Raw genomic sequence first — 144179 nt, forward strand, 5'->3', positions numbered from 1 at the left:
TAAAGTGGTTAATAAAAAAAAAATATATATCCTTAAGCCCGCGTTCACATTGGGCCGATTTGACATGTCAAATCGCATGCCAAATTGCTGGCTATTGCCTTCTGGGCTGAGCTTATTATAATTTTATGAGATTATTGTCCCAGATGGTATAAAGTATGTGAGGGCCATAGAGAGAGGACCGCAGACCCACACGCTGGATACACTCCCTAGACGAACAAGAAGCCTGTTGATATTTGACCACTCCCCATCTTACTGGACTTTGCTACTGGAACTAATCGAACATACTTATAATTTGTCGGATATCTTCTCCTGTTCCTGTGGTAAGATATAGACCATACGGATATTAATTAACTTTTTCCTCTCAAAATTGTAAGGATTATATTTTACAGTTTATGCTTTAACCTTAACATGTACAGTGTGTAGGGTAGTTTTATAATTAATCATTTTTCCACATTAATTGTCTAGGCTGTGTGTGTGTTGCAGCCATGCCTGGGTGAATTTAAGTATAGACCTGTATTACAACAATTTAGGCTACTGTGGTCCCAGGGAAATTACTTATCACCTCATTCAATCTAGTAGCTAGATTAATATTTCTATCAAATTGACAATATCTATCTGTTGACTCTGCGAGACATACTATGTATTCCTTCCGGCCAGAGAAATTCAGAGGACTGTTTCCCCCGAGCGACAGGGGATATTGTGTTTTTGAACGTAAGGCATGATTACCACAATATTTTTTGAACATAGCTATTTGGTCATCCGTGTTATTTGTAAAATATATATTTTAATATTTGTAAAATATTAAGAAAAATAGTTTTATTGCTGTGTTGATGCTTTTGATAAAGTGTATGAAATATTAATCACCAGAAATCCCGGTTCTGTATGAAATTGTGTAACTATACTTGTAAATTAATAGTCAAATTATTTACTTATTCATTTTATTGGAGAGATATTTATACATTCCCCATAGATTAATGAGCTCAGGAAATTACTGTGGTATGTTATTGATTATCTAAACAAAGTTCACAATTTTACCGTAAGGTTGGAGGCACTAAGAAAAAAAAAACAAAAAACACTGAGATCTTAATTTAAATTCCCCATATGTATTATTAAAATTCCATACCACACTCACAACAGTATGATGGATTGAACAGTGCTCTGTGAGATGTTTAAAGCTTGGGGTATTTTTTTATAACCTAACCCTGCTTTAAATTTCTCCACAGCTTTATCCCTGACCTGTCTGGTGCATTCTTTGGCCTTCGTGATGCTGTTTATTCAGTAAGGTGCTCTAACAAACCTCTGAGGGCTTCACAGAACAGCTGTAATTATACTGAGATTAAATTACACACAGGTGGACTCTAGTTACTAATTAGATGACTTCTGGAGGAAATTGGTTCCACTAGATTTTAGTTAGGGGTATCAGAGTAAAGGGGGCTGAATACAAATGCACGCCACACTTTTCAGATATTTATTTGTAAACAATTTTGAAAACCATTTATCATTTTCCTTCCACTTCACAATTATGTGCCACTTTGTGTTGGTCCATCACATAAAACCCCAATAAAATATTACATTTTTGGTTGTAACATGACAAAATGGGGAAAATTTCAAGGGGTATGAATACTTTTTCAAGGCACTGTAATACTTATTCCTGCTGGCTATAATAATAAGGGAAGAATATTATTTTTCATCTCGGAGTGCAGCATTTCTCTTGCTGGTACAATTGATTTGGTGGAGACAAGCCAGCATCTGAGATGCGATTGTGGAGTGTGCAACCTGATCTTGCCTGGAGCGCAATAGGAAATATTTGATAGTAATCTGTAGTTTCACTGTTAGTTTTTAATTAAATATTGCCCAGTGAATATTCGCTGTAACACTGATCCTCAATCCGGCCAATCAGAAGGAGGTCTAATGCCCCATACACACAATCGGAAATTCTGCAAGCAAAAGTCCGATGTGAGCTTTTGGTCAAAAATTCCGACCGTGTGTATGCTCCATCTGACTTTTGCTGGCAGAATTCCAGCCAGCAAAAGATTGGGAGCAGGTTCTCTATTTCTCGGTCGGAAAAAGTTCTTATCCGAAAATGTGTTCGTCTGTATGCAATTCGGACACGCAAAAAATCACGCATGCTCGGAAACAATTTGACGCATGCTCGGAAGCATTGAACTTCATTTTCTCAGCTCGTTGTAGTGTTGTACGTCACTGCGTTCTTGAGGTCGAAAGTTCAGAGAACTTTTGTGTGTATGCAAGGCAAGCTTGAGCGAAATTCCGTTGGAAAAATTTCTAAACGTGTGTATGGGACACAATGCTCGTGGAGAGCAGGGGAAGGGATAGCTGCCGCTGAGGAGCAAGGGAAGCCACCGGTGAATTGCTACATAGATGGGGTAAGTGCACCTGACTGCCGATCGACTGACTGCCCACATGGGGTGGGAGGGCAGGGTGTTAATGTTTGCCGCCCCACCCCAAAAATAAATTACCTCCGGCCACCACTGCTCCAGTCCTGCCTTATTTATACCACCTATTGGTCTGGCACCAACCCTGCAAAGGTGGCTGGTAAAACCCGGACCGGATTCTACCTTAGGTCTCAGCAAACTAAGGCATGCGAGGTGGAATACAACATCCATCAATCACCTCACCTTTTATAATGTCACATGTCCCCCCCCTTTGCTCAAGCCCCTGCGGCTGAGCAACTACCCCAACCAGACAATGGACACGGGAAAGGGTATCTGCATTATTCTGACGATTCCCAGCTCTATGCTCCACTGTAAACTTAAATGTCTCCTTTGTGAAATCTGGGGTCACGAGCACAGGTTGTACACAAAGAGCCTGCTTCAACATTTGAAATGCCTTCTGTCTCCGGGTTTCCACTTAATCATGACTGACTCTCTACCCCTCACCAGATCTGTCAGTGGGGCTGCAATGGGGAGGAAATTGGGTATAAAACGCCTGTAGTACCCTGTGATCCCCAGAAAGGCACAAAATTGTTCTTTATTTAGAGGTTGGGGTCACTTTTGAACCGCCTCAATCTTACTGATCCGAGGCTTGATCAGCCCTTGACCAATAATGTAGCCAAGGTATTTGGCTTCCTCCAAGCCTATGGCACACTTTTTGGGGTTGGCCGCGAGTCCTGCTTTTTTAAGGGAATTTACTACTGCCTGCACTCAGGGCAAATGAGATTCCCAATCTGGGCTGTGGATGACAACATTGTCCAAATAGGCGGCTTCGTATTGGTGATGTGGTCTCAATGTCTTGTCCATCATTCTCTGGAATGAGGCAAGAGCACCATGCAAACCAAAAGGCATCCGCTTATACTGGAATGACCCCTCAGGGGTAGAAAAGGCCATCTTCTCTTTAGCAGATTCTGTTAGGGGTATCTGCCAATAACCTGTAGTCAGATCTAAATTAAATATGTACCGGGCACTTCCTAATCTGTCAATAAGCTCGTCAACCCAAGGTATTGGGTACGCATCGAATTTGGACATGCTCGTCAACTTCCTGAAATCATTACAAAACCTTATAGTTCCATCTGGTTTTGGGACCAACACCATGGGACTAGACCAGTCACTGGGAGCCTCCTCTATCACGTCCAACTCTGTTTTTTTATTTCATTTGCAACTGCTTCTTGCCTAGCCTTGGGTATTATATAGGGCTTTACATTTATACGGACACCTGGTTCCGTAATTATGCCATGCTGTATAACACTGGTCTGTCCGGGTAGGTGAGAGAAAAAGTCTCTATTCTTACTCACAAACTCTTTAACATGTTTAAGGTTTCAGTTATGGGTACCTCAGGTGTCACATGTTCTTTTGGGGGGTTGGCACTGCCAGTAAAGTTTCTCTGTCTTTCCAAGGTTTCAAGAGATTAACGTGATATATTTGCTCTGACTTCTTTTTCCCTGGCTGGTAAACATTTTAGTTTACTTTCCCCTACTCTTTCCATAATTTCAAAGGGACCTTGCCACTTTTCCAGAAATGTACTCTCGGCTGTGGGGACTAGTACCAGCACTCTGGCACTCTGTCCCCAAGGTTCTGGTCTTGGCACCCAGGATTATAAACCCTTCTCTGGGCCTCCTGGGCTTGCTCCATATGTTCCCGTACAAGCGGCATGACAGAGGCAATCCTTTCTTGCATCAATGAGATATGCTCGATGACGCTTCTATGAAGGTGTGGTCTCTCCCTCCCACGTTTCTTTTGTGACATCTAGCAATCCCCTCGGATGTCTACAATACAATACTTCAAATGGGGAGTAACCCGTAGAGGCCTGAGGTACCTCTCATATAGCAAACAAGAGGTACGGCAGCAAAAAATCCCAATTTCTTCCATCTTTGTCCACCACCTTTTTTAACATGCTTTTGAGCGTTTTGTTAAATCTCTCCACAAGTCCATCAGTTTGGGGGTGGTAGACAGAGGTACGGAGATGGGAGATTTTGAACAACTTGCACAATTCTTTAGTGAATCTGGACATAAATGGTGTGCCTTGATCTGGTAATACCACTTGACTAAATACATAGACGAGCTCTTTGACAATAGTCTAAACTGAGGTATTACACAAGGGAATGGCTTCAGGATACCGTGTGGCATAGTCCAGTATTACCATTATGTGCTGATGGCACCGGCAGACTTTACTACTGGTCCCACTAGATCCATGCCAATTCTTTCAAAAGGCACTTCAGTGATCGGGAACGGTACCAGCGGACTGTGAAAATGGGGTGATGGCGCAGAATACTGATACTCTGGGCATGACTCACAATATTCTTTGATATCTGCATATAACCCAGGCCAAAATAATCTCTGGGTTATTCTCTCCTGTTTTTTTTCTATACCCAGGTGTCTACCCATTATATGACCATGGGCTAAACCTAATACATCCAACTATAGGGTTTGGCAACCACAAGTTGCTCTACCTCCTCCTCCCCTTGCTTTACCACTTGATACAGCAAGTTATTTTTAAGAACCATGTAGGGAAAAGACACCCCTACATTAGGTTCAACAGATTCCCCATCAATCATTTTAACATTTTTTCTGGCTCTATTGAGTGTGGAGTCTCTTAGTTGTTCCATACAAAAATCATCTTTCCTGACTTCTAAGTCAGGCACCACATTCTGACCACTCTCACTATTAGAGTCAGAGATAATTTCTTGTTTATTAACCTCAAGCTGGGGGCTAGATTCCAGCTCCTCCTGCTCCCCAGCCATTACAGAAAAGGGAAATGGATCTACCTCTTAGTTGGTCACACCAACCTTTCCCTTTGAATTTTGCAATCAAAAAGGGTCTGGGGTAAGTTCCAGGGTTTCCTTAGCAGGGGGAGCTCTGTCCTCCTGACTCCTTTTGTTTTCCCATAAACTCCAAAAGTGGGGAAAATCTCTCCCTACTAGGGCTTCATGAAGTAGTGAGGGTACCACCCCCACTGAATGTGTCACAGTGCCCCAAGGGGTATCAAACGCGAACACAGCAGTCTGGTAGTCACATGTGTGTCACCATGTATACAAATCACCCCATTAGTGCTAGGGTGTAACTTTGCAGGATTTATAAAATCACCTTTGACTAATGTAACAACACCACCGGAATCTAGCAGAGCAGTGACTGGCTTTCCACCAACAGAAATCATACACATTTGTTTTTCCCATGCATCTCTGACATGATGCAGTACATGCCACCTGTGCAAAAAGAGACATGCGATTTTTCAAATAAGCATTATCATATTGCATTGGTTCATCATTTAGGGAACAGTAAGCAGCAATATGATCTAACGCATGGCAGCGATAACATTTTATATGTTCTGTACCCAGTCCTCTAAATGGCCTCAGAGACCTTCCTGACCTAATTGGCCAGTCTCCAGGTCCTGAGCCCATAGTATCTGTAGCAACAGTCTTGAAATTTTTCCCCATGCCCTTAAACCCCGGAACAGTCTTACCGGATCCTCTGGGCGGTTTTTCACCCCTAGTGCCACTGGGGGATGAGTTTATTAAGTCCTCAGCAGCAGTATATTTCTCCACCAGGTCTACCAGCTGGTTTGCAGTCTTAGGGTCCCCATGGCTCACCCACTTCCTCACAGTGGCAGGGAGCGCATGCAAATACCGATCCATGACCACACGCTCCACAATTTTAGCGCCTGCCAAAGTCTCTGGCTGTAGCCACTTTTTGGGTAAGGTGTATCAAGTCAAATATTTGGGAGCAGGGTGGCTTGTCAGTACTGTATGACCACAGATTCACCTGTTGAGCCCGGACTGCAACGGTGACACTCAGGCATGCAAGTATCCCAGCCCTCAATGTCTTATAATCTTGGGCAGTATCCAGTTCCAGGTCATAATAGGCCTTTTGGGGTTTTCCTGTCAGAAAGGGCACTAGCAGCCCTGCCCATTGCTCTTTTTTCCATCCTTCTCGAACAGCAACTCTTTCAAAAGGTGCTAGGTAAGCTTCCACATCATCTGCAGGTAATAGCTGGCACGCACCATTTTCTGTTCCACCGGCAAAAGGACCTGCGGACCCCTTCTTTAACTCCAGCAGGGCCATCACAAACTGGCAGTTCACCTCCTGCTGCTGGCGATTCGCCTCCTGCTGGGCTGCAGCGGCCTCTGTAACTTGGCAATTGGTTTCCTGCTGGGTTGCAGTGGCATGCAGCAGAGCTTTTATTACGTCCTCCATCTTTCCCCTTGTTCAGGAAGATCCCCACATCCTCCACCATATATCAGGGGTTTTCTCCGGTCTACACCTTAGATCTCAGCAAATGAACACATGCGAGGTGAAATATAAACGTCCACCAATCACCTCGTCTTTCATAATGTCACAATATATACATAAATAAACAAAAACAAACAAGCTTACATCAGCAAATAACAGAAAAGAAAACATATTTTTTTCAGAAAATAACAAACAGAACTAGCCTAGCTCTGAGGAAGTGGGTGCGCCCCCGAAAGGCGTTAGCTGTACCCCGTGTTCTGTGCATGTCCATGCACTGTTTTTATGGCCTTTTGTAAGTTGAATTTTGTGAGTACCCACTTTTATTTAAAGATTTTTTATTATTAAATTATCTTTGGTACTAGGTGTGCATTACCAAAGATTTTTGGTTTTTCTCTCCTCCAGTGATCACATGTGTCCTGACAAGCCCCCGCTGCATAGCCATTCACTGGCAAGCTCAGTGTGCTGCTGCTTCTCCTCTGCCCCCCCCCCCCTCATCTCTTTTTTTTTTTTTTTTATACCCATACAAAAATGTTGTGCCTTTCATTTCTACAGGTGCATCTCAAAAAATTTAAATATCAAAAATGTCATTTATTTCAGTACTTTAATTCAAAAAGTGAAAATCATATATTATATAGATTCATTACACACAGAGTGATATAATTAAAGCATTTCTTTCTTTTAATTTTGATGGTTATGGCTTACAGCTAGTGAAAACCAAAAATTCAGTATCTCAGAAAATTAGAATATTACATAAGACCAATAAAAAAGAGGATTTTTAATACAGAAATGTTGGCTTACTGAAAAGTACCATATTTATCGGCGTATAACATGCGCCGGCGTATAACACGCACCCCAAGTTTAGGAGGGAATTTTAAGGAAAAAAACTTTTAGGAGGGAAGTTTAAGGAAAAAAACTTACATTTAAATGCCCATTAATGCAGCCTCAGTGTCCATCTGCAGCCTTGCCCAGTGTCTTTGCAGCCTTGTGTCATTGCAGCCTTTGCAGCCCTGTGTCATTGCAGCCTTTGCAGCCTTGTGTCATTACAGCCTTTGCAGCCTTGTGTCATTGCAGTCTTTGCAGCCTTGTGTCATTGCAGCCTTTGCAGCCTTGTGTCATTGCAGCCTTTGCAGCCTTTGCAGCTACAGGTATTTAAAATTGGCGCCGATCATCGGCTGTGTCCGCTCTGTAGTGCGCAGGTGCTGAAGAGATTCAGAAAATCTCCAGCTGATCATGAGCCGGCGCCGACATACACACAGCCGAGTGTACTCTCGGCTCCTCTCGCACTGGGCGGGACTGTGAGCGGAGCCGAGACCAGCCGAGACTAGCCAAGTACACTCGGCTTTGTGTATGTCGGCGGCGCTCGCTCCGCTCCGCTCACAATCAGCGGGGATCGGCGTATAACACGCATCCACGATTTTCCCCTGATTTTAAGGGGAAAAAAGTGTGTGTTATATGCCGATAAATAGGGTATGTCCATGTACATTATAGTATGCACTCAATACTTGGTCGGGGCTCCTTTTGCATGAATTACTGCATTAATGCGGTGTGGCATGGAGGCGATCAGCCTGTGGCACTGCTGAGGTGTTATGGAAGCCCAGGTTGCTTTGATAGCGGCCTTCAGCTCATCTGCATTGTTGGGTCTGGTGTCTCTCCTCTTCCTCTTCCTCTTCACAATACCCCACAGATTTTCTATGGGGTTTAGGTCAGGTGAGTTTGCTGGCCAATTAAGCACAGTGATACCATTATCATTAAACCAGGTATTGGTACTTTTGGCAGTGTGGGCAGATGCCAAGTCCTGCTGGAAAATTACATTAGCATCTCCATAAAGCTGGTCAGCAGAGGGAAGCACGAAGTGCTTTAGAATGTTCTGGGAGAGGGCTGCTCTGACTTTGGACTTGATAAAACACAGTGGACCAACACCAGCAGATGACATGGTTCCCCAAATCATCACTGACTGTTGAAATCTCACACTGGACCTCATGCAACTTGGATTCCGTGCCTCTCCACTCTTCCTCCAGACTCTGGGACCTTAATTTACAAATAAAATGTAAAATTTACTTTCATCCGAAAAGAGGACTTTGGACCTCTGAGCAACAGTCCAGTCCTTTTTCTCCTTAGCCCAGGTAAGACGCTTCAGACATTCTCTTTGATTCAGGAGTGGCTTGGCACATTTGTAGCCCATGTCCTGGATATGTCTGTGTGTTTTGGCTCTTAAAGCACTGTCACCCCCAAATCCTTGCTTCACAATCTCTCAAGGATGCTGTTTGTGCACCTTTTTCTACCACACTTTTTCCTTCCACTCAATTTTCCATTAATATGCTTGGATACAGCACTCTGTGAACAGCCAGCTTCTTTAGCAACGACCTTTTGTGACTTACCTTCTTTGTGGAGGGGGTCAACGACTGTCCTCTAGACAACTGTCAAGTCAGCAGTCTCCCCTATGATTGCGTAACCTACTGAACCAGACTGAGAGACCATAAAGGTTTAGGAAACCTTAATGCCCTGTACACACGGTCGGACATTGATCGGACATTCCGACAACAAAATCCTAGGATTTTTTCCGACGGATGTTGGCTCAAACTTGTCTTGCATACACACGGTCACACAAAGTTGTCGGAAAATCCGATCGTTCTGAACGCGGTGACGTAAAACACGTACGTCGGGACTATAAACGGGGCAGTAGCCAATAGCTTTTATCTCTTAATTTACTCTGAGCATGCAAGCTCTCAAACTTTGTGTGTCGTTAATTCCGATGGAAAATGTGTGATGGAGCCTACACATGGTCGGAATTTCCGACAACAAGGTCCTATCACACATTTTCCGTCGGAAAATCCGACCGTGTGTACAGGGCATTAGGTGTTTTGAGTTAATTAACTGATAAGAGTGTGACTCCATGAGTCTACAATATTGAACTTCTTTTTCACAATATTCTAATTTTCTGAGATACAGAATTTTGGGTTTTCACTAGCTGTAAGCAATAATCATCAAAATAAAAAAATAATAATATAATAATAATAATAATAATAATACATATAACTAAATATATATAATAAATATATAACTCTGTGTGAAAAAATAAATATAGTATCTATCTATCTATCTATCTATCTATCTATCTATCTATCTAAGAGTTTCACTTTTTCAATTGAATTACTGAAATAAATTAACTTTTTAATGATATTCTAGTTTTTTGAGATGCACCTGTATTTTAAACTAAATGTTTTTTTTTTTTTTTTTACAGTCACTTTAATTATATTTCTTCCCAATTCCTCGTATGGATAAGGGGGATGTATGTTTGTAGTATTATTAAATATATTTATTCTCCATAAAGTTTTCCGTGTCTCTAGGATTAACAATAGGAACATTTCTAGGGGTCATATTTTGTGTTTTCCTGTGTAGCAGCTTGGTGCTCTGTGCTTGTAATGTTAGAGATGGAGGAGGAACACATACAAAAGGTTCACTCCCTTCATACTGCCTGCCAGGCTGCTACTGATATCAGTATGAGAGAGGACACCATGAGAGGATATCTTTGTTGCATTTTACACATTATATCCTGTACATTACCAATTATATATATTGGTTAGGACACTCCCCTTTACATCTCTTTTCTGCTGCCTCTTATAAAATAGATCACTTGAATTTCTAGGTTGTTCTCTCATCGTTGGAATTAAAATAGCTGGAGCTTTCCCAGGAAGTCATTGTCATTTGTCAACTGTAAGAAGAAAATGCTGCCATCCAGACAGTATGTGATAGGAGCTACGTTTATGATGGTGCTGTTTGTTGTGTCCTTCTGGTAAGTAACTTCAATGGGATTAGAAAATCTGTTTTACATTTTATTGGATGTCCTGGACATTTTTTTGTTTTTGTTACGATACTGCATTTACGTTTTGGCATAATCCTTTAATGACTCCAGTCGTGCTAAAATGTTTTATCGCAGCAGCATCAATTACATTTTTGTGGCTTTTTACATTTTCTTTTTAATTGATAAATGCAACTTGTTACAGTATTGTGTTCAGTGTTGTTTGCTGTATTTACAATCTCGGCATCATCATCAGCATTGAGATCCAGGAGAGATTTGCTAAGAGAATCTACTCATCTTATACTGATTAAAGGTGCTCACTATGGAGTAAGTTATTTTATACATATTTTTTTTGTTGTATTTTCTTAGTGATCCCATGCTGAGTCACAGCACGGGTATGCTAGAACAGATAAGATTGTGTGTGTTCGGAGTTGCTCAACCCCACCCGCACGGCTTTGAAATCGAGATGAGTGTCTGTATCCGTGCAGCTGCTGCGTCCCATTAGCCATGAATGGGGTGCCTGCACACATCACTTGGCGGTCAAAGCCGCCTAAACAAGGGGCTCTGGGTGTCAACGCCTGTCTGAATGAGGCCTTATTGGGGTAGAGACCAAAACGATCTTCAGGTTTGCAATCTCCCTTTATCAGGATCTATTTGGTGCATGGTGCTTAGAAATTCAATTGGGTGTTTTTTAAACTGCATCTAATTAAAGGTACACTAAACAATATCCTTATTCGCCAAATATAATCCATATACATACTACGTAAAGGCCCTGTAATGTATTTTTCATGAAATGTTTCCTATGCCACGTACACATGAGAAGACTTTTTGACCGGACTTTTCGACCGGACTGGTTCGACGGACCGAATCCGGTGGACAATCCGACTGTTTGTGGGCTCCATCGGACCTGCAGCAGACTTTTTCGGTCGAAAATCTGACGGACTTTAGATTTGGAACATGTTTCAAATTTGTCCGACGGACTCGAGTCCGGTCGAAAAATCTGCTCATCTGTATGCTAGTCCGACGGACGAAAACCGACGCTAGGCAGCTATTGGCTACTGGCTATCAACTTCCTTATTTTAGTCCGGTCGTATGTCATCACGTACAAATCCTTCGGACTATGGTTTGATCATGTGTAGGCAAGTCCGTTCGTTAGAAAGTCCATCGGAAGTCCGTCGAAAGTCTGTCGGAAAGACTGTCAGACCTTTGTTGCTGAAAAGTCCGCCCGTGTGTACAGGGCATTACTGTAGTTTTCTGTCTCCTTGTATTGTCCTCTGGGATGCACGGTTTCTGTATACAGCGGGACCATGGAGAATGAATGAATGTAGCCACCCTCTAACAGGAAGTCAGGTCACAGCAGGTGGAAAAAAAAGGAATTTGGAGTAGGCTGAGAGCAATACAAGGGACTTTTGTTGAGTGAAACCAGGGCTTTTTTTTCTCTGAAAAAAGGTACAGGAACTCAATCACCACCCCCCCACCCCTTACACACACCCTCCAAACCGCGTCAAATAGTGGGTGTGGTCAAATTTCACAACAGTGGGAGGGTCTTTACAGGGTCATTAAATACCAGGAGTGCATTATGTACAGAGTGCAGAGTTCAGGATGTGCTACATAAATAGTGCAGGGTTTAAAGGTGTGCTACACAAAGAGTGCAGAATTCAGCCTTCTTCCACATCTTCTCCCCATCTCCTTAAAAGCTCCACCATCTTCCACATGTCTTATTTTTGTTTCTGTATTAAGCTGAAGCACCCAGCCGGCTCTAGTACCTCCCCGCTTACTGTAGTTGGCTCCACCTCTCTCACTTGCGGGGGTATCATCCAGTGGTGATGTTGGCATTTGCACTGCACCCCGGGTACCTGCATCTCCCTTGTCTCCATCCTTCACTCAGTGGGAGCCACTTAGGAGATCTGATTTGTGGGAGCTGTTGCTGAACAAGCTGTCACTTGTAAGCATAGAAGCCAGACTTTTGTGTTTTCAAATAATTGTGGTGAACAGGGAGCCGAGGACCTGAGCCAGAACTGGTTCCACCAAGTTCCAGCTGAAAAAAAGCCCTGAGTGAAACTAAAGGCAAAATAGTTTTTTTTGTTTCATTTTGGAGAGCAAGGAAGACCTATAACCCCTGTCAAATATTTTTCTGTCATCTGCGTCCCATTGTGAAGATCTCCTTTCACTTCCTGTCCCATAGACAAAACAGGAAGTGAGAAGAATTTCCTGCAAAGTGCTGGGGTGGACTGCGCCCCCCAGATTTTAGTTGCGCCCCCTACCCACAACCCCAGGCAAGTGATAGGAGAAAGACTGTTATTACTGATTGCAAGACAGTTATACTTCACGATACTGAGCACATTGGAAAACTTCTTCAAAAACTGTTTCTTCTATGGAAACAAAGATTACCATTAATACACACACACATAAATATACATTATTAGGAGGTATTTTACTTTTTTTTTTTCGTTTACAGTTCACTCAGCTCACTCAATTTGCATGACAATACAGCTGTTCACACACACACAAGCCATGCAATTTAACCTGTGTTAAAGAAAAGGGGGGGGGGGGGCTCATTGCTCCTTTAAACTATAAAACACCATTCCTTATTTTTAAACTTTAATCATCAGTGAAAAAGGTTTTTTTTTTCTACGTCACTAATCTTTTAACATTTTACTTTAATAATTTTTTTAAATTTTATTAAGTGTATTGGGTATGAATCCAATGAGCACATGATTAGCCACCCCAGCATGTATTTAAATTAATGACTTTCAGCTCACAGTTTTTAGATTAACTTTTCTTTTAGAATAAGTAAATATAATATTTTATGTTTTCTTTTTCATATTAAATTGACCACAGTGCAAAATGACTACACATTGCACACGATTTTACAATTCTAAGTCAATTTTTTTTTATACCCGAATTATATAGATCAAATTGTTCTTTTAAGTCAGAAATACAATTTTTAGTCTTTTTAAGGTCACACTTTACAGACAAAATATTTTTCTTGCTTCTAAAAGTTGCAATGACCAACATTCCACTGACTTGTTACCTGTAATTGTCCATGTGGCAATGTCCCATCACTTTAAAACATACATAACAAACACAAAACAAATCATCCTGCCACCCATATTCATACTGTGTTACTATTATTTCACATTCATCAGTCCCTACCCTCAAGGAGCTTACAATCCTAAGGTCCCTAACTCACATTCATACATACACTAGGGACAATTTAGACATGATCCAATTAACCTCCCAACATTTCTCCAAAGTGTAGGAGTACCCGGCGGAAACCCATGCAGGCACAGGGAGAACACGCAAACTTCATGTAGGTAAAGTCGTGGTTTGGATCAACTGTTTTGCTGATACAGCACTTTGGGCATATTAATACAACTAACATGGCATAACAATCCATGGATCTCACACACATATATACAACAAACATAACTCTCACACTTAGCCAACTACACCTTGTAGACAAAAATATTTCTCTAATAAAACTGCACTTTCCCTTCTCTCTCTTTTTTAAAATTTTTTTTTTTATATAAGATCACTCATCTACAATGGGCTCTAATCCATATGTCTACTTAGGTCATTATAAGTGCGCTGGGTGGTAAGGTATAATGTGCTTGCAGTTTTTTAGAAATGTTATTATTAGGTTCAAATTCATATACAGGACAATAAGTTTCTTTCATTTCCTTTTTTCAACATTTTTGTCATTTGTTTTAGCCTTCTAGTGGTACAAAACCCCTGTGTGCTTTGATTCCATTCCTTGAGGGACTCGGCTACTCCTGTTAATAGGGGTTCAGTTACACAAACTGAATGGGGTCACACAGACAGCCCAAATGAGCTCCTGGTGGGATCACACAGATCCCAATCTGGGGTGTACTCGGTGGTACAATTTCCCATCTCACACGGTGGTGAGATTTCCTTAAGAATTCATCTATTCCTAGGTCCCCACATCACACAGACACAGTGAACCTAAGTAATAGCAGGAACTGTATATCTGGCCCCCAATCTCGGCCAAGGATCTATACCAGACTATACACTGCACAAATCAGCCACACAGACTGACAGGCACACAACTGAACGGGGGGGGGTTTAGTCACAGAAGTTGCTAAAAAATGGAAACTCTGGATTTAAGATGTGAAAATACACTCCTTTCTAAATAGAAACAGTCCACTTATATGCAAGATACATGGCAGCACATATGACAGGCACACAACTGAATAGGGGTTCAGTTACACAAACTGAATGGGGTCACACAGACAGATTAAAACAGTTCACAAATGTAAAAAGCACTCCCTTAGACAAGCCACTCATGCAGGACACACACACACAGCATCACACATTCCAACAAATTGTGCAGTACAGTAACCAAAAAAAAATCTCAATAGGAGAAAACTCTAGAGTATAGAATCTGACAGTTCTACTTCCCTAAAGTCTTCCACATCAGTTTATAGGCACTGTGCAGAATAGGAGAGATAGTACTTCTGCTTATTGTGAAGTTTCCTGTAGAACTACGCAGACGAAAAAAATGAAAACAGAGTTTCTTTCAAAACTGGTACTAAGGTTTCAAGAGGCGCTGTTTTTTTAAGCAGGCCGTCACCCTCAGCAATAAACCAGGGCCTTACCACACATAGTACCTTATCAGCCACAGCCTATGAATGATCCATAGGCGTGCGCACAGGGTGTGCCGGGTGTGCCCAGGCACACCCTAATCACCCCATGCGCATTAGTGTTATCGCTCTGTGTAGCAGCAGGAACATGGCAAAGATCTCCCTCTTACCTGCTCTGCCATAAGAAAAGTGTTTTATGTGCCATAAGAAAAGTGTGCCGGCAGGGAGATCAATGTGCCGGGGTCATATATATGTAGGCACATACACATGCATGTCTGTTTGAGCTTAAGGGTGCACACCCTAATGCAATAGGCTGCGCACGCCTATGGAATGATCCCTTGAGTCCGAAGACCAATTCTTGACCTGGCTGGTCCCCCGACACAGGAAATGCAGAAATCCTAGCTAAGCACACATTGCACCTGAAATAGGGCACACCATTCACACAGAACACACACTTGCAAGGACAGTAATAAGTACAGATAGTATGGAAAGTAAAAAGAAACGTAAAAATAACAAAATTCAACAGTCAAGGTTCTTGGAAAGAGTACTTCTACATGACACCAACTTACAGAAATAGGCACAGCACAAGGGGAAGTCACAGTAAGCAAAAAGTTAGCTTACCTTCACCAGCAGAAGTGAATTCCCAGCTTGTGTTCCATTTCTTTGCGATGTCTGTAGAGTTATCATTTCCGGCTGCGAAGGACCAATTGATAGGGAAATCCCAGAACTTAGGGGTTTCCAATAACATTTTGACTGCTGAACCACATTCAAAAAGATGTATTTAATATTCAAGCCTATAGTTTTAGCCATAGGCAGGGAGAACAATACAGTAAGCACATGGTGACATTCAATATAATTGTTCTGACTGAGGCTGGGCGCCTAAGTACATTTTATACTCTATACAAAGGTGGGGGCTACCTTGTAAGTCTCTTTGAAGTCCTGATTAACTTGTTGGTCATTTACATTGCTAAACAGATGGTCAATTAAGATATACATGTCACTTCCCAAATTCTGTGGGAAAGCCAGAGATAAACCTTTTCACAGCTGAAGGTGTGAATGGCATTTGACCACAACCAAAACAGCTGTTACATCATACGACTTCTAACATAGTTGTATCAAGTATATCTGCTTAATCAGAATACATGTTTTGATAATCAGAACTAAATGTTTGATAAATAAATAGCTATTCCATTTACCCTATCAGTTTATCAGCAGTGCACAAGGTATGTTACAAAATCCTAACCATTGCACCTTGCACACCATACCAATCATTACATAATTTATCTCTGCCCCCTCCAAATTTCACTTCTGCACCCCCATATACAGCACACCCCTATCCACAGCTCTCAACCTCTGCAAACCCCCATCTTTCACCTCTGCTCCCCCAGCTCCCCCCACAGCTCTCTCCTAATTCCACACAACTTCCCCCCAGGTTTAACCTCTGCACAATACCCCCAACCTCTCCACAGCTGTGTCATTGCATATCTGGCCCCCTTTCCTTCCACAGTTCTCACCAGATGCATTGCAGTGGTGCATCCACTGCTCTGTTCGGTAGAGCCAGCTTTTTTTTTCAGCCCACTGCCATCTGATCTGTGCAACTCCGCCTATCAGATCTGCTTTGTGTACAGAGGTCTGACAGGCGGGGAGACAAGTTGCCTCCATAATCCTCACAGTAAAAGGATGTCAGCACCCAGGTCACCAATCAACACATATGGGGCACCTGCTGTGGGTGCCGGCACTAGTACACAGATGCCGGTGAAGGAAGTAGAATAGAAAACTTCCTCTGCTGGCTTCTGAGTCAAGTGACAGGTCAGAGAGGAGAGGGCTCAGAACTGCAGGTTTTATTCATGTAAAACATTTATCCTCCCCACCCCCAAAAATAAATAAAACCTGCTTGTGTAGCTGCAGTGTGAACTGGAGTTTGGGTTCAATTTGTTAATGTATATAAATCTGCTAGTACATCTTACACCCCCCTCCCCCAGAATAACAATGTTGCTGTCCAAAAGTGCCCCCTGTACTCCTTCATCCAGAGTGGAGGCACTCTAATACAGGAGGTGTGTTACTGGCCAGATCACTAGGTGAAAAAAGGGGAGAAAAAAAACAAAACTAATGCAGCCACCACATCTAAGGTTTGGTTAGCTGCAATATATTACATTTTCGGTTTTGGGTTTAAAACGCTTTAAATGCAAAACTGTTCGAAATTTCAGACAACTGTTTAAGCACCAACAAAAAAAAGGTATGAGCTGACAACCACAGTGACAGACCTCCATCCCGGTAAATACGCAAGCATACAAAGAGCTATGGTCATGGGATTTTGAGTGAGGCCGGTCACTAAATCAGGTAAAGGTACAGACAGTATATGAAATAAAAATACATTTATTATACAAACAAAAAATATTCTCAGAGTACATAATGTGATCATAAAAACGAATTCCATAGAAAGCTGACATACATTGATTTGATAAATAAGATATTTACATATTCAATAGATACATGATGGCATAGATAAGCAGGTACATGGTAAATCTGCATATACACATTCCATAATCTGCTTGCTGATTCTAACCTCCCCCCTTTTTTTGCTAACCAGTCAGCCGATGGCCCAGTGGTGGGGGGGTTGTCTATTTCTTGTCTTTTCCAGGGGTTGCGATGCACGGCAGCACCTCCCCTCTCCATTACTATCTGGAGTGTGGGAAGGCAGTGTGCACCCACGCATCGGCGCCATGCCCGTGCACCCTGCTCGTGACGTAATTTGACGGCACAATCTGGGGTTGTATTGAGTGGTGTGGATTCCTATTTGTTTCTCATTTTTCACCTACATCATCATTCAAACATGGTCTCTGCTTATCGGCTGTTCCCAGGGCTGGGTTCGCATGCCCTCGCCTCAGTGTTAGACCTTTTGCTTTTTATTCTTTAATTTTTATTTTATTTTTTCCCCTTCATTAACATTCATTATGTACTATCCATTTTTATAGATACTATTGACATCGTACTCCTGATGAGAGGATGGATCCTCAAAACGCGTAGAGTTCTTTTTTGTCACTACAGCTTGATTTTTTTTTTACCCAGATTTACCATGTACCTGCTAATCTATGCCATCATGTATCTATTGAATATGTGAATATCTTTTTTATCAATTCTATGTGTGTCAGCTTTTTATGGAATTTGTTTTTATGATCGCATTATGTTCTTTGAGAATATTTTGTATTTGTTTTGTATAATCTATTTTTATTTCATATGCTGTCTGTACCTTTACCTGATTTAGTGACTCACTCAAAGTCCCATGACCATAGCTCTTTGTCTACAACTGTTTAAGCACATCATCAGTCTTGCATACCCCAGCAGTAATAAATTACTTAATAATTACACAGTGGTCAAAGTCTGTTTAATGTTCCTATATTTGACATCTTTCTTTAGGTGTGTTCTCCATAATGAACCAGTAAATATGTTAAGTATCCATTGATCTGCACTATGAGGCATGCTAGCACTTGTTTTTGGATATGGCGGTAGGAAAGAACAGCACAACTAAATGAAAAGAACAAAGCGCACGCCATTTTTTACCATTCACATGGTTTTCTCTGTAAAACCACCAGATTTCACAATCAAGGAAACTTTGTTAAAAAATGACAGGTAGTATTCAATGCAGCCGATCTTAATCATTTTAATAAATGTAAAGTTATATACAGGCCTTGATAACAATATGTTCTTTCTGATGAACAGCGAAAGGCATGTTTACGAAATAGGAGCTTTCTAGAAGGAATGTGCTAATGGCTTTATAAGGAAATAGCTAGAGATAGAACAGTTAGCTGGATGAAAGGTATACTACATAAATACAAAGCATGCTCAGTTCAATGAGCCATAGGACACACTCTATAAGTGATTGGACACTCTGACATTCCAACTAAGCCATACTGTTTTTACAGAAAATCACAGTTGGTGAAAAACTGCACCCTGCAACCACATACATAGAACTCGTTATATATATATTTTAATCAATTTAACCCCTTCACATCTAAGGGTAAAACAAATCTAAATGCCTTAGCAGAATTTTGCAACTTTGAAATGTGTTAGCAAAACCGTACATACATGGGCGTCCGCAGAACTTTTTTAGGAGGGGGCGCCCCTTTTCAACAATGTCATGAAGGGGAGGCGCTCAGTCATTATCATTATCACAAACTCACCATAATGCAGAATCAGTGGGAAGCCTGAGCTTGTCACTTGCAACCAGATGCAGCTTGCAATCATTGCTTGCCACCATATGCAGCTTGTCACTTGCCACCGTCGCCTGCCACCAGGTGCATTGTGTCACTTGCCACCGTCACCTGCCACCAGGTGCATTGTGTCACTTGCCACCGTCGCCTGCCACCAGGTGCACGTGTCACTTGCCACCGTCACCTGCCACCAGGTGCATTGTGTCACTTGCGAGCCTGTGACCAGGTGCAGCGTGTCACTTGCCAACGTCACTTGCCACTCGCCAGGTGCAGCGTGTCACTTCCCACCCGCCAGGTGCAGAGTGTCACTTGCCACTCACCAGGTGCAGTGTGCCACTTGCCACCCGCCAGGTGCAGAGTGTCACTTGCCACCCGCCAGGTGCAGCGTGTCACTTGCCACCCGCCAGGTGCAGCGTGTCACTTGCCACCCGCCAGGTGCAGTGTGTCACTTGCCACTCGCCAGGTGAAGCGTGTCACTTGCCACTCCATGCAGTGTGTCACTTGTCACCCGCGGCCTGCCCAGATGCAGTGTCACTTGCCAACCATAACCTGCCAATATTCATTATGTGGGGATCGGTGAGTCTCTTTGCTGGGTGGATGCTGGAAGCATGATGTGCGATGCTCTCTCAGCACAAAGGGAGAAACACATATATATGCGGCCCCCCAGATAAAGCGCAGTTCTGTGAGGCCGCATATGTGTTACGTTGGCATAAAGGGGTTAAACATCTGTCCTATGAGTTCATATAGATGTACCTGCTGTATCTGATGTATTCATGTGCAAATGCCTGCGTGATAGATGTCTAAGCCCTCGTTCATATTGAAGCGACTTGTCATGCGGTTTGACAGCTCAAATTGCATGACAAGTTGCACCCTATTGCCGGCAATCTCACTGTTCAAATCAGTGCAATGCCGGCTTTGCGGTGCTGCATTGATTTGAAAAAGTAGTTCCTGCACTATTTTTTGGAGACATCTGTGCATGAAGCTGACATGCGGCTTTACATGGTTACATAGTTAGTCAGGTTAAAAAAAGACACAAGTCCATCTAGTTCAACCATAAAAATAAATAAATGAATAAATATCATACAATCCCATATACACAATCCTATACCCACAGTTTATCCAGAGGAAGGCGAAAAACCCCAGCAAAGCATGATCCAATTTTCTACAGCAGGGGAAAAAAATTCCTTCCTGATCCCCCCAGAGGCAATCAGATTTTCCCTGGATAAACTTTACCTATAAATGTCAGTACCCAGTTATATTATGTACATTTAGGAAAGAATCCAGGACTTTCTTAAAGCAATCTACTGAGTTGGCCAGAACCACCTCTGGAGGCGGTCTGTTGCACATTTTCACAGCTCTTACTGTGAATAAATCTTTCCATATTTGGAGAGAAAATCTTTTTTCCTCTAGGTGTAAAGAGTGCCCCCTTGTCCTCTGTGTTGACCGTAAAGTGAATAACTCAACACCAAGTTCAGTATATGGACCCCTTTTATATTTGTACATGTTGATCATATCCCCCCTTAATCTCCTCTTCTCAAGACAGAATAAATTCAGTTCCTCTAATCTTTCCTCATAGCTGAGCTCCTCCATGCCTCTTATCAGTTTGGTTGCTCTTCTCTGCACTTTCTTCAGTTCCCCGATAAGCTTTTTGTGAACTGGTGCCCAAAACTGAACTGCATATTCCAGATGAGTCAAAAAATGAGGGGAAAGGGGATTGGGACTTTGAATGAAGCAGGTAGGTATAAAGAATTCAGTTTATTATATAAATTAACATACAAATGCATAATCATGCGTAAGTGTATATCCAATACAATTATAATAACTGGTACCATTCATAAAAATGTATATCTATACATACAATGTAGACGGGTTGCCACATGATTATAGATGAATAATATCAAAAACTAGAAAAGCTACAATTTCTGGGGAAATTGTGAAAAGTGTTCTTGCCTCTACAACTGGAGTGGGCGGAGTAACTGGGTGGAGTGGCTTGAGTAACTGGTGTGTGGTTGGAGTGGCTGGAGTTACTGTGAAAAGTGTTAAAAAGCTTAATATTTTAAAAAGTATATAGTAAAAAAGTTGACGAAGTCCCATCATTAGCTGAAAGAGCTGAACATTTTATTCAAAAAAAAATTTTTTTTTCAAAAATTATGAATTTTTTTTTCAAAAATTATGATTTTTTTTTTCAAAAATGATTTTTTTTTTCAAAAATGAATTTTTATTTTTTTCAAAAATGAATTTTTATTTTTTTTCAAAAATGATTTTTTTTTTTTTTTTAAATGATTTTTTTTTTTTTTTAAATATTTTTTTTTTTCATGGGGCGGTCATAATGTTTTGGCTGATCATGGGGTGGTCATAATGTTTTGGCTGATCATGGGGTTGTCAGCTTTTGTCACCTCCCACTCTAGTTTTGAACATTTCGCTATTCATTCCTATGGGACCATTTTCACTGCAGAAACGACGATATTTCGTGAACCATTCGGCGAAACGTTCCACAAAGTAATAGCACACCAATCGGGAACAATCCGCATGTTTCGGTATATTACTTGGCTATGTAGTGTAAAAACTGTGGGAGAAGTTAGGGTGGTAAAATTGGCTATAATAAGAATAATAATATATATGTGAGATAACAGTAAGTGGTCTTGCTATGCAAGAACACTTAATTATATATACTTACAGATATCAATTGAATCATAGGGACACGGTATACAATAGCTCTATGCATTTTGTGGATTGATCCACTCTTCAGGAGCCTGCGCGTGAGTTCACTAAAATATAATAGAAGGAGTTGCTGCATGGTCTGATCCTACCCAAGGAAAAAAGAAAAATCATAAAAAATAAAATAAAATAAAACCAAGTATAAAACCCACGCTCTACCATACTTACAAGGTTGACTATGTAATAAAAGTGTGGCAATGTAGATCGGGGACACCCAAGGGGGGCATCTCAAATGGGAGCTGAGGTGGTGTGAGTAGCCTGCTGTCCAGCAAGAAAATCATCCAGGGTAGACAGAGTTCAAGAAATTGAAATAGTCAGAGTGACCATAATTGCTGAGACCGTCAATGAAGGACTTCTGAAAAAATCTTTTCTGCAGCAGAGAATGACATTTTCCGAACCGACTTTGGGGCCCCGTATGTCGGGGCCACTTGGTGCTAGAAACTGGTGCACACCCAGTGGAACTAGCACTACAACATATCCAAAGCTGGGGTTCCTAGCACCAAGTGGCCCCGAGATACGGGGCCCCAAAGTCGGTTCGGAAAATGTCATTCTCTGCTGCAGAAAAGTGCTTGACATTTATGAAACCAAATTTGGGGCCCCGTATCTCTGGGCCACTTGGTGCTAGGAACCCCAGCTTTGGATATGTTATAGTGCTAGTTTGCAAACTAAATGTGGGGTTCCTATCACCAAGTAGTCCCGAGATACGGGGCCCCAAATTTGGTCAACTGTGTCCATCTGCAGCAATGTCATTTCGGGACCCTTTGGGTCCAGAGTCCCCAAATTTTGGCTGCAGCTAGGGGGCATCTAGGAACCCTTAACTACCGAGTTTGAAGTTCAGGGGACCTATGGCAAATGGGCACAGCGAGGCTGCAAATGGGCATTGTTGACCCTCTTTTCCACTTACAGTAGCTGCGCATTTCTCACCCTAGGCTTATACTCTAGTCAATAAGTTTTCCCAGTTTTTTGTGGTAAAATTAGGTGCCTCGGCTTATACTCGAGTATATACGGTATGTGTGTGTATATATATTTTATATAGTTATAGTATGACATGTGCAAAGTGTCCTGTGCTTGGTAAAGAACAGGGGGATTGAAGTACTAAAAAGTATTGGTGGTAGCCGAGGTGTAAGAAGTGAAAAGTGATGAGGATATAAACGCATCACCAGAAGAGGTTGAATAGAAAGGTGTGAAAAGTGATAAGGATATAAACGCATCACCATGAAAGGTTGAATAAAGCAATAACAGTGCAGTGGAAACTAGAGGTGAATTCTAATTACTAATTAGACAGTGATCAGTTCATAGCGTCCAGGGATCCAAGGTGATTCATGTAGTGAACCGAAGTGAGCAACGACACACCAGAGTGAATCTGACATCCCTGGGTGAAGCTTATAAGGGCAGGGCCATCACACGCCCACCGGCGTCACGTGGGCGTGCACTGGTGGAGGAAGGCGTCCTTGGCTGGGTGGAGAACCGCCCGGCGTCTGTGCCACTACACTCCTCCATCTAGCCACCAAAAAAGTACCACCAGAGCTTGTGACATGGATCAAAATGTGAGGCATTAAAACTCCTTTCACACTGGGGCAGTTTTCAGGCGCTTTAGCACTAGAAATAGCCTCTGCTAAGCGCCTGAAAAACGCCCCTCATTCTTTCCAGTGAGCCTTTTCACACTGGGGTAGTGCACTTGCGGGACGGAAAAAAAAAAGTCCTGCAAGCGGAATCTTTGGGGCGGGTTAGGAACGCTGTATACAGCGCTCCGAAAACGCCCCTGCCCATTGGAATGAACGGGCAGTGCTTTCAAATCACCTTTAAAAGCGTTTCGAAAGCACCGCCAAATGGGAGTTTTTAGCCCTTTTTTTGGGTTAAAAACGGCCCGCTAGCAGGCGAAAATCAGCGCAAAAGTGCAGATTAAACAGCGCTGAAGCGCCGCTAAAATGAGCGCCGCTTTACTGTGAGCGCGCCTGCAGCCCCAGTGTGAGAGGGGTCTAAACACCTTTAGTATATGGGGTAAGATTAACTCTCCATACCTAACAAACTTCCATCGGGATGCCATCATCACCAGGGGCCTAATGCCCTGTACACACGACCGGTTTTCCCGGTCAGAAAAACTCTGAAAGTTTTTCCGACGGAGTTCCGATGGAATTCCGCGCAAGCTGTCTTGCATACACATGGTCACACTAAATTCCGACCGTCCAGAACGCGGTGACGTACAACACGTAGGACAGGACTAGAAAACGGAAGTTCAATAGCCAGTAGCCAATAGCTTCCGTCTCGTACTCGCTTCAGAGCATGCATCGTTTTTGGTACGTCGAAACAGCATACAAAAGAGCAGTTTTCCCAATAGGAATTGGTTCCGTCGGAAAAATTTAGAACCTGTTCTCTTTCTAGGTCCGTCAGAATTTTTGTCTGTTGGACATTCCGCTTGTGTGTACACGGCATTACAATAGGAAAAGAGCTGGCTGCCCTCTGTAACTCTGCCAGAGTAATAAGAGCATCCCATTTTGCCCTCTGGGCTGCTGTCAGGGTAGGGAGGGAAATTCCCTGAATATAGTGAGAAAGGGCCTCTAAGGAATGCAACCTTTGTGGCTGATAAAGAGAAGCGTAGATGTCTGTTAACTTTTTCACAATTAATTCTGGTGAGTTAACAATCCTACCGGATTTATTCTAGATAGCACCTATGGCTGGACAGGCATGCTGCGATTGAGCAATATTTGCCAGGAGGCAGCCAGTCTTCTCCCCCACTTCAAAAAATGCAGCTTTATTAACGAACCGCTTACGTTGCGCAGTAGAGGCCTGCAGATGATCCAGAGAGTCCTGGGCCAACATCCAGGCCTCCCTGGAATCAGTTGGCTGAACAATATATGCTAGTTCAAACTGTCTAACCTGGTCCTCCATATGGAAAAGGAGTTCAGATGATCTCTTTTTTACTGCCTGAATTTCAGCAATAAATATCCCCCTAAGTACTTTTTTTAACGTTTCCCATTTTCAAAGAGGAGTCATGATCATAAAAAAAATGCAATGATCTGACTCTCAATACTGTCGTGTGAGGGGAACAGCTTTAGCCAGTAGGCATTAAGTTTTCAAGGCACTCTGAGGAGGTTTGTCGGAGGTCGAGCGGCAAGCTCCACAACCAGTGGAGAATGGTCTGACACTCCTCGAGTATGATATATAATATTAGAGATCTGGCCAAGCATAGCACTATCCACACAAAGATCTATACGGGATAAAGACAGGTACGTGGTGCCGAACGTGAGAACAATTTAGTGGTAGGAAATTTAAAGCTCCACAGATTAGACATGTGCAGAACGAAAAAAATTTGTTTCATTTCGATTTGTTATTTACATAAATTAGTTTAGTTAAATTTGTTTCATTCATTTTCAGGATTCGTTTTGTTTTTTCATTTTCAAATAGATTTGAAGTTTTTCAATTTCCAAAAAGAATAAAATAGAATAGAAAATAAAAGGAATAGATTTTTTTTTCTACTCTATTCCTTTATTTTCTATTCTATTTACCGTATTTATCGGCGTATAACACACACTTTTTTCCCCTTAAAATCAGGGGAAAGTCATGGGTGCGTGTTATACGCCGATCCCCGCTATCGCTATGTGAACATTCACATAGCGAGTAGTTTGAAATATGGTGCCGCGAAGTTCGGAAGGACTCGGCGGTGCTGTACGAGCGCTGCCGAAATCACAGAGCCGAGATACACATAGTCGAGTGTATTCGGCTCTTTCCGGCGCCGCTCACAGTCACGTCCAGTCCCGCCATTGGACCTGTGTTATGTCCATCATAGGGCGGGACTGGCGGGACTGTGAGCGGTGCCGGAAAGAGCCGAGGACCCTCGGCTATGTGTATCTCGGAGGCGTTCGTTCACTTCCGCCGGCCCCGAGTCCCTCCGAACTCCGCGGCGCCATATTTAAAAGTACTAGCATGTGTATGGCGGCGGCGGCGGCGGGGACAAGACTGCAGGGACACTGGGGACAAGGCTGCTCTGGGGACAAGGCTGCTCTGTGGACAAGGCTGCTCTGTGGACAAGGCTGCACTGGGGACAAGGCTGCACTGGGGACAAGGCTGCACTGGGGACAAGGCTGCACTGGGGAGAAGGCTGCACTGGGGAGAAGGCTGCACTGACAAGGCTGCACTGGGGCAAAGCTGCACTGACAAGGCTGCACTGACACTGAAAAGGCTGCAATGACACTAACAAGGCTGCAGATGAACACTGATGAGGCTGCATTGATGGGCATTTTAATGTAAGTTTCTTTTCCTTAAACTTCCCTCCTAAAAGTTTTTTTCCTTAAAATTCTCTCCTAAACTTGGGGTGCGTGTTATACGCCGGCGCGTGTTATACGCCGATAAATACGGTACTTCTCATTGGAAACTATTCGCATTCAAAAAGTTTTCGAATTTGAATTTTGTTATTTCGGATTCGTTTAAATTCGGTACTATTCTAATTCGAAAACATCCGAATTTCCGAATAACGAAAATTCATCCGAATTTTAATTCGTAAAGAAATGAACTGCACATGTCTACCACAAATCCAGCAGATCAACCCCAGACAGAAATCTACCCAGAAGCGTACTCCTCGTCCCTCCATGGTGAGACAATGGGAGATGACGATCTAGGAGAAGATCAAGATAGCAATTGAAGTCTCCCATTATTAATAACAGGAGATCTGGTTTGTCAGTCAGATAAGTCATCAGAATTTGCAGCACATCTCTCAAAAATGGGGGCAGGATATACACAAAGGCTAGAACCAAGGTCAAGCTATACAATTTACAAAGAATAAACACTTGAGAGTCCAAGTCCTGGAATATCAGTGACCAGTCTATCAAAACACTGACACCCCAGGAATAAGAGGTGTGAGTAGAATGATACACTTTGCACACCCAGGAGTATTGCAGGCATTGTGTCTCCATAATCTGATGGGTTTCTTGTAAGCCCACTATGGCAGGGTGGAACTTTTGGAAGCATATGGATATCATAGTGCGTTTTAAAGGATTGATCACACTTCTACCATTCCATGATACAATAGGTATCGACATTAGGCATCATTGTGAAATACTTGTTGTGAAGCAGATCAACAAGGGGCTGCGGGGCTGTCATCTGACCATCATGTCGCCTGTCGATCGTTTAGGCCAATGAGATCCACCCAAAGGCACCAAGGTAGATGGAGTACAAGTGAGTTGTAAATCCAGATAAAGGACTGTAAAAATAAAGCACTTACGATCACAAAATCCTGTAGAAAGTCAAAACAAAAGATACAAACTGAGAAGCGCAACTGTGCCATAAAGACTGAGTAAAGTACCTCTTCAGTGATAGAATAATCAAAAAGAACTGACCGATTGCAGAGCCATTCTTGGCTATTCCAAATGTGATCTCAGCAAAAAGAAAAACCGGAACAAAGAAAAACAACCTGCCACTGCAGGGATATATTCAATTTGGTGAACACACATATTGTAGGTAATAAGTAGATAGAAAACTCTTCATAAACCTCTTGCTTTTCATTAATGTAACTAATGGCTCCCCAGCCTGGATAATTAGGAGTAGGTGGAAATATCCAATCCAGCTCCAACTGGCGTTGAAATGGGGGCACTGGTTCCCCCTTGAGGGATCAATCCTCTTCTCCAGCTGCTTGACGGTGGCGCAGGCTGTTCTTGTTACAATCCAGTCAGGGAGCTGCCTCAGTGGCTGATTCAAAGTAATGGGATTGGTTGTCTGCAGGTTTGGCCGGATACAACATGGCATAGGAGAGTTGTAGACGATGGAGCCGCTCCTTGACATCATTGAATATAGAACGCTTGCGAAGTACTTCCGCAGAGAAGTCAGGGTATAGTGATATTTTTGCTCCATTATACAGGATGTTACTTTTCTCCCTGGCCAGCCTCGAGATTATTTCTCGGTTCTTATGTGGAATCAATGACGCAGCGGCCAGGTTCGCGTGACGTCAGGTTTTTGATTACTGGGGATATATAAGGAGGATGCCAGGAGCCCTGGGGATGTCAGCTCCACTGTGTGCATTGAGGACTTTTGGTTCAATGACAAGGTGATCACTCTCTCTGGGGGAGACCGCTCATTTTTGCTTTATATTGATCCAGCTGGAGCACATCCACATTGGCTCCTTGTAAGTGTGTTTTTTTTTTCCATCTGAACATCAGAATACGTAAGTGTTTCTTGACTGGCGCCTCGGACATGCTTAATAATGTTTTGAAAATCTGTATTGATATCATGTTTGTATTTTCAGAAAGTTGCTATATGTCCCTGATGAAGAATGTTATGTACTTTCAAAATGCGTCGGACTTTGCAACTATGTATCACCTAGAGCTATGTAATGTATCTCTTTGTTGAACTTAGCTGTATTTGCTACTTTCTGATGTCATCTTGTGTCACTTTATGTATTTTTATGTATCAACTTTAATCAACTTGTTTGGATCCATATGATCATTAATTTTAGATATTTTTGTATCAATAAAATATTTATTTTTTAATAAAATTATCTGTTTACATTGCCTTTAAAATCCCTAAATCTTGAGGTATTATTTTGTTTGGTATACCAAGGGATGTTGGCAATTACATGCCAGCCCACATGAGTCCAATTTATGTATGGACTGTACTCCCTCTGGAATAAAACGCAGTCTCTATGAATCAATGATGACCAGGACATTTTATAGATAGGCAACTCCTATCCTCATATTGATTAGTGGTTCCAAATTAATAATAACTACTGCAGTAGGGAACAGACACAAAAGATACACTCCGCATCTTTCCAAATAACTGTTCTGCTTTATTATGACGCAATTGAAGGTTTTTATACACATGATTACGTAGGTATCACATTAATATTACAATTGTACGTTTATGATAACAAGGGGCGTTACATAGGCAGGCTAATTCTAATCAGGACTCGAAAGAATGTAAACATGTACTGAAAACATTATTAGTGCCATGTGCACAGTGAGGGCAGAGTGCAATACATACAAAATAGCATACATTTATATACAGAACTTACAAATTTCCATTACAATGACAAGATCCTTTACGGACCAGGAGCTCTGTCCCCGTTTAAGAATTAACACAAAGCTGCAAACTATATGCAGAAGTATCTTGTTTCCTATGTAGAACTTCACTCAGTTCTGACGCTTGCAGATACTACCAGCCCACTTGGCTGCTCTGAAGAACTCCCCAGGACAAAGGATCAGGAGTTAGGAGTTAGCACAAAGCTGTCTTTTGAAAAGTATGCTAAGTCTGGCAGTCTTTCCCCTTGTATGCCCCTGGGTGTGCTGAGGTACTCTCGCACTGACCTTTGCTCCCCGCTGCACTGGGCAAACTCCTGTTCAAGCCTCCAACTGATCAGATCTTACAATGCCATTCTGGATGTCCAAAGGTAATGGAGACTCCTCTCATAGGCTTCCTCTCCTTCCTTTTGTCAGTTCCCAGCCTGGGGACAGAGCGCCCCCCCCCATCCCTGGGGGTCCCCTCCCAGGCAACATGACAGAAACCTCAGCACTCTATCTTCCACCTGACTCCCCCTGCTGCTCAGGCTCCACCATATTTATGGTCTGGTTCAGCCACCCTGCCAGGCCTCCTGCCTGGAGATTGGTCCAAACTCCCATCAAGATAAAGACCCAGCCTCTTTATCTCCGCCCACTAGCTTCTAAAGGTTTCCAGGGACCTCCAGAACCAAGGTGAGGCGATCGAGGACTAGTCTGTGGAGCTTTCCAGCCTGAACCCTTAGTTTTATTACCAGACTCTTACAACTACCATGAGTCACAAAATACATTTACCTACACTAGTTGCACACTAAAGGGTGCTAAAAGTGCTAGAAGCTGTTATAGCCGAGAGAACACAATGGCTCGGTGGGAAGGATTCCCTTGTCAGCACTGATTGTGGTTGCAGGAAAGAAATTTGCTCCGTCTATGGCCTGCCTTATGTTACTTAAATTTTAGATTGGAGTACCTTTAAGTTTTGCATACTCTTATGTCCCGTACACACGATCGGACATTCCGACAACAAAATCCATGGATTTTTTCCGACGGATATTGGCTCAAACTTGTCTTGTATACACACGGTCACACAAATCTTGTTGGAAATTTCAAACGTCAAGAAAGCGGTGACGTACAATACGTACGATGAGCCAAGAAAAATGAAGTTCAATAGCCAGTGCAGGTCTTCTGCTTGATTCCGAGCATGCGTGGAACTTTGTGCGTCGGAATTGTGTACACACGATCAGAAATTTACGACAACGGATTTTGTTGTCGGAAAATTTGAGATACAGATCTCAAATTTTTTGTGACGGAAATTCCGATGGAAAATGTCCGATGGAGCCTACACATGTTCGGAATTTCCGACAACAAGCTCCCATCGAACATTTTCCGTCGGAAAATCCAACCGTGTGTACGGGGCATTAGGGCGCATGGTAATGTGGTCAGTAAAAAGTGGAGCAGATAAGGCTAAAAAAACAAAACTCGCGGTTATTCCTATCAAACCATGTTTCCTGTTCAGCTGTAAAAGGGAAATAGAGGAAGTACAGCCCTAATTCATCATAACTAGAATTTCTAAAATGTGACTAGTTCACAAATAATATTGTGCAGTTGATGCAGTAGAAGTGCTATATGTGGCTTATGGGACATTTTGCTGTTTTGTGGGTTGCGTGTTTTTTACTGTGCGTTTTGCAGCATTTGCCACTCGTTTTTTTTTTACATTGCAAAATGTGTGTTTGCTTCTGTGTTTGGTGTGCCGTTACCCATTAATGGCACTGAAAAAGCAACTAGTAATTTTAGGTGTATAAGGGTGGCCATATACTATACAATCTAATTGTACAAGCTCCTTTAGATTTACCAAGTTTATATAATAGGAGGAAACACCTATCTAGTCAATCACTCTATATCCAATCAGGCAGGCCCTTGCACTGCATAATTGATGGTAGATCTAAAGGAGATTGTACAATCAGATTGTATATTATATGGCCATCTTTATACACCTAAAATTACTAGTTGCCCTTTCAGTGCCCTTAATTGTTAACGGCGCACCAAACACAGAAGCAAACACACATTTTGCCATGTGAAATAACGAGGGGCAAATGCTGCAAAACGCACAGCAAAAAAAATGCAACCCACAAAACGCCAAAATGCCCCATGAGCCACATATAGCACAGCCAGTTGAAATCAGCAGGCTGAGCTATGCGTGTCACAGGAAAAACGATCCACAAAATGTTCACTCCCACTATGCTAGATGTGGATGGGGCCTGAAAGTGACATTGGTGCGATAAACACAAGAACAATAGGGCTCCATTCACATCTGTGCATTTCCTTGCATTTCAGAAATGCGCGGCACCAAGCTCCGCCCTAAAAAAAAGTTTTGAAGCTTCTTTGGGGTGATTGCTGGATGTAGGGTGGCCCATTCAGGTGGATGGGCTGCCCTATGTGTGATAAGTGAAAATGCTCCAAAACGCCCCCACCCCTCGCTAAAAAAACCCCAAAAAAAGCATGTAGGAATGCGCGTTCCGGCTATGCAGAGTGAACGGGGCTTGACAGCTGAGTGTTTTTGTCCACTCCCTCCTATGTACTTGTATAAAGATGGCCATACACTATGCAATCTGATTGTATATTGTGTATTTAGTGAGAAGGTTGATCACTGATTGATTGCATTTCATTTAACCACTTGACCACTGGGCACTTAAACCCCCTTAATAACCAGGCCAATTTTCAGCTTTCGGTGCGCTCACAATTTGAATGACAATTACTCAGTCATGCAACACTGTACCCATATGAAATTTTTGTCCTTTTTTTCCACACAAATAGAGCTTTCTTTTGGTGGTATTTAATCACTGCTGGGTTCTTTATTTTTTGCGCTATAAAAGAAAAAAGACTGAAAATTCTGTAAAAAAATGCATTTTTCTTCTTTTCTGTTATAAAATTTTGCAAATTAGTAATTTTTCTTCATATATATGCCAATATGCATGTTAAAACACTGACCTCTGTTGCTTTAAACACTTTGGAGAAATTCTTAATGTTCAAGTCACTCAAGTCGTCCTATCAGCTTGTCCTGCTCCCCCTCATAGCAGTGACACTGCAGCCTTCCAGCTTTCTAAGCTCTGAAGTAAACCTCCCTGCCAAAATAAAATCTAATAAATTCCCTGATGTCCCATCACTAGGTCCTTTCTGATTTTGATCTAATTTGCTTATGTTTTTTTTTTCCTTTCTCAAAAACAAAGAGGGTGTGTAAATATTGGAAACTCAAGGGTAAATTAGAACTATAGACAAAACCTTTTTTTTTTTCCAGCATGGGAGGGTTATAACCCCTGCCAGATTTTTTTTCGCCATCTGTGTCCCATTGTGGAGATATCTCTTCATTTCCTGTCCCATAGCCAAACAGGAAGTGAGAGAAAATCCCCTGCAAATAAAGGGAATTCCTTGGGGACCCCCCAGGCCACCAGAACTGGTGTTCCCATTGGAAGATTTCCCATCCGTTACTTTTCTGGGGACAACTCAAAATTTTGAATTTTCTTTTACTTTTACTATCAATGATAATAATTCACAGGACTTATAGGGTGAATCGCCCTAATTAGGGGCACAGACAGCAGGGGTTCTGATCCTTCTCCACTCGATCCAAAGCTAAAACAGATAAAAACTTTTGCTTTTTAGTTATACTTTAAGTCTACAGCATGGCATCCTTGTTACAGCCTCTCATTTGCAATGATCTTACTCATTCACTCATTCACCCTTATGGCCTGGGGAAGGCAGTAAATATAGGTGGTTGAGCCACTGTTTTTTCACCCTCTGACAGCTCCCCTAAACCCAACATAGTAGGGTGTTGTACACAAGCCACAGCAAAATGAATACCCCTTTCGTATTCAGCAGGCAGTACTTTGCAATGCACACAGTTGCAGTGTAATCGTGCTGGCTTTTGAAGGTTACAACATATTGCCCCCAGCCATCTGTCATAGACCCTCTGAAATGCTATCCACCGGAGATCTCTTTTCAGAAGGGCAGTAAGGGCTGCCACAAATGTAAAGGAGACCTGACTATTATAGACTATTTGGCAGCCCCACAAGAACAGTCAGGTTATGAGATCTTGAACAAAGTGTATTTTTAACATCTATAGGTGCATTTTACAAAATGGCTAACTAACCTGCTTTCAACAAAACTGATCTTCACATTCACAACAAGAAAATGTGGAACTGCTGAATGAAATTCTAACATACAGGCATACCCCACTTTTAAGTACACAATGGGGTTTATTTACTAAAGCTGGAAAGTGCAAAATCAGGCTCACTTCTGCATAGAAACCAATGAGCTTCTAACCTCGGCTTGTTTAATGAAGCTTTGGTAATAAAACCTGGAAGCTCATTGGTTTCTATGCAGAAGTGAGCCTGATTTTGCACTTTCTAGCTTTAGTAAATAAACCCCATTGTTTACTTAAAAGTGGGGTATGCCTGTAAACTGCAGTATTGTGGATAGCAGTGATCTAAGCAAAAAAGCTCTTTTGTATTAGTATAAAAATACATAATCTACATATAAAAAACATATGGAGATATATTCAGAGTAACAAAGAATGGCAAAAATTAAAGTGATAATAAAGTCACGTTTATTATTTTTTAAAGGAAAAAAAAAACACGTAATACTTACCTGCTCTGTGAAATTTGGTTTTGCACAGAGCAGCCCAGATTCTCCTCTTCTCTCGCCCGGCCTCCTGGCCCCGCCCCCCTGCTGAGTGCCCCCACAGCAAGCAGCTTGCTATGGGGGCACCCGAGACAAAGCTCCATGTGTCCATTCACACAAGGAGCTGTGGTTTGGCCCCGCCCCTTTCTCTCTCCTGATTGGCTCCTGCTGCTTTCAAAGTCAGTTAGCCAATGGACTGCTGTGTCTCGGCCAATCAGGAAGGAGAGTCCCGGATGTCAAGGCACTCGTGCAACATTACTGGATAGAGAGATGGCTCAGGTAAGTATTAGGGGGGCTGCTGCACACAGAAGGGTTTTTAACTTAATGAATACAATGCATTAAGATAAACCACTTTAAGCATTTTTCTGGAATTGCCAAACTCATTATATACTCCTGGAGTAAAAATCAAATAACATATTATTTGTGGTATTAAGGTTTGAACATGCACTACAGAAATGTAACCATTGTGATATATTTTGTAAATAAAATAAAGTTTCATAAACAAACAAAAATATTGCTTTTTGACCAACAGAAGTGCAACTTTAAAATATAGAAAAACTCCAAAAAACTATAAGCTCTATTGACTGTAATGCCATTGCACATATGGCAGAAACTAGGTAGAAACTTTCAGCTCTGTCCTTCGAATAGTTCAGGGCTCTGCTAATCTATTTATAGAATTCTCAAAATCCACAAAACTCAGGCTGCTTTTATCATATATGATGGAGAATTTGTCAGAAGTTATCATGCTGATAACAGGAGAATGGAGCAGGAGACAGCTACGGGACTTAGGGCTTTGAAGAGAGATAACAAAACACTGCAGCTATATGTGTCCAACTCAAATTTCATGAATTGGGTTTACATCCACTTTAAAGCCTCATGCACACTGGATGTTAAAATAATGTTATAAAAAGGCCAGTAGCTTTGCAGTGAGTTTTTCAACGTTTTTGCAATATTGTTTTTTAGTGTTTTATTAGCATTTTTTAGCGTTTTTCCGCGTTAGCATTTTTTGTTTTATTTTTTGAAGAAAAATTTTGTTTTTCAATGGATCAAAAACGTTAAACGCTGGTGAGCGACGTTTTTGAGCGTTTGTGAAAAAAGAAAAGTGTGTGAGTGTGGCGCTGTCCCAAAGTTGTAAAAGAAATGTCTGCATTTATACAATTTTATCCAAAGTGTCACGTGTGTATTCCCTTAAGTGAAATATGTATGGCAGTTATTACCACTCCTGTGGGTTAAAGTGACTTAAACATAAGAAGCATAATGAGTGCAATAAATCGCATCAAAGGTGCCTAGTGCTATATTCCATCAAAGGGAAAAAACAGTATTAACCACTGCTAAGAGCATGAAGTGGTCTATGTCTAAACACTACAAAACACAGTTGCAATAAATACATTACACATGACATGCAAAAAATTCTAAAGTGTCTGGTGCTAAATAAATAAATATTAAAATATTACTCTACAAACGTTGCAAATAACAAAGTGACAAGTGCCCTATAAAGAGGTCACTCTGAAAAGTACTAAACACACGTGCCATGCAAATGGTTCTATGATAATAAACAGGTCATATGGGTATGTGCCCGGTGCACTATAAGTGAAAAAAGGCGTCCGTTGTGGGATTCCTCAAAGCACACAACAGGTGTTAATCCAGTGCTGGTGTCTCGCGTTGTGATTGTGCAGAGACTCATCAGCTGTATATCCCCTGCAGGGGTAACGAGTAGTCACAGTATGTGCCACTGTGCAGCAGTACTTGGCAAGACCAGGACCAGGATGGTATCATAAAGACATAAGAAGAAAGGATTCCATAGTGTGAAACCTTTTAAAACCACTGTTTATTAGGTCAGATAAAAAGGGTACTCACATTGTAGTGGAAAAAATGAGCGGTGTGCAATGCTTACAAAGATGTTCCTAAGCGTCAGCTTTGCAGGGAGATGTCAGCAAGGCGTTCAGTCAAAGGCCACGCCCCACCACTTATCTGGTAGTGCAGTGTTAATTTTTTTTTTTTTTAATTCTTTATTTAATATTTCATCCATACAAAACCAAACCCCTCCAGTAAAAATTACAAATTTCATTACCGAAATACAACATATTACTGTCATTCTTCCCAACACCCCCCCCCCCCCCCGTTCCTGCAGAAGTTTACATAGGAGATAGCCTAAACCACTGTTACACCCAATCTTGGCTAGCTCTCCCGCCCTTCATACCACATTTAGAATCTCCTCCAGGTACCTCCAGGTCTTTTTAAATTTTTGCCAACCTGCCCATTTGTCAATCCGTTCCTCATCCTCATCAGGTGCCACTCCCCAACTGTCCAAACTCTCGACATTGTATACAGAGGAGCCAATCTCGAGTGTTTGGACTGGCCGGATCGAGCCATTTCGTTGCTATCTGCTTCTTGGCCGCATCCAGCAATATAGGGACAATAGAAGATTGGTATCCCTTCACCGACTTCGACGTACCATGGAATAGGCACACCTAAGGGTCCTCTACAATGACTTCCTCTGTAATTTCCTTAATCAGTATTATAATTTTTTCCCAGAATGTTTTGATAATAGGACACTCCCACCACATGTGGGCCATTGTTCCTAGACAAACACACCCCCTCCAACATGTATCGGATTTAGTGCTATCGATTTTGCTTAACTTGTCTGGGGTGGCATACCATCTTGCAAGACATTTGTAATGAATTTCAATTCTCTTGGTGTCGAGTGCTGAATAATGTACCAACTTCAGTATCTTCTCCAACGTGGCTTTACTACATTGTGACCCTAACTCCCGCTCCCACTTTTTGATGTAGGGAGGCATCTCCAGTTCCGACCCCTCCCCCAGTATCCTATAAATTTGTGCAATAGAACCACCTGCTTGCTCCCTCACACAGAGCTGCTCAAATGGTCTATACTCCTCCTCACTTCTGAGTGGTTTCGGTAATTTTTCAATGAAATGCGAAAGCTGGAGATACCTCCACACATCCATAACCCACAACCTTGATTCAGACTTTAATTCTGCAAACGTGCGTAATCTCCCCTTGTTTTGAAATTTTTTTAGTTGAATGGCATCCTCTTTTATCCAATTCCCTCCCACCTCCCTCATCCCAGGTTCAAAAAATATGTTGTCTTTCATATAAATCAAAGGTGAGTTATGTGTCCACTTATTCTGAATGTGTATCAAATCCCAATATTTAAGAGTGTTACGTGTCAATTCCGCAGTGTTAGTGCCCAGTGCTCTATATTTTGGGGGGTTCCAAATAATATGTCCTAAGTCCGTGTTACTCAAATAATGTTCTATATTGACCCATCTCTTCTCCGAATCCTTTTTTGACCATTCAATAACGCGTGATAATATAGCTGATAAATAATACTTATTGAAGTCGGGTAGAGCTAATCCACCTTTTTTTTCCCCCTACTCAAAACTGCGTAGGAGATATGTGGCTTTTTGCCACCCCAGACAAATCTTGCTATCGCACTCCGTAGAGCTCTAAAGTAATATTGAGGGAGTGGAATAGGCAACATCTGAAATTTATACAGTATTTTGGGTGCCAATATAATTTTAGCCGCATTCACACGCCCAAGCCATGAGAGAGGCCTCAATGATAATCTTCTGGCTTCCTGCCTAATCTCATCCAGCAGCGGAATATAATTTTTTAAGTACAGTTTTTTGAATGTATTAGATAGTTTTATCCCCAATACTTAATTTCCTTTTTCCAAGGGAAGGGGAACACCTGTGCTAGGTGGGGTTCCTCTTGTTTTCCCACACTGATATTCAAGATCTCCGACTTCTTCAAATTTATTTTAAAATTAGAGATTTCCCCGTATCTTCTAAGGATCCGTAACACATTTGGGAGAGTGATTCTGGGATTAGTAATAAAGAACATTACGTCGTCGGCAAATGCCGCGAGTTTGTGTTCCTCTGCTCCTATCTTCACCCCACTACAGTCTGGGTTATTACGAATAGTGGCTAAAAGAGGCTCGAGGGACAGGACGAACAGGAGAGGGGATAGGAGGCACCCCTGCCTAGTGCCGTTTTCCATATTAAAGGGTTTTGAAAGAACCCCATTAACCCTGACCGAAGCCGTAGGGTTGTTGTATAGTGCCTTGACCCACGAAATATACCTCGGGCCCACCCCCATTACTTCCAAAGTTTTCATCATGAACCCCCAGTCTACCCTGTCAAACGCTTTTTCCGCGTCCACTGACAGGAATAGAACTGGGGGCCCAACCCGTTTACTAGATTCCAACAGGAGTGCTGCTAGGACCCCATTATCCCTGCTCTGTCTCCCAGGCACAAAGCCGGCCTGGTCGGCATGTACAAGGGTGGTCATTTTATCCTTCAGTCTACTTGCCAGCACTTTCGCATAGAGTATAACGTCTGCATTCAGCAGCAAAATGGGTCTATAACTCGAACAGAGCCTAGCGTTTTTCCCTTCTTTCAGTATCAAGGTGATCAAAGCTGTTAAAGCTTCTCTCCCCTTTGCACAGTTGACACCCAACTCATTCCAAAAATGGCAGAGCCTAGGAACGAGGATGGGTTTCAATCTTTCCAGGTATAGAGTAGTAAAACCATCTGGACCTGGGCTCTTGCCCTTTGGGGAAGTTTTCAGGGCCTCCAAGATTTCCTCCTCCCCTATAGGTCTATCAAGGGTAGATCTCTCTTCCTCGGTAAGCTCCCCAACTCCCGCCCCCCTCAAAAATTCCTCGGCCCTCCCCATATGTGTTGGATTGCCTACTCTGTGTTGACCGATAGAGTATAGGGCCTCGTAGAACTTTTTGAACTCATTTGCTATGCCTTTACTAGTCACTGTTAACTCCCCTTTTTTGTTTTGTATTTTTTTGATAAAATTCCTATCCGTTTTCTTTCTCACTATTCTGGCCAGATGTTTACTCGACCTATTCGCCCAGAGATAGTTATACTTTGTTATCTTATTAAGAGCTCTCTTAGACTCCTGTTCCATAGCGTCCCTCAACTCCTCCCTTTTAGCGACTAGTTGGCGGAGGCCGTCCTGGTTCTGACCCTTCGACTTTTTATGGGACTGTTCCAGTAAGAAAATTTCCTCGATCAACCTTTCCCTTTCTTCCCTTCTCTTTTTTTTTGTAACCCTGCTCCTAAGGAAATAAGGACCCCTCTGATATACGCCTTATGTGCTTCCCATAAAATGGAGGAGGAAACCTCTCCTGTATCATTTGATTTGAAGAAAAAATCAGCTTCTTCCTGTACCTTTTCCAATATTTTTGGTTCCTTCAACAGGTATTCATTCAACTTCCATGAGAAGGGCAACCTTTCCCTACCCGGGAACCTCACCCTCATCGTGACTGGCGAATGATCAGATAGAGATAAAATTTCTATTCTGGTTTCCTCCACCCATTCCAGGAGACTATGGTCCACAAATATTCAATCTAATCTTGAACACGTCCCATGCACAGGGGAGAAGAAGGTGTAATCTCTATCCTTAGCATGTTGCAGCCGCCATGCGTCCATCAGTTGGCAGCGAAACAACCGCCGCCCGATTGCGCTAATTAAAGCCTTCTTTATCCCCTGGGCCCGGGACGTACTATGCAGATCAGGCTCGAGGCAAAAGTTAAGGTCCCCCGCCAACACTACCTCCCCCTCCCTAAACTTCACCAGCTTCGTCAGCACCTGTCCCAGAAATACAGCTGGGTTTTTATTAGGACAATAAATGTTCGCTAAAGTAAATGCTTTATTCCCTATATTACCCTTAAAGAAAATATAACGGCCATCCGGGTCCGTCTCCCTATCTACCAGTGAAAAGTTAGAGGCCTTCGAGAACCCTATTGCTACTCCCTTCGATCTCCTAATAGGCGTATCACCATAGAACCATTGGGGCAGATCTGGGTAGAACAGCCTAATTCTAGAATCTAGAGCTAGGTGGGTCTCCTGATGGAAAACTATATCAGCTCTATAGTGTTGAAGTTCCTTTAGTATTTTGTGTCTTTTTGTAGGCGAGTTTAATCCTTTTACATTATATGATAAAAACTTGAGATCAGGCATTACTCTCAAACTATCCCTTTCTCACCTTCCAGTTGCCCCCCTGAAACCCACCCTGCAGGAACGCCCTTCTCCTCCCCCCTCCTCCCTCCCCCCACCTCACCCACCCTTACTTTCACCTCCACCCCCCCTCCTCCCCCACCCCCCGGCTGCAACCCAGCCCCAAGCTCGCACGTAGGGGATACTCCAAATCCCATACTGCGCACTTCCTTCCTAGGGGTGTCGCTCCAACGAGGGCTCCCGATGCCCCCTCCATCCTAACTGGGGCGGAGGGTGGTAAGGAAGGCGGGAAACCAGCACCCTGACCAGGCACAACAACCTCACCATGCCCCCCACCCAGCAGCACCTTAATCCTGAGTCCATACATTTAAATAACTCAAGTCCAGAGTCGCATCCTATGGGCTCCCCAGAACCCCTGGTGGAGAGGGGAGGAAAAAAAAAAAAAAGAAAAAAACACTGATACCCCCAACCCCTCTCCCACCCCCCCTCCCGGATGACCCATAGATCCTCTTTGGTCCTGTCCCCCTGTCCCCCTTTTGTTTCTGCTGGTCTTTCTTCTTGTCTTTTGTTCCTGACTGTTTCATGTCCATTCCGGGGCTCTTTAGACTTGCTTTTTTAAGGTATTTTTGTATAGAGCTGGAATTGAGGCTCTCCCTTGGATTCTTAGGCTCTGTTGCTCTTTGAGACCGACCTCTCATACTTCAGCTTACTGCCGGCTCTTTACACCAACAAATTAGTTTTTATCTTACACTTGTGATTTCCAGGTCTCCTCCTACCAACTCCGGCCCCATTGCTCTGCAGTGCTACTCGCACCCTCCCACAGGTGCGTCCGCCCTGCGTGTATTTATTATGACAGAAAAGTCCAGAAAAAGTCCCCTCCTTGCCTTCCTCCCTTCCCTTCTTCCTTTCCTTTACTCTCCTTTGTTTCGTCCCACCTGTGGGAACCACACTGGTACGTTCGTGGGTTGCGCCTTTCCTACCCAGATCCTGGGATCTCACTTGTTTAACTCACAAACCACCTCACATACCGCACCATTGGAGAGGGGAGGGCAGAAAAGGTAGGAGAGGGACACCAGGTTCAGAAAATTTGTCAGCAGTCAAAAACCCCCATAAGTCCTGAACTCGTATGACCATAGTTTGCTGCTCACCCGAGGTTTAATAGAGAATTTAGGCTCCAGCCAACATTATTCTTCCTTATAATTCTTCTTAATTAATTACAACAAGAGAGATTTTCATACCTTTTGTCTTCAAATTCCTGTCACCCATCGGCAGTGCTGCACAGCTTCTATTACCTTGCTCCGCTGCTACGAGAAGGGTATAAGGCTCTTGATGCTGGAGAAGAGGGTAGGGGGAACAGGGTCGGCCAGCAAGGCATACAGAGCAGGCTCATTTGTAGCTGCTGTCCGCTCTCTGTCCTTACTTCCGCTCCACCATCGGAGCTGATCAGCCCGCCGGGATCGCTCCCTCTCTGGCTCCTTGCTGCTTGTCCATCCGGGACTGCTGGTAACCCTACTCTAACCTGGCCACTACTGCCGGCAGAGAGGGTCCACACCTGTATTGTGCTGCTGCTTGTGGTTTACGGGGCATGGGAAGTCATGCGGCTCCAAGGGAGGTCATGTATCCCAGTAAGGGAATTTTTCCTGGGCACGCCGCGGCTCTCACCCCGCTCCAGCGTCTCTCTCCCCTTCGGAGCAGCTCGTCTCCAGCCCTCACATCGACGCCGCCATCAGGCCCCTCCCCCTACGCGTACGTCACGCGTCACGTCCTCATTTGTGCAGTGTTAATTTTGACATCAAATTTTGATTCCGTTTTACTCAGTCTTTTGACTAAAATTCCATTTTAGTTTTAGTCGTATTTTAGCCATATGAATTGTTTTAGTCGTGTTTTAGTCAACTAAAAACGTGTTAATTTAGTTGATGAAAATATTTTAGTCGACGAAATTAACACTGGTTCCAAGGTCAGAAGTAAGTGACGCAAAGTTCAGCGTTTAGGAGTAAGTGATGCAGAATCCAAAAAATAGTAGTAAGTGATGTAGAGTTCCGGATCAGGAGTGAGTGACACAGAATTCAGAGGTCAGCAATAAGTGATGCAGATTTCAAAAGTAAGTGATACAATGTTCATGGGTCAGGAGTCAGTGACGCAGAATTCAGAGATCAATAGTAGATGGCACAGAATTCAGAGGTTAGGAGTACATGATGCAGAGTTCGGAGATCAGTAGATGATGACACAGAGTTCAGAGATCAGTAATAAGTGATGCAGAATTCAGAGATAGGTAGTAAGTGAGGTGAAGTTCAGAGTTCAGGTCGGCTCTCCCGAACTGGGCTATGTGCGTCCATTAAAAAACACAGCACGGCTTGGCCCCACCCCCCACTCATAAAATTTGATTGACAGCAGCAGGAACCAATGGCTTCCACTGCTGCCTCCATGTTGAGTGAGGAGAGAGAACGATGTTGCTATCAGGTATAGCAATGGATCGAAATCCGGCTCAGGTAAGTATTTAGGGGGGTGGGGAGCTGCATCTAAAAGGTTTTCTTACCTTAACACAGAGAATGCATTAAGGTAAAAAACCTTCAGCCTCTACAACCACTTTTAAAGGATAAGTTCACCTTTTGGGAAAAAAATGTAAATGCACAAATTTTTTCAGGAAAAATAATGCTCATTGATTATTTTTCCCCTAATGAGCCTGGAAAATATTGCATCCTTAATCAGTGGATCAGGATGCAATGCCAGTTTCCTGCAGACAAGCACTGCAGCGTTCACCCGGTATCTGCATATGGGCTGACTATTTACAAGCTGCAGGCCTTGTGAATAAACTACAAGGCCGCTTGTCAGCAACATTGTAGCCTATTTAAAACTACAATGACTGGAGGTAGTTGTAGTTCACGGCTTCATAGGAAACTTTGCCTACACGGCCACGTGATTTTCAAATAGTTACAGCAGGCATGGGGAGAATATCCCCTGTTCGCTGTCGCAGGGAGTGGGTGAGAGGCTGAATCTGCTGGAACATGTTACACATTCCAGCATATACAAAATGAAAAGACCAAAAGAATTTCTTCATAGAGGATACACTGGTGAAATACTAGAATTAATTCAATAATTATCCACATAAACTTTATTAAACACAGTAATATAGAAAATACACACCAACCTTCAACACATAATCTAAAATAGACTGTACGTCTAAATGAAAGACAGGTGGCCACCAAATCTGGATCACACATTCCGCAGCACTCTCACACACATCGACACATACACACACCAAACATAATGTCTGATCTGGGAATAAAGTCCTGAAAACCCTGGTTTAGCAGAAAAAAAGGGGGGTATAAAGATGAAAAATGTCCAGTAAGAACTTGGTTCACATAAAAATGATATATAAAGTGTCAATGATGCTATTTCCAGTAATAACAGCAAAATGCTGCTAGTATTCAGTAAAAAGTTCCTATAGAAGTGTGCACATGATATTTGTCATTTGTGGAGATTTCCCCGTTTGCAGGTAAGCAGTGGATGTTATTCAGAGCAGTTCATGATTCGGCAACTAAGGAGTGCTTTGGAGAGGAAGTTTGAGACAACAGACAGGTGCTGTAAGAGATACTTTAAGCGCAGTATGAAAAGATGGGAATCGCTGATAATGACTTATAAGAAGAATGGAAAAAATACATCACACCGTCTTATGCCTTCTCTGTGTGGGCTGTCATAGCCTGCACCGTCTTGTCTCCATTCTGATCATCTCCATCCGTACCAGTTGCAGGAACAGCCAAAGACAAAGTATCCCATAAAATTGTTTCCGTCCTTAGTCGGGTGTAGAAGATTGAAGCGTCAACGTCCTATGGCTTAAATGCTTGCAGATATATGTTCCCAGTCCGGGACCGGGACAACTCCATGTGCCAAGTCGCTGTCAGCAAATGAAATGCATATAGCCGCTCGGGGTAGGCTGAGGGGGGATCACAGCAGTTGGTGGAATTCACCTTGTCTTCACACGGATACCGTGATTAAGGTAATGCTTACATGTTTCGCTTGGACTCAAGCTTCTTCAGAGCATGCGCAGTGGTGCATGGTCCTGGTTTAAATAATAGGATAAATTAAGAGTAATTGATTCCCATTAGGATCATTCCCAACCATCTGCTAACCAATCAAGGCATCATTCACCCATAGCGCAAACATACAGTCACATAAAGGGACGATCAATATTTGATATATAAACATACATGTATGGTCCGTATGGACACATGCACATTCATACATGCAGTTATCTCCAGAGGAGATCCAATGTAAACCTTAGTTGAAAAACGTATGGTAAATAAAATAGCTACACTTAGGCAACCAATAACATAAACAGCCAAGCTGCTATAAAGTATCTACATAAGAGAGAAGAATGGATACATCTCAAAAGAGAGAGATTTTTTTTAAAACAATAGCTTTTTAAATTATAGCAGTCCCAGGATTATATGTCCAAAGACAGTTATAGCCTTCTCATATATATGTAGTTCTCCCTTCATTTGCCAACCAAATAATCATATCTATTTGGGGAAGCAGCGGGAGGGGGGCCAGATATATAGAAGCTAAAAATTGCACAGGGTATAAACAGGATATTGGAGCCCATTTACTGCTCCAAAAAGACAGATAAATTGCACTCATTATTCAAGCCACGTGGATGCATGCTGTTCAAAGTAAAAATCCAAATTTTTTCCTTTTGAAGCAATATTTTATCAAAGTCTCCTCTTCAAGATGGAAGATTAAGTTTATATATGCCCTTGCATTTTAGACCCCTGGGGTCACCCCCATGTGTTTTCAAAAAGTGCAAAGGTAATGGACAATCATCATCTTTATTAAGGATGCTCTGTATATGTTCGCCAACCCTGATTTTCAACTGCCTTTTTGTTTTTCCCACATAGATCAATCCACATGGACAGGTGAGCATATAAATGACACGTGTAGTTAGGCAGTTTATGAAATTATGGATTTTAACTTGTTTATTTCCATCAGAGCTAGCAAACATATCGTTTTTTTCCAAATACTTACAGATGTGGCATCTGCCACAGGGGTACATGCCCTTGACTGGGGGGAGACTAGTTAGCCAGTCCCGTTTCTCAGGTCTACGATACTCAGAATGTACTAAATAGTCCCTCAGATTGATGGCTCTTCTTGCTGTAAGTAGGGGCCGATCTCCAACGATACCTCCAAGGAGGGGGGCCTCAGCTAATATATGCCAATGGCGGCTAAGTACTCTTCTTGTCTGCTCCCATTGTGCTCCAAATTTGGTAATAATTCTAATGGGGTACTTTTCTTGTTAGGTTGTTTAGATTTTTTCTTATTGCTGTCGACCAGTAGGGATAATCTATCAGTTTCAAAGGCCCTTGAATACTAGCAGCATTTTGCTGTTATTACTGGAAATAGCATCATTGACACTTTATATATAATTTTTATGTGAACCAAGTTCTTATTGGACATTTTTCATCTTTATACCCCCCTTTTTTTCTGCTAAACCAGGGTTTTTAGGATTTTATTCCCAGATCGGACATTATGTTTGGTGTGTGTATGTGTCGATGTGTGTGAGAGTGCTGCGGAATGTGTGATCCAGATTTGGTGGCCACCTGTCTTTCATTTAGACGTACAGTCTATTTTAGATTTTGTGTTGAAGGTTGGTGTGTATTTTGATAATTTTCTATATTATTGTGTTTAATAAAGTTTATGTGGATGATTATTGAATGAATTCTAGTATTTCACCGGTGTATCCTCTATGAAGAAATTCTTTTGGTCTTTTCATTTTGTATATGCTGCTTCTCTTTATTTCAGAGGACAACCACCCCTAGAGGCTTTATATAAGGGTGTGTACATGTGAATATACATACAACAAATTTTGTATTTTTAGCCTCAGGCAGACGGTGAAAGTGGATCTTTATATTGGGTATAGCTATTTGTTAGTCTATTTAATTAATCCTTCTAGATCCGTTCTAATTGGAGGAGTCTCGGTTCCGTTTTTCCTTTCATTATGTTACACATTCCACCCTAAATACAGGTGGAACATGTAACATTCAAAAGGTGAACTTTAAAGGGGTTGTAAACCCTCATGTTGTTTCACTTTAATGCATCCTATGCATTAAGGTGAAAAAACTTCTGTCACTGACTGGGCCCCCCCGTTTTACTCACCTGAGTCCTGTATTCCCCCACCAGAGACACGCTCTTCCCCTCTGCCCATTGTCTCGGCTCTTGATTGGAAATCCAATGACGCGGGTGCTGGGGGGACGGGGCCAAGTCCAGCATTCTGCATCTATGGACGCAAATGCTGGATTTGAGAGCGCGCCCGCAAGGTGACCCCCCAGGAAAGCGCTTCTCCTAGGGGGTTATACGATGTGGGGAGGAGCTACCAGCGACGCCGGGGGACCCCAGAAGTCGAGGATCGGGGCCACTCTGTGAAAAACGAAATGCACAGTGGAGGTAAGTATGATATGTTTGTTATTTAAAAAAAAACACAAAACTAAGCCTTACAATCACTTTAACTATATTATTAAAATGAAGATGATTGATGAGCTCATGAGGATGAGCTGGTTTGCAGGAAGCAGTAGAATCCTGTAACTGGAAAGCAGATTCCTCAGTGTAACTATGGCTGTCCATAACCGCAATCTTCCTACGTTTGTCAGTTTTCCTAATGAGTAATTCGTAGTTGTTCTATTAATAAAGGCTTTGCCTTTCTCCAGGGACAGGATATGAGATCTGGAAGGATTATCCTCACTGTGTCCTATTTGTAATGCACCTCACCTCCCCTTCAACTATATTAGCTAGTTGAATTTTCAGAAGCCTGGATCAGTGGCAGAGGTATGACTCTTGAGGGGCAGTTAAGGTGGAACATGAGGGACAGCTGTTAAGGTGGAACGTTAAGTAATAAATTAAAATGGGCCACAAGCAGAATTTTTAATGCCGAAGAGGCATGCTTCGTTTCTTCTGCATTAAAATGATTTACTTGCCTGTCTACCACTGTACAGCTCTCTGTAGAAATTCGTTAATGCTGGAAATGATGTCACCCCCCAGTCGACGAAAGCAGCCGGCATTCGATACCCGGAAGCTGGCTGCTCAAAGATGTCAGCAGTTGGCGACTAGCTTAAGCATTTTGCATAGCTGCAGCCAATGTGAGTATAGTTCCGCTTTAAGTTCATATTCTCCCCTATTCACAGTGATCTTGGGGGGGGCATTTTTTAATTGTCATCTTAAAACTAATAGAACTGCACATTTTGTTAAAAGGAACGAAATTTAATTTAGTATCAGTCTTAACACCCCCCCCCCCCAAAAAAAAAATAGGAATATATTGCAGTCATTAGATGTGGTGGTTGCATTCGTTTTTTTTTTTTTTTCCCTCCTTTATTCACCTGGTAATCTGGTCAATAACAAGCCTCCTGAATCCCAAGATCCTCATCTGGTACAGTGATGCACTCTCAATTCCAGTGCAAATATATAACAATGAAATAAACAAAAATAAAAATGTGACAAAAATGCCCAATCAATATACAGTATACAATCAAGACGCCCAGGTATTGTATCCATAATTTACATGCACTTAAAATATAGTGTTCATATATAAAACATATAGAGCAATACTCTATTTCTAGCTTCAAATGTCCACCCAGTGTGTTAAATTAAAACCAACGATACATACAGTCCTCCATGCTCCTTTCATCCCCTTTTGGAGTTGCACTCCTGAATGTGTTTGCCCTTCTGCACTCACAAAAAAAGAACAGGGATTTCCACCATTCCTCCACTCCGTGTCCACCACTCATCCAATGGCTCAAGGCCGGTCCCTTTAATACCTTTAAAACACCTCTTGTTGTTTAAGAGCACAAGTTGACCCAGGGCTGAGAGGGGTCAAACCATCGTGAGGAGTGAAGGTAGAGGATAGCCACATGGTGATGAACAGTGGAGGAGAGGTCACATTGAATGAGCACTTTATTTTTAAATTCTAACTATGAGGCTTGGTTCACATATGAGCCGCATGGGGCTCACAGCAGGGATCCGGTGCGTGCTGGTTCACCGTTTCAGGTTCAATTTCAGCCCCTATTTTTTGGCTGAATTCAGACTTGAAACGGACCAAAACGCACCTCCATAGAGAGCTGGTCAATATCTCCTGCTATTGCAAATTGGATGTGAGGATCCTGCATTTAATTCGCAATGGTGTGAACCCAACCTGAAAACTTTTTGGAGAACATTTTATATATATATATATATATATATATATATATATATATATATATATATATATATATATATCTTTTTTTCAGCGAGAACGCAGGGGAATGCACCTCCAGCATTGAATGTATGTACTGGCAAGAGGTGCTGAAAGGTCTATTGTTGCTGGCTGCTGGGGTATCTATTGTCACTGGTGGGGATCTGTTTTTGTGTGGGGGGTCTATTGTTGCTGGGTAAGTCTACTGTTGCTGGTGGGGGGGGTCTTATCTTGCTGGGGGGTCAGTTGTTGCTGGGTGGGATCTACTGTTGAGGGAGAGGTCTATTGTTGCTGGAGGGTCCATTGTTGCTGGGGTGGTACTTTGTTGTGGGGGATCCATTGTTGCTGGGGGAAAGTCATTTATTGTGTGGGGAATCTGTTGTTGCTGGGGAGGGGGCCTTTGTTTCTGGGGTGGAGTCTATTGTTGCTCATTGCAAGGGATCCGTTTTACTAGCTTTCTTATTTTCATTAACAAATTTCAAAGAAATTACTGAGCAGCACAAAATACTTGGTTCTGTATTCTCTGACAGATGCTGTACTGGGAGGTGTGTAGTTGGTGGAACCAAGGAATGGTGCTCAGAGATGGGTGGGGGGGGGATGAAGGGTAACTCGGAAGGGTGGAGTTCCTGTACCTATTCCCTGAGAAAAAAAGCCTTGTATATATACATATATTTTCAAAAGAAGGGTGAGGTGCACTAAACGGTCTCTTAGACTGTGCTAGCAATCTAGTCCTTCCCAAGGACCATAATGTAGAAACATGAGAGAGGATTGCTGCACGAGAAAATGTATTTGTGAAGAAAAAAATTACATTTAAATTTTTCTCGTGTAGCAATCCTCTCTCATGTTTATATATATATATATATATATATATATATATATATATATATATATAGTGCCTGTATTGGACACACATGAATTTTTATGGTACATTTCATTTTATATACCGTGTATATAGACACATATACATTTTTATTGGATATCTATTTTTATATATGATATTAAGTTTGTGTATGCAGCATGTTTGCATGAATTGAAAAGGTTATTTTAGCACATATGCATTATTAATTGGAGCATTGTATATATATATTTGGATAAATAAAAGTTTGGTCACACTAGTAGTGATTCGGTCCAGCAGCTGAGTACATAGGGTGAAAATGATTTGTATAGCATTCTATATTTATGTGGTAAATTTTACTAAAGCGCTGAAGTGGAATAAATTATGTGAGAATATATTAAAAGATGCCCAAATAATAAAGCTGCAATTAATATGTGAACTACACAAATGCGTGAATAAATAAAATAAATAATTGCACTGTTATTAACCAATTAATATCACACTGGGTGCAAAAATAAAAATCCCATATAAAACAATATATGTTTAAATATTTAAATATTTAGGTACAAGTGGATGTGTGTAATTAAATAAACCTTCTATAAATAAATATAGTGAATAAATAGGTATATATATATATATATATATATATATATATATATATATATATATATATATAGTCCACTGCTAATAATCCAAGTAGGAATCTTCTTAGCAAGACCGGTACTTTAAAACCAAGTTTGGGTGAATGACAGCGAGTTCAGTGATACCGTTCCCCTGCCGGTACTAAATGGTGATAAACCCCGCTCTCACAGGCCATCCATGATATGGAAAATAGAAACAAGAAACAAGACCATTGCGCAGGACTTTAAACCACGGTGATATGATGTATTGCAAAATAATTTCACTCACATATCCCAGCTTCAAAAAGATCGCATTGAAAATGTATGGTCAGCTGCATTCAGCTACGAGCTGAAAAACTCCTCATCCACCTCCAGTGCACACACACAGACACCGCTGGCACTGCTGAGAACGTCACAGGCTCCTCCTCCCGACGCGTTGCGTCACCAGACACGTGACTTTTTCAAGGTCAACATCACCCGGTGACCACGCCCCCTAAAACATCACAGTCCCAGCATGCTCAGGGACTGTGACGGCATAAGGGGGCGGGGTTTCCGCCTATATAAGTCACATCGGAGCGTTTAGAGAGCAATCCAGCCGGAGAAAGCGTCGTGTCAACATCTGGAGAAGAGAAGAGGGAAGAAGACAAGAAGCCCAGAAGTCCGGACCTCCGCTGGCAAAAGAGCGGCATGAAGACAGCGGAGGAGCCGGCAGAAGAACTGGAACACCGGGAGAAGAGGCCAGAGAGAGCGGAGAAGAACCAACCGGACACCGGGAGAAGAGGAACCGGAGGGACCCCCGTAGCCGGAAGAAGACCCCCGAAGCTGGAGGAAGACCCCCGAAGCCGGAGGAAGACCCCCCCAGAGCTGTTTAACAAATTATTTTAAAAACCTGTGTAGTGTGTTTTATTATTGACACTTTTTCCTAGGTAAATAGGTAGGGGTACCATGTACCCCATACTCATTCACATAGGGTGGGGGGCTGGGATCTGGGGGCCCTCTTATTATAGGGGGCTTCCGGATTCCGATAAGCCCCCCGCCCACAGACCCCAACAACCAACGGCCAGGGATGTCGGGAAGAGGCCCTTGTCCTCATTAACATGGGGATAAAGTGCTTTGGGGTGGGGGGCCCGCAGGGCGCCCCCTCCCCCAAAGCACCCACCCCCATGTTGAGGGCATGCGACCTGGTATGGTTCAGGAGGGGGGGCGCTCGCTCTCCACCCCCTTTCCTGACCGGCCGGGCTGCGTGCTCGGATCGGGGTCTGGTATGGATTTTAGGGGGGACCCCACGCCGTTTTTTCGGCGTAGGGGCTTCCCTTTATAATCCATACCAGACCTAAGGGCCTGGTATGCCCCGCGCTCACCGCAATAGGAAAATTTGTTTTTCCTATTGCAGCGAGAGCGAGATGCAATACCCTGCCCTTGCGTCGTATCTGGTCCATCGGACCAGCATACAGACGAGCGGGCTTTCCGTCAGACCAGCATACAGACGAACGGACTTTCCGTCATGAACTGAGTCCAGGCCTGTACTGGCCATTGGGACTACAGGGAGTTTCCCGGTGGGCCGATGGCTCAGTGGGCTGGTTTCAGTGACAGCCTGTCAAAGTAATGGCTTTCTTGGTTCACCCTCAACTTCACACAGTGATGTGAGAAAGATGAGAAAAATACAGAGGAGAATAAGTGAAATAGTAAAAGAGGTTAGTGAGGACTCCTTATGTTATGCTACTTATGTTTTTTTGCACAATTGCGTATAGTTTATATACTGTTTTTGTGCTTGTTTGCACAAATAAAGTGGGCCGGTCTGGATGAAGTCCAGGGCCAAATTTTTATCCCAGTCCAGCCCTGACTGAGTCTGACGGAAAGATTTAAAACATGTTTCAAATCTAGGTCCGGAGGACTTTTGGGGAAAAAAAGTCTGCTGAAGCCTACACACGGTCGGATTGTCCAGCGGACTCTGGTACGCCGGACCAAGTATGCCGGAAAGTCCGCTCCTGTGTACGCGGCATTAGGGGCAGAATCCTCTAGAAGTGAATGGAGAAGTTACACAAAAACCTCTGTAGATGTCACCAGGAATGCATTGGTCCGACTGGACGCTGCCACTCCAGTTGACCACAGCGGCCATCCTTAATGAGAGCAATACTAATAAATAGCAGTTTCCTGCTGCAGATGGCGTGCAGTTGGAAAGTGTATAGAGTAGGGACAGAATCAACGCTGGATAGGGACAGCATATTTAGCCTAGGGAGAGGTTCCTGAAGAGGAGGGACAGAATTGGGACACCACTGCCAGTGCTGTTAATCCCAGGACTCCTGTGCTGTACCACATCAGTTTTCTATTGTCAGATACACCACCGCTTTGCCTACAGCCACCCCTCTACTCAATTACTGTTCCGGTAACGTAAGCCTGCCAAAGTGACAACCTGTTGACTGCTGGAGCCTTGGCAATGTGCCGCTAGCATTGTTGGAACTCCCACAACTGTGTTCTTTTGAGATTGTGCTCTGGGTATTATATTTCGTAAAGCTGTTAAATAAAGTCCTATGGCGCTGTACTCCAGTTGTTGTTTGCCTATCCACAACTTAAAGTGGTTCTAAAGGCTGAAGGTTTTTTTTACCTTAATGCATTACATGCATTAAGGTAAAAAACTGTCAGTGTGCAGCTCCCCCCTCAGCCCCCTTAATATTTACCTGAGCCCAATCTTGATCCAAAGATGTGCACAAGATCAGCAGCTCTCTGCCTCCTCATTGGCTGAGACACAGCAGCGGGAGCCAGTGGTTCCCGCTGCGTTCAGCCACAGCCAGTGAGGAGGGGGTGGGGCTGAGCTGTGATCTGTGTGTCTCATAGACCTAGAGAAGCAGCTCATAAGTGAGCATGCACGAGTGCCCCCAGAGCAAGCGGCTTGCTCTGGGGGCACTCAGCAGGTGTCAGGAGTTAGTGGCCAGGAGCCCCAGCACGGGACCCGAGAAGAGAAGGATTTGGGCTGCTTTGTGCAAAACCATTGCACAGAGATGGTAAGTATGACATGTTTGTTATCTAAAAAGAAGAAAAATGAACCACTAGTATCACTTTAACCAAATAATATTTTTGCCACTTTAGCTGGTGCTCTGTGTGCCATTCTTCCACATGTTTTTGGTAGCAACTCTTGCACCAAGTTGTTGTGCGGTCCTACTGGTAATTATAGGTTTGTTTTCACATCCAAGTTCTAAGTCATTTTTATTATCTTTATATGTATATATATTTGTATTTATTTGTACTATATTTATATTTATATTTTTGTTAGCTAATGTTTTAATATAGTACAATACTGCATAAGTTTTTTTTAAGCTTATTTTCTGTTACCTTGCAGTTTATACAACCCAGAGAGAGTGTCTCAATTCAAACAAAAGATTGGCTGGTTACAGAAAGTGGATGACTGCTCACAGAAAATGGACATCTGCTCACAGAAAGTAGATGACAAGTCCACAGAATTGGCGCATTGTGAGAGGAAACTACTTGTGAATGATCAAAATGGAAGGTAGGATATAAAATATTTATGCTTGATGCAAATACGTAATCATAGCTAGAATAAGCTCACCATAAACATACAGAAGCTTGAAAATAACAGCAGTAGTCAATGTCCATTAGAAAATGCCAAGCTGTCCTACTTCCCTATACTATGAACACTGTATGCCTCACGGTGGAACTGGAAGAGGGCTTGACTCAAGGTTTTGATGATATATTATGAGAATTGATGATAAATTATGAGAGTTTGCAGATTAAAATTAGAAGATTTGATTACTATAGACTTCATTTGAAATTAAAGAATAAGTTCACCTTTGGAACTTGTTACACGTTCCACCCATATTTAGGGTGGAACATGCAACATGTTCCAGCTCCTGCCCCCTCTCCCTCAGATCCTCTGCTCCCTGTGACAGCGGGCAGGGGTTTTTCTCCCTTCACCCATCCACACAGCCACGTCATCATTCATAGATTCCTGTGAATGAATGAACTACGTGTACAGTCTTCCACAGTGGCAGATGGACATGTCGTTTAAATGAACTGCAGGTGCGCTGATCAGCAAGTCTGTAGTTCATTTGTTGCACATATGCTGAAAGTATGGGCAATAATTCCAATGTGCGAAGGGAGCGGGCCGGGTGAAACCAGAGTTGTTTTTATTGAAAAGTTTCTGCAATGACACAAAAACATGACCTTCAGACTGATAGACTGGATAGCAACTGCTATTGTGTTATCTATAATAATAACATTCACATATACCGGAATAATGTCCTCATAGAAAATAATAACCAGTTGTACATATGTTGATATGTTAATCACACAGCAGCCTTTACTGATCACATGGAGGTAAATTAAATCACTTGCACCCTGTTTATAGCCTTAAATATGTTCCCTCTTGCCTGCAATGACACAAACACATGACCTTCAGACTGATAGACTGGGTAGAAACTACTATTGTGTTACCACCAGAAACAAAGGTCAGTCTTTTGGTTCCCCTTCTTATTAGTAAAGGTCCCATTAGAATGTGCTTAATGTCATTCAGGCTTTTCACTCTATGCTGCCATCTACTAGTGATTTTATAGAAATGCCATGAGTTTTAGTTTCTCCATGACAAAACTATAATCCTTTTTTTATGGGGTACTTGGTTTTGACATCCCTTACACTCTCCCCCACAAAATTGTATGTCCTTCCAGACATACACAGATTTTAGTATAAGAACGAGAGCTGCACAATTAATCGTTAAAAATCGTGATATCGATTCGACCCCTCTGATGATCTATATTGCAGAGTTTGCCGATTCTTTCATATAACAAGTGGAGAGACTTCTCTGCTCACTCAGCTGTCAAAAGAAAACATGCAGGCAGTCTGCCAAGTTTAGCATGAAACATTGTAACTAACTCTTTCTTAGATCAAAGGGAGAAACTTCTGTGTGAAAAAAAGTACAGGCAGTCTGCCAAGTTTTTAAACAACGTGTAAATGCAGGAAGATTAACCACTTAAAGTCTAAATCTTTTTCCTGACACTTGTTTCCTAAGTTAAAATCAATATTTTTTGCTAGAAAATTACTTGGAACCCCCGAACATTATATATATTTTAGCAGAGACCCTAGGGAATAAAATATCAATTGCTGCAATATTTTATGTCACACTGTATTTGCACAGTGGTCTTTCAAATGCAATTTTTTTGGAAAAAATACACTTCAATGAATAAAAAAAAAAAAAGAAACAATAAAGTTAGCCCAATTTTTTTTTTGTTTTAATCTGAAAGATGATGTTACGCCCCGAGAATCATGATAGAATCGTGATCTATCCTCCAAGCAAAAAAATTGTGTTTCTCATTTTAGCCAGAATCGTGCAGCTCTAATAAGAACCATTCCTTTCCCCATCTCACAATAACCATAGGGATCAGGGTGGGGGTATCTAAAAACCCACAAGTTAGGGGGCGCAAATCACTTGTCTTGCCCTGGGAGCTTACAACCCAACCCAACTCAACCCAACATAACCCATGCCACGCCACTGCCTGCAGGAACAAGAGGAAGTAAGCAGAAATCCCTCCAAAGTGAGGGAAATGCCCTCTGGTCACCAGACCCCAGTAGTGAAGGTGAATCTCCCCAGATAGGACACAGACAACATTCAAAGCCTGACAAGGGCTCTAACCCTTTACTAAACAAAAAAAAGTTTTGGGGTTTGGATACACTTTCATTCTTTATGCTCTGAGGCCCGTTCTTGTCTAAAGGAATGCAGACTCTGCAGGCTTTCTGGTTCTATTGGGTTTTGCTCAGGAGGTGGTGATAATGAGGTAAAATCCGCCCATCCATGGCAGTCTGAGAAAGGACAAGGTGGAACAAGAAGAAGATTCTTTGGAACACAAAAGGCTCTTCAGAAGTAGATGACAGAACATAGATTGTGGCCTTCTGAAAAGGAAGAAAAATGAAAGCATTCTCCAGAGAACTTGACATGATTTTAGTTACCGTATTTATCGGCGTATAACACGCACTTTTTTCCCCTTAAAATCAGGGGAAATCGTGGGTGCGTGTTATACGCCGATCCCCTGCGATCCGGAGCTGCCAGATTTTCAAAATCGCCGACCGCGATTTGAAAATGGCGCCACCGGCGCCGAAATACACAGTGCCGATCCTCGGCTCTTCTCGGCCACTTTCGTCTTCACTTGAGCGCCGCCCGAACCTAGCCAAGTGTACTTCGGATAGCTCCGCTCGGGACAACGAGTGGAGCCGAAAGTAAACGAGAGCCGCCGAGAAGAGCCGAGGACCGGCTCTGTGTATTTCGGCGCTGGCGGCGCCATTTTCAAATCGCGGTCGGCGATTTTGAAAGACAGGATGGCAGGGGTCCGGGATCACGAGATGCGAGGCTGCACTGGGGAAGGCTGCACTGACCAGGTTGCACTAGGGAAGGCTGCACTGACCAGGCTGCACTGGGGAAGGCTGCACTGACCAGGCTGCACTGGGGAAGGCTGCACTGGGGAAGGCTGCACTGACCAGGCTGCACTGGGGAAGGCTGCACTGACGAAGGCTGCACTGGGGAAGGCTGCACTGACAAGGCTGCACTGGGGAAGGCTGCACTGGGGAAGGCTGCACTGACAAGGCTACACTGATATGGCTGCACTGACATGGCTGCACTGGGGAAGGCTGCACTGACAAGGCTGCACTGACAAGGCTGCTCTGACATGGCTGCACTGACATGGCTGCACTGACAAGGCTGCACTGACATGGCTGCACTGGGGCAAGGCTGCACTGGGGAAGGCTGCACTGACCAGGCTGCACTGGGGAAGGCTGCACTGACGAAGGCTGCACTGGGGAAGGCTGCACTGACAAGGCTGCACTGGGGAAGGCTGCACTGACAAGGCTACACTGATATGGCTGCACTGACATGGCTGCACTGGGGAAGGCTGCACTGACAAGGCTGCACTGACAAGGCTGCTCTGACATGGCTGCACTGACATGGCTGCACTGACAAGGCTGCACTGACATGGCTGCACTGGGGCAAGGCTGCACTGAGAAGGCTGCAATGATGGGCATTTAAATGTAAGTTTTTTTTCCTTCAACTTCCCTCCTAAAAGTTTTTTTTTCCTTAAAATTCCCTCCTAAATTAGGGGGCGTGTTATACGCCGATAAATACGGTATATACTGCTGATGGTGGAATAGGTTCCCGGGAGACCTGAATTTCCCTGTGCCTGGTGAGACTACCTGTGGTGGTCATCTAAGGAGCGCTAATACTCACTTGGGTGTGAATTACCTTGGAGACTGGATTCTTTTGCACTTCTCTTTGGAAATTTATCTTCACATTGTTTATGGACCTTTTCTGATTTATCTATTCACACAGTGTTTATTGGATGTGGGCCTTTTTTTCAACAGTGATTTTTTTCAATAATGATTTACTTATCCTTTTTTATATATGTGTTATAATATCAATTATGTGTTTTATACTTTATCACGTATCATTTTTATCATTTTCTATGGTACCTGCCTTAGTTTTATCTAGTGTGTGAGTTTTTTCACCAGTACTGGATATCATTGGATAATTTTTATTCCATTTATTCATCATATGTGCATCACTGCTAGTTAATTTTTTTGTGTGTGGTACTTGTGTTTGTTTTTCTTTTTTTCACCATTGATCAATTCATTCATTACTTCAATATATTAGCGCTGCATCTTGATTTATCACATTGTTTTTGAGTTTAGTATTAGACTTTTTGGGGCTGGCTGCTTTTATTTATAAAATTACTCCATTTTGAACGCAGCGTTAACCCTAGGGTTTTGTTTACAATAACCATAGGGAGCCAAGGTTAAGTAGTAATCCAATTACTGGAGGGACCATCCTCCCTGCAACATCTACTCCCAGTTATGTCACAGCTTCCCACTAGGTCCAGAGCGCTCATGTACCTGGTGACTTATTGTTACATATAGCCAACTAAATAGTAAACCTCTACAACACAGGTTTGTGCAGGTTATTGAGAAGATGAGGTGTGATGGGGAAACTAGGGGACACCTTATTACTTCTGTCCTTTTTCCAATAAGGTGGAATACCCATGGTACGTTACCAATACAGTGCAGTGTAACCACCTAATACTCTCTACCCTTTTGTTGTCGGCAGACTTCATCTTAACTACCTAGTCCCATCGAATATAGAGTGTGGTGCTGCGCTAATCCAAAATTACTATGAAGGTCGTGCTATAGAGCTCCCAATCTGAGTGATTATAGGGCTAGCCTTATGAAGGCATGGGATGCACATGTCACTTTCTGTAAAACGCACAGCACAATACTGGTTCACACTGATTGTTCTGCACTTTATTATTGTTATATTGGATGTACTAATTAATTTTTTAAGTTTTTATGCACCAGTTGATTAAGGTATACTGATTTATTACTTCAGAGAGTATACACACCCCACTGCACTTTGCACTTTGCTTTCTTTTGCATATCAGCAAGCTCACTTTTATTGCATCCCATGCCTTCATAAGGCTAGCCCTATAATGACTCAGATTGAGAGCTCTATAGCACGACCTTCATAGTCATTTTGGATTAGCGCAGCACCACACTCTATATTCAATTTACTGTTGTATTAGGGGATAGCTAGGACCCTATTCGGTGCAAGCAGCTTTTCCTGTGTCATTTTATTATTTTTATTACTCTTTACATGGTAGCGCAGGAATAAAACATTTTAAATTGTATACCTAGTCCCATCACTTGAAGCTATTTTTTCTTGACCTGAAATCTCTGCAGTGAGAGTGCAAGACTTTTTTTTTTTTTTAAACACAGAAAATAACACCTAACATCTTTGACATAAGTAAACAATTCTAACATAGTAACCATTATTAGGCCGTGGCATAATAGATATGACTACTTTTTACCAGCTTTTAGAGCCCTCAGCAAAACAATCTGGGCTTAAATACCAGCTAGGGCAAACAGGTGGGGTATGAATAAAGTCTATGACCTGTACATCTGCATTTCTGGCAACACTACTGGGCTTACCCAAAGTGTCAAGTCAGAACCTTTGGTTGTCTCCTGTTCCTTCTGGGCTGGATCCTGCATAGAGGAAGGGCATCTGAAATGTCCTCATGCTCACCTTCATCACTGTCAACTGTCTTTGTTGGCTTCTCTGGTGAAGGGTTTTCTTCTTCTATATCCCCTGGTGAACATACAGTTTGTTCAGGCTGATCCACAGGCTCGTCCTCTGCAGTTTCCTCTGTAAATTCTGCTGTAGCTTCTTCTGTACTTTCCTGTGTAACTTCCGCTGTAGCTTCTTCTGTACTTTCCTCACTCGTTTCAAGCTGACAAGGGTAGAACTCTGCTGCTTCTGGATTCAACTCTGTGTCTTCTCTTTTGTGGTCTCTCTGAGTTATAGGAATGAACAATCTCCATTGTTCTTGTTCCTGGTTAGATTCATCTTCTGATACTCCCTCAGATATCTGTGTAGACAGTTGAGTAGTCTTTTGAACTCTGCCTTGTGTTCTGGCACTGGGTCTGTCAGGTATGTTCTGACCTTGGTCGACGGGTAGGTAATCACATGGCATTAACAAATTGCGGTGTAGAATCCTTGTTCGGCCTTTTCCAATTTCTGGCTTGACCTCGTACACTGGACTATCGTCACATTTTCTCCTAAGTACAACATGTACAGCATCTTCCCAGAACAGATTTCCTGGTCCTCCTCTTTCAGTAACGTTTCTTACAAGAACTCTGCTGCCAGGTGGGAGTTCAACTCCATGAGTCTTCTTGTCATAGTGTTCTTTTCCTCTTTGTGCAGCTTGAGTAGCTACCTTTGAAGCAACCTGATAGGATCACTGAGGCCTATCTGTCCATGTTTTTACATACTCAGAGTGAGTCTTGTATTTTTCTGTTACTGGCGTGTCAAACATGCTATGGGTAATCTTGGAGACCTTCCGAACAGTGGAAAGAATGGAGAATACCCCGTAGCTTCACTTTTGGTGCAATTGTATGCATGTACTACCTGTGCAAGTGAACTTTTCCAGTCTTCTTGGAATCTGGAGACAGGGTCCGAAGCATAGACAACAGGGTATGATTAAATCTTTCACATTGTCCATTGCCTTCTGGATGATGTGGAGTTGTGTGGGAGTTCTGGATGTTGCAGTGTTTCCCTAATGCCAAGAACAATTGATTTTCAAATTCTTTACCCATGTCATGGTGAATTCTGGTAGGAAATCCAAACTTCAAGACAAAGTCACTGAATATCTTGTCAGCAACAGTCTTTGCTGACTTGTTTTTGGTTGCCTAGGCCTGAGCAAACCTGGTGAAATGCTCGATTTCTACAAATATGTACTCATAACCTCCTTTTACAAGTCTCAAGATGGAGACCAACTCAAAAGGGTAAGTGGTGGCAATGTTGTTCAATGGAGCTCTAGTCGGCTTATGTGGGCCTTTGTCTTTCAGACAAGTGCACTGGTGGTTGATGTATTGCTCAGCGTCCCTCTGCATATGTGGCCAAAAGAATCTTTCTCTGATCAGGTTTAAAGTCCTTTCGACTCCTAAGTGTCCCATTTCTTCATGTAATTCTTTCAACACCAATTGATGATACAACTTGGGCAATACTAGTTGAGAACTCCTCAGAATTTTCTGTTCAGAGCTATTGAGTTGAAGGACCGCCTGTTGTTTGTCTCACAAGGAGAAGGCTCGAAAGAACACTTTGGAACTGAGCTGATACAAAAGAAATTCCTAAGGTCAGTGTGTACTGGACTGAAAAGTGACCACATCAAGTTCCAATTAAAGCAGTATTTAGACGATCCTTCCATTCCAGATGAGGTACTTGTAGAGAAAACGAATGAAGCCACTAATATGGAGATGCAAAAGAAAGCTCAGCCCAGCAATTCGATCAAAGGGAAAGAGTGTCAGTTCAATGTCTTATGCCCCGTACACTTGGTCGGACATTGATCGGACATTCCGACAACAAAATCCTAGGATTTTTCCCTACGGATGTTGGCTCAAACTTGTCTTGCATAAACATGGTCACAAAAAGTTGTCGGAAAATCCGATCATTCTGAACGCGGTGACTATAAACGGGGCAGTAGCCAATAGCTTTCATCTCTTTATCTCTTTATTTATTCTGAGTATGTGTGGCACTTTGTGCGTCGGATTTGTGAACACACGATCAGAAATTCCGATAACGGATTTTGTTGTCGGAAAATTTTATAGCCTGCTCTTAAACTTTGTGTGTCGGAAAATCCAATGGAAAATGTGTGATGGAGCCTACACACTGTTGGAATTTCCAACAAAAAGGTCCTATCACACATTTTCCGTAGGAAAATCCGACCGTGTGTACGGGGCATTACAGTGTCCTCAGGAACCAGGTGTCCTGACAACGACCGCCGACACAATATCTTGGTCCCCACCACAAGCAAGTAGCCCAACCATCCAACAGCTGTCAAAAAGCAGTATTTAGACGATCCTTCCATTCCAGATGAGGTACTCGTAGAGAAAACGAATGAAGCCACTAATATGGAGATGAGCCACTAATATGGAGATGGAATGTTAACAGAAGCAAAATAAAGCTCAGCCCAGCAATTCGATGACAGGGAAAGAGTGTCAGTCCAATGTCTTACAGTGTCCTCAGGAACCAGGTGTCCTGACAATGACCGTCGACACAATATCTTGGTCCCCACCACAAGCAAGTAGCCCAACCATCCAACAGCTGTCAAAGAGCAACTCTGAACTGGAAAAGCTGTTGCTCCAGATGCAAAAAGATGATAGAGATGAAAACACTCCTCCAAGGTTCGAGAACTCTACGAGATTGTGAATTCAGAGGGCCTCAGGTAACAGTGGGCATGAGCAAAGGTCAGTCTTTTGGAACCTTCTTATTAGTAAAGGTCCCATTAGAATGTGCTTTATGTCATTTAGGCTTTTCACTCTATGCTGCCATCTACTAGTGATTTAATAGAAATGCCATGAGTTTTACTTTCTCCATGACAAAACTATAATCCTTTTTTATGGGGTACCTGGTTTCGACATCCCTTACACATTCATACTGCGTACAGCTCTGAAAATGAAGGCCGCATAGAGGTACAAATAACAATATGAATACAGCTGTTTTGCATAAATGTGAACGGACGTTAGGGGATGGTAAAGGTCAAGTACACTGTATAAGTGAGAGTATGAAAGGCACAAAAGCCACGTTAAATAAAAGTCTTACAACATCTGTCCAGTAACTGAAAAAAAAAACCTTGGGGATATATGATCCATTTTTATTTTTTTTAACATCAAAGTTTATTGAAGAAAATGGGAATACAAGTATGAGTCGCAGCTCCAAGTTGGCAAGTAACAAATATGCGGTGAAGTAATATATTGAATAACATGTACAATCGGAATCTATACAGTTATTAGCGAGTAAATGTAATCTGTTAAGCCTCATGCACACCAGACGCTGTTAAACGCGCGTTTAGAGGCAGTTGGACACTTTTTTCAACTGCCCCTGAACTCATTCAATCTTATCCTATGTGTCCATGTACACAGTATTGTTTTTTTGGCGTTTTTAGGCAGTTTTGTTTAACCTCATTTTTCCAGAAGCAAAAAAATGGGTTCAGATGCAAAAGTTCTCCACGTTTCAGATGCCAAACGCAGCTAAACACAGCTAAACGCGGCTAAACGCCGGTACCGTGTTTAGCTGCGTTTGCGTTTATAAGTGTTTTTAAGGGAACCCTATTTTTTGGACCAGAAAACACAGAAATATGATGGTAAACTGCAGCAGAGAATGACATTTTGCGACCCAAATTTGGGGCCCCATATCTTGGGGCCACTTGGAGCTAAGAACCCCAAATTTGGTATGCAAACACAGTGGAACTACACAGCACTACAAGGTTTGGAACAAGAGAATCTGGATGCCGCACACTGGATGAAGTTGAAAATTCTTCTTTATTGTAAAAATGGGATCATCAAAAATACAGGACAATCAGACAGATGGTACAGACACAGCTGATGCGTTTCGCACTCTAGTTTGAGTGCTTACTCATAGCTCAGCTATGAGTAAGCGCTCAAACTAGAGTGCGAAACGCGTCAGGGGTGTCTGTACCATCTGCCTGATTGTCCTGTATTTTTGATGATCCCATTTTTACAATAAAGAAGAATTTTCAACTTCATCCAGTGTGCGGCATCCAGATTCTCTTGTTCCAAACCTTGCTTCAATTTGCATTTAGCCAGCACCTGGGACTCCCCTCCTCTAAAGGATCTACTCAACACACACCTGGGAGCAAGTCTACCTGAGTGGTGAACCACCTTCCCTACACAGCACTACAACATATGCAAATTTGGGGTTCCTAGCACCAAGTGGCCCCGAGATACGGGGCCCCAAAGTTGGGTCGCAAAATGTCATTCTCTGAATTTGGGGCCCCATATCTCGGGGTCACTTGGTGCTAGGAACCCAAAATTTGGATATGTTGTAGGGCTAGTGCCACTGTGTTTGCACACCAAATGTGGGGTTTCTATCACCAAGTGACCCTGAGATACAGGGCCCCAAAATCAGAGAATTATATTTTGTGACCCAACTTTAGGGCCCCGTATCTTGGGGCCACTTGGTGCTAGGAACCCAACATTTGGATATGTTGTAGTGCTGTGTAGTTCCACTGTATTTGCATACCAAATTTGGGGTTGGGGGTGCAAACACAGTGGAACTAGCACTACAACATTATCCAAATGTGGGGTTCCTAGCACCAAGTGGCCCCGAGATACGGGGCCCTAAAGTTGGGTCACAAAATGTCATTCTCTGATTTTGGGGCCCTGTATCTCGGAGCCACTTGGTGCTAGGAACCCCAAATTTGGATATGTTGTAGTGCTGTGTAGTTCCACTGTGTTTGCATACCAAATTTGGGGTTCCTAGCTCCAAGTGGCCCTGAGAAAGAGGGCCCCAAAGTTGGGGCGCAAACTGTGATTCTCTGCTCTGCAGACGCTTCTAGACGCAAATGCGGTAAAACGCTGCTAAACGCAGCTAAACGCGGCATGCAAATGCGGCAAAACAGGCACCGGTTTCAGCTTTTAAAAACATGTGTTCAGCAGAGTTTGCACCGCTGTCTCATGTGCATGAAGCCTTAAGCAATAACAAACAGAATCAGTTTGTTTGTAAAACTTTTTACAAAAAAGGAAATTACTCAAGTTTCAAGATAGTAACTTAAAGGAGAAGGATATGTTATGGAGGTGAGGTAATAGTTCAATAAGAAGTGAAGAGATATGGGGAAAAGAAGGGGTGTTAGAGAAGTGGTGGGAGAAGCATGAATGCCAATGTAGCCTATAAAGATCATACTATATGTGAGTATATCTTTATTCACATTGTGAACCGTTCTAGGTGTTTCATCATTAAAACAAACATACAAGCAAACCTAGGTAGAAATAACAGTAGTTATAGTTTATAGAATGTTTTAAATCTTATCCAGAGAACCTTCAGAATTCAGGTTTTCATAGGCCTGGGGGGGGGGGCAGGTTTTGTGGTAGCGTGAAGACTTGACAGTTGACCGAGCAATGGTCTCCTCCATCTCACAGATATCAATTATTTTATGCAGCCAGTCCTGAATAGTTGGGATTTCCAGAAAAGTGGGATGAGGGATTTATCTGCGTTCAGTAGATGTTTAGACAATGAGTTCTTATATTTCTTGAATGAGAAATCTGTGATATGGAGCAGCTTTGTCTCCGTGATCTGAGATATTATCTCCCTGACCTTAGACCCGAATGGTGATAACAAAGGACATTGCCACCAGATGTGAAAAAGAGTACCCTTATCGGTTTGACAACGCCAACAGGTGTCAGGGGCTAGCGGGAACCAGGAATGTAATTTCACTGGTGTGGTGTACCAGTGGTTGAGCAACTTATATGCCGTTTCCTGTGTTCTGGTACTGAGGGAGCATTCGTGAGTAAATATACATGCCCTTTGCCGAGACGAGACGAGATTGGTATTCCCAGTGCCTCCGACCAGCTCTCTCTGAATCTGTCACCACAGGGTCCACAGTAATCCTCGATCCAGGCGTAGGAAAGTGAGGTAGCCTTTGGAAGAGGTTCGCCTTCCAGGCCCACTGACTCCAGCTCGGTCATCTGTCTACTAAGGTTGCTTTTTCTGGAGGTATGTTTGAGGTAACTGCAAACTTGAAAATAGATCCACAGTGGTAAGTCAGGGGTATTGTTGTCTGCCCTAAGTTCTCTGAGCTCCTTAAATGCATTGTTGTGGAAGCAGTGCATGGCTAGAAGGGTCTTGTTTGAATTGAAGGGTGGGAAAAGTGGTTCCCTATCCCTGGTAGAAAATCAGGATTGTTCTGTAGAGGTGTAAGCAGACTCAGTGGGGTGGATATGCCAGTTTGTTTGGTCAGTCAGTAAAATATTGCTAGCGTAGTGCCTTTTAGAGGGTGTGGTTTTAAAGCTGGTGGGTAGCTTGTCCAGGGGGTCCAAGGCGAAAATTGTAGGGTATGGGACTCAATTTGTCTAAAGAGATCCAGTCCTTGAGTTTGTGGTGACAATGTCAGTCAATAGTGATGTGAGAGGCGAAATAGTAATTACGGAAGTCTGGTATGCCCATCCCTCCTCTTTCCTTGGATTTGGTCAGAAGATTAAATTTGATTCTGGGATTTTTGTGTGCCCAGCTGAATTTCAGTTGGATCGAGTAGATTGCTTTAAAAAAATATCTGGGGTATTTTTACCAGTAAATTCCTGAATAGGTAGAGAATTCTTGGTAAAATAAACATTTTGCAAATAGCTGCTCGACCAAACCAAGAAGAGTGTTGTGAAGAAAGTGAGAAATGGGGTGAATGGCGCGCCCTATTTAAAATTAAGTGAACTAAATGTGTAACAAAAAGTGCAAAACATCCACTGTGATGCACTATAATAGGGCGTACACACGGTCGGACTTTGTTCGGACATTCCGACAACAAAATCCTAGGATTTTTTCCAACGGATGTTGGCTCAAACTTGTCTTGCATACACACGGTCACACAAAGTTGTCGGAAAATCCGATAGTTCTGAACGCGGTGACGTAAAACACGTACGTCGGGACTATAAACGGGGCAGTGGCCAATAGCTTTCATCTCTTTATTTATTCTGAGCATGCGTGGCACTTTGTCCGTCGGATTTGTGTACACACGATCGGAATTTCCGACAACGGATTTTGTTGTCGGAAAATTTTATCTCCTGCTCTCCAACTTTGTGTGTCGGAAAATCCGATGGAAAATGTCCGATGGAGCCCACACACGGACGGAATTTCCGACAACACGCTCCGATCGGACATTTTCCATCGGAAAATCCGACCGTGTGTACGGGGCATAAGTGTTACCCCTTTACAAATAAAAATTATAATACTAAAACATATCATATAGAACTCAGTGATACCACTCAATTATAATGTTAGACATATAAACAATAGTGTATCAATCTGTACCAGATGTGCATCATATCACGTCCAGTGTAATAAGCATAAATATATATAATATAAATTAAACACCAATAATAATAATAATAATAATAATGTTTTTTAATAAAAGCATTTTTTACTATAATACTACACTATGGGAGTCTTATCTCTTCCAATGAGGATTTATCCCTGAAGAAAAACCACCCCCCCTTCTTTGGATATGGTGGTAGAGGCTGTGCTGTGTGACTGACTGATCCGGACATCCCGCTTTAGTGGAAACACGGACCATTAGTAGAGGAACCACAGGAGACTATCCACGAAGACCACCGCGCAAGAGTCACCAGCAGTTTGAACTGTTTTATAGCAAACCTTTTTTGCAACACTTTTTCTTTTTTGCAACACCGTTTTTCAACATTTCAGTGTTTTTCATTTTTTGGATCATTTTTGTTTTTTTTTTTGGTGTTTAATTTATATTATATATATTTATGCTTATTACACTGGACTTGATATGATGCACATCTGGTACAAATTGATACACTATTGTTCATATGTCTAACATTATAATTGAGTGGTATCACCGAGTTCTATATGATATGTTTTAGTATTATAATTTTTATTTGTAAAGGGGTAACACGTATAGTGCATCACAGTGGATGTTTTGCACTTTTTGTTACACATTTAGTTCACTTAATTTTAAATAGGTAGCGCCATTCACCCCATTTTTCACTTTCTTCACATTTATTAGCCCTCTAGGGGGTTTACTAGGGAAGGCTGCATACCTTCTTTTCTTTCCAAAGCGCTGAGTTTTTTGCATTGTATTCTAAGAAAAGTGTTGTGGATGCCAAGTTTGGAGGTTCTTTTCTATTGTTTTAAGTAGGGGTAAAAAGTTGCGTTCGTAAATTAGGGAGAATCTTGGAGTCAGCCATATCCCTAGATATTTAAGTGCTGAAACCTCCCACTTATAAGGGCAATTGGGTTTTATGCTTTTAAGGGTAGCCTCAGGTATGGAAATGCTCATTGCTTCTGATTTGGAGTAATTGATTTTTAGATTTGATATATAACCAAATAAGGAGAATTCTTTCATCAAGGTAGGTAACAAGGTTGGTCAGGAAGAACAGCAGGTCATCTGCGTAGGCTGCGACCTTAAACTCCCTGTCTGCCACCTTAAACCCCTGCACTGTTCTTTCAGCTATTATCCATCTAATGAATGGTTCAAGCATTAAAATGAAAAGGAGGGGTGGGAGGGAACAGCCCTGCCTTTTTCCATTATTGATGTTTACTTTGTCAGAAAAGATCCATTAATTTTAAGTTACGCAGTCGGGTTTTTATAAAATGACGAGTTCCAGGTGATCATGCCAATGCCAAAGCCAATGGACCGGCATGTTTCTAGCATAAAGTCCCAGGCCACTCGATCGAACGCCTTCTCTGCGTCAGTAGACAGGAGAAGGCCCTCAATTTTTCTTGTTTGTGTATCAGATTGATTGCTTTGGTCACATTGTCTCTAGTTTCTCTGCCTGGCAAGAAACCAACCTGCTCTGGGCCTATGAGGTCATGTAGCAGTGGGCGCAATCTGTTACAGTGCGACAATTTTTGCCAAGAGTTTGATATTTATGTTGAGCAGAGAAATTGGCCTGTAGCTGGTACAGTTCGTGGGGTCTTTGGTTTGGGAATGACTGTTATATGAGCTGAAAGAAAGGCTGGTGGGACCTCACTAGAGGTCGACAGGGAGTTCAGTGCCTCTAGTAAAGGTTTAACCTCCCTGACGGTTTTCCCAAGTGTGGCTCGGGGTTAAATTTCAGTACCATTAGCGGTAACCCCGAGCCACACTCGGGATTGCATTGCAGGATCCTGGTGCAGGTTACTTACATTGTCCCCAGGATCCTGCAATTTTCTCCGGTTGTGTCTGCGGGCTGTGTCCTCCACCCAATGCCTCTGTATGCCGGCCTCTGTTTCCTGCAAGCGTTGCGACGCATGGGGGAGGAGCCCGGCGGCAAATTAAAAAAATAGAAAATTGAGCGATGGTAAATTAGAACACTTGCAGAATTGAGCGATAATGAATCGTGGGGAAATTCATTTTATTATTATTATATTATTATTTTTTATAATTATTTATAGTTATTTATTATATTATAATTTATAATTTTGTGTTTCAAACTTTATCATACCCGCGATATCTACTAGACTCTTGTTTGGACAGATTTAAGTGTGTTATTGCTAAGAATTACAGGCCTACAATCTAAAATGCCAAATTTCTATGCAAAACAATTGTACTGCTTCGAGACATAATCATACCGCCAGGGTGGCTACGGAGAGTGGTATGGAATGTCTTGTAATAGATGGATGTGAAGCCACCTGGGCCTGGACTTTTCCCCAGCTTGAGGTCTTTAACAACCTGTCGGAGTTCCATGGCTTCAATAGGTTTCTCTAAATGGCAAGCGTCACCCTCTGTTAGTGTGGGGAGATTGGAGTCTTTGAGATAAGCTTGGATGATTTGTAATCTATTTCCTTGGATATTTCCGGGTTTCTGTTGACTTGGGAGATTATAGAGGGCAGTGTAGTAGTTATGGAAATGGGCTATTTGTTCAGTAGTGATGTCAATTTTCCCTTCCTCAGTCGGTATGCCTAAGATATTCTGGGTGGCTGTAGTGCTTTTCAGGGCTCTCGCTAGGAATTTACCTGTCTTATCCCCATGCTCATTATAAATTTTCTTCAGGAGAAATAAAAATTGTTTGGTCTTAGCTTCAAGAATCTGCTGGAGTGATTTCCTAGTTTCTAACAAAGCTAGGGCAGACTGTTTTGTTAAAGATTGTAGTGTTTCAAGGGTATGGATTTTATCTATTAATTGTTTGGTTTCCTTCTTTTTTCTCTTTTGCGCTGGGCTCCTAGCGGTGATTAGTTCCCCTCTGATGGAAAATGTATGTGCCTCCCATACCTTCATAGGGTCAGCACCTGGAGTATTGTTGTGGTCAAAAAATGATTTTATAAGGGAGGAGATCTTGGGGAGCACAGGGGCAGTCAGTAATGAGGAGTTCAATCTCCAAGTGTTGGGTTTGGGTGGAGGCTCTGATAGGTTCAGAGTCAAGGATATGGGAGCGTGGTCTGAGATGGATCGGATCCCTATGTTGGGTATTTTATGGAGTGTGGGGCTATTTGCGCAGTGTGGGGAGATTTGTGCAGTGTGGGGCTATTTGTGCAGTGTGGTGGGTATTTGTGCAGTGTGGGGGGTAATGCTGGGGGTTAATAATGCGTTTGCTGACACTAATGCTGGGTTAATAATGCGTTTGCTGACACCAATGCTGGGGGTTAATAATGCGTTTGCTGACACCAGTGCTGGGTTAATAATGCGTTTGCTGACACCAGTGCTGGGGGTTAATAATGCGTTTCCTGACACCAGTGCTGGGGGTTAATAATGCGTTTGCTGACACCAGTGCTGGGGGTTAATAATACGTTTGCTGACACCAGTGCTGGGGGTTAATAATGCGTTTTCTGACACTAATGCTGGGTTAATAATGCGTTTGCTGACACCAGTGCTGGGTTAATAATGTGTTTGCTGACACCAGTGCTGGGTTAATAATGCATTTGCTGACACCAGTGCTGGGTTAATAATGCGTTTTAGGGTTGTCCCGATACCACTTTTTTAGGACCGAGTACAAGTACCGATACTTTTTTTCAAGTACTCGCCGATACCAATTACCGATACTTTTTTTTTAATGTGTTTTTTTTTTTTTTTGTTTTTTTTTTGACAGTATTTTCTTTTTTTTGGGGGGGGGGGGTGAACGGTGTATGTGTGTGTGGTTTTTTTTTTACAATTTTTATTTTTTACAACAATATTTTTTTATTCTTTATATGTTTTTTTTTTTTAATCAGCCCTGTTGGGGGGCTTTGGTGAGATATCAGGGGTCTTAACAGACCTCTGATATCTCCCCCTTGAGACAGAGAAAGTGACAGAGGATAGAGATTCCCCAGTCCCTTTCTCTGCAGCCTCAGCTGCACTGAGAATGAATGGAGAGAAGACAGCGGCTCCTCTCCATTCATAAACTGACACATCGTAATCACAGGAGATTACAATGTATCAGTTATGTGAATGGACAGAGTCAGCTGACTCTGTCCATTCACACATAGCGGAGAGAGACAGCAGAACGGAGGGGACAGAGAAGGAGAGGGGAATGGAGGGGACAGCGGAGAGACACAGGGAAGGAGAGAGGAACGGAGGGGGACAGCGGAGAGACACAGGGAAGGAGAGAGGAACAGAGGAGGACAGAGGAGGGGGACAGAGGAACGGAGGGGGCATGGAGGAGGATGCAGTGACAGTCAGCGGTGACCGATCACCGCTGTATGCCACTAAAGCTGCTGAAAGCCGCTGGGGGAGAATCTTGTAACTCCCCCACGCGCCGATCACAGCTGTCTTAAAGGTATCGGGGGAAGCATCGGGAGCATTTGCCCGAGTACAAGTACTTGGGCAAATGCTCGGTATCGGTGCCGATACCGATACTAGTATCGGTATCGGGACAACCCTAATGCGTTTGCTGACACCAGTGCTGGGTTAATAATGCGTTTGCTGACACCAGTGCTGGGGGTTAATAATGCGTTTGCTGACACCAGTGCTGGGGGTTAATAATGCGTTTGCTGACACCAGTGCTGGGGGTTAATAATGCGTTTGGGGACACCAGTGCTGGGGGTTAATAATGCGTTTGCCGACACCAGTGCTGGGGGTTAATAATGCGTTTGCTGACACCAGTGCTGGGGGTTAATAATGCGTTTGCTGACACCAGTGCTGGGTTAATAATGCGTTTGCTGACACCAGTGCTGGGTTAATAATGCGTTTGCTGACACCAGTGCTGGGTTAATAATGCGTTTGCTGACACCAGTGCTGGGTTAATAATGCGTTTGCTGACACCAGTGCTGGGTTAATAATGCGTTTGCTGACACCAGTGCTGGGTTAATAATGCGTTTGCTGACACCAGTGCTGGGTTAATAATGCGTTTGCTGACACCAATGCTGGGTTAATAATGCGTCTGCTGACACCAGTGCTAAGGTTTAATAATGCGTCTGCTGACACCAGTGCTGGGTATAGTATAGTATATTATGGCTGGTATAGTTTATTGTTTGTTTTTGAAGTTTTGAAAGTTTGCATGTGGCCCCCATGGGATATGAAAACTTGTCATGTGGCCCTCAGGCAATTTGAGTTTGAGACCCCTGCCTTAAAACTTCTGGCCGGTATAGCACATCTTCCACGTGATGGACTTGGCTGTCTTTCACTATTATTGAAGTTGTCCCGCCAACCAGGTCTCTGTCAGTCTCTCTGGCTGACATTTAAAACAGATTTTTCACACAAATTTTTTTTTTTTTTTGGAAGCTGTATGTTTTAACCACTTCAGCCCTGGAAGGTTTTACCCCCTTTCTGACCGGAGCACTTTTTACAATTTGGCACTGCGTCACTTTAACTGCTAATTGCGCGGTCATGCAATGCTGTACCCAAACTAAATTTGCGTCCTTTTTTCCCACAAATAGAACTTTCTTTTGATGGTATTTGATCACCTCTGTGGTTTTTATTCTTTGCGCTATAAACGGAAAAAGACCGAAATTTTGAAAAAAAATGATATTTGCTACTTTTTGTTATAAAAAAAATCAAATAAACTCAATTTTAGTCATACATTTAGGCCAAAATGTATTCAGCCACATGTCTTTGGTAAAAAAAAAGTCAATAAGCCTATATTTATTGGTTTGCGCAAAAGTTATAGCGTCTACAAACTAGGGTACATTTTCTGGAATTTACACAGCTTTTAGTTTGACTGCCTATCTCATTTCTTGAGGTGCTAATATGGCAGGGCAGTACAAACCCCCCCCCCCCCAAATGACCCCATTTTGGAAAGTAGACAACCCAAGGAAATTGCTGAGAGGCATGTTGAGCCCATTGAATATTTAATTTTTTTGTCCCAAGTGATTAATTAATGACAAAAAAGAATATTTTACAAAAAGTTGTCACTAAATGATATATTGCTCACACATGCCATGGTTATATGTGGAATTGCACCCCAAAATACATTCAGCTGCTTCTCCTGAGTACGGGGATACCACATGTGTGGAATTTTTTGGGAGCCTAGCCGCGTACAGGACCCCAGAGTATTGGTAACTGTAAGCGCAAACACACAAGTCCATATATAACAGGAGATATAAAGGGCTGGGCAACTTAGTCCATAGCGTACAGGACCCCGAAAACCAATCACCACCTTCAGGATTTCTAAGGGCGTAAATTTTTGATTTCACTCCTCACTACCTATCACAGTTTTGAAGGCCATAAAATGCCAAGATGGCACAAACCCCCCCCCCAAATGACCCCATTTTGGAAAGTAGACACCCCAAGCTATTTGCTGAGAGGCATGTTGAGTCCATGGAATATTTTATATTTTGCCACAAGTTGCGGGAAAATTACAAACTTTTTTTGCACAAAGTTGTCACTAAATTATATATATATTTTTTTTTTAATCAGAAAAATAGTTTTATTTTGTTTGTTCGTTATGTCACATACATAATATACAGAATAGTACATACCATAACAGAGAATGTAAGTATTGACATGTAATATTTAGTCATCCCAGGTATCAAACATGCTAGACATAAGGCAGACCTTATAGGTAATGTACAATAATGCAGCAAAGAACAGAGGGAAGCACACCGCTCAGGTGCAGCATGGATCACAGGTGCAGACCTCGGCTCACCACCATGGAAGACAAACAAGAGAAGGAATTGGTCGCACACTGGAACTCCAAATTATCTCGATGTCATCTTTATTGTCAAAAAAGAGTCAGACAGATACAGGCAATGGTAGACGTTTCACAAGCGATAGCTTGCTTGTTCACAACCAATGTACAATAATGCAAGAGTATAAGCACAATGAGTACAATGGAGCGAACCATCTGAAAAACCAAAAAACAATTCTTTCCATCTAAAGAAAAATAAAACATTTACTATTTCGGACTGGATCCGCATGCCCCCAGATCCCTGGGGACAAGCCGCATCCCAGCATTTTATCCGACCCACCAGAGTTTATGAATGTCATTACACTTCTCATTTAGGTAAGTATTCTTTTTTTAAATCGATTTCTCTTCGTCATTAGCATTGTAAAAGTCTATCTAACTAATTGATGTGGTGTCAGCCCAGGCACCTCCAGCCAGGCCTGCCACATTGTAGAAAATTTGCGGGGTGCATTTCTATGTTGATATGTCAGTTTTTCCCTGATTAACATTCGATTAACCTGCTCAACCCACTAGCGCCTGGTGGGAACCCTAGGAGTTATCCAGAGTTGCGCAATAAATTTGCGAGCAACGTATAGCAGGCGAATTATCTCTGTGTGTCCTGCGGGGGATAACAACTCATCATCCAGGGCCCCAGTAGACATATCATGGGGTCTCGTGGCACATCGAAGGCGTATACTTGAGAAATTGTGTCAAGAACTTCTTTCCAATAACGGAAAAGTTTGGGGCATTTCCATAGCATGTGCAAAAGGTCACCATTATCCCTCTGACATTTTGGACATATGGGTGTGTCACGCACTCCCCATTTGTGGAGACATGACGGTGTTCTGTATACCTGACACAACAAATAAAGATGGGACAATTTTTGAGAGGCAGACACTGAAACCAGGGGGGCAGAGGCAAGGCACAGATTCCATGTCTCTCCATCTATGACACTTACATCCTCCTCCCATTTCTCTCTGCAAGGCAGACTGGCTGAGTTCTGAGTTGTGTTAAGAAGTATGTGGTAGCATCTACAGATCATGCCTTTCTTTTCACTTTCCATCAGTATCCCTTGTATCAGTTGGTGATCTGTCAAACTAAGCTCTGTTTGTCTTGCCTTTATCTGTAGTGCGTGACGTAGCTCCAAATATTTATAGAAATTAGTATGTGGAATGTTAAATTCTGATTGTATCTCCATAAATGACTTAAGGGTAGTCCCATTGTATAATTGTGTAATGTATTTTATGCCCACACTCTCCCAGTTCCCAAAGCCTCTGAGTTTGCACAGTTCTCTATAGTTCAGGTTTCGCCACAAGGGAGTATGAGACAAATATCCCCTTATCCTCAGTAGCTTTTTAACATAGGACCATAATGTTTTTAAAAGGAGTATGGTAGGAGCTCCAGGATCTAAATGCAGATACCCTGCCTCCAAGCTCGCCAGAGCCGTGATGTCCTCACCGGCTGTGACATGGAGGAGCCTGCAGATCGGATCTGATGTATCTATTATTTCCCAGCCTCCCAGCTGTTGTAGCTGTGAAGCAAGATAATATGCTCTAGAGTGAGGTGCCGCTAGTCCCCCTTCATCCATATTATATTGCAGCATTGATAAACTAATTCTTGCTGTTTTCTTACGCCATATTAGTTCTCAAAACTGGGAATCAATCCTATCAAACCAAGATCGGGGAACCCAAACTGGAGAGTTATGAAAAATGTACAACAATTGGGGAGCCCACACCATTTTTATGAGATTAAGTCTACCCACAACAGACAAAGGCAGTCTGCACCAGGCTTTGGTCTTATCCCGAAATTTAGCAAGCAGAGGAAGCAAATTAAGGGATAAGTATTGGGAAACATCCGGAGAGTCATCACAGCGCTCAGTGAGTTTTGTGTGTCATCGAGATAAAGCAACGTGTCATCAGCATACAATGATACTACATCAGTATCCGTAGCACGCCTAAATCCCACGTCACTGTCACCTCTTATACTAGACGTGAGAGGTTCCAAGGCCGGGGCAAACAGCAGGGGGGACAGTGGGCACTCCTGTCTGGTACCCCGGAACAATGGAAAAGGCTCCGACAGTTCCCCATTTACTCTAATCCGGGCCGATTGTTGGGCATATAATAGTTTGACCCAGTTAATAAAGTTGGTGCCCAGCCCTAAATGGTCCAGCACTTTCCACAGGTAAGGCCACTCAACACTGTCGAAGGCCTTAGCTGCGTCCAGTGAGAAAATCGCTCTATTTCCGGTATTACAGGCATGGATCTGTAGATTCAGAAAAAGTCTCTTTATATTTTGGGCTGTAGATCTGGTGGGTATAAACCCAGATTGGTCTCTATGTACAAACTTGTGTATCACTTGAGCCAACCTAGTGGCCAATACTCTGGCCAACAGCTTGACATCAGACATTAGAAGAGAAATGGGTCTGTATGAGTCTGGCAGTGCAGCATCCTTGCCTGGTTTCAATAGTAGGATAATAATAGCCTCATTCATAGAATTAGGGAGCATACCCTTCCTCAATGCCTCATTATATACCTTCAATAGGGTGGGTAACAGTGTGTCTGCATATCGTTTATAGACCTCGGATGGAAGGCCATCAGCCCCCCGGGGATTTATTGTTGTGAGTTTGTGCTATTGCCTTAGCTATTTCCTCTTCAGTTAATGAGGCATTAAGTAGGGCCGTGTCCGAGGCCGACAAACAAGACATGACACCCGGAAATCACGTAAGGTTGAGATTGTGGAGGTGGAATTCTGCGCATGCGCTAGCATAGCCAGCATGTGCCCAGTGGACTCCCCCTCCTCAAAATTGGCCTGTTGTAGAAAAAAACGTTTGTTTTCAGCCAACTGCAAAGCTAGTTGTCTGGACATGGACTGTGCACCGAGCCAAACTCCGGAGGGTTGTTGACATATTTATCTTCAGAATCCCTAAGAGCCCTTTCACACTGGGGCGGGGGCGGCGTCGGCGGTAAAACGCTGCTATTATTAGCGGCGTTTTACCGTCGGTATGCGGCCGCTAGCGGGGCGGTTTTACCCCCCGCTAGCAGCCAAGAAAGAGTTAAATACCACCGCAAAGCGCCTCTGCAGAGGTGCTTTTCCGGCGGTATAGCTGCGCCGTCCCATTGATTTCAATGGACAGGAGCGGTAAAGGAGCGGTATACACACCGCTCCTTCACCGCTCCGAAGATGCTGCTGGCAGGACTTTTTTTACCGTCCTGCCAGCGCATCGCTCCAGTGTGAAAGCCCTCGCGGCTTTCACACTGGAATGAAAGTAGTGGCACTTTCGGGTCGGTTTGCAGGTGCTATTATTAGCGCAATAGCGCCTGCAAACCGCCCCAGTGTGAAAGGGCTCTAAGTGTCCTGCTGACTTCAGTCTCCCATGTTTATGTATTAGTTTTAATCAGATTAATTGCAGTAATGTATTGCCCTCTCATAAATGCTTTGGCTGCATCCCAGACCACAGTCAGACGCGTTGACTGAATGTTGTCCTGAAAAAATAATTTTAAGTGATCTCTAATGGGGTCCGGCTCAGGAAGCAGCAAAAGCCAGAAAGGGTTAAGTTTCCAACATTTGCGTTTGGTCACATTGGGCAATGATATTGGAACCCACAATGAGGAATGATCAGATATGTGTCTATCGTTATATCCTGCCTCCACTATCAATGGGATTATAAGATCGTTACCCAGACCTAAATCTATTCTGGACAGGCTCCCGTAAGAGGCTGAACAACATGAATATTGTTTTACCAAAGGATGTCCCAATCTCCACAAATCCGTTAATCCGAGTTCCTCAAGTAGGCCAGTGAAAGATGTACGTCCTCCTTTACTTAGGGGTACATTAGACGGAACTGGTAATTTATCTAATTGATGATTTATATAGTTATTATAATCTCCAACTGCTAAGAGTGGTACAGTCGGAAACTGGGCAATAAAATTCGCAAGGCGTTTGAGGACCTCAGATGAGTAAGGAGGTAGGATGTATATTGCAGCTAATATACACGATAAACCTGACACATTACATAGCAAGAAAATATATCTACCCTCCTGATCCACGAGCTTTTGAATACAGTGGAACTGAGTGTCCCGACGTATCAGGACACTCACTCCCCTTGAATAAGCCGAGTGCGTGGAGTGGAATTGAGTACAATACACACAAGGGCTAAAGCTAGGAGCCAGGTCTGGTGAAAAATGAGTCTCCTGCAGGCACACTATATTGGCCCCTGTAGACTTGAGGTGCCTGGAACTGCCAGTCTCTTCACAGGATTGTTAAGTCCTCTCACATTCCATGACACTATTGTGACTTTATCCGCCATTTGGGTTAGTAGTGAACAGAAACCTGGTCTTGCGAGACCTGAGAGAGTGGCGCAAAACACTCCCCATCATGGCATCATAAAGTGCGTGTGGGACGTACCTGGGAAATATTATACCTGCATCAAATGTAGGTGGCTCAACAGCATCTGTGCGTATGGAAGTCCATGGCTGGAGGCCTGGTGGGTCAGATAGTGAACACGTATTGAAACATGTGCATAAAGAAAAAAGAAACAAAAAAGTCAAAGGCAAATTAAAGAGTGGAGCCAACAGGGCTCTCAGCAACAGGGCAGGATGGCGTTTTTTCCCTTATCACACTTTCTGGGGGGGGTATGCATTGGAAACACCCGCAGCAGAGCAAGTCTCTGGATGGTGATTGGGGTTTCACAACTGCAGAGTGATCAGCAGAAATCATACAGTGAAACATGAAAAGTTCTCCCTTTTGTCCGCCTGATCTAAATGAAACAGTTGGTGAAGGGGTGAGGGGGGAGCCCCTTCCTAAACCTCTGCCCCCCTCTGAACCCCTCACGTGTTAGGATGTAGGACCCTCATGCTGGGGCCGGGCGCTGTGGTCTGGCAGCTTTGAGTGCTCTATCCTCACGATCCAGCCATTGTGCAGCCGCATTAGGGCGATCAAAGAAATGTACTTCTCCCAGTGCAACCACTCTGAGGCATGCAGGATATAGCATTGCATATTGCAGGTTATGTTCTCTAAGCCTTTTTTTAAGATCAATACATTTTGCATGTTGCTTTTGCAGTTCTACAGAGAAGTCTGGGAATAGAGACACTTTGGAGTTATCGATCGCCATGTTCCCACTCATAGATCTGGCTTTGGAAAGGATCGCATCCCTATCTTTGTAATTTAGTAGTTTAAAAAGAAAAGCACGGGGGTGATTACCCGGTGGTAAAGGGCGCAAGGGCACCCTATGCGCCCTCTCAACGACAAACAGCAGGGAGAAAGAGTCTTTGCCAAACATGGAAACAAGCCATTGCTCTATAAAAGCTACGGGGTTTTTACTCTCCACTCTCTCAGGAATACCCAGGGCACGCACATTATTGCGTCTCATGCGATTTTCTATATCATCTGAACGTGCAGCATGCTGTTCAGTGAGGTGACAGTTAATGTTTAAGTCCCTTTGCATAGGAGCGATATCATCCTCTACTGTGCTCATCAGGGGCAGATGTCCTCTCCCTCAGTTTTTGCATATCACGACGCACATAAGAGATCTCAGCCTTCACCCTTTTAATCTCATCAGAGAGTGCTGCGATGGACAGATTGCAGGATGTTACAGCTGAAAAAATGTCTCTAAGAGTAGGTTCTGGCTCCTCACTGCTAGGGGGGAGGATGCTTGAGACCCAGTAAAAATGTCTCTAGAAGTACCCACTGTGTTCCACTCCGGAGACAATCCGCCTGCATCCTCCAAAGGAACGGTGTCATCCGCTTCTGAAAGGCCCCCGGGGGCTTCCGCTGTATTTGATGCAGCATTCAGGGCATCTTTGTATGATCTTCCCCCAAACAGGAGCTTCTGAGCGGCCTCCTTGTATTTCTCCCTGGAGGAACGCTGCGGGCCATCCATAGCTCCCTTTGCTTCTTTAGGCTTTCTGGACATCACAGCGGTCTTTTAAGGGGTATAGATTGAGTGGCAGTATACCCAGGGTACAGATGCTTCGATATGTGGGTCCGGTTTGGTCCGATAATATATTCCACAGGATCAGTGTCAGGATATTTGGCGGAGAGGGAGACAAACTCGTCCTGCTACATCTGCTGCTTAGCCACGCCTCCGCGTGTTTGTTACTAAATGATATATTGCTCAAACATGCCATGGGCATATGTGGAATTGCACCCCAAAATACATTTTGCTGCTTCTCCTGTATGAGATTTTTTGGGAGCCTAGCTGTGTATAGGGCCCTGAAAACCAATCACCACCTTCAGGGTTTCTAAGGACGTAAATTTTTTATTTCATGCTTCACAAACCCCCCCCAAATGACCCCATTTTGGAAAGTAGACACCCCAAGCTATTTGCTGAGAGGCATGGTATTTTGCAGCTCTCATTTGTTTTTGAAAAAAATTTTTTTTTTCTTTTTTCAATTTTCAAAACTTTGTGACAAAAAGCGAGGTCTGCAAAATACTCACCATAGCTCTCAGCAAATAGCTTGGGGTGTCTACTTTCCAAAATGGGGGCATTTTGGGGGGGGGGTTGTGCCATATGGGCATTCCATGGCCTCCGAAACTGTGATAGGCAGTGAGGAGTGAAATCAAAAATTTACACCCTTAGAAACCCTGAAGGCGGTGCTTGGTTTTCGGGGTCCCGTACGCGGCTAGGCTCCCAAAAAGTCTCACACATGTGATGTCCCCGTACTCAGGAGAAGCAACAGAATGTATTTTGGGGTGTAATTTCACATATGCTCATGGCATATTTGAGCAATATATCATTTAATGACAACTTTGTGCAAAAAAAAAAAAAAAAAAAAAATTTCTTTTCCCCCCAACTTGTGTCACAATATAAAATATTCCATGGACTTGACGTGCCTCTCAGCAAACAGCTTGGCGTGTCTACTTTCCAAAATGGGGTCATTTGGAGGGGTTTTGAACTGTCCTGGCATTTTATGCACAACATTTAGAAGCTTATGTCACACATCACCCACTCCTCTAACCACTTGAAGACAAAGACCTTTCTGACACTTTTTGTTTACATGAAAAAATATTTTTTTTTTGCAAGAAAATTACTTTGAACCCCCAAACATTATATATATTTTTTTAAAGCAAATGCCCTACAGTTTAAAATGGTGGGTGTTTAATTTTTTTTTTTCACACAGTATTTGTGCAGCGATTTTTCAGACACATTTTTTTTGGGAAAAAAACACACTTTAATTTAATTCTAATGCACTAAAACACACTATATTGCCCAAATGTTTGATGAAATAAAAAAGATGATCTTAGGCCGAGTACATGGATGCAAACTACATACATTTTTAAAAGCCTTTAAAAGCCTTTACAGGTTACCACTTTAGATTTACAGAGGAGGTCTACTGCTAAAATTACTGCCCTCGATCTGACCTTCGTGGTGATACCTTACATGCATGGTGCAATTGCTGTTTACATTTGACACCAGACCGACGCTTGCGTTCTCCTTTGTGCGAGAGCAGGGGGACGGGTGCTTTTTTTTTTTTTTTTTCTTTATTATTTTTTTGTTTTTTTATCTTATTTTTAAACTGTTCCTTTCATTTTTTTAATCATTTTTATTATCTCAGGGAATGTAAATATCCCCTATGATAGCAATAGGTAGTAACAGGTACTCTTTTTTGAAAAAATTGGGGTCTATTAGACCCTAGATCTCTCCTCTGCCCACAAAGCATCTGACCACACCAAGATCAGTGTTATAAAATGCTTTCCTAATTTCCCAATGGCGCTGTTTACATCTGGGAAATCTAAGTCATGAAATGCTCGTAGCTTCCGGTTTCTTAGGCCATAGAGATGATTGGAGCCATTCTGGTCTCTGATCAGCTCTCTGGTCAGCTGGCCGAATCACCGGCTCCATTCTCAGGTTCCCTGTTGGGACAGGAGAGCCAGAGAAAAACATGGAAAAAGGTGGGAGGGGGAGGAACATTCCCTCCCACTGCTTGTAAAAGCAGTCTAGAGGCTAATTAGGATTAACTAGGATTGCTTTTACATGAAAGCCGACCGCTGGCTGAAAAGAATGATACCAAGATGATACCTAAACCTGCAGGCATCTTTCTGGTATAACCACTCAAAGTCCAGCATACCAGTATGTTGCTGGTCCTTGTTGGACATATATTGTAATCTTTTTTTTTCATGCAGCCTGTGGGCTGAACGAAAAAAAGAGATTGATCGGTGGGTATGCCCACCATTAGAATACCTCCCTTCATCCACCCACTTCTAATGATGGGCACACATGCACCATTTATATATGCCAAAGCATGGGGACATCCGCCCCAAAAGTTAGGAGCAAATCGCTCCTCTGCCCCTGCTGCCTCTGCTGCCCCCATGTTTAGGCATATATGCTCTTTTTTTTTAACTGTGGTGGTGAAATCACCCCTTACAGTGCTGGAGTCACGGCTTTATATATCGTGGGAGCAAACGCTGTTGCTGTCAAGATAAAAAAATCTGTGCTGAAACTGAATGGCGTACCTGCTAAGCAAATGATGGTTAACAATAAAACAAAGTAACATTACAGTATAACAGTAAGACATACCATACCTGCAAAGCAAATACAAAAGTAACATAGTAAAAAATAAAACATTTTTTAACGCAACCTGTGCCTAAAATATATATATGCTGAAGCATGGGGGCATCCACCCGCAAAAGGTAGGAGCAAATCGCTCCTCCGCCTCTGCTGCCCACATGCTTCTGCATATATGCTCTTTTTTTTAACTATGGTGGTGAAATCACCTCCGACAGTGCTGGAGTCACGGTTTTCTGTATCGTGGCAGCAAACGCTGTTTCTGTCAAGATGAATAAATCTACGCTGCAGCTGAATGGCGTACCTGAAAACAAAAAAATGGTTAACAATAAAACACAGTAAACAGTAAAGTATAAAAAAAATTACATACCTGAAAAGCAAACATGATAAAACATGATAACAATAACAGATTGCAGAATAGAATACAGTACAAAAGAGCAGAACAATAGAGAGAGAATAGAGAGAGAGAGAGAGAACAATAAAACGACAACTATTTTTGTTTTATTTTATTTTTTTTTGTGTATTTTTTTAAATTTTTTGTTACACTTTTATTTGTAACTGTAACTGTAACGGTTCGGTTCCAGGTTCGGATCTCTCAAAATACGATGGCATCTTGGGAGACCCTGTGAAAGTGTGCCTAGTCTGTGCAATACTGTACCCTATGCTAAAACTCAATTAGTGTATGGTAGCGCTCAAAACATTCACCAATGCAAAGACCAGGATTGTCAGGACAGGAGGGACAATAATAGCGGGTGTCACTCCTATATCCGCGCTTTCTACGGGCACAACATTTTCTTTTGGGGGCTCGTTGGGTAGGGGTACTCGGGAGGACATAAGGAAAATGCTCTCATGCAGCCGGCTTACTGCATTTGGATTGGGAAGGTGAGGTGGAGCACTGCCTGGAAACAGAAGGGCTCTGACGATCTCTTCCTGGAATTTAAGGAAGGATCCAGTCCGTCCTGAAGCTCTGTATAGCACATGAGCGTTCAGCAAAGCCAATTGAAATAAGTATACAGACACTTTTTTATACCAGCGTCTGGCTTTACGGGCAACTAGGTACGGCGCCAACAACTGGTCGTTGAGGTCCACCCCTCCCATATTTTGGTTATATTCATGGACACAGAGGGGTTTCTCCACAACACCAGTCACCGTAGTAATTTGGACTGTCGTGTCTGCATGAAGGTAGGTAAGAACAAAAACATTCTTATTATCCCTCCACTTCATAGCGAGCAAGTTATTACACTTCAAGCAGGCTCTCTCCCCCAGCCTAAGACGGGAATCTACAAGCCGCTGAGGAAAGCCCCGGCGATTAGATCGCATCGATCCAATCTGCTGATCAAACAAGTGACTAAAAAGTGGCACGCTCGTGTAATAATTGTCCATGTACCAGTGGTACCCCTTTCCGAATAAGGGTGACACCAAGTCCCACACAATCTTGCCAGCGCTTCCTATGTAGTCAGGGCAGTTTGTCGGCTCTACGTTACTATCTTTGCCCTCGTAAAGCATAAAACTACATGTATAGCCTGTGGCCCTGTCACAGAGATTATACATCTTGACCCCGTATCCGGCACGCTTGCTGGGAAGATACTGTTTGAATGACAAGTGGCCAGAAAATTTAATCAGGGACTCATCAACGCAAATAACTTGATGGGGAGTAAACAAGTCTGCAAAACGTTGGTTGAAGTGGTTTACGAGGGGCCGAATTTTGTAGAGCCGATCATATCCAGGGTCTCCACAAGGACAACAGAGTTCATTGTTGTTGAAGTGCATGAACCGCAAAATCTGCTTGTATTGTGCCCTGGCCATGGAAGCAGAGAACACGGGCATATGGTGAATTGGGTCAGTGGTCCAATATGACCGCAACTCGCTCTTTTTGGTTATACCCATGAGGAGGGATAGGCCCAGAAAGATCTTAAATTCGGAAACCGTAATTGGTTTCCAATCTCTGGCAAGGGAGGACTGGAGATTAGTGGTGATGTATTGACCAGCATACAAATTGCTTTGGTCCACAATAGATCTATAGAGATCTTCGGTGAAGAAGAGCGAATAAAAATCAAGTGACGTATAATCAACTGTTTCCACCTGAATGCCAGGTTGGCCAGTGAAAGGGGGAAGTACGGGTGCTGCAGAAGTGGTGGGTTCCCAATTAGGATTGGCGAATGCAGCAGGAAGGGCACTATGGGCTCGACGGGCCTGTCTTTGTCTTCTTGGTGGCAGCGGGACACTACTTGTGCTTGCCACCTCGCCAGCTTGAACAGCACTTATGGAACTCGCCACGTCACCAAGTGTTACTGCAGTGCTGGATGTACGACCAGGGTGTACTAGGCCGCTGGTGCTTGCCAGTTCACCAGAAGGAATAGCGGCACTAGTACTTCTCTTCTCCATACTAGAGGCCTGCGGTTCTTGCACCTCAACAGCAGAAGAAGATTGGGGTCTGGTACGCCTGACCTTGGCAGGGACCACAACTCCGTCGTCAGAGCTATCTGTCATGGAGCTGCTGCCGTCTAAAGGTTCGTATTCTAAACCTGAATCTGACAGATGAGTGACTTCCTCTTCACTATCTGTCATGCTCAGAAACGTGTAGGCCTCTTCACTACTGTACCTTTGATTTGCCATTTTGGGCTCTAAATTTAGTGGTACAATAGTGAGCCTCACAGGTAAAAAAGCTCGTGACTGTCAGCGACTGTATCAAAATGCTACCAAATAAACTGTTAGCGATTGCAGGGATCAGGCCTGACTCTGCGAACATTGCAGTCATGTGTTTAGTGTTTTGTAAGTGACAGTGATCGATACTGCACTTGGGTGGGCTGGGCAGGGGCGCAAAACGCAGGCGCTAGCGGGTATCTGGGCAGATCCCGCTAACACTGCATTTTTGGGATCCCTAAACTGCTGGGGACGCTAGTATAGATTTGATTAGATCAGATATTGATCCGTTCAGATACTATACCACTAAGGTAGGTGTATGCTGCGTGCGTGGGTGTTAGCGGTACTGGCACTAACCTGACGCTGCCTGGGGTGACGCAGACCCTATCTGACCCTAAAACCTAACTTATATCATCCGCCGGGCGATCAGGGGGTTAAATCTTTATTAGGTAATAAACGGCGGGTGCCCTGACACTATAAAAAACTAACTAACCAGTGTCACCCGTAATAGTTATACGGTGATCACTGGTGAAAGGGTTAACTAGGGGGCAATTGGGGGTTAAAACCTTTACTAGGTAGTATATGGGGGTACCTGACGCCATAAAAACCTGACGCTGAACCCAAATACCTGGCTAACTAGCGTCACCTGTGACACTAATACGGCGATCAGAAAAAAGATCGCTTAGCGACACTGGCGACAGGGGTTAACTGGGGGGTGATCAAGGGGTTAAAACTTTATTAGCGGGGGTTAGGGGGGTAACCTAGACCTAAAGGGGCCTACCACTAACTGCCCTACCACTTATAACAGTCACAAGTGACACCAATGCAGTAATCAGTAAAAAAAAAAGCGTTTTATTAACTTTTTATATATATTTACTTTTTTGTGATATCAGCACATAACACAATAATAGCAGTCACTATCATTTGTTCATCTTAATATAATTTTTGGTTCACAATTTGATACAATCATTCTCATCAGCGCTTTAGTAATTTTTACACAATTTTTACTTTCACTGAACACCCACTTGAGCAGCAGATATGGATATTTTTAAAGTTATGGAAAATCACACGGTGGATTTGAATGATGTTTTTACCAGTAACCCAACTATTGATACAGGGGAAAAAAAACAAAAAACTGCTATTGGTGTCACTGTGACAGGGGGTGCAGGGGGGGGTGGAATCGGGGGGTGATTGGTGGGTGAATAGTGTGCCTGCGTGTTCTACTGTAATGTGTAGATTTGGTGCAAACTTACTTGATGTCTTCTTTCCTCGGAAGCCGGAACGAAAAGGCTTCACGAGGAACGATGACATCACTTCCTCCGCTTCTGTGAAACTAATATATTAGATAGATTCATTACATGCAAAGCAAGATAGTTCAAGCCACGATTTGTCATAATTGTGATGATTATGGTTTACAGCTCATGAAAACCCCAAATCCACAATCTCAGAAAATTAGAATATTACATGCAATCAATAAAACTAGGATTGTACATAGAACAATATCGGAAAAGTATAAGCATGCATATGTACTCAGTACTTGGTTTGGGCCCATTTTGCAGCAATTACTGCCCCAATGCGGGGTGGCATGGAAGCTATCAGCCTGTGGCACTGCTGAGGTGTTATGAAAGACCAGGATGCTTCAATAGCGGCCTTTAGCTCTTCTGTATTGTTTGGTCTCATGTCTCTCATCTTTCTCTTGGCAATGCCCCATAGATTCTCTATGGTGTTTGGGTCAGGCGGGTTTGCCTAAAATCAAGCACAATAATCTCACTGTCAACCAGGTTTTGGTGCTTTTGGCAGTGTGGGCAGATGCCAAGTCCTGCTGGAAAATGAAGTCAGCATCCCCATAGAGCTCTTCTGCGGAAGGAAGCATGAAGTGCTCCAAAATCTCCTGGTAGACCACTGAGTTGACCCTGCACTTAATGAAGCACAGTGGACCAACACCAGCAGATGATATGGCTCCCCAAATCAACACAGACTGTGGAAACTTCACACTGGACTTCAAGCATCTTGCAGTGTGTGCCTCTCCATTCTTCCTCCATACTCTGGGTCCTTGGTTTCCAAATGAGATGCAAAATTTACTCTCATCAGAAAAGAGGACTTTGGACCACTGAGCAACAGACCAGGTCTGTTTTTCTTTAGCCCAGGTAAGACGCTTCTGACGTTGTTTGCTGTTCAGGAGTGGCTTGACAAGAGGATTACAACATTTTAAGCCCGTGTCCAGGATCTGTCTATGTGTGGTAGCTCTTGATGCACTAACTCCAACCTCAGTCCATTCCTTGTGAAAGTCCCCAACAATTTTGAATGGCCTTTTCCTGACAATCCTCTCCAGGTTGCGGTCATCCCTGCTGCTTGTGCACCTTTTTCTTCCACACTTTTCCCTTCCACATAACTTTCTATTAATGTGCTTTGACACAGCGCTTTGGGAACATCCAACTTCTTTTGCAATTACCTTTTGAGGCTTTCCCTTTTTATGGAGGGTGTCGATGATGGTTTTCTGCACAACTGTCAGGTCAGCAGTCTTTCCCATGATTGTGATTCCTACTGAACCAGACTAAGGCCGGGTTCACACTGGTGCGACATGACACTCGTCCTACTTTGGATCCGATTTTGCTCTGCGACTTGAAGTCAGAGACGCGTCCGACTTCAATGAACGGGCATCCGACTTGGATCCCCGCCAATACCAGGCACTGTGTTTGGTATGAATCTTGAGGGGGAACTCCACGCCAAATTTTTAATTAAAAAAACGGCATGGTTTCCCCCTCCAAGAGCATACCAGGTCCTTTGGTCTGGTATGGATTTTAAGGGGAACCCCCTACACCAAAAAAACGGCGTGGGGGTCCCTTCATAATCCATACCAGACCCTTTTCTGACCGGTCAGGAAAGGGGGTGGGGACGAACGAGCGCCCCTGCTCCTGAACTGTACCAGGCCGCATGCCCTCAACATGGGGGGTGGGTGCTTTGGGGCAGGGGGGCACCCTGAGGCCCCCCACCCCAAAGCACCTTGTCCTCATATTGATGTAGACAAGGGCCTCTTCCCGACAACCCTGGCTGTTGGCTATCAGGGTCTGCGGGCGGGGGGCTTATCGGAATCCGGGAGCCCCCTTTAATAAGGGGCCCCCAGATCCTGGCCCCCCACCCTATGTGAATGAGAATGGGGTTTTTGAAGTAATTTATTAGGCAGCTCTGGGGGTCTCTTCTGACTTGGGGGGTCTCTTCTGACTTCTCCGCACTCTCCGGCCTCTTCTCCCGGTCTCCGGTTCTTCTCCCAGTCTCCTGTGTCTTCTGCCGGGCTCCTCCACTATCTTCTGCTCTTTTGCCTGCTCTTTTGCTAGCGTTGGCCCGGTCTACTCCGTCGTCTTCTTCCCTCGGGTCTTCTTCAGATGTTGACACGATGCTCTCTCCCGATGTAATGCCGTGTGCGCTGTGCGCAACGACTTATATAGGCATGGGGCGTGGTCACTGGGTGAGAGAGAGAGAGAGAGAGAGAGAGAGAGAGAGAGAGAGAGAGAGAGAGAGAGAGAGAGAGACCTATATAATCCCTCCCCTTGCAGGGATACCTCAGTTTTTACACCAGTGTCTTAGGTGATGGACGTGTAGATGTCCTGTGCTGAACTCCAAAGGGATTATCCTATATCCTATACTGGGGCAAGCCAGGCGAACCGGATCCATTCCAAAGTGTCTTTTCTAGGACGAATTCTATGGTACCTGGGCCTCGTGTCCGAAGAAACGAGGTTTTACCTGTAACGCTTCTCTTTTTAGAGAGCTGGACCCCGCATATCAGAAAATGGTTTTCTATCCTTATTTCTGGCCGGGTGCTTTACAGGCCAGAACTGCGGATCCCCCTATTCGTAGTGGGCTCCGGTCTCTGAAGGTTTTTTCAAACGGGGCCCACCGTGAGAGACGAAGGTTGGGTCTGTGTAACAGAACCCTGCGGCTGGATAAGGTAAGGGAGATTCCACAGAATTTTTTCATTCTAGTAGGTTTCTCCTTTAAGGTAAATGCATGCTATGCCTATTGTCGACACCGGGGGCTGCCAAGAGCACAAACCTTATCATGCTGATGTCGGTCTCAGTGTTTCCACGCTGCGCAAGCTCCTCCGGCCGGCTCAGGTAGGATGGGATGGGGGGCTCTCCTTAGGGATATCTCCCCCCAGACTAGATGGTTATACACCGCAATTTCACTGCCGCGTGCATGCCCCATCTCTACCAGTCTCTCTCCTTCCTCCCCCTCCCCCAGCCTTCCCTCCATGCTGATTTCGGAGGGTCGGCCCGCACTGGAAGCGCGCTTTTCGAAAAACGAAGGGGGGGGGGCGGGGCATCAGCACAGCGTGCTCAGACGCCCACAGGGCCGGCTGCAGGCTATTGAAGGCACTGATTACAGGTTCACTAAGCCTTTTTGGAGGGACACAGAGCTGACAGGTCGCATGTAAGGTGGGACACAGGCATTCTCCTAGGCAGCATTTACTAAGGTAACACCAGACTGGGCATTTGGTAGCAAGGCTTTTGCCAGACTACATCGCTCAGCAGTCAGTGTTCATTTTGTGATACCTCCACCTTGTTGCTTTGCACTATGGGTAGAAGAGGTTCAAATACCCCAAGAACCAGAGACTCTAGGGGATCTCGTTCAGGTTCTGAGGACCCCCTTTCTGCAGCAACCTCCCCCCTAAAGGGCCAGGGACGGCTAGCCAGGGAGAGCCGTTGCGGTCAGGGGCTACACCTGCTTTTGGCGCTTCAGCCCCTGTATACATTACACAGGAGGTTTTTTCCTCAGCCATTAATGGTTTAGAGGAAAGATTAATGGCCATGATTACATCTTCACACAGTGGAAGAAAACGCACTAGGCCTTCCTCTGCTACCCAGGACCCTCAGGCTGAGGAGCTGTGGGATAGAGGAGAAGAATCCCTTTCTGAGGATCGGGATGGGACGGATGATTCCTCTTAAGAGGAATCAGGTGGAGAAGGGCCCTCTGCAGCTTCTCAGGATGAGAAAGTCTTAGTGCAGATCCTTACTGGATTGGTCCGCTCCACGTTTAAGTTTCCTGTATCTGAATCAGTTAAAGAACCCTCTTCTTCGTTGGGGTCACTGAAACCTCCTCAAACAACACATGCTTTTCCAGTTCATAATTTACTTGAAAAGCTCCTTTATTCTGAGTGGGATCACCCAGATAAACATTTTTTTCCACCGAAAAAGTTTTCAACACTTTATCCTATGGAAGAAAAGTTTATTAAGATGTGGGGAATACCGGCCGTTGATGCTGCCATTTCCTCCGTAAATAAAAGCCTGACTTGTCCTGTAGACAGTGCTCAGATGCTCAGGGATCCTGTGGATAAAAAGATGGAATCCCTGTTGAAAGATGTTTTCGCCTTAGCAGGCTCAGTGGCTCAATCTGCAATAGCAGCGATTGGAGTCTGTCAATACTTAAGAGACCATGTTAAGCAGATCATCAAAGTTTTGCCTGAACAGCAGGCCCAGGGGTTGGCTAACCTTCCAGCGGCCTTATGTTTTGCTGTTGACGCCATCAGGGATTCTATCATGCAAACCTCTCGTCTTTCACTGGGGTTGGTGCATATACGTAGAATCCTATGGTTGAAAAATTGGTCAGCCGAAGCACCATGTAAGAAGCTGCTGGCTGCGTTTCCATTTCGTGGTGCTAGGTTGTTTGGAGAGGACTTGGATAATTATATCAAGAGAATCTCTTGTGGGAAAAGCACTCTCTTACCTGTCAAGAAGAAGAGTAAGCGTCCCTCTTTCAAACGGACTCTTTCCCCAGCGCCAGGGGCTTCAGCCTCCAGGCAGTCTCGACGGCCTCCTCCGTCTGGGTCAAGAGACAAGAGTCAACCTCAGGGACAAAAGAAGTCCTGGGGGAAGAAGCTTATGAGGCAAAATGCTAAGACCTCTTTATGAAGGGGTGCCCCCGCTCGTTCGAGTGGGGGGAAAACTGCGACAGTTCTCAAGGCTCTGGCAGGAGGACTTCCAGGACAGATAGGTAATCTCCACGGTAACCTTAGGGTACAAGCTGGAGTTTCAAGAATTCCCCTCTCCTCGTTTCCTCAGATCAAGTGTCCCCAGAGATCCAGAGAAAAAGCAGTCACTCCTTCTAGCGTTAGAGCGACTTATGTCGCAGGAGGTCATTATGGTGGTTCCCGCGAAGGATCAGGGATTGGGTTTCTATTCCAACCTTTTTACGGTCCAAAAACCAAATGGGGGTGTCAAACCCATTCTGGTTTTAAGGGATCTGAACCGATTCCTAAGGATTCAGTCCTTCCGCATGGAATCAATTCAGACAGTAGTCTCCACCCTGCAGGGAGGAGAATTTCTGGCATCGATAGACATCAGAGATGCATATCTGCATGTGTACATTTTTCCTGCTCATCAGAAGTTTCTGAGCTTCGAGATAGGAGGGCGCCATTTCCAGTTTGTGGCTCTGCCTTTTGGGATAGCCACTGCACCTCGAGTGTTCACAAAGGTCTTGGCTCCTCCCCTGGCCAGATTAAGGGCTCAGGGTATAGCTGTCATAGCATACCTAGTCGACCTGCTCTTGATAGACCGGTCGGTAGCCTCCTTGAACGGGAACTTGAGGACCACAGTCAAGTATCTGGAACACCTAGGTTGGATCCTCAACCTAGAAAAATCTTTCCTAAAACCAGTAAGAAGACTGGAGTATTTGGGTCTGATCATAGATACAAGCCAGGAGAAAGTATTTCTACCTCAGGCAAAGATCTCTGCCTTAAGGGAGCTGATTCTGGCAGTCAGGACCAAGAGGGGTCCTTCTGTCCGCCTTTGTATGAGGCTGCTAGGAAAGATGGTGTCTTCATTCGAAGCAGTTCCTTATGCTCAGTTTCATTCAAGACTGCTGCAACACATTATTCTGTCGGCCTGTAACAAGAAGGTTCAGGCATTGGATTTTCCGATGCACCTGTCTCATGCGGTGCGTCAGAGCCTCAGTTGGTGGCTAATTCCCGAAAACCTGCAGAAGGGGAAATCCTTTCTACCGGTTACCTGGACGGTGGTAACAACAGATGCCAGTCTGACGGGTTGGGGAGCAGTTTTGGAACAGTCTGCGGTTCAGGGAGTTTGGTCCAAAACCGAGAGGACCTTACCGATCAAGATTCTTGAGATCCGTGCAGTATATCTAGCCCTAAAGGCCTGGACTATCAGGCTACAGGGTTGCCCAGTCAGGATCCAGTCCGACAATGCCACAGCAGTGGCTTATGTCAATCATCAGGGAGGCACCAGGAGCCAAGCTGCTCAAAAAGAGGTGAACCAGATCTTAGTCTGGGCAGAGAGGCATGTGCCATGCATATCAGCAGTTTTCATTCCGGGGATAGAGAACTGGCAGGCGGACTATTTAAGTCGCCAGCGGTTACTTCCAGGGGAATGGTCTCTGCATCCCGACGTCTTTTGGGCCATATGCCAAAGATGGGGGGTTCCAGATGTAGATCTCTTTGCATCCCGATTCAACAAAAAGATAGACAGATTTGTGGCAAGGACAAAAGATCCTCTTGCATGCGGGACGGATGTGTTGGTGATTCCGTGGCATCGGTTCTCACTGATTTATGCATTCCTGCCTATTCTGCTACTGCCACGACTCCTTCGCAGGATCAGGCAGCGTTTTGTTTGTGCTGCCAGAGGGTCCCAGTAGAGGACAGGCAGCGTCAAAGGCTACCATTTCTAAATTGATTCGACAATTGATTATTCAAGCTTACGGTTTGAAACAGAAGATTCCTCCATTTCAGATCAGGGCACATTCCACAAGGGCTATTGGTGCTTCTTGGGCAGTGCATCACCGGGCCTGTATGGCTCAAATCTGCAAGGCCACAACCTGGTCTTCAGTCCATACATTCACCAGATTCTATCAGGTGGATGTGAGAAGGCATGAAGATATTGCCTTTTGGCGTAGTGTGCTGCAGGCAGCGGTACAGGGTCCTCAGGTCTGATTGCACCCTACTTGGTTGTGGTCCCCCCCCCCCTCAGATAGCATTTCTCTGGGACATTCCATCAGTTATTACTTAGGCTCTGTGTCCCGTGATGTTCGAGAAAGAAAATAGGATTTTTTATAACAGCTTACATGTAAAATCCTTTTCTTTCGATGGACATCATGGGACACAGAGGTCCCGCCCCTCTTCTAATACACTATATTGCTTGGCTACAAAACTGAGGTATCCCTGCAAGGGGAGGGATTGTATAGGGGGTTGAACTTCCTGGTTAGGGTGTGCCAGTGTCCAATCACCTAGTGATACCTATATAACCCATCAGTTATTACTGAGGCTCTGTGTCCTGTGATGTCCATCGAAAGAAAAGGATTTTACAGGTAAGCTGTTATAAAAAATCTTATTTTACCACCTAGCCCATCGCAGCCCATAGAAATAGAAACAGTCCATATTGTAGTTTTCTCTTGCTTTTATTTGTATAACATGAACTGGATAGGAAAAAGGGTTTTCTGAGATGCTCTTTTGCTGTTCCATAATCTTTCCTTTGCCTCTCATGCAAAGACTTATGGGGCGTACACACGGTCGGACTTTTTGGCTACAAAAGTCTGACAGACTTTCGATGGACTTTTGGCGGACTTTAAACGGACTTTCTAACGACCGGACTTGCCTACACATGATCACACAAAAGTCCGACGGATTCGTACGTGATGACGTACACCGGACTAAAATAAGGAAGTTGATAGCCAGTAGCCAATAGCTGCCTTAGCATGGGTTTTTGTCCGTCGGACTAGCATACAGACGAGCGGATTTCTGGGTCCGGCAGAATTACGACGTAAAGATTTGAAGCAAGTTCCAAATCTAAAGGCCGTCAGATTCGCGACTGGAAAAGTCCGCCGAAAGTCCGGGGAAGCCCACACACGATCGGATTGTCCGCCGGATTTTTGTAGCCGAAATGTCCGACCGTGTGTACGCCCCATTAGAACATTGCGGATAATGAAAAGTCACTCTGAATAACTTTTCATTGGGAAGATGGGAGTAGTCTGATCCTTGAGAACAATGAACGTAAATAGCAAAGAGCCACTCTGAATAACTCTTTGCATATAGGTTTGGGTAGATTTACTAGAGAATACAAAGGTTGTTGTAGTAAAGAGTCACTCTGAATAACTTCTTCACCCGTAGGCCTTTTTAGAACAATCTGTATCTCTATTTGTGCTTGGAGCTCTACCGATTTTTGCAGATTTATTAAAAAAGAAAAACTGAAATATCACATGGTTCTAAGTATTCAGAGCCTTTGCTCAGTATTTAGTAGAAGCACCCTTTTGATCTAATACAGCCATGAGTCTTTTTGGGAAAGATGCAACAAGTTTTTCACACTTGGATTTGGGGATCACTCTGGAGAAGGTTTTCGTCCAGGATATCCCTGTACTTGACCGCATTCATCTTTCCCTCGATTGCAACCAGTTGTCCTGTCCCTGCAGCTGAAAAACACCCCCACAGCATTATGCTGCCACCACCATGCTTCACTGGTGGGACTGTATTAGACAGATGATGAGCAGTGCCTGGTTTTCTCCACACATACCACTTAGAATTAAGGCCAAAAAGTTCTATCTTGGTCTCATCAGACCAGAGAATCTTATTTCTCACCATCTTGGATTCCTTCAGGTGTTTTTTTAGCAAACTCCATACGGGCTTTCATGTGTCTTGCACTGAGGAGAGGCTTCCATCGGGCCACTGTGCCATAAAGGCCCGACTGGTGGAGGGCTGCAGTGATGGTTGACTTTCTACAACTTTCTCCCTTCTCCCAACTGCATCTCTGGAGCTCAGCCACAGTGATCTTTGGGTTCTTCTTTACCTCTCTCAAAAAGGGTCTTCTCCCCCGATAGCTCAGTTTGGCTGGACGGCCAGCTCTAGGAAGGGTGCTGGTCGTCCCAAACGTCTTCCATTTAAGGATTATGGAGGCCACTGCGCTCTTAGGAACCTTAAGTGCAGTAGAAATTTTTTGTAACCTTGGCCAGATCTGTGTCTTGCCACAATTCTGTCTCTGAGCTCTTCAGGCAGTTCCTTTGACCTCATGATTCTCATTTGCTCTGACATGCACTGTGAGCTGTAAAGTCTTCTATAGACAGGTGTGTGGCTTTTCTAATCAAGTCCAATGAGTATAATCAAACACAGCTGGACTCAAATGAAGGTGTAGAACCATCTCGAGGATGATCAGAAGAAATGGACAGCACCTGTGTTAAATATAAGAGTGTCACAGCAAAGGATCTGAATACTTAGGACTATATGATATTTCAGTTTTTCTTTTTTAAAAAATCTGCAAAAATGTCAACAATTCTGTGTTTTTCTGTCAATATGTGGTGCTGTGTGTACATTAATGAGGGAAAAAAATGAACTTAAATGATTTTAGCAAATGGCTGCAATATAACAAAGAGTGAAAAATTTAAGGGGGTCTGAATACTTTCCGTCCCCACTATATATATATATATGTATATATATATATATATATATAGATATATATATATATATATATATATATATATATATTTATTTATTTATTTATTTTACAGGGCTTTTTTTCAGCTGGAACTTGGTGGAACTCAGTTCCACTACCTCTGGCTCAGGCCCTCTGTTCACCACTATCACTGGTAAACACAGAAGTCCGGCTGGTGAAATTTGACCACACCTACTATTTGATGCGGTTTAGAGGGTAGGTGTGTGTACGTGTGTGTGTGTGGTGGTGGTGGTGGGGGGTGTTTGGGTGGTTGTGGTTAAGTTCCTACACCTATTTTCTGAGAAAAAAGCTCTATAAATAAAAGAAATATGTGTGTGTGTGTGTGTATATATATATATATATATATATATATATATATATATATATATACACACACACCTCCTCCCTCTGGCTGAAACTGGCCGAAGATACTAGTGCCTAAAGGAGTAGTGGAGTTTAAAGTATAGTTACCGGGGGGCCCGGAAAGTTGCGAATAAGGAGAGGAATGACAAGGAAAAGGGGTGAAGAAGTTTTGCAAAAGGAAAACTCACAAGCGCAGCGCACGGTAAAAAACAAAGGCAGCCAAGCAGCAGCAAAATTAGAAAAGTATGCGCACACACCGGTTAAAGACCTTCAAACTTCCTCACAAGTAAAAAATCAGGGGCGGGGGGGAAGCCCAGGAACTAGAAAAAGCCAAGGCCAGCAAAAGATGGATATAAATACAGAAATACCATCAACAATGGAGGATCCAGTACCAGCCTTGGAGGGGGGTGCTAGAGGTGGGGATGAACCCTCATTAAATTAAGTTTTGCTGGCAGTGAACTCTCTATGAAATGACTGAGCAACCTAAAAGGATAAGAAAAGAGATAAACTTTTTAGGACATGACGCACAGAAAGTTTGTGAACGAACAACGGCTTTGGAAGGGAGAATGCGCCTGGTGGAGGATGACTTAAACCCATTAAAACAGGAAGTGAAGAATCAGCGATAAACTGAACGCATACGCCTTTATAATGGAAGACTTGGAGAACAGACTATGCAGGAACAATGTGAGAATCTTGGGGCTACCTGAGCGGTGTGAGGGCTCCAATCCCATATGTTTTATGGAGAAATGGCTGGTGGAGACTTTTGGGAAGGAAGTCTTTTCCCCCTTTTTTGCAATTGAAAGGGCACACAGGGTGCCATACAGAGTACCACTTCCAGGGGGTCAACCCAAATCATTTTTGGTGAAACTACATTTTTTAAGGATAAAGAGACTATACTCCAGAAGGCTAGGGAAAGAAAGGATATATTCTATAATGGGGTAAGGATTCTATTCTTTCCAGACTTCTCCCCTAAATTGCAAAAAAAAAAAAGAGCCAAGTTTGTAGAGATCAAGAAAAAATTGCAGCAGCTCAAAATTGTATATGCTATGCTATATCCTTCTCGGCTATGGAGGATGAGGAATCCACCTAATCAGCAATATTCTTGTTTTTCAAAAACTCACTCCACGCTTTCTAGGATTAATTTAGCCCTCGGTAGTGAAGACATGTTTCACTTTGTTAAGAATATAATGTATATGCCCAGGGGCCTTTCAGACCACTCTCCACTGGTTGTATCACTGAGTCAAGGGGAGGAGTTTGGTAAAAGGAGTTGGAAAATCAGCCCATATTGGCTAGAGATAATAGGGGGTAAAGAGAGAGTGACATCACCCTTGGAGGAATTTATGAGGATTAATGCCAGGACAGCATCACCTGCAATAGTCTGGGATACCCTTTAGGCTTAGGAGGATATTAATACAGCATATAGCAGGAATTAAGGGACAATCTAAAGAGCGGGAAAAACTGATTGGTAATAAGGTCATGGAAGCAGAACAGAAGTATGTAGAAAGGTCAACCCCTGGGGCACTTCAGGAATGGGTTAAAACCCAACAAGAGTATAAAGATTTATTATATACAAAAGTTGAAAATAAATTGTTTCAGAGACAACGTTATTATGTTGAGGGAGAGAGTGCAGGACATTTGTTGGCTCGATTAGCAAAGGCAAACACATCTACTACTGTCATATCGGCTATCAGAACAGACTGGGGAAGAATAACAGCATATGGCCCTGAGATTGTAGATACCTTTAAAAAAATACTATGAGAAATTGTATAGTGCCCAAGGTGGGGAGGTAGAGGGGGAGGTGTGGGACTTTTTTTAGAAATCTGAAGATCCTTTGCCTTACTGAGGAAGACAGAGAGGCTTTGGATGCCCCTATAGGCCTGGAAGAGGTAAGACAAGCAGTGTCAGCCTTGGCAAACCAGAAAACTCCGGGGCTTGATGGCCTGCCTTCAGAGATATATAAAAAATATGAAGAGCTATTGTTACCAGAGCTGCTGAAGACATTTGATAGTGTATTAAAGGAGGGTGTGTTGCCTTTGTCTATGAGAGATTCCACCATCATAGTCCTTCCAAAAGAGGGGAAGGATCTACTTGATCCATCCTCCTATAGGCTAATAACACTGTTGGGCACAGATGTGAAAATTTTGGCAAAAATATTGGCTGAGAGGTTAAAGAAAATAATTCAGAATCTGGTCCATATGGACCAGACGGGGTTTATACCAAATAGATCGACCAGTATTAACATCAGGAAGGTGTGGTTAAACCTGCAGGCTCTGACAACTAATGTAGGTTCAAGGGCAATACTGTCTTTGGATGCAGCCAAGGCCTTTGACAGTTTGTTGCAGACAATTTGGTCCAAAGTATGTTGGATGGGTAAGACTTTTATATGAAAGGCCTAGAAGAAAAGTGAAGATAAATAATATGTGCTCTGAATAGTTTTCTTTGACCCGGGGGACAAGACAGGGGTGTCCCTTGTCCCCCCTCGTTACTTGCTTTGGCAATGGAGCCTTTGGCTATAACCATTAGGTCATCCGTAGGGATACAGGGATTTCACAGGACTTCAAGAGTGGAGAAAATGGCATTATATGCTGATGATGTGTTGTTGTTTCTGGGGGGTACGCAGGGGTCCCTGGCAGCAGCAATGGATATAATTATAGATTTTGGGCGGATATCAGGCCTAAATATAAACTGGGATAAATCAATGCTTCTTCCGGTTGACCCGCTGAAGATGGCCTTGCCACCAGATCTCCCGCAGGTGGAAATAGTTAGCAGGCTCAAATACCTAGGAATATACATAACGTTAAATCCCAAAGAGTATATAATAAACAACATTTACCCACTTTTGGATAGACTTGGGTGTAAAAGTAAGGTGTGGAGACAACTACCCATGTCATTGGCAGGAAGGTGTAATTTAATCAAGATGACATGGATGCCTCAACTGTTGTATGCACTACACAATTCTCCAATTTGGATAAATAGACAATGGTTTCAGAAGATTGATATCATATTTAGAGAACTGATCTGGAAAAAAAAAACAGTCAAGGATATGGCTACGTACTTTACAGTTGCCAAAGGATAGGGGGGTATTGGGAGTTCTGCATCCATGGTGTTGTTTTTTGACATCACAGTTACAGCATTTGAAAGGATGTAATAACTCGTCTAAATATAACCCAACTAGGGACATGTTCCTATTGGGCATGTGTCATGACAGTTTGATAGAGAGAGTAGGGATTGGGAGAGATGTGGACTTGCCCACCTCTCCCAATTATATAGGTTGGGTGTATTTAAGTCATTTTTATAATTAAAAGAGGATTACGGTATATCAAATAAGTCCTTTTTTAAGTATTTACAAGTTGGACACGCCCTGAGGATTCAATTTAAAGAGAAACCACCAGAATGGAGTGAGGCAAATTTCCTTTGGAAAATAATTGATGCTGATGTATCTAGAGGTTTGATTTCATTTATATATAACGGTATTTGTGACAGAGTGATAAAGGGAAATGAGGGGGCTCCCTTGTAGGAGGAGTTGGGAAGAAGACTTGGGGGATATATCTAATGAACAATGGAAGTATATCTTGGAGCTGGGCCCCTTAAGTACTCTGCCACCATCACAATCAGTGTCTTACCTGATGTTACTACATAGAGCATAAAAACCACCTTAGAAATTATTTCTTTATGAGTGGAGGATAGATGCTAAATATCCAAGATGCAGGGACCCAAAGGGAGATCTAGTTCACATGATGTGGAGGTGCTCCAAATTGAATAGATACTGGAGTGAAGTTGTGGATAAAATAAACAAGATATTTGGAGTATCTCTCGGTCTAGACCCTAAATTATGTTTATTGAGCTGTATGGAGAAAAATAGGAGTAGAGCTGGGAATAAAATAGCCATAATTAGATGTCTTTTTCTTGCACGTAAACTGATAGCAAGAAGATGGCTGGCGGTGAGCCCACCAGCCCGGGTGGAATGGGAGGGGGAGGTTAATAAAACAATAAGAATGGGAAAGTTGGATGAGTAGATATGGGAAAGAAATGTCACAGAATTAAGGATTAAGTGGTCCCCTCTCCTGCGGATACTAAGATTTGGTTTTTGTGTGTGTGTGTTTTTTTTTTCTCTTTTCCTTTCTTTTTGGTTGTCTAAAATGTGATAAGTGGATATATTATGCCAACCTTGATATAAAGGTGAAGGGTGAACTGAAGTGTATTATGTAAATTTCAGGGGGTGTTTGGTAAATGTTGGTGGGGTGGGTGCAAAGAGTAAATGTGGGATGTATAAATGTATATTTGTTCTTTGTCTTTTTATATGAATAAAAATTAAGCTAATTAAAAAAAAAGAAAATATAATCGATCCTTGAGTAACGATCATGTGGGATGGGATAGAAGGTAAAGTCCCTATCTTCAGGGTAGAGGAAGCGCCATGTAACAATCACTTGCATGGAGTTCAGTAGTAGTTTAATCTTTTTAAGGATTTTATACTAAAACTATAGGATTCTATAGTTTTGCCTGAGGAGGTGTCTGCAAAAGGGTTTAGGGGTGGTTTGAAGTCTCCTCCTAGGATCAGACAGCTTGAACTGAAGCCCTCGAGTTCAGTTAACATGCACTGACAGAAGGCTAGGTGGGACGTATTTGGGAAATATACATTCGCTAGTGTAATAGGGATTCTGCAACATTTCCCCTTTAGGAAGATATACCTTCCCCCAGGGTCTGTCAATCTGTCCGTGAGTTTGAAAGAGGCATGCCTGCTAACAAGTACGGATACACCTTTTAGACATGGAGAAGTCATTAGTAGCATGGTACGTCTCAGTAAAGGAGGAATCAGTGAGCCGGGGTATATGCTGTGTCTTGAAATGTGTTTCCTGTAGGAAGACAAAGCGGAGCCTACCTTTTTTGAGTTCTCTCAGGAGGGTGGAACGTTTCTCAGAAATATTCATTCCCTTTGCTTTGTGGGAGATCACTGTGGGACTGTTTCCCAGGGAAGAATATGCCATGGCGTGGATTCAGAGAGAGCCGGTGGGCTGTGGCCTGTAAGTACAACTGGTAGAGCTGTTGGAATACTTTTGTATACACACGTAATTATTCAACAGGTTGTTAGTGAATAGTGGAGGGTAAGGGATACAGAAGTGGGAGAGTTAGTAAAAGTAACAAAAGAGAGGAGAGGAAAGGGTAATGAGAGATAAGTTAATCCTCTTTGGGGTCTAGGGATAGACCCAAAAGATCCAAGGTAATGCCTCTCAAAATGGACTAAATGCCGTATCGGGAGGCACTTTGTGGGGACTAGGAAGGAGTCGGCCGACCTGGACAGTCCTGCCAGGATGCTGTGCAATGGAACAGTAAACCTGAGTATGTGGAGCTGGACAGGTCACAGCCATTGTAAGCAGTAATCATCAAAACAAATACAGTATCTCACAACATACACTGAAGAAATGACACTTTGCTACAATGAGTGAGTATACAGCTTGTATAACAGTGTAAATTTGCTGTCTCCTAAGTTCACTCCTAAGTGAAAATGTCCAAATTGGGCCCAAAATGTCAATATTTTGTGTGTCCACCATTATTTTCCAGCACTGCCTTAAACCTCTTGGGCATGGAGTTCATCAGAGCTTCACAGGTTGCCACTGGAGTCCTCTTCCACTCCTCCATGATGACATCACGGAGGTGGTGGATGTTAGAGACCTTATGCTCCTCCACTTTCCATTTGAGGATGCCCCACAGATGCTCAATAGGGTTTAGGTCTGGAGACATGCTTGGCCAGTCCATCACCTTTACCCTGAGCTTCTTTAGCAAGGCAGTGGTCGTCTTGGAGGTGTGTTTGGGGTCATTATTATGTTGGAATACTGCCCTGCGGCCCAGTATCTGAAGAGAGGGGATCATGCTCTGCTTCAGTCTGTCACAGTACATGTTGGCATTCATGGTTCCCTCAATTAACTGTATCTCCAGCCCCAGACCATGACACTCCCACCACCATGCTTGACTGTAGGCAAGACACACTTGTCTTTGTACTCCTCACCTGGTTAGCGCCTCACACGATTGACGCCATCTGAACCAAATAAGTTTATCTTGGTCTCATCAGACCACAGGACATGGTTCCAGTAATCCATGTCCTTAGTCTGCTTGTCTTCAGCAAACTGTTTGTGGGGTTTCTTGTGCATCATCTTTATAAGAGGCTTCCTTCTGGGACGACAGCCATGCAGACCAGTTTGATGCAGTGTGCGGCGTATGGTCTGAGCACTGACAGGCTGACCCCCCGCCCCTTCAACCTCTGCAGCAATGCTGGCAGCACTCATACGTCTATTTCCCAAAGACAACCACTGGATATGACTCTGAGCACGTGCACTCAACTTCTTTGGTCGACCATGGCGAGGCCTGTTCTGAGTGGAACCTGTCCTGTTAAATTGCTGTATGGTTTTGGCCACCATGCTGCAGCTGAGTTTCAGGGTCTTGGCAATCTTCCTTTAGCCTAGGCCATCTTTATGTAGAGCAACAATTCTTATTTTTTTTTTCAGATCCTCAGAGTTCTTTGCCATGAGGTGCCATGTTGAACTTTCAGTGACCAGTATGAGAGAATGAGAGCGATAACACAAAATTTAACACACCTGCTCCCCATTCACACCTGAGACCTTGTAACACTAACAAGTCACATGGGGGAGGGAAAATGGCTAATTGGGCCAAATTTGGACATTTTCACTTAGGGGTGCACTCACTTTTGTTGCCAGCGGTTTAGGCATTAATGGCTTTGTGTTATTTTGAGGGGAGAGCAAATTTACACTGTTTTATACAAGCTGTACACTCGCTGCTTTATATTGTAACAAAGTGTCATTTCTTCAGTGTTGTCACATGAAAAGATATAATGAAATATTTACAAAAATGTGAGGGGTGTACTCACTTTTGTGAGATACTGTAGGTCAATTTTGCATTTATGGTGCTGTTAATAAGAAAGCTAAAAACAAAAACACGAACAGGAAAACCACTGCATTTGATGGGAAGCAGAGGGACTAGAATGATTTGTTCCTCTCTGTTTTCATGAGTTGTTAGTTGTTAGGTGTGGATCTGAACAGTTTGCAGCAAACCTGTAGCTAATTCTAATCAACACAGTAATATATGACCTCTGAGTTAGAACATGTGATTAAGCTATAACTACAGAAGAAGTAACTATTTCTACACCCTTAGATACCAGCAGATTTAAAGGAGCAGGTGTCTTGGTGGAAGATCAGTGTGCTGTCTAGATATCAGCTTTGTAAGCCGCATAGGTGGCTAGATGGATAGAGTGTTCCTCAGTCCTTAAGATGGCCTGTGGACAATTAACCTCAAATGGGCAGCAAGTAGGTGAATGTCTGGGTAACTGCCTTAGCACCTTAATATGCAGGGTGGTATTGAAATTAAGGATGAAAAGTCTCGAAGATGTCTCCTTGGGACTCGGGCCAGGAAAATGTGGAGAACTGGGCCAAGTTTCTTCTCATCTTGTTGCGGGTGATGAACTGTAGCAGTCCAGGTATTGGGGCAGGTGAGTGATGGCAGTCAGACTGGTCCTTGTGAGCTATAGATGAAGTAGGGGTGTAGGTTAACTGTAGAATTTAGGGAGCTGGAGCCTGTAGTAGAAATCGTTTGCAGAGTTTCAACTGGGGTTATCGAATGTTTGTGGATGGTTTCAGGCATCATTAACTGCCGTGGAAGAGTGGGTCCTGTAGAATTCTGAGAGATCCTCTGGCGAATGAAGGGAGTGTTGCCTCCCATTATGGGTCACTAGTAAGGCAAACGGAAAGCACCATGAATACCTCAAGTCCCTCTCTCTTAGTTTATCCAGGTGTGGACGTAAAGCCCTGTGATTTTTTTTTTTAGGGTTATCTGAGAGAGATCATGGAAAAGCATAATTGTCTCCCTGTTAAAAATGATTTGTTTATTTCTGCGGGCCTTATGCATGATGTTTTCCTTTAGCGAGAAGTTTTGCAGACAGCAGATGATGTCACATGGAGGCAAAGTGTCGGGGCCCCTGGCTGAGTGCTCTGTGGGCTCTTACAAATTAAATTTCTCTGCCTTCAGGTCTTTCCAGCAGACTATTGCATATCCTTTGTAAGGCCGGTGTAATTTGCCCAGTTTCCACGGATTCTGGGATCCCCCTTACCCTGATATTGTTCCTCCTACCCCTGTGTTCCAGGTCCTCTAGATGTCTGTTCATTTCAATAAAATGATGGGATTGCTTCTACAGAGACCATCTTTTCTGTCAGGACTAGCAGGTTGGTTTTGAGATCCGTTTTGGCCACTGAGAAGGTGGATTTAATGTCCGATGCAAAGCCAGACCTCTCTGCATATGTAAGGGGGAGGTCAGGGCGGGGGGGACTCCTCTGATGTGGACTGGGAGTCCTCACTGAAATCCTCCTCCATGTGCGGCGGCACCATCTTGCCTCTAGACATGTTGCTCTGGGAGGATGCCTGGCTTCTGAAGAGATCCAATATGTTCCTACTTCTGTGGGTTGCCGATGTACGGTGGGATCTTGTGTGCGGTGTGCTGTGGTTCTTCCTGCTAATTATCGTGTGAGCAGTGTGCAAAGAGATGGGTTGAGGCTGCGATAAAGTTGGAGCTCCTTCACTATGCTGCCATCTATGCCACGCACCAAGCCACGCCCCCCTGATCCTTTTTATGTCTTGTATATGTGAGTGGGGATCTGCCATACATCAAGATGCAGTGTCCACAAAAGAGCAGCCTCACAGCTGAGCACAAAAAGATGTCAGCAACAAATACAACACTTTATTAGAAATAGAATGAGCGGGGCGCATGCGCGTGAGTAGGGAAGATTGGTGCCTGATTCCCCTGCTCCGTGTCGACGGAACGGCAAACCTCGGCTAGCGTAGCACAACCCGCACACACTGAAAGCTTCCGGAACACATCAGGCATCCAGCGGTTATGTACCGCTCAACGAAGAACCGTCAAAAGTATAATACACAGCCCAAATCAGCTCCGGCCTCAGGGAAGGGGAAAAAGACAATGGCTCCCAATCCTCCGGAGCCTGACGACTCCTCACAACACTCGGCAGCGGACCCTGCTTCCTCAGCTGGCAGCCTGCACCAGTTCCCTACGGACCTGGTAAGTCCCCTTCATGCAGACTCAGATGCCCTGCTGAACAGATTTTGCTCCATTGTGAGAGATGAAATCACACAGGCCTCACGCAAGCTCTCCTCTGACCTTGTAAAAGGACTTAAAGAGATAGGCCACTGCACTAACCAGTTAGAGCAAAGAATGGACTTAGCAACCACTGTGCTTGAAAGCCATGAAGAAGAGGTGGATAAATTGTCTGCAGAGCTGGAGTCCCTGCGAGACAAACTAGAAGATGCAAAAAATAAGGCCCGCAGGGATATTCTTCATATCCGCAGAGTCCCAGAAAAAACTACTGATTTGCATGGTACAGCAACTACTTTTTTCCAGGAGCTGACACCCGGACTGGAATTTGACCGTATAGATCCCTAGCACCCAAACCGTCAGAAGGCCCCCCAAGAGATGTCATCATCAAGTTCCATTTTTACCTCACCAAGGAGCGGCTCCTTCAAGCTGCACGGGAACAGCAAGACCTCTCTCTCCAGGGTAATCCCCTTCAGCTTTTTGCGGATCTCTCTCCAGTAACCATTGCTAGGAGAAGGGGTCTGAAACCCTACCTCCAGATCCTGCAGACCCAAGGGATCAAATATAGATGGGTAATCCCTTTTAAGCTTTCATTTTCGCATCTTGGTCGCCAGTTCCACGCATCCTCCCCCTCCGACCTGAAACATAATTTCTGGGAACTACAGCTGGATATACCACCTTCCCAGGGAGATGCACCCTCTTCTACCTCCCGGCCCAGATCCTCCCAGTCTCCTCATCAGGCCCCTCAGCCCCTCCAAAGGTCTCAACCCGGCTTGCAAGCCTTGCGAGACCTGCAGGTCCAAAGGTTCATAGCGGGCCCTAAGGGCTGATGACATGTAACCTCTCACGTTGACGGTTCTACACAGAAAATTTACAAATGACTCCATGAAACCCTAAGCCTGCCTCCTACTGCTATCGGACCTACATTATGTCTAGCACCCGTTGATACCCAGCATGTTGTTACTGAGTCGGTAATAGGCAGAACTGATCTCACAGATGCTAGTTTTTTCTGTTCAATTGAACCTGAACTGACACTCAACTTCTTGCAAGAACTTGACAGAACTGGGCCCCCCCTGAGGCGCCCCAACTGCGAGATGGTGCCTCTAGGATATGTCGGCCTCACTGAGGCAAGACATTGAGCCCTCAGTATGGCATGTCACTTTGGCCCCCTTTACAGGGGTCCTACGTGGCGGTCGCGGAGTGTTCAGCTGGCTGCATACTGCCGCCTCTGTACAGGGGTGCACTCACACCCTGTTAAACAGTGGAATAACAGAATTCTGACAGGTTCTACTTTGTTCTATCTTGCTCTATTGAGTTTTGTTTTTTACCTGATGCAAACATGCTGGTTTTCTCAGCTCTCCGGCAGCCGTCATTGTGCTGCGGACTGCAGACAGTAGTCTCCTGTCCCCACTGGGAGGTGGGTGGGTTTCAAAATATTTTGTTATTTCCTCACCCTGTTAGTGTTGTGATTTACATTTTTTATTGAGATTGATTGCCTCTCCCTCTGTATATATTTGGTAGCCATATGGGACTACCTCAATGTAATTTTGGTCGCTTGCTCGCCTTGGGCCCCCTCGACAGTGGAGGGGAACCCAGGGCAACAGAGAGACCTATGATAAAAGGCAACCACATATCTTAGGATATTTGGGTTCCTCTTTAGTGCCTTAAGCGGTGCACCAGGTCTTGTGCTTAAAGATCTACGGTTAATTTTACTATATAACAATGCCGAGCAGTTCCGTTGGATCACTGTTCCCCCCCATGTGTTGGGTCTTGGTTGGGACATTAGTCCCAACCAACATCTAACCCCCTTGTGGGCCTTTAGCCCCACAACCAGTTGCACTCATACTTTTTCAGTACTATATGCTACAATTTTTTACTGGCCATTATATGTACTACAGTATGTCCTTCTACCTTGTTCTTTTCTTTGTTTCAGTCCCTCTCTACCGCCCTTTTCTCTTTTTCAGGTCCTCGCGGTGGGTGAGTAAAGTAGTTTTATGGCTAACTTCCCATGTACCATGAAGCTTAACTGGCTATCCCTGAATGTGCAGGGAATGAACTCCTCCCAAAAAAGGGTTAAAGTTTTTAAATATCTTAAGCAACAGAAAGTGAACATAGCATGCCTACAGGAGACCCATTTCTCATCTTCTTCCTGTCCTAAATACTTCAATGCCCTATACCCTCAAGTTTTTCTGGCTAATGGCCTGACTAAACAGAGGGGCGTTTTGATTGCCATACACAAGTCGGTCCCCATCTTAACTTATTATGCTCCAAATAATAATGCGGGACCTGTCCTCTCCCATATCTGCTCCCTGTTGCAGTCCCACCAGAGAGGCAATCTCCTCTTAGCGAGAGACTCTAATGTTACGCTGAACCCTGCTCTGGATATGTACCCCTCTGAACACAAAGCTCCATTACCCGATGCAAAAAAATTTACGTATTCTTTACAAAGTCATGAAATGGTAGATATCGGGAGGGAGCTACACCCCATTGGCAGGGACTATACCCATTACTCCCATCCTCATCATTCCCATTCCAGAATTGACCATATGTTTGTTCTGAGGAAACATCTCCCCCTGGTTGTGTCTGCTTCCATTTTAGCAGCTCCTTGGACAGACCATGACCCTGTTTTGGTCATATGCCACTCACTACTCAGTAAACCTCAATATTCACCTTGGACTATGAATGACTCACTCTTATCTTTTAAGGAAGTCCTCACCAATATTACTCAAGCCTCAGTGGAATATTTCAGGCTTAACACTGGGTCGGTTTCCTCCAAGGTGACATTCTGGGAAGCATACAAAGCGGTACTCAGGGGGCATATAATTCAACTGGCAGCAAAACACAAGGGAGAGCGAATAGCAATGCGGCATTCTTTAGAAGCGCGCCTAGACTCCCTATCCACAATTTTTAAACAGTCCCCTACTCTGGCTAATCGTAAATTATTAGATGGGGCGCATATAGAACTCGACCTATGCCTCACTGAAGAGGCAGAACGTACATTACCTGGGCCCACCAGAAATGGTATGCCAAAGCCAACAGACCCAACTCAGTGCTGGCCAATAGGCTGCGCACCTTTACCCCAAAACAAAACCCTATCACTCTTAGCCCTAGACATAATGTCCTCACAGGTAACCCATTGAAAGTGTTGGAAGAACACCGCCTCACCACCCTCTACAAGGTCGCCACTCAGCCTCCCACCCAAGACCTGACATCCTTCCTGACAGGACTGACATTGCCTAAACTGTCCGATACACACACTTCATTAATGGACCGGGACATTCAGTTAACGGAAGTATTACAGGGCATAAAAGAACTGAAAGTAGGCAAACGTCCAGGCCCGGATGGCTTCACGGCTCTTTACTATAGGAAGTTAGCAGACGTCTTAGCCCCCCATTTAACGACTATGTTCAGTGCAGTAAAGATGGCCATGCACTCACTCCTAACCTCTTAACCGCCAATATTGTTATGATTTCAAAACCCGACCGTGACCACTCGTCTTGGACCAATTTTAGGCCCATCTCACTTATTAATGTAGACATCAAAAAATTCTTACCACGCCTGGTCAAAAAGGACCAGGTGGGGTTTGTTCCGGGGCGACAAGCAGGAGACGCTATCAGACGTATAATACAACTTCAGCAGATAGCCAATAGCCGGTCTATAGCAACTATGTTACTGTCTCTTGACATGAACAAGGCCTTCGATACTTTGTCCTGGCCTTACCTGATGATGGTACTCACCCACTATGGCTTCGGATCGTCATTCTTGCAATGGGTAATGGCTAGGGTTGTCCCGATACCACTTTTTTAGGACCGAGTACAAGTACCGATACTTTTTTTCAAGTACTCGCCGATACCGATTACCGATACTTTTTTTAATGTCACGTGACAGTGTTTTTTTTTTTTTTTTTTTTAGGGGGGGGGAGTGAACGGTGTGTGTTTTTTTTTTTTTTTCATTTACATTTATTATTTTTTACAATTTAATTTTTTTTATTCTTTATTGCACTATGTGTGTGTTTTTTTTTTTTTTTTTTTAATCAGCCCTGTTGGGGGGCTTTGGTGAGATATCAGGGGTCTTAACAGACCTCTGATATCTCCCCCTTGAGACAGAGAAAGAGACAGAGGATAGAGATTCCCCAGTCCCTTTCTCTGCAGTCTCAGCTGCACTGACAATGAATGGAGAGAAGACAGCGGCTCCTCTCCATTCATAAACTGACACATCGTAATCACAGGTGATTACAATGTTTCAGTTATGTGAATGGACAGAGTCAGCTAACTCTGTCCATTCACACAGCGGAGAGACAGCAGAACGGAGGGGACAGAGGAAGAGAGAGGGGGACAGCGGAAAGCTGGAACGGATGGGGACAGCGGAGGGGGACAGAGCAAAGAAGGAGGACAGCGGAGGGGGACAGAGGAAAGGAGGGGGACAGAGCAAAGAAGGAGGACAGCGGAGGGGGACAGAGGAACGGAGGGGGACAGAGCAAAGAAGGAGGACAGCGGAGGGGGACAGAGGAACGGAGGGGGACAGAGCAAAGAAGGAGGACAGCGGAGGGGGACAGAGCAAAGAAGGAGGACAGCGGAGGGGGACAGAGGAAAGGAGGGGGACAGTGCAAAGAAGGAGGACAGCGGAGGGGGACAGAGGAACGGAGGGGGACAGTGCAAAGAAGGAGGACAGCGGAGGGGGACAGAGGAACGGAGGGGGACAGAGCAAAGAAGGAGGACAGCGGAGGGGGACAGAGGAACGGAGGGGGACAGAGCAAAGAAGGAGGACAGCGGAGGGGGACAGAGGAACGGAGGGGGACAGTGCAAAGAAGGAGGACAGCGGAGGGGGACAGAGGAACGGAGGGGGACAGTGCAAAGAAGGAGGACAGCGGAGGGGGACAGAGGAACGGAGGGGGACAGAGCAAAGAAGGAGGACAGCGGAGGGGGACAGAGGAACGGAGGGGGACAAAGCAACGGAGCAGGACAGCGGAGGGGGGCTAAGGGGGATGAGGTGACAGTCAGCGGTGATCACGTGTGGGGGAGTTACAAGCACCGATCACCGCTGTATGTCACTAAAGCAGCTGAAAGCCGCGGGGGGAGAAGCTTGTAACTCCCCCACGCGCCGATCACTGCTGACAGTTTAGGTATCGGTGGAAGCATCGGGAGCATTTGCCCGAGTACAAGTACTTGGGCAAATGCTTGGTATCGGTGCCGATACCGATACTAGTATCGGTATCGGGACAACCCTAGTAATGGCACTATATGACTCCCCACAGGCTAAGGTCAAATACTATGGTTTTTGAATCAGTTCCCTTTTCCATAAGGAGGGGAACTCTGCAAGGCTGCCCACTCTCCCCACTCCTATTTATTTTGACCATGGAACCGTTGGCAGAGGCGATCCGATCTCACCCGGACATAACTGGTGTTGAGATAGCAGGCACACCCCATAAGATATCACTGTTCGCAGATGATATCCTTCTAATCAAATCAAAAGCCATGTCAATCAATCTTCGGCCTTCGGACTTGATAACCTTAAAAAACACCTTCACGTTCCAATGGCTGACTTCATTACCGTACCTGGGGATCTGGCTCAGCCAAACCTATGCGGGACTCTATAAGGCAAACTTTCCTCCTATACTTAAGAAGCTGACAAACATGTTGTCGTCCTGGGCTCATCTCCCATTATCCTGGTTCAGCAGGATCGTGCCTATTTGTATGACATACCTGCTGAAATTACTTTACTTCTTTAGAGTCCTAGTGGACTCGCACCCAACACCCATCTCCTCGTTGCCCTGGCTCCCCTCCACACATCGCCCTCTCGTGACGGGGCCATGTCTGGCCCATTCCCTTCGCATATGGGACTCGGTCAAGTATTCGGCCGGCCTGATTTCTCTTCATCTACCCTTACTTCAACTTCTCCAGTGCCCATTGTTCCCACCAGGCTGCAAAAATCCACAGCAGTTCTCCTAGTGGAAGACAATCGGTTTCACGGACATCCACTCTTTTTTTACCCCCACTAGGATAATATCATTTGAGGCTTTTCGCTCCTCTCACGATATCCCGTTACACAAACACTACAGCTACCTACAGATTCACCATTTTCTCCAGGGGCTTATACAATTTCGACCCACCCCTTATACTTTGACCCCCTTTGAGAACTTCTGCAAAGCAAGACCTCAAACCTCGGGTTTAATATCACTGATCTATTCCTCTATTATTACCTCTAAAAAACCACCAACACGGCCCTATCACCTTCAATGGGAAAGGGAACTAGGAAAACAGCTAGATCCGGAGGACTGGCAGGTCATGACTTTAACGATATCCAAATGCTAAAAGAACGTCATCTTTTTAGAAAATGCCTATAAGGTACTTTACAGGTGGTACTACACACCGGCTAGACTGGCCTGTTTCTTTCCAGCCTACTCCCCCTGTGTTTCCGAGGGTGCTCCCAGGAGGGCACAATGACGCACATCTGGTGGACCTGTCCGAGGGTACGCAGGTTATGGATCAGAGTTTACTCCCTCCTCCGAAACATACTCCATGCTGACCTCAAAAAAGAACCATACGAATCTCTTCTCTGCAACCCAATTGCAGAACTGCTTCACCCAGGGCGCCAACTGGCTCTTCATCTCTTTACTGCAACCAAACTAACGATAGCTAGGGCATGGAAGACGCAGTTACTAAGTTTTGAGGTGTTTAAGAATCGCATACACGATATAATGGTTAACAAAAAGCTGACTGCTGTCCTTTCGGACACTCATGATAAGTTCCTGAAGGTATGGAGGCCATGGGTCGAATATACTAAACCCACCAGATTTGATACCACCCTTCTTCGGATTTAATGCACTCTTGCACCCAACCGCGAGGACCCACCCTCCCCCCTTTTTTTCCTCTTCTCTCCTTCCCCCTATTCTTTACTCGTCCCTTCTTAGCTAATCTCAACCCCTAGTTCTTCTTTAACCTCCCTCTCAATACTCTTACTTCTCACTTGCACCTAAGAAGCCATCTGGCCACCGGGCATAGCCTTGGATGAGATGGTTACATGGATAGATACTTAGGACTATTTACAGCTAGGCCCCTGTTGTGACAAACTCTTCAAGTATTTGTTAAAAATCGGATGCGGTCCTACGGCATTCCTTAGTGTGTCCAACCACTTTCATGTTTCCAACGTACAACTGTTTTCAGCCTCTGTTATATTCTTATTGTTTTGTTTTTCTTGAATTTACTAGTATACTTATTTTTTTAATAAGATGCTAAATTTTATGTTATGTTTATTCATGATGCATTCTCTGCACTGTTAAACTGTGAAATTGCTATGATTATCAATAAAACTTTTTGTAAAAGAAATAGAATGAGCATCTACTTACATCAAAGGGGAGAGATGTCAACATCAATTGGAGTCAAACTCTACTCGACTCTACTCTTGAAGACAAGCAGGATGGAAAAAGGTCCAGGGTTCCAAGACCGTTCACCCATACAATCAATGTTCTTATAATTATTAAACCTCAGTACTGAGGTTTAATAATTATAAGAACATTAATTGTGTTTTGTGACAGACCTAGCCGGGAGAGAGACTTTTGGAGGGGACTGTATGCTAGCCTCTTGCCGATCGATCGGGGGCCCTTGCATTTGGGGGAACGGTGCTCTTTGTGAGCTGTATGCCTGGGGACCCTTGAGGTGGTATTACTGTGGATTCGGGTCCTGGTCCCCCAGGACACACAGACTCTGGGGACCCTGGATTTGCCATATTGGAATAATGGCTGATTCATAATGCTGGGACAGATACTGTTAGGAGATGCTGATGTAAATTCCAGCACCTGTCTGTCTGTTGTCTGATAAAATGTGTATTGTAAATAAGTCTATAGTATGGGATCTAAGAGTCATTAGATTCCCATTGTTGTTTGTGTTAATTAACTCTGCTATTGTGTGAAGAGTCTATGTTGATTGTGATAATGTTGATTGGATTTTCTGAACTACAAGACGGCCAGTCTGGCCTAAAAGTCATGTCTGAGTCATCTAGGCTGTTTAAAGGGATTAGTTTATTAGCTCATGTTAATTAGGTTAATTAGGTTACAGCTGTATTGTTAGAGTAATATGAGCAGGAGGTCTGCACCTGCACTTTTAGGGTATAAAAGCCTGTATTTTGCAATAAAGTGAGATTCCTGGTTGAACTTACATACAGCCTGCCTGGTGTTTGTTCTGAGCTATCACAACTGGGTTAGAACGGCACATAGCTGTAATTCTAATCCCGGAGCATTGGATGACCGAGCAATCAGATGGTGCGATCTGCAATCTGATTCTATAGCAGCAGAGGAGTGTCGGGAGAGTGGAACTGAGCGAGCAAGGGGCTCGTTACATGTTTTACACAGCAGCTGTTAATATAGCGATCAGTAACATGGGTATTTTTGGTATATATATATATATATATATATATATATATATATATATATATATATATATATATATATATATATGTTCACCCACACAGCCTTAGCCCTGAGCCAATATGAGAGTACACAGCCAGCAATAGCATTGTCTGCAGCGCTCAGGAACAGAAGTTGGAAGCATCAGGGGAGAGGCATAGAGCACCACTTACAGAGCTGTCACAGGGATGGGAATAAAAACGGCAATGCATTTCTGGGCATCAAGTCCCTTTTTCAAGCCTTTTATTCCCATCCCTGTTAATAGCTCTGCAAGCGGTGCTTTGTGTCTCTCCCCCGCTGCTTCCTATTCTAGTCCCTGAGCGCTACAGACACTGCTATTGCCGGCTGCGTACTCTCATACCAGCTCTGGGCTGAGGCAGCTTGGGTGAACTGTCTTAGGATCCTGAACCTTTTTCCAACCCACCTGTCTTCATGGGAGAGTTGATTGACTCAAATTTATTTCAGTGCTGACATTCCTGACCTTTTGATGTAAGTGGATTCTTATTTCATTTCCAGTAATGTGTATACATTTACTGTACAGAGGTATGGGCAACAGAGCTGTAGGTAGTGTGTGCAGGAGTCTGACATTACACCTGTGATTTGCTGATCATGGGTGCAATACTTTGCAAGCTCCTGTTTTAAAAAATAATAAATGCACACTTTTTACCTGCAAAAAATATGAGCATTTATCACTTTTTTATGTAACAGTCCTCCTGGCTTAAGCCCATTCCCTCTCATTCAGCTGTCAAATTCCAGCTGATGGAAATGAGATAAGAGCAAACAAGGCACAGAAATACAGTATGTTAAAAAAGGAGTAACTTTAACCGCATCCCGCCCAGCCTATAGCAAAATGACATCTGGGCAGTGGTTTAATTGTGACTGGAGGTCCTATGATGTCCTTCACAACATGCCACTCATGCGTGCCCCTGGGGAAGCGCGCAACGAGGTGATCGGTGGTGTGCTGTGTTGCTCTCAAGAGGAGTTTAAATCACCCAAGCAAATTTGCAGCTTCTTAAATCTGGAGTTAGCCCTGGTTTGGGCAAATAAGTTACACAAGGGGCAGGCCCCCGGGTACTAAAAAAAAAAAAAAATGTATTCCTTCTCTGCTGTGTACCTGTATAGCACAGCAGGCATAAATGATCATGAACATCACTTATGTGTTTTCAGGAATGCATTTAGAGATTGGCCTGGAATTGCCATTTAAGACTGCAACATGTCCAGCACTGGCAAACAGGACAACCAATGACATTGTTAAAAGGAAGTCTGTACTACTGTACTAGCTAGAGTACTGTTTTTTAATGTTGTTCTAATAGATTTTATCTGTCATTAGGAAAGCAAGTCTGAATGTTCTCACTTCTTGGCTTGCTCCAATCATCTGGGATGGAATATATAACTTAAAAACTTTAAATGCGCAACACAAGGACACCAGGATAGGACTGTTTGTATTTGCTGTGAAAAAGTAAGTATGAGTAAATATACTGGTTTTGTGAGATAGAACTGCTTTTCAACATATCCTCCAAGTGTTGAGCAATTACAAAAACTATTAAGCAATGTAAGAAAAGCAATGTAAAAAGTTAACTGTAACTCAGATGTTTTTGCTTTAATTTAAAGCTGTATGAAACCCAAAACAAAAATGTTATATATTACAGCGTACCAGTCATGCCAAATTCAATCTTATTTTGATCAGATTTTTAAATTGCCTGGTAGAAACAGAGGTATGATCAATAACTTACTATACAATCATATCCTACAACTATCCATCGATATCCATTTTCCCATGGCTTTCTTACTGGCCAGATCAAAAAGTAGTATTAAAAAGGAAAAAAAAACATAAAAAAGGAAACGAATGCAGCCATTACACCTAAAGAATTTTAACACACAGTTGTGTTGGTTAAATAGGTTTTTCGTTTTTTTTTTCTGGTGAAGTTCAGAATACAGCCCCTGAGCAATGTGCAAAATGTTCTGACCAATGTGTATACCTCGTTATTACTAATATTATCATTCCCAAAATAAAGACCTTAAGATACATCTAAACCCATGAACAAAAATATAATATATTGCTGTTTACCAGTCCTTAAATGTAGTCACTGAAGTATTTTTTTCAGGCATTTTCACCTGGTGATCCTGCTAGTAACTTCCTGCCCTAGGGTGACAATTCTCAATCACTGTACTGTACAGTATATTTGGATCCTACAACAGAAAGTGTTAGGACTACAGAACACATCCTCCTCAGCTCCATAATATGGGGGAGGTGTTCTGTAGTCCACAAAGAGAATTGGGAACAATGCTACCTGATAGAGTCAGTAGAGGCAGAGTGCACAGGAAGTTAGCTCACAATATTTTTGGCAGGATTACCAGTATTTTTGTTGCACTTTTGGAACATTTATTACAAAACACTTTCAGTAGTACAGTATAGTTAAACCAAAGGCGAACAAATAAAATTAATTAATTCTTGGGGTTTTTCATACACTTTAATCACTTGCAGCCCAGTAGCTTAAGTTTTACTGCTGGCCAACGGTTTTATTGTTCCCCTGCCACATACCCGTACATTGTGGAGGAACTCCTTGGTTTACAGGCACCCCCTGCATCAATCACAGCACCAGTTCGTCAGCAGGCTCCCAGCCAATGATTTAGGCTGTGAATCTGCTGATGGCTGTGGCCAATCACAGCACAGATTTGAGTGTGTTAGTAAACACAATCCAGATCTGGGTGAAATTAGAATTTATTGGATATGTTTTATAACATTTTTGTATGTGAAAACTATAATAAATTTTATTTTCGTACAGTGTTGCATGACTAAGCAATTGCCAGTTACAGTAGCACAGTGCTGACAAGCAAAAAATGGTCTGGTCATTATGGGGTTAAAACCTTCCTGGAAGCCAAGTGGTTAATTTGAGATGCATAGCCTTTTGCATATCTGTAGCACCCTCTACCTAGGTAAGTGCTAGAGGTGAGATTTTTTTAAGAACAGTTAAATTTAGGCAGGCCTAGCTTAAATCTAGGCCTGTTTGTTTCGATCTGTGGGCTGGGAGTGGCTCAGAGTAGGCTGGTGACTCACAGATAGCATCACTTCTCGGTTACCTCCCTCTGGCTTCTAGAATATTCTAAAAGAAAGGAGGGGAAGAGAGGTGGAGCTGTCTGTGGGTTTTCTAAGGAGCCCTAACCAATCCCCAACTTGCATTAGCAGGGAGCAGGCCTTCTTAAATACCTAGAGTCAGCCCAGCTGGGGAGGAGTTGTTGGGTGGAAGAACTGGAGATGGAGCCCTAGGTTATCGGGGCCCTTGAGGGCGCTCCCTATTCTGGGGGGGTGACCTTGGGCCTGGGTTTTGGGTGCAGGACAGAGCCCTTCTGGAAAGCAAGGAGGATCAGGTCAGGAGGCACAGAGAAGAACCAAAGGGGACAACAGGGGCTAGTGTTGCCAGGCAAGTCTTCAGGAGGGAACCACCGCTGTGTTAGCAGCCAGGAAGGCTGGTGAGTGGCATGTGCTATCGGGAGTGCTGGAGAGGTATGCCAGAGAGGGCTGAGAGGAAACAGTCAGAGCTGGATGTGGAGCCAGTGAGGATTGCAATGTTGTAGGCAGTGGAGTTGGGCTGCTGCAGCCTGGAGGGCTGGCAGGGACTGAAGAGGAATTGCTGGGAGCAGTAGTCCACCATAGGACAGCTATCACTAAAGACTTCCTATTCTATCTTTCTACATTACGAAGGGACCCGCGGTTCCTGCCTGCAAATGGCAAGTTCTAAGGCCTGGCTGGGTCAGAGTTGGGCCTAACCATGTGCTAGCTGTGCCTGGAGTTAAGTGTTGTGCAAGAGAGAGAGAATTATAGTATTCAAGCAAGAGATGTGCTGGAGGAGACTGGAGAAGTGTCATGTACAAGGAGTGTACATAGTTCTGTCCCAAATTGACTGTTCTGTAATACTATTGGGCACCCATATAGTCCCATCTCTATCCAAGTTCAAATCCCTCAATAAAAAACACAAAAACAAGCACATGGACTGTTCATTGTCTTCAAGGTGATTAGGAAGTGAATGCTGGGCTGGGCAGGGTGACAGGTGGGCCGCAACTTTCAGCAGCCCCTTCGGGGGCACCGCTAAATATCTCTGCAGCTCACTGTCATGACAGCTTCAAAAAAATGTGTTGCTGGTTTTATTTGACCTGGTACTGATAATGTCATTATTTAGGTTTTCATCAGTTAAATACAAAGGAATAATAAAACAGTTAGTTGAAATCCATGCAGCTGTATTTGACAATATCAGATTTATTTATTTATGTATTTATTTATTTATTTATTTATTTTTTGTGTTTAGAGTATTTTTTAACAATGGAATCTTTATTTCTAGGTACATTCGGTTTCTTGGTCCACTTCTGGAAACAGCAGAACGTTTCTTTATGGTTGGCCACAATGTTACGTATTATGTTTTTACTGACAATGTCAGTAATGTAGTTAAGCCCAAAATGGGTGAAGGTCGCAATCTGCAGTTGCATGAAGTATCTGCTGACAAGCGATGGCAAGATGTGTCCATGCGACGAATGGAAATTCTGACAGCCATTACAAAGGAGCAAATGCCAAATGAGATTGACTACTTGGTATGTGCTGATGTGGACATGGTCTTTAATGATCATATGGGAGTGGAAATCCTTGGTGACCTATTTGCCACAATCCATCCAGGGTACTTCCTTGCTGATCCACAACGATTTACATATGAGCGAAGGCCCATTTCTGCTGCTTACATACCCTATGGTAAAGGGGACTTCTATTATATGGCGGCATTGTATGGTGGGAAGGTGGAAGAAATCCACAAACTTAGCACAGCTTGCCATAATGGAATCAAGGAGGACAAAAAAAAGAACATTGAAGCCGTTTGGCAGGAGGAGTCCCATCTCAACAGATATTTGGTATACAATAAACCTACCAAAGTACTTTCTCCAGAATATATCTGGGACACAAATTTGCCCAATGGCGAATTAATAAAAAGAAAGCGATTCTTAGCAGTACATAAAAACCATGAGGAAGTAAGAAACTAAAATGTTCTGGCCATTTCACATGGAACCAAGTGCATTAATCTATTACCATTCTTTAGAATGAGGACCCTAATACAATGGACATAGCCTTTCTTTCGGTAATAATGAGAGTTCATTATGGTTCACTTATTATGGAAGCTTCATACCATACTTTGTTAAAAAAGGTAATCAGGGATTTTTTTACTGTTGGAATGAACCATTTTATTTGATTTGCAGTTTGTTGCACACCAAAATTGATCTTGGTCCATAAATAATTTTCAGTATACATGTGCCTTGGAATATAGTCGCACCACCTAGCTTCAGGTGTCAACCAGCTGTGCACTTTTTTGTTGAAGAAAATGTACATATAATGAAGTTTTTTGATCAGTTTCATAATTAATTAAGAAGAAAAAAAAAAGTAATTTGACCATAAAACATGATGTTGCAGATGGAAAATCAGGTTCCTGCTTAAAGGCTAAGATAGAAATATCAAAGATAAATAGCATCCATGTATTGTAGAGAATAAACAAAGAGTCACTGAACTGTTCAATTGATGTCATGCATTCCTAAATTACTAGCTACTAACCAAAGAGGTCACTGTTTTTACTGCAGTCACAACAAACACAATCTAGGAGCCATTTTGGCCAGGTGTCTATTTGATTTGACTCAAGCTGGCCATGGAAGGATTGTAATACAGGAAGTTCTGCAGGGACAAGTTACTCTACTGATTAACGTCTCTTGACCGGGGCTGTTGGAAAATTTTCATTCGCTTAGCATCTGCAGCCAATTGGAGTTACAGCAAAGGAGTCCCCAATGACAGAATACAATAGCACAGCGGGAAGGATTGCTCCAGCTACCACACTTGCGTGGATGGGGGGATCTGTTCGTATATTTTTGATCAGCTCACTGGCTGATGGCAAAAAAATGATATATGTATGGCCAGCCTTAGGGTCCTTTCACACCGGGTGGACAACGCCTGCAATCCACTTGCTTAGCAGGGGATATGTCCTTTGACTCCTGCTGAGCAGGCAGATGATGGGTCCGTGTCTGCTACACTTATGCAGAGCGGACATGGACACAGCCCGCTCTCCTGTATAGACGGTTGGATGTAAGCAGACTGCCTGTCCATTTACACCTGACTGCTATCTGATCCCTGAAGTGGAACAGATCCTCATCTGTCTGTTTTTAATCGGATTGGATGTATGCAGGTGTAAGCGAACAGAGGAGAATGGAGGTTCCGATCAGGTTTGCCTGAAAAACAGACAGGAGAACCCGATTGGAACATTCATGTAAAAGGGGCTTTAGACACATGAGGAGGGGGATTGATAACAAGAATGTAGCCAATTCGCTTTTACATTTTTATTGTCTAAGCTGTGTGGAAACATGAAAGAAGCTGATTAGTTTCTATGGGCAATTGTACCAGCTGAGATAGTACTTATCTCAGACACTTTTTAAATCCCCCCCCTAGGAGTCAGTGGTTCCTAAAAAAAAAAAAAAAATTAATGTCTGATCTTTAGGTCTGTTCAAACACAAAAATTATGGCTTCTTCTAATACCTACATACATAGTCATGCGTAAGGCTAGGCTCACACTATATGGGGGTACAGGACTGCGTATATTCGCATGCCTTCCCTAACCAAAAATGCATTGCTGTTAGCATGTGCTAGGGGTGCCATGAATTATTAAAGGCACCCCTGCGCACTGGAAACTGCAGTGTGTTTTCCCATATCGGGAACAGCATAGGACTATGTCATTTTTCTTCAGCTGTAATTTTGGAAAGGGTATGGGGACCATTTCCCTGCATCTTCCGTAGGTACAGCAGGCCTTTCAAATGAATGGTGGGTGTAGGAAACTGGCATAGTGTGAACATAGCCTTGGATTTATTTTTTGTTATAAGAGCTGTGCTGACTTTGAAGCTGAACTATAGAAGTTATGAAAAAACAGCAACACAGCAGCAGGACCTGTGATTATTTTGTATCAGGTTTGGGAAGTAAAGCCTGTAGCTTGCCAAAACTTTGATATTGTTAGAGTATTATTATCTCCATTGGGCAATCTGATAACATGAATAAAACAATTCTGCTATAGAAAAGATCTAAGAAAACATTTAATACAGCCTTTTTCGGACAGGGTGCCCCAGCACCCTGGGGTACCTTGAGGTTTCTTCAGGGGTGCCTTGGCAAAATGCCTAAACATTGCCCCAAAATTGTATACAAGCCAGCAGATGGATGAAGCCTGCCTTTTAATTACACAAAGCCACAAGTTTTCATTGTGCACCATTACGACCTTCTAACTGCCGGAGTCCTAACAAAAAATGGCCCTCCATTGCCCCACTCTGTCAGCACTGGGATCACATTAGCTGAGTGGAACAATAAAATCACCTCTAACGTTGGGTGTCCTACGTGTGTGGTTGTTGATGTATTATGTAAAACTATTAGGGCCAGTTCACACCATAGAAATGCAGTCCGGATGCATTCCAGGTGCTTTTCTGCATGCGCGTTTTTGATGCGTTCCAGTGCATTTTTTGATGCATTTTTGGTGCGTTTTTGATGCAGTTCAGTGCTTTTTTCCCCTCTCTTTTTTTTAACCTTAAATAAGGACAAGTGTGGTGCAGTGTGTTTTTGGTGCATTTAGGTGCGTTCCAGTGCGTTTTTGATGGGTTTTACAGTGTTCCAGTACAGTCCAGTGCAGAAAAAATGCAGCATGTTCTACTTTTTTTTCTGGAACTGGAACTGACCGCACTGGTGTGAACTATGCCATTGAAAACCATATAACCTACTTTCCATGCGTTTTTGATGCAGAAAAAAAAAACCGCACTGGACTGCATGTGGTGTGAACTGGCCCTTAGAATAGTTTTACATTTTAGAATGGGATGCCTCAAGACTTTCCATAATTTTAACCACTTCAGCCCCGGAAGATTTTACCCCCTTCCTGACCAGAGCACTTTTTACAATTTGGCACTGCGTCGCTTTAACTGACAATTCAATGCTGTACCCAAACAAAATTTGTGTCCTTTTTTTTTCCCCCCACAAATAGAGCTGTCTTTTGGTGGTATTTGATCACCTCTGCGGTTTTTATTTTTTGAGCTATAAACAAAAAGTGACAATTTTGAAAAGGAAAAACAATATTTTGTACTTTTTGCTATAATAAATACTATAATAAATAACCCCAAAATGTAAAAAAAAAGAAAATGAATTTCTTCATCAGTTTAGGCCAATATATATCCTTCTACATATTTTTGGTAAAAAAAATAAATAAATATTGCAATAAGCGTATATTAATTGGTTTGCGCAAAAGTTATAGTGTCTACAAACTATGGGAAAGATTTATGGCATTTTAATTTTTTTTATGTTATTTTTTTTTTACTAGTAATGGCGGTAATCTGCATTTTTTAGCGGTATTGCGACGGACAGATCGGACACTTTTGACACATTTTTGGGACCATTGACATTTATACAGCGATCAGTGCTATAAATATGCACTGATTACTGTGTAAATGTCACTGGTAGGGAAGGGGCTAACAATAGGGGGTGATCAAGGGGTTAAATGTGTTCCCTAGTTAGTGTTTCTAACTGTGGGGGGGGGTGGGACTGACTGGGGGAGGAGACATATCGTTGTTCCTACTTAGTAGGAACAAACAATGTTTCCTCTCCCCTGACAGAACAGGGATTTGTATGTTTACACACACCCACCCCACACAAATCCCCGTGCTGGCTCTCGTGCACACAATCGCGCGGGGCCGGCAGCGATCACGCCCGCCGTCCACGTGCATTGCGTCCTTCGCCGTGCAGTGAGCGCATGTGCCCTCTATCGGCTCTTAAAGGGGACCCCGTACCCATACGGGGTTTCGTGCAGTGGTGCCATTGTGCCGCAGTAAAAATATGTGAGCCGGTCAGGAACTGGTTAAAGGGTGCCTTGACTGAAAACAGGTTGAGAAACACTGATTTAATAGACCATACTGCTCTCGGCATGTGTGGTGCCTATTTGGTTCCTGTTCCAGGTAATTTATATCTATCATGATACACAAAAAGAAAACACTATGCACTTTTAGACACAGCATGCTACATTATATGCAAAGCTGAACAGACTCCTTTTTTTTACAGCCCTTGCTCCCTTTTCAGCAGCCCTTAGATAATTAGTTTTTGTTCAACCAGTGCGTTGAACGACAAAAAAAAATAACTCTATTTCCCTCATCCACACATTCGAGGGGGATGGGGGAATCTTTCCACTGAACCTTTGTATTCTGACAGCATGGAAGCTTCCCTATTGTCAGAATACACTCATCAGCACTGCCTGCTATAGAAGTATATTTCTTTTCTAGACCTCTGTGTTGCTCACCCTTTTAATACACTGAAGCAAATACGCTATACACAGTACCCAAAGAGCTGTTAATGTAAAATAATTTGAATCAGCAAACATATTTTAATACTTCTGATCTATAGTAGACAGGTGTAAGCAAAGTTTTAGAGTTAATGAGCTTTACCAAGCAATCCACATTCCCATTGTAAAATAAGGTCATGAACAATGGGTTATGCTTAAAGGATTGAGTTTGCAATGCAAATCGACAAAAAACCCTAGTTAGACTTACCGGTAACGGTATTTCTACAAGTCTTTCAGGACAGCACCTGGAGAGAGAGCGCAGCTCCACCCACTTTTCCCAGGAAACACTGCAGTCAGTTTTTTCTTTAAAGACCGGACACTTCCACCATGGCCTCAGTTGTTCATAGAGTACCTCCAGCCATGCTGAAATTAGATAAGCAGAACATAGCAATAACACCACATCTTTATAAACCAATTAGGGCGGGTCATCGGTGCTGTCCTGAAAGACTCGTAGAAATACCGTTACTGGTAAGTCTAACTAGGGTTTTTCTCCCCTTGTCTTTCAGGACAGCACCTGGAGATGATAAAAGAGTACTTACTCTAGGGTGGGACCACCGCCTGCAGGACCTTCCTGCCAAACGATTGATCCGCTGCTGATAGCAAGTCCAACCTGTAGTGGCGGGTGAAGGTGGAGAAGCTTGTCCATGTGGCCGCTTTACAGATCCGACCTGGAGAAGCCCCTGCTCTTTCCGCTCAGGACGTTGCTACTGCCCTTGTTGAATGGGCCATTACCCCTGTGGGAGGATCAGCCCCTGCAGCCCTGTAGGCTTCACTGATCGCTATTCTTAGCCATCTGCCTATAGTGATTTTAGAAGCACAATGACCCTTGCGTGATCCAGAAAAAAGAATAAAAAGAGAATTTGTCTTCCTAAACTCTCTCGTAATCTCTAAATAATGGAGTAAACATCTTCTCACATCCAGGGTATGAAAAGCCTCCTCCTTAGAGTTGGATGGTGTAGGACAAAAAGTAGGTAAAACTATCTCTTGTGCCCTATGAAAAAAGGTTGCGACCTTTGGCAAGAAACCCGGGTCAGTTTTCAGCACTACCCGGTCTGGAAATATCAAACAAAAGGGCTCTATTATAGATAGAGCTTGCAACTCACTTATTCTTCTGGCTGAGGTAATTGCTACCAAAAGAACCAGCTTAAGCGTCTATACTTTTAAAGTCGCTTCCTGTGGGGGCTCAAAAGGTGTTCTGATCAACCCCTGTAGCACCAGAGATAAATTCCACTTAGGGAAAGATCTGAAAGGTACCGGCCTAAGCCTGGCCAATGCTTTGAAGAATCTAACTATAAATGGTTCTTGAGATAATTTTCTCTCAAGAAACACCGACAAGGCAGCTACCTGAACCTTCAGGGTACTGGCTGCCAGTCCCATCTCCATACCCTCATTGAGAAACTCTAATATTGAGGGCAATTCCTGTGGTGAACATTTCTTAGTCATGCACCAGGAATTAAACCGTTTCCATGTCTTAAAATAAATACCCCGGGTAACCTTCTTTCGGCTACTTAACAGGGTTGACACCAGCTTATCTGAGAAGCCCTTTCTTTTTAGAAGCTGCTCCTCAGTAACCACCCTGTCAGCCTGAGCTGCTTGATATCTGGATGTTGAAGGGGTCCCTGTGATAGTAGATCCTTTCGAAGTGGGAGAACCCAATGTGGTTCCACTGCCATCCTCTGTATGGTTGCTAACCAGGGCCTCTTGGGCCAAAAGGGAGCCACTAGGATCATACTTGTGGTCTCTCGTTGTAGTTTTTTCAACACCAAAGGGATCATTTGAAAGGGGGGAAAGGTGTAGCACAAGTGGAAGTTCCATGGTTGTGCCAGCGCATCCAATCCTTTCGCCTGATCTTGCCTGTTTAGAGAGTAATAGGCCTTCACCTTTGAATTCTTGTGGGATGCGAACAGGTCTATCTGCGGAGTTCCCCATTTCTCTGTTAATTCGTGGAATACCTCCTTGTTCAGACTCCACTCTGCCTCTAGTATCCTTTCTCTGCTTAGAAAGTCAGCCACTAGATTCAGCTCTCCTTTTAGGTGTACCACTGTTAGGGACTTTACGTTGCCTTCCGCCCAGGATAGCATCTGAACTGACAAGGCTAACAAGACTCTGCTTCTCGTGCCCCCCTGTCTTGTAACATATGCCACTGCTGTGGCATTGTCTGATAACACCTGAACATGGTGACCCCGGACTATTTTCTCGAAAGCCCATAGTCCTAGGAGAATAGCTCTTAGCTCCCTCCAATTGGAGGATCTCCTGGCCTCTCTTTTTGTCCAATTCCCCTGAGCCATCTGTCCTTCCAGGTGGGCGCCCCAACCCCAGGAACTCGCATCTGTTGTTAATCTCCTCTCCTGGGGAAAACACCAGAGCAGGCCCTTGTCCAGATTGGAGTGACTCCTCCACCACCAGAGCTTCCTCTGAACTCGGGGGGATATTGTTATCATTTTTTCTAGGGACTCTCCATAAGACCACTTTTTCAAAATTGTCTGTTGAAGTTCCCTTGCGTGCAAACGTGCCAACTGTACTGCAGGTATTGCTGCTAGAGGTCCCGCCCCCGGCCGTAGTGACGTGCTCGCCACCGGAACCCGGAAGGCTGAGCTATGGGGATGAAGAGGAGACGCCGCTCCTCCCAAGCTAGCCGCCGGTCTATAGGAGCGGGGACCCCCAGCAGCCTGACCCTCGCCGGGTATGAAGTGGGGAGGACGCCGGAGCAACCTCCGCACGTGAAGGGAGGAAGCTGGGCTGGCCTGACCATCACAAAGACACAAATACCGGTATGCCCCAAACTCTCTCCACCTGGAGACAGCATAGCACACCCCCGGTTCCCTGCAGCGCTTCCACCATGGCGGAGGAAACACTACAACTGAGGCCATGGTGGAAGTGTCCGGTCTTTAAAGAAAAAACTGACTGCAGTGTTTCCTGGGAAAAGTGGGTGGAGCTGCGCTCTCTCTCCAGGTGCTGTCCTGAAAGACAAGGGGAGAAAAATGCATTGCAGATATGCTGGATTTTACTGCCTATAGTAGAGGGAGAAGTGTGGAAAAGTATGAGCATTTTTTAAAGAGAGACCTTACTCCTACAAATAAAGAATTTCCAGTTGAGGTGGTTTGGATTATATTGTATGGACGGTTTTCTAATGCCGCGTACACATGAGCGGAATGTCCGACAGAAAAAGTCAGACGGGAGCTTTTCGTCGTTTATTCCGATCGTGTGTATGCCCCATCGGACTTTGTACGTCGAAAATTCTGACGGACCTAGAAAGAGAACATGTTCTAAATTTTTCCGGTGGAACCAATTCCTATCGGGAAAACCGCTCGTCTGTATGCAGTTCCGATGTACCAAAAACGACGCATGCTCTGAAGCAAGTACGAGACGGAACCTATTGGCTACTGGCTATTGAACTTCCTTTTTCTAGTCCCGTCGTACGTGTTGTACGTCACCGCGTTTTTGACGGTCGGACTTTGGTGTGACCGTGTATGCAAGACCGCTTGAGCGGAATTCCGTCGGCGAAACCTTCAGAATTTATTCCGACGGAAAAAACGCTCGTGTGTACACGGCATAAGACTTCGTGTCAATCATGTGAAAGCCAAGGGGACCCTCAGGAGACTTAGATCTTTCTGGTAGAATATCTCCCAAATAGCTTGGAACACCTAGGAATCCTTTAGAAATTCTACAGTTTCATCCGGGAAAAGGGAAGAATAGGCTTATTGCTCAACTTGCTTCTCTTGCAACCCTTCAAGATTAAAAGGAAATACTGCTAGTTGCTTACTTTCTTTTGATCACTTTTTTTATAGGTTTTTATGCCCCTTTAGACTAGTGGTAATCCTGGAAACTTCAATTTTTGCACCTGACTGAGAAGCCACAAAAAACTTGTGGCCATGTAAATTTAGGGGAGCGAGGAATTTCAATATTGATGGAGTGGCTGATGGTCCTGTCTGTGGCTGTCCTCTTGAGGAATACTTCATGCAAAGCTGAAGTATGCAAAGCTGAATGGGCACTTGGAACTAAATAATTGTAAGCATGGAATCAGAAAAACTTGAAAAGGAGACAATGTGGGTTATTTACGAAAGGCAAATCCACTTTGCACTACAAGTAAGTGCACTTGGAAGTACAGTCACTATAGATCTGAGGGGAAGATCTGTCATCTCATAAGACCTAAATAAAACGGTCATAGAATTTAGGTTAAAGAGAGAGGGGTTTTTTATTGCTTGCGTTTGCAAATACATATGAAGTCACACTACTATGTCTAGGCACCTCTGAAAAAGGAGTTCCCTGACTCTAAATTATCTAAGCATTTATAACAATGTATGCTCTGAAAGCAAGTATGACTGGCAGGAAGCCCCAGCCTTTTCAAAGGTAAAACACACAAAAAATTCAAACCCCTTTCCGGCAGCTGAAGGCTCATGTATGTGTCTGTACCTAAATGGCAGCCACTCAGATAAAAAAAAAAAAAAAATTTTGAATTTTGAAAAAAAACGCAAATGTTTTTTACTTTTTGTGATAATAAATATCCCAAAAATATATATAAATATATAAAATATTTTTTTCCTCAGTTTAGTCCGATATGTATTCTTCTACATATTTTTGGTAAAAAAAAATCGCAATAAGCGTATATTGATTGGTTTGCACAAAAGTTATAACGTCTACAAAATAGGGGCTAGTTTTATGGCATTTTTATTAATAATTTTTTTTTACTATTAATGGCAGCGATCTGAGATGTTTATTGGGACTGCGACATTATGGTGGACACATCGGACAATTTTGACACATTTTTGGGACCATTGGCATTTTTACAGCGATCAATGCTATAAAAATGCATTGATTACTGTAAAAATGTTACTGGCGGTGAAGGGGTTAACCACTAGGGAGCGATCAAGGGGTTAATTGTGTTCCCTCAGCGTGTTCTAACTGAAGGGGGGAGGGGACTGTGTAGGGGAAGAGATAGATTGCTGTTCATACTCTGTGTGAACAGACAATCTGTCACTTCTCCCCTCAGAGAATCGGAAACTCTGCCGCCGGGCACTCGCATCGGCTCCGTGGCAAGTGCAGGGGAGGAAGGAACCAGAAGGCCACACATACTCCTACTTAGAAGTCAGGGCAAGCCCTAGGACTCACACCCTTCACCTTAATGAAAAAACACACACAAAAGGGAAAGTGACAAACAGTGGAGGGAAAATAATTTAAAGTAAATAAGTGGCCGTTCATGTGCACTGGCCGCACCCTGAGACCTGGAAGACAAAAATTGGCCTGGACTTAGCTAAAAGGCCCAGCCCTAAATGGCGCAGTGCAGAAAAAGTTTTAGTGACTGATCATGTGCCTGTTCACATAGTGGGGCCCCACACCCAAGTGTTACTAAGCGCACCCCTAGGGCAGCTACTCCAAGGGGGCACAGACACTGCAGACTCTTTGCCTTCCCAGCCCATGGCAAGGTAGATCCACTCAAATAAGGAGGAACTGGGCTCTTCCAGTTTACACGGGGGAATTACTCCCGTGCCCCGACAGCCTGAGCCCCCATCACTCCAGTAGGGGTACATAGCCAGTCACTCCAGCCCTGGCCAAGCCAGAATGACAGCACAGCACTCCTAATGGACACTGATAATACAGGTACTACACTTAATCTTAGCCAAAAGGCTAAGAACGTATACCTATATCTCCTAAGTCATATGATCTGTTACCGTTGCAGCGGTGGAAGTATTGGCTAACCAGAAAGACCAAAACTTACAGGGATATCCCCTGTTGGCATAAGTGACTTGATAAAAGGCAGGTTAGAGTTTACCAAATGCATCCAGAAGTGTATTATGAGAGGAGAGGCCTGTTTCCAGTACATTGCAATTTCTTTACGTGCATAAAATAACAGGAGGCTTACAAGAGTTGAAAAACAACAAAAAAGTGTGGCGCTGAACAATGTCATATAAAACTGTAAACAAGTCAATAGACAGTAAGGAGGATCAATTGTATCTGCTTTTAAGCATATAGTCCTCATATGAACTTCAAAGATACATAGTCTATATGGCAATATGTTAAGACAAACTATTGAAGACTTATATAGACATCTTGACTGAAAATCCGCTCACTACCACCAAGAGTTGAGGAGACTTACCAGATGAGGTGGACCCAATGGGGCATACGCCGGATTGGGTCGGACAAGGCTTAGGTGGTGAGTGGCTGTATATACTCCAAGAAGGATGCGGTCTCACGAGTTTGTTGTATTCATCCAGATAATACCAGGAACTTGAGAGGTGTGCGCAATCTCCCGGATGTGGGAGGTCATGTAGATCTTAAGGAAGTGGTGGAGTGTTCCATAAGCAAACCCCTTTCAATGGCATTGCATGCTTTGTAGTGACTTGGAAAAAACGTATGGGAACCGCCTTGTGCAGGCTTTCAAAGTTCCAAAAGATGTTAAACTCTTTAAAATATACAGCATCAAAACTCAAGCGGTTACACGTTTGGCAAATATATGCGTCCAGAAATCCTGTGACCCCCTTGCTCAGGGAGGTCATACAGTGCTTGACTGGATCTCTGATCCACTGAAGAAAAGCCCAGATGCTCTCTCAGGTGTCCTTAATTGGTAAACCAGAAGGCTCTCAACAGACCAGGAAGTAGGCTTACAAGAGTTCTCTTAGCCACCGGGTTAAAGTGATACTAAAGTCTTGTATTTTTTTGTTTAAAAATAACAAACATGTTATAGTTACCTGCTCTGTGGAGTGGTTTTGCACAGAGCGGGACTTCTCGGGTCCCTCACTGGCTCTCCTGGCCCCTCCCTCCTGCCGAGTGCCCCTACAGCAAGTAGCTTGCTATGGGGGCACCCGAGCCTAGCCGCTGCTTTGTGTGTCCATTCAGACACAGAGCTGTGGCTCAGCCCCGCCCCCTCTCTCTCCTCATTGGCTCACTGACTTTGATTGACAGTAGTGGGTGCCAATGGCGCCCGCTGTGTGTCTCAGCCAGTCAGGAGGGAGAGTCCCGGACAGCCAAAACTCTTGTGGAATATTGCTGGATCGAGATGGGGCTCAGGTAACCTATTAGGGGGCTGAGGGGGAGCTGGACACAGAAGGTTTTTTTATCTTAATGCATAGAATGCATTAAGATAAAAAACCTTTTGCCTTTAGAACTACTTTAATGTACATTTTAATTAATATTTAGGTGATTTACTATTACATCTACATCAAACTGATTCCACTAATGTCTAATGATCTATAGATCAGAAATTATTTTGGGGGTTCCCTGAGACCTAATGATTCTTTTAAGGGTTTCCCAGATATAGAAAAGTTGAGAAAGGCCAGCCTAATAGATATTGTATATTCTTTTGGGGTGACTTATTGACTGAAACAATGACATCAGGGTAAAACTGTGCCTTTTAATTGAATATTTTCTTTATGTATTTATTTTTTTAAAGATATGTGTAAATGTACAAAATAATTAAAGCAATATTTTCTGTATTTAATGTTTTAAAAAAATTGTGGTTTCTAATTATACACAAGGGGAAGTCTTACAGCATACATACATATTGTGCTTGCTGTTTAAACCACTGCTGAAATTACACTTTTATTTCAACTTAATAGGGCTGATTTACTAAAGGAACTGAGAATCCCATCTTAAAAAATTGTGTGAATATTCACTTTATTCAGTCATGTGAAAAGCATCTGCACTTGATTGGATATTCAAAGTGAAAAGGATTTTGCATTTCAAACAATTGGATCTTGGATATGAACATTAACACAATTTTGTGAGAGAAAATTCTGCCCCTTATTAGGGGAGATTTACTAAAACTGGTGTACATAGAATCTGGTGAAGCTGTGTGTAGTAACCAATCAACCTCTAGGTTTTAGCCCTCATTCACATTGAATGCAAGTTGGAAATCATGTGAATTCATCTGAAATTGCATGATTTCAAAGCCTAAGTCCCGATTCACACAGGGGCGGCATGACTTGCAGGTCGCCTCACCGAGGCAACCTGCACACGACTGCCAGGGCGACTTGCAAAACGACTTCTGTATAGAAGCCTATGCAAGTCGCCCCCAAAGTAGTACAGGAACCTTTTTCTAAGTCGGAGCGACTTGCGTCGCTCCTATTAGAACGGTTCCATTGTACAGAACGGGAGGCGACTTGTCAGGCAGTATGGGGATACCACATGTGTGAAACTTTTTGGGAGCCTAGCTGTGTACAGGACCCCGAAAACCAAGCACCACCTTCAGGCTTTCTAAGGGCGTAAATTTTTTATTTCACTCCTCACTGCCTATCACAGTTTCAGAGGCCATGAAATGTCCAGATAGCACCCCCCCCCCCCCCCAAATGACCCCATTTTGGAAAGTAGACACCCCAAGCTATTTGCTGAGAGGCATGTTGAGTATTTTGCAGATCTCGCTTTTTGTCACAAAGGTGAGAGAGAGGTGACAGGAGAGAGAGGGCAGCGCTCCTGCGCCCTTTGTGGACACACCACCACTGCTCAACTAGTGTGTGGTAGCGTTTGAAACCGTCACCGATGCAGAGACCAGGTTGGTCAGGACAGGAGGGACAATAAAAGCCTAAATCTGCATTTTCTGCAGACATGACATCTTCTTTGGGGTGCTTTTTGGGTAGGGGTACCAGGGAGGACATAAGGAAAATGCCTCTCATGCAGCCGGCTCACTGCAATTGAGTTGGGAAGGTGGGCCATAGCACTGTCTGGAAACAGAAGGGCTGTGACGATCTCTTCCTGGAATTTAAGGAAGGATCCAGTCCATCCAGATGCAAGGTATAGCACGAAAACATTTAGCAGAGCCAATTGACACAGACACTTTTTTTGTACCAGCATCTGGCCTTACGGGCAATTAGGTACGGCACCAACAACTGGTCTTTGAGGTCCACCCCTCCCAGAGGAGTTTCTCCACAACACCAGTCGCGTAGGAATTTGGACCGTCGTGTCTGTCTGCGTGAAGTGAGGACGGAACAAAAACATTCCGTGAATCCCTCCACTTCACTGCTAACAAATTATTACATTTCAAGCAGGCTCTCTCCCCCCCGTCTAAGTCGGGTTTCTACAAGCCGTTGGGGGAAGCCCCGGCGATTAGATCGCTCGGTGCCACATCGCCAATTCATGTAATAATTGTCCACATACAAGTGGTACCCCTTTCTGAATAAGGGTGACACCAAGTCCCACACAATCTTACCAGGGCTCCCTATGTAGTCTGGGCAGCTCTCCGGCTCTACGTGACTATCTTTTCCCTCGTAAACCATAAGGACCCCTTCACACTGGGGCGGTGTCGGTGGTAAAGCGCCGCTATTATAAGCGGCGCTTTACCGTCGGTATTCGGTTTTACCCCCCGAGAAAGGGTTAAAAACCACTGGAAAGCGCCTCCAGAGAGGCGCTTTGCCGGCGGTATAGCCGCGCTGTCCCATTGATTTCAATGGGCAGGAGCAGTGAAGGAGTGGTATATACTCTGCACCTTCACCGCTCCGAAGATGCTGCTAGCAGGACTTTTTTTCCCGTCCTGCTAGCGCACCGCTCCAGTGTGAAAGCCCTGAGGGCGATTAGATCGCTCGGTGCCACATCGCCAATTCATGTAATAATTGTCCACGTACAAGTGGTACCCCTTTCTGAATAAGGGTGACACCAAGTCCCACATAATCTTACCAGGGCTCCCTATGTAGTCTGGGCAGCTCTCCGGCTCTACGTGACTATCTTTTCCCTCGTAAACCATAAGGACCCCTTCACATTGGGGCGGGGGCAGTGTCGGTGGTAAAGCGCCGCTATTATAAGCGGCGCTTTACCGTCGGTATTCAGTTTTACCCCCCGAGAAAGGGTTAAAAACCACCGGAAAGCACCTCCAGAGAGGCGCTTTGCCGGCGGTATAGCCGCGCTGTCCCATTGATTTCAATGGGCAGGAGCAGTGAAGGAGTGGTATATACTCTGCACCTTCACCGCTCCGAAGATGCTGCTAGCAGGACTTTTTTCCCGTCCTGCTAGCGCACCGCTCCAGTGTGAAAGCCCTCAGGGCTTTCACACTGGAGAGACAGCAGCGGCTGTTTCGGGTCGGTTTGCAGGCGCTATTATTAGCGCAATAGCGCCTGCAAACCACCCCAGTGTGAAAGGGCCCTTAAACTATATGTATAGCCTGTTGCCCTGTCACAGAGCTTATACATCTTGACCCCATATCTGGCACGCTTGCTGGATACTGTTTGATAGACAAGCGGCTAGAAAACTTAATCAGCGACTCATCAATGCAGACAACTTGATCGGGAATAAACAAGGCTGCAAACTGTTGGTTGAAGTGGTTTACGAGGGGCCAAATTTTGTAGTGCCGATCAAATCCAGGGTCACCCCGAGGATGACAGAGTTAATTATCGTTGAAGTGCATGAACCGCAAGATCTGCTCGTATCGTGTCCTGGTCATGGATGCAGAGAACACGGGCATGTGGTGAATTGGGTCAGTGGACCAATATGACCTCAACTCACTCTTTTTAGTTACAGTGGGGACGGAAAGTATTCAGACCCCCTTAAATTTTTCACTCTTTGTTATATTGCAGCCATTTGCTAAAATCATTTAAGTTCATTTTTTTCCTCATTAATGTACACACAGCACCCCATATTGACAGAAAAACACAGAATTGTTGACATTTTTGCAGAATTATTAAAAAAGAAAAACTGAAATATCACATGGTCCTAAGTATTCAGACCCTTTGCTGTGACACTCATATATTTAACTCAGGTGCTGTCCATTTCTTCTGATCATCCTTGAGATGGTTCTACACCTTCATTTGAGTCGAGCTCTGTTTGATTATACTGACTGGACTTGATTAGGAAAGCCACACACCTGTCTATATAAGACCTTACAGCTCACAGTGCATGTCAGAGCAAATGAGAATCATGAGGTCAAAGGAACTGCCTGAAGAGCTCAGATACAGAATTGTGGCAAGGCACAGATCTGGCCAAGGTTACAAAAAAATTCTGCTGCACTTAAGGGTGCAGCAGAATTTTACAGTGGCCTCCACAATCCTTAAATGGAAGACGTTTGGGACTACCAGAACCCTTCCTAGAGCTGGCTTTCCGGCCAAACTGAGCTATTGGGGGAGAAGAGCCTTGGTGAGAGAGGTAAAGAAGAACCCAAAGATCACTGTGGCTGAGCTCCAAAAATGCAGTCGGGAGATGGGAGAAAGTTGTAGAAAGTCAACCATCACTGCAGCCCTCCACCAGTCAGGGCTTTATGGCAGAGTGGCCCTACAGAAGCCTCTTCTCAGTGCAAGACACATGAAAGCCTGCATAGAGTTTGCTAAAAAACACCTGAAGGACTCCAAGATGGTGAGAAATAAGATTCTCTGGTCTGATGAGACCAAGATAGAACTTTTTGGCCTTAATTCTAATGCCGCGTACACACGGTCGGACTTTTCGTCTACAAAAGTCCAACGGACGCTGACGGACTAAAGCTGGCTGGTAATCCGATCGTGTGTGGGCTTCTCCGGACTTTCAACGGACTTTTTTAGCCTCAAATCCGACGGACTTTAGATTTGAAGCATGCTTCAAATCTTTACGTCGTAACTACGACGGACCCCGAAGTCCGCTCGTCTGTATGCTAGTCCGATGGACAAAAAAACGACGCATGCTCATAAGCAAAAACTAAACGGAAGCACTCGGTCTAGTAAAACTAGTGTTCGTATTGTAGGTAGCACATTCATCACGCTGCAAAATCTGTGATCGTTGAATGCAGCGCATTTTATTTCTTCTTTACGAAGGCTCTATAAAGAACGAAGGTGTTTTGCTGTTCATAATCAGAGTTCTCCCAAACTGATTTCTGGATTCTTTTTCTCTTTGATCTCATGAATGATATAGTATGCATTTTAAAAACAATGTTTCCATACTAATAATACTTTTTCCCCTTTTTTTTTTTTAGGTTTGTAAAGTTACCACAAAGAACCCATTATTCTGTTTTTTTTTTTTTATAGTGATTATTTTTTAGTTTTTAGATAAAGTTAACCCAAAGCACCGTTTTTGGTTACGTAAATTTTTTGATTTTCAAGACTTACCACTTGAACATTATTAACATTAGTAATGTATTTTTGGTGTGTTTTTTTTCAAACTCAATGAGATTGTTGTCCCTTGTTAATTTAACATTGTGTGTAAAATCAGTGATTTCAAAGAAAAAACATAAAGTCTTTTGCTAAACTCAAAAAATGATCCATTTATTCATGGTCAAAATAAAATAAAGAGGAAGTCAACGCTGGAAAAAGTCGGTGTACCAGAAAATTGGGATCTTGCGGAGTCCATATAAGAGGGAGCACAATCTGGTCCAAGAATCCCAGAGATCAACAGCACCAGCAGATGATCTAGATGTCCCCAGACTGTGGTCCTACAACAGCCTGCGTCTTCTGTCAGACCAGACTGAACCCAGGTCATCATTTTCTTCTCTTCCCTGCAGCCTTTCCTCCACGCTGCCCTGCAGCCTTCCCTGTAGCCTTCTTTTGAGGCTGTGGCTCTGGTGTTTCAGTTGTGGCAGGAGGAGGAGGAGGAGGAGGAGGAGGAGGAGGAGGAGGAGGGGGCTGCCTCATGTAGTTGGGTGTTTTGTGTTAGCGTGCCCTGCAGCCCCTTATGGATTGTTTCCCCAAATAGGCGCTCACAAATGAGGCGCTGCTCCCTATTCATCTGAAGAAGCCTGCTGGCTAAGTAGCAGCCATAGGATTCTTCCGCTTCGGGGGGGCTCCTTAAAAAACGGGTGGCCTCTTGCATGAGGCGCAGGGATGCGTCCTGTGTGACCATCCCCTTCCTGGCCCTTTTTTTGGGAAGGTGGAGGGGAGGCACTTGGGATTCGGTCAGGCTCCTACTGGGCCCAGCCACCTCACTTGGCCCAGCCACCTCACTTGGCCCAGCCACCTCACTGGGAGCAGCCACCTCACTGGGAGCAGCCACCTCCTGCCTGACACTGGGCCCAGCCTCCTCCAGGATGATGGTGAATCCGGCCTCCTCCAGGCTGTCCATGGGCCTGGTCTCCTCCTGCCTGCCACTTTCCCCCCATTCCTCCTGGATGGACTCATCCTGTGTATAAAAAAAGGACAATAGTTTGAGTATATTTTTTTGGGTTCATCAATGACACACAGTTTGCTTCTCATGAATAGCAAATTCAATGTGAATACTTCTCTTTAATAAAAGAGTCTAATCAGACACCATAATTATTTCAAGCAGGTGCCAAACATATTTAGCCACTACTGTCAATTGATATGTATACACAATTTTGAGTGCCAAATTATTTTAGACAATTATAACATCCAGTTAACATCATTAATATTAGTACAGTAAATATTTGATAAAATAATTTACCTGACTCCAGATGGTCATATCTGGTTCATCCAGGATGGAAGACCCAGCTTGCTCCTCATCAGCCTCTGCTGGGGTGGAGGGAAGGGTGGAGGGAAGGGTTGAAAGTGATGGCCTGGCTTCATTCTGGTCATCCAGAAAACGGAGTTGATTATAGTACCACAGCCTGGGTACATAAACATCATCTGCTGATGCTCCTGATCTCCTTGATTCCTGGATCTTCTTATGCTCCCTCTTATACATGTTCCTCAAGACCCCAATTTTCTTGAGCAATGTCTCCATTGTTGCTTCCGGGATGGTCGCCTGGACAAAGGCCAGAAGTCTCTCCAGCGTTGACTTCCTCACATGCTTAGCATAATACTGAGGGTGTTTCACCTCCCACAAATTCCTCATCTCTCGATATTTGGAAATAAAAGATGTAAGGAACTCTGGATCCTTAAATAGGGGATTCATTATATCTGGAAAAGATGAAGTCACAAGACAAAAAACACTTTTATTATAGGTTTCGGCTAACCCCTCATCATCTTCTCCCTATGTAGGCCTCATCAATCTATCAAGCCATATAGGCCGCTTGCTACAAAGTCATGACCATAAAAACCAAAAAAAAAAAAAAATATCTAAAATTACCTTCGTTTTGTAACGTCCAGGTCCACTATCACCTACCACAGAACGTACGTACGACACGTGCGGAAGGGCCCTCTTTATACACTACGCATGTGTGAAACTCCGCCTGCGTCGCCCGCCCCTGACGTTCGAAATTAACTCATGTTCTCCGCCCCCTAATTCGACGCACAGAACGTACGTACGACACGTGCGGAAGGGCCCTCTTTATACACTACGCATGTGTGAAACTCCGCCTGCGTCGCCCGCCCCTGACGTTCGAAATTAACTCATATTCTCCGCCCCCTAATTCGACGCACAGAACGTACGTACGACACGTGCGCAAGGCCCCTCTTTATACACTACGCATGTGTGAAACTCCGCCTGCGTCGCCCGCCCCTGACGTTCGATTTTAACTCATGTTCTCCGCCCATTTTTTGTTACGGCGCGTAGTGGAGTTAAAGAATGGCGGAGACACCTGAAATGTTGACGACCTCAGGTAGTGGAGACAGCCCGGAGGCTGGAACGTCAGCGAAATCTATGAGGCCTAGATTTAAGGCCTCTAATATGAGTTTTAAAGAGATGGTGGAGATGGTGGCCATTCTTCACAAAGACGACTATGATGGCAATTATGGGCCGTACGCACGGCCAAATTTGCGCAAGGCCAAAATAATGGCGAAGGTTGTGGAGACTTTGCAGGCATCTTTTGGGGTCCAGCGCTCCAAAGATCAACTGCGAAAAAGATGGTCTGACCTGAAACTCAGGGAGCCGGATCAATACCGACGTATCCGGAAAGTTCTTAAAAAAAGTAAGTACTTGTCGTGTTTTTCTCTTGTGTTTATTACCTTGTATACTGCTCCATGTGCTTTTCCTTCCTATCCGATTTTTTGTTCATCGTTTTAAACGATCTTTTAATAAACCTCGTTACATATCTATAGATATATATCTATATATATCTATATATCTATCTATCTATATATCTATCTATCTATATATCTATATACACATATATACATATACATATACACATATATATATATATATATATATACACATATATATATATATACATATATATACATACATATACATACATATATATACATACATATATACATATATATATATATATACACACATATATATATATATATATATATATATATATATATATATATATACATATATATACATATATACATATATATACATATATATACATATATATACATATATATATATATATATATATATATATATACATATATATATATATATATATATATATACATATATATATATATATATATATATACATATATATATATATATACATATATATATATACATATATATACATATATACATATATATATATATATATATATATATATATATATATATATATATATATATATATATATATATATATATACATATATATACATATATATATATATATATATATACATATATATATACATATATATATATATATATATATATATATATATATATATATATATATATAACTATATATATATATATAACTATATATATATATATATAACTATAGAGAGAGAGAGATATATATATATATATATATTGAGAGATATATATAGATATAGATATAGATATAGAGATATAGAGAGAGAGAGAGAGAGAGAGAGAGAGAGAAATATATAGAGAGAGAGAAATATAGAGATAGGTAGATAGATAGATATAGAAATGTAAAACATTCTTTTTGAAGATTTGAAGTTATCTTAATTTTTTGGCTTTACATTTAGTTAGATATTTAGAGATTTTGTTCCAGATATAGAGAGAGATCAAAAGATTATTAACTATATTTTGAGATATTGATATCTATCTATCCGATATGTCTTTCTAATTTTAAATATTGAGGTAAAATAGGAACTCTACACAAACCACTTCATTACAAATGTTGGAAAATTACTATGTACTAAAATATCTGTGTGCTAATTAGATTAATAATTTTTTGTTTCACATAGGGGAAAAATCACTCAGCCAACAACCAGAAGACAGTCCACCCCAAGCAAAACATGATTGGGAAATAAGCCCAAGTCCCATTGAGGATGTGGAGGAAGGAGAGGTGGGCGACATGGGCACCCCACCAGGTGAGTGTCTGACACACCAGCTTACGGTAATCTATGCATGGCTGCCTTTTATTTTATGTAATTTTTCTACTCTATTTTAGGTGATCTGGTTGTGCTTGAGTCAAGCAACAGCGCCACCCCCGAGGATGTTCATGAAGTATGCGACATGGGCACCCCACCAGGTCAGTGTTTGAGACACCAGCTTTATGGTAAGGTAAACTATGTGTGCATATTTCTAAACATATTTTTTTTTTCATTCCACTTTAGGTCCAAGTGACTATTTCACCACAGACAGTGCCCAACGGCTAATTGCTCAAATAATGGCCTGGAATGGGGAGATCGATCAAATGCGGAATCGGCTGGATCGTATGCAGCAGGAAATGAAGGACATGATTGATGTTTTGGGTCGAATCTAAATGCCCTTTTTTAAACCCCAAAACATCAATCATGTCCTTCATTTCCTGTTTTGCTGACCCCATTCTGGGCCTTCTCTTTTTTTTTTTTGGCAGAACATAAATGGCTGTTTAACCTAATGTAAAAAAGGAGGGCTGTTTCTCGTAAATACCTCAAAAATCCACAAAAAAATAAAACTTGATTTTCAAAAAAACACCAAAAAAAAAAAAAAAAAAATTGATTTTAAAAAACCAAAAAAATTGAAAAACTTGATTTTAAAAAACCAAAAAAATTAAAAAACTTGATTTTAAAAAACCAAAAAAATTAAAAAACTTGATTTTAAAAAACCAAAAAAATTAAAAAACTTGATTTTAAAAAACCAAAAAAATTAAAAAACTGGATTTTAAAAAACAAAAAAAATTAAAAAACTTGATTTTAAAAAACCAAAAAAATTAAAAAACTTGATTTTAAAAAACCAAAAAAAATAATATACAAACTTTATTAAAAAAAAATAATAAAAACAAAAATAACTTGATAAAAAAAAAAACATAAACAAAAAAATTGCTTTAAAAAAAAAAAAAAACAAAACAAAACTTGATTTTCCCAAAACAAAAAAATAAGCCTGTTTGTGAAAATCAAAAAGCCAAAAATATTTTTTTGTGGATTAGGTATAAATATTTAGATATAATTATATTTTGCTACATTATTAAGATATCATTCTATTTTTGTCTATGAACATTTTATACTAAATGCAGAACTGAATGCATAACAACCATTAATAAAAACATCTCCTTATAGGAATTAAATAAATGTGTGGTTTGTTATTTCAAGGCTCAGTATCATTTTAGTTATAATTGTAAAAAAGTTGTTTACAGTGGCAATGGAGCTTATTTAGACATTTAAAATTACAATACAGTTGGCACTACAACTGCTCGACCATAACCTAGGAGACAGCCCAAAAGAAAGGCAAGCAATAAATATAATGCAAGATTTCATCAATAATTTTTTTATTGTCAAAAATTATATATCCTGGCCCATTGCAATGGCCCCCCTACCCATAAAATAATTAACATATTGCTGTCTAACTTGACGGGCACTTTGGGGGGCCAAGCCAGTACGGACAGTATCCAGGCCTGTAAGGTTGGCTTCTATTTGTCCGGCCTCAGGCCCAACTGTGCCTATATAATTTGGAGAATGCTTATTTAAAAAGTTGTGCAGAATGCAGCACGATAAAATGATAAAATTAAGTTTGTATTCCGCCAAATTAATGGCTGTTTGAAACAGGCGGAACCGGCTGGCCAGAATTCCAAACGCATTCTCAACCACTCTTCTAGCTCTGGCCAGCCGGTAATTAAAAACCCTCCTCTCCGGGGTGAGGGTTCTTTGGGGGAATGGCCTCATGAGGTGCTTGCTGAGAGCGAAGGCTTCATCGGCAATGAAGACAAAGGGGAGTCCTTCCACGTTATCCTCATCAGGTGGCAATCCCAGGCCACCACTCTGGAGACGCTGGCAGAACTCCGTCTGGGCAAATACTCCTCCATCCGACATCCGGCCATTCTTCCCCACGTCCACATATAAAAAATCATAGTGTGCCGACACCACCGCCATTAAAACAATACTGTGGAACCCCTTATAATTAAAATAATATGACCCCGAATGGGGTGGTGGCACAATGTGGACATGTTTCCCATCTATAGCCCCTCCACAATTGGGAAAGTCCCAACGGCTGGCAAAATGGGATGCCACAGTCTGCCATTCCTGTGGCGTTGAAGGAAACTGGGAAATCAAACAAGAAAACCAAAATCAATTAATTTTGAAGCTAACATTGCAAGAAAATTAGACAATTAAAAACATTATTCCCCAGCATCAGTATAACATTCAATAATTTAATTGTTCTGGAATAACTAATATGGAAAGGCACACTTATCAGATTGCTCACCCCCTCTGATGGAACATTGATTACATTTTAGGGGGTTGTGAAATCCCTAAAAAAAATTACTTTTAGGACACGCAGGAATTTAGGGACTAAAAAGGCTACAAGACTGCAGTTGTCGCACTCTGCAGGTGCAGTTGCTAACCAGCTTACAGTAAATGAGGTAATGTAAAAAGGCATTCATGTTGCAAGGAGTACACAATCACATGCAAGGGCAATTAATGAAAACACTTTGAGGCTTGCATATGATTTGATGATGGAAATCAGCAGAGCTTCTGCTCATTTACTAAAGCACTGGAACAAATGCACTTGTAGAGTGCACATGCATTTTGCAAAGTGCAACATATATTTGCTTTAGACAAATCAACACCACAGAACATTCCAGCAAATTTTAACGAGGGTGGGGGTGGGGGGGTTGTGAAATCTAGATAATTGCTCATTAGCAGCACACTATTTGGAGTGAGTTTAGGTGGGGGGGGGGGGGGTGGGGGGGTTGTGAAATCTAGATAATTGCTCATTAGCAGCACACTATTTGGAGTGAGTTTAGGTGGGGGGGGGGGGGGTGGGGGGGTTGTGAAATCTAGATAATTGCTCATTAGCAGCACACTATTTGGAGTGAGTTTAGGTGGGGGGGGGGTGGGGGGGTTGTGAAATCTAGATAATTGCTCATTAGCAGCACACTAAATACACTCAAACAAAATACATTCCAAATGAGTAGACTAGGTGGATATGTTCCCATCACTTCATGCTGGGAAGGTTATTGAAGGAAAATATACATGCATGACAAAAAATAACAGGAAAAAATTCCAGCATGTGTGAGGATAAAAAGGGGACATTCACACTATATTGCAATGATGGTAAGTAGTGTTTGAAGCAAGAAATACATCACATTATCAAAGATTACATAAAAGAACATGTGATGCTAATAAAAGAAAAATATCTTACCTTAATATAGTCCTTCTGCAGGACCTGTATGATGGCAGAACAGGTCTCTGGGATAATGATCCCCAGAGCCTGGGGGGAGATGCCTGTCGAGAACTTAAGGTCCTGCAGGCTTCTCCCTGTGGCCAAATACCGCAAGGTAGCGACCAGCCTCTGCTCCGGAGTGATGGCTTGCCTCATGCAGGTATCCTGCCTGCTGATATAGGGGGTCAGCAAAGCCAACAAACGGTCAAAAACGGGGTCCGTCATCCGGAGAAAGTTCCTGAAATCCTCAGGATTATTCTCACGGATCTCACGGAGCAAAGGCATGTGACAGAACTGGTCACGCTGAAGCAACCAATTCTTGGTCCATGAACTCCTCCTCGCCCTGTTCATGGACTGGTCTTGGGCTGAAGAATAAACTACAGCACCAAGCACATACAATGCACGAGCTCTACGACGAGTACGTACAGGTAACATGGCTTCAAAACGGTCGGCTGGTCAGAACGCACTAAACAGAACGCACTGAAGAACAGCAAGGCCTGTGAAGAACGACCTGAAAATCAGGAACGAGCGGCCAATAAAACAAAGATTTCTCAATGCCAACTGACCAAACGCACTGAAAAGCAGATACAAACCTCACAAGCACAGACTGAACAACAGTTAAAACGAACTGAAAAATACGAGTCTCACAAGCGCGAATCGTCTCTCACCAAACTTCTACTAACACGAGATAAACACGAGATTAGCAGAAGGAGCCCAAAGGGTGTCGTACGGGCTATTGAACTTCCGTTTTATAGTCTCGTCGGACTTGGTGTACGTCACCGCGTACTAGGCTGTCGTACTTTTGTGTGGTCGTGTGTGTGCAAGTCCGTTCGTAAGAAAGTCTGCCGCAAGTCCGCCGAAGGTACGTCGGAAGTATGTCGGACAGGCTGTCGGACTTTTGTAGACGAAAAGTCCGACCGTGTGTACGCGGCATAAGCAGTATGTGTGGAGAAAACCCAGGCTCCGCTCATCACCTGTCCAATACAGTCCCAACAGTGAAGCATGGTGGTGGCAGCATCATGCTGTGGGGGTGTTTTTCAGCTGCAGGGACAGGACGACTGGTTGCAATAGAGGGAAAGATGAATGCGACCAAGTACAGGGATATCCTGGACGAAAACCTTCTCCAGAGTGCTCAAGACCTCAGACTGGGCCGAAGGTTTACCTTCCAACAAGACAATGACCCTAAGTACACAGCTAAAATAACGAAGGAGTGGCTTCACAACAACTCCGTGACTGTTCTTGAATGGCCCAGCCAGAGCCCTGACCTAAAAATGGCTGTCCACCAACGTTTACCATCCAACCTGACAGAACTGGAGAGGATCTGCAAGGAGGAATGGCAGAGGATCCCCAAATCCAGGTGAGAAAAACTTGTTGCATCTTTCCCAAAAAGACTCATGGCTGTATTAGATCAAAAGGGTGCTTCTACTAAATACTGAGCAAAGGGTCTGAATACTTAGGACCATGTGATATTTCAGTTTTTATTTTTTAATAAATCTGCAAAAATGTCAACAATGCTGTGTTTTTCTGTCAATATGGGTTGCTGTGTGTACAATAATGAGGAAAAAAAAATGAACTTAAATGATTTTAGCAAATGGCTGCAATATAACAAAGAGTGAAAAATTTAAGGGGGTCTGAATACTTTCCATCCCCACTGTATGCCCATGAGGAGGGATAGGCCCAGGAAGGTCTTAAATTTGGAAACCGTAATTGGTTTCCAATCTCTGGCAAGGGTCAGCTGGGGATTAGCGGCGATGAATTGACCAGCATACAAATTGACCAGCATACAAATTGCTTTGGTCCACAATAGATCAATAGAGATCTTCGAAGAAAAACAGTGAATAAAAATCAAGAGACGTGAAATCAACTGTTTCCACCTGAATTCCGGGTTGGCCAGTGAATGGGGGAAGTACGGGTGCTGCAGAAGTGGTGGGCTCCCGATTAGGATTGGCGAATGCAGCAGGAAGGGCACTAGTGCAGGGGCGTAACTAGAAATAGCAGGGCCCCATGGCAAAATGTTGTATGGGGCCCCCCTGCAAACAGCCCCCCCCACAGCTGCCCTAGTGCCAATGCAGCGTGACCTGTATCCACATATAGCGTGACCTGTGCACAATGCAGCATGACCTGTGCCCAATGCAGCGTGACCTGTGCCCAATGCAGCGTGACCTGTGCCCCATACAGCATGACCTGTGCCCCATACAGCATGACCTGTGCCCAATGCAGCGTGACCTGTGCCCAATGCATCGTGAGCTGTGCCCCATACAGCGTGACCTGTGCCCAATGCAGCGTGACCTGTGCCCCATACAGCGTGACCTGTGCCCCATACAGTGTGACCTGTGCCCAATGCAGCGTGACCTGTGCCCAATGCAGCGTGACCTGTGCCCAATGCAGCGTGACCTATGCCCCATACAGCATGACCTGTGCCCCATACAGCATGACCTGTGCCCCATACAGCGTGACCTGTGCCCAATGCAGCGTGACCTGTGCCCCATACAGTGTGACCGGTGCCCAATGCAGCGTGACCTGTGCCCCATACAACGTGACCTGTGCCCAATGCAGCGTGACCTGTGCCCAATGCAGCGTGACCTGTGCCCAATGCAGCGTGACCTGTGCCCCATGCAGCGTGACCTGTGGCCAATGCAGCGTGACCTGTGCCCAATACAGCATTGCCTGTGCCCAATACAGCCTGGTCTGCCTGTGCCCCATACAGCCTCATCTGTGCAGAGGAAGAGGCAAGCCACTCGGATCAGCAGAGAGCGGGATTGCCCGCTGTAATAGCTTTCATTAGAATTTCCCATCTTCCCGGGGCTCATCGTCACATATCCCCACCTCTTGGCCTGATGCCTTTGATGACGTCACAGGTCCCACATTGGATTGGCGTTCTGTCTATCAAAGGCGCCGAGCCAAGAGGTGGAGCTATTTGACGTGAGCCCCGGGAACACTGGAAGTTCTAATGAAAGCTCTTACATCGGGCAATTCAGCTCTCTGCTGATCCGGGTGGCTTGCCTCTTCCTCTGCACAGGTGAGGCTGTATGCGGCACAGGCAGACCAGGCTGTATTGGGCACAGGTCACGCTGCATTGGGCACAGGTCACAGCTTGCCTCTTCCTCTCCTCTCTCTTCCCCTGGCTGGGAAACTGTGCTGGCGGTGCTCTCATCCTCACTGGGCCCCACTTGGCTGCGGGCCCCATAGCGCCCGCATGGGTCGCTATGGTGGTAGTTACGCCCCTGCACTAGTGTTTCTCCTTTTCTTGGTGGCAGCGGGACACTACTCGTGCTAGCCACCTCGCCAGCCTGAACTGCACTTATGGAACTCGCCACGTCACCACGTGTTACTGCAGTGCTGGATGTATGACCAGGATGTACAAAGCCGCTGGTGCTTGCCAGTTCACCAGGATGAGCGGCACTAGTACTGTCTCTCTGCTCCATACGAGAGCCCTGCGGTTCTTGCACCTCAACGACAGCAGAAGAACGGGGTCTGGTACGCCTGACCTTGGCAGGGACCACAACTCCGTCATCAGAGCTATCTGTCAGGGTGCCACTACTGTCTACAGGTTTGTATTCTGAGCCTGAATCTGACAGATGAGTGACTTACTCTTCACTATCTGTCATGCTCAGAATTGTGTAGGCCTCTTCACTATTGTACCTTCGATTTGACATTTTGATCTCCTGACTGTCAGCGACTGCTT

At 43.5% G+C, this 144179-nt stretch overlaps 1 protein-coding gene across 1 annotated transcript; it reads left to right on the top strand.

Moving 5' to 3' along the window:
• The first annotated feature begins 10144 nt into the window (after positions 1 to 10144).
• Positions 10145 to 117387, top strand: LOC141103612 (histo-blood group ABO system transferase 2-like). The gene is made up of 4 exons (XM_073593404.1): positions 10145 to 10473; positions 52667 to 52834; positions 113170 to 113298; positions 116177 to 117387. Exons 1-4 carry the CDS (start codon positions 10406 to 10408, stop codon positions 116859 to 116861), a joined length of 1050 nt encoding a protein of 349 aa, XP_073449505.1. The 5' UTR covers positions 10145 to 10405; the 3' UTR covers positions 116862 to 117387.
• Positions 117388 to 144179: the final 26792 nt, after the last annotated feature.

This window comes from Aquarana catesbeiana, linkage group LG07 (genome assembly GCF_042186555.1).
Source record: "Aquarana catesbeiana isolate 2022-GZ linkage group LG07, ASM4218655v1, whole genome shotgun sequence".
Lineage (NCBI taxonomy): Eukaryota > Metazoa > Chordata > Amphibia > Anura > Ranidae > Aquarana > Aquarana catesbeiana.

Excerpts from the sequence above, each read along its gene's own strand:
- LOC141103612 (XM_073593404.1), top strand. The coding sequence starts at position 10,406 with ATGCTGCCATCCAGACAGTATGTGATAGGAGCTACGTTTATGATGGTG. Across the intron at positions 52,835-113,169 it reads GTGAATGATCAAAATGGAAG|GAAAGCAAGTCTGAATGTTC; the intron begins GTAGGATATAAA and ends ATCTGTCATTAG. Across the intron at positions 113,299-116,176 it reads TTTGTATTTGCTGTGAAAAA|GTACATTCGGTTTCTTGGTC; the intron begins GTAAGTATGAGT and ends CTTTATTTCTAG.